At 32.9% G+C, this 144179-nt stretch overlaps 10 protein-coding genes, 1 long non-coding RNA gene and 2 pseudogenes across 19 annotated transcripts; 4 read left to right on the top strand and 9 right to left on the bottom strand.

Moving 5' to 3' along the window:
• Nucleotides 1-20044: 20044 nt before the first annotated feature.
• LOC137807100 (polyubiquitin) lies at nucleotides 20045-21760 on the bottom strand. Its single transcript, XM_068607556.1, has 2 exons — nucleotides 21680-21760; nucleotides 20045-21329 (listed from the first exon to the last, which is right to left on the bottom strand). The coding sequence occupies exon 2, from the start codon at nucleotides 21327-21329 to the stop codon at nucleotides 20184-20186; it is 1146 nt and encodes a 381-aa protein (XP_068463657.1). The 5' UTR covers nucleotides 21680-21760; the 3' UTR covers nucleotides 20045-20183.
• An 8499-nt stretch (nucleotides 21761-30259) lies between these two features.
• Nucleotides 30260-32263, bottom strand: LOC137807101 (polyubiquitin-like; annotated as a pseudogene).
• A 9547-nt stretch (nucleotides 32264-41810) lies between these two features.
• Nucleotides 41811-44210, top strand: LOC137805865 (glutathione S-transferase U25-like). Its single transcript, XM_068605764.1, has 2 exons — nucleotides 41811-42142; nucleotides 43770-44210. The coding sequence occupies exons 1-2, from the start codon at nucleotides 41825-41827 to the stop codon at nucleotides 44106-44108; spliced, it is 657 nt and encodes a 218-aa protein (XP_068461865.1). The 5' UTR covers nucleotides 41811-41824; the 3' UTR covers nucleotides 44109-44210.
• A 3903-nt stretch (nucleotides 44211-48113) lies between these two features.
• LOC137807096 (uncharacterized) lies at nucleotides 48114-49123 on the bottom strand. Its single transcript, XM_068607550.1, has one exon. It carries the CDS (start codon nucleotides 48986-48988, stop codon nucleotides 48404-48406), a length of 585 nt encoding a protein of 194 aa, XP_068463651.1. The 5' UTR covers nucleotides 48989-49123; the 3' UTR covers nucleotides 48114-48403.
• A 1898-nt stretch (nucleotides 49124-51021) lies between these two features.
• On the top strand, nucleotides 51022-61800 carry LOC137807094 (uncharacterized). 7 transcript variants are annotated; one of them, XM_068607547.1, is made up of 25 exons: nucleotides 51022-51346; nucleotides 51615-51678; nucleotides 51826-51917; nucleotides 52062-52117; nucleotides 52239-52314; nucleotides 53291-53357; nucleotides 53487-53553; nucleotides 53692-53758; nucleotides 55978-56061; nucleotides 56138-56179; nucleotides 56329-56484; nucleotides 57698-57775; nucleotides 58133-58201; nucleotides 58299-58364; nucleotides 58470-58598; nucleotides 58739-58795; nucleotides 58969-59058; nucleotides 59251-59316; nucleotides 59968-60036; nucleotides 60109-60213; nucleotides 60349-60474; nucleotides 60687-60745; nucleotides 60848-60884; nucleotides 61079-61299; nucleotides 61431-61800. In XM_068607547.1, exons 1-24 carry the CDS (start codon nucleotides 51161-51163, stop codon nucleotides 61286-61288), a joined length of 2118 nt encoding a protein of 705 aa, XP_068463648.1. In that variant the 5' UTR covers nucleotides 51022-51160; the 3' UTR covers nucleotides 61289-61299; nucleotides 61431-61800. The 7 variants fall into 7 exon arrangements, 4 of the variants coding, with proteins under 4 accessions (XP_068463648.1, XP_068463645.1, XP_068463649.1 ...); XR_011080469.1 differs by having other exon boundaries at nucleotides 51029-51346; nucleotides 60119-60213; XM_068607544.1 differs by having other exon boundaries at nucleotides 51029-51346; nucleotides 51811-51917.
• A 368-nt stretch (nucleotides 61801-62168) lies between these two features.
• On the bottom strand, nucleotides 62169-63880 carry LOC137807095 (diacylglycerol O-acyltransferase 3-1). The gene is made up of 2 exons (XM_068607549.1): nucleotides 63435-63880; nucleotides 62169-63036 (listed from the first exon to the last, which is right to left on the bottom strand). Exons 1-2 carry the CDS (start codon nucleotides 63837-63839, stop codon nucleotides 62326-62328), a joined length of 1116 nt encoding a protein of 371 aa, XP_068463650.1. The 5' UTR covers nucleotides 63840-63880; the 3' UTR covers nucleotides 62169-62325.
• A 2673-nt stretch (nucleotides 63881-66553) lies between these two features.
• Nucleotides 66554-71486, bottom strand: LOC137807093 (INCREASED PETAL GROWTH ANISOTROPY 1-like protein 2). Its single transcript, XM_068607543.1, has 7 exons — nucleotides 70512-71486; nucleotides 69557-70051; nucleotides 69343-69474; nucleotides 68465-68646; nucleotides 68245-68356; nucleotides 67261-67404; nucleotides 66554-66986 (listed from the first exon to the last, which is right to left on the bottom strand). The coding sequence occupies exons 1-7, from the start codon at nucleotides 71040-71042 to the stop codon at nucleotides 66879-66881; spliced, it is 1704 nt and encodes a 567-aa protein (XP_068463644.1). The 5' UTR covers nucleotides 71043-71486; the 3' UTR covers nucleotides 66554-66878.
• A 10111-nt stretch (nucleotides 71487-81597) lies between these two features.
• LOC137805864 (uncharacterized) lies at nucleotides 81598-82371 on the top strand. The gene is made up of 3 exons (XR_011080260.1): nucleotides 81598-81720; nucleotides 81797-81964; nucleotides 82043-82371. It is a non-coding gene; the product is annotated as an uncharacterized lncRNA (long non-coding RNA).
• A 13049-nt stretch (nucleotides 82372-95420) lies between these two features.
• On the top strand, nucleotides 95421-95527 carry LOC137808871 (small nucleolar RNA R71; annotated as a pseudogene).
• An 8829-nt stretch (nucleotides 95528-104356) lies between these two features.
• Nucleotides 104357-110100, bottom strand: LOC137807092 (ABC transporter B family member 11-like). Its single transcript, XM_068607542.1, has 12 exons — nucleotides 109789-110100; nucleotides 109313-109367; nucleotides 109020-109195; nucleotides 108702-108923; nucleotides 108380-108618; nucleotides 107733-108258; nucleotides 107362-107635; nucleotides 106346-107208; nucleotides 105714-105980; nucleotides 105315-105578; nucleotides 104909-105202; nucleotides 104357-104823 (listed from the first exon to the last, which is right to left on the bottom strand). Exons 1-12 carry the CDS (start codon nucleotides 110047-110049, stop codon nucleotides 104482-104484), a joined length of 3783 nt encoding a protein of 1260 aa, XP_068463643.1. The 5' UTR covers nucleotides 110050-110100; the 3' UTR covers nucleotides 104357-104481.
• Nucleotides 110101-118681: 8581 nt separating this feature from the next.
• Nucleotides 118682-125233, bottom strand: LOC137807090 (ABC transporter B family member 4-like). Of its 2 annotated transcripts, none has more exons than XM_068607541.1 (13): nucleotides 124746-125233; nucleotides 123975-124480; nucleotides 123593-123647; nucleotides 123313-123488; nucleotides 123019-123240; nucleotides 122688-122926; nucleotides 122040-122565; nucleotides 121660-121933; nucleotides 120638-121527; nucleotides 120153-120419; nucleotides 119672-119935; nucleotides 119257-119550; nucleotides 118682-119172 (listed from the first exon to the last, which is right to left on the bottom strand). In XM_068607541.1, exons 2-13 carry the CDS (start codon nucleotides 124320-124322, stop codon nucleotides 118819-118821), a joined length of 3909 nt encoding a protein of 1302 aa, XP_068463642.1. In that variant the 5' UTR covers nucleotides 124323-124480; nucleotides 124746-125233; the 3' UTR covers nucleotides 118682-118818. The 2 variants fall into 2 exon arrangements, with proteins under 2 accessions (XP_068463642.1, XP_068463641.1); XM_068607540.1 differs by having other exon boundaries at nucleotides 123975-124496; nucleotides 124746-125070.
• Nucleotides 125234-128658: 3425 nt separating this feature from the next.
• Nucleotides 128659-131471, bottom strand: LOC137807089 (ABC transporter B family member 11-like). Its single transcript, XM_068607539.1, has 5 exons — nucleotides 130597-131471; nucleotides 130142-130408; nucleotides 129726-129989; nucleotides 129338-129631; nucleotides 128659-129188 (listed from the first exon to the last, which is right to left on the bottom strand). Exons 1-5 carry the CDS (start codon nucleotides 131047-131049, stop codon nucleotides 128835-128837), a joined length of 1632 nt encoding a protein of 543 aa, XP_068463640.1. The 5' UTR covers nucleotides 131050-131471; the 3' UTR covers nucleotides 128659-128834.
• A 5233-nt stretch (nucleotides 131472-136704) lies between these two features.
• LOC137807087 (ABC transporter B family member 11-like) lies at nucleotides 136705-142594 on the bottom strand. Of its 2 annotated transcripts, none has more exons than XM_068607537.1 (12): nucleotides 141983-142594; nucleotides 141755-141809; nucleotides 141485-141660; nucleotides 141176-141397; nucleotides 140850-141088; nucleotides 140210-140735; nucleotides 139754-140027; nucleotides 138774-139660; nucleotides 138276-138542; nucleotides 137850-138113; nucleotides 137462-137755; nucleotides 136705-137313 (listed from the first exon to the last, which is right to left on the bottom strand). In XM_068607537.1, exons 1-12 carry the CDS (start codon nucleotides 142250-142252, stop codon nucleotides 136960-136962), a joined length of 3828 nt encoding a protein of 1275 aa, XP_068463638.1. In that variant the 5' UTR covers nucleotides 142253-142594; the 3' UTR covers nucleotides 136705-136959. The 2 variants fall into 2 exon arrangements, with proteins under 2 accessions (XP_068463638.1, XP_068463639.1); XM_068607538.1 differs by having other exon boundaries at nucleotides 141751-141809; nucleotides 141983-142516.
• Between the last annotated feature and the right edge of the window lie 1585 nt (nucleotides 142595-144179).

Here is a 144179-nt window from a genome sequence, read left to right as displayed (position 1 = left end):
TGTCTTCCGCCCATCTTTTTTCAACTCTCTTTCAGTTCCAACTCTTGTTAGCACTCCTATAATATCTACATGGCAGAAAAAAATTTAATAATAGAATAAATCCTTATAAGAATGTAGCGAGTTCAATTACTTCAAGAATGTTAAGTTAAATTTCAACATACCCACTAAGTAGTCAGTGTCAAATCCAGGAGCAGATATAGAAGAAAGAGGGATGTATTTAGGAGGAGATTCTAGTACCAGTTGTGCAGGAACTAAAGTTATCTTTGTTCCAAACTGAAAATTTATTTTTTATGGATGGTGTGTGGTTTTGTAGGAACCACTGTTGGCTGCAACACTGAACGATTGAACAAAATACACACTGCCATAAAAAATCTGACTTTGAAATTTATAGATTAGTGTTCTTCTAATCGATCCATGTATTCTAACACCCTGAAATAGAATACAACATAAATCATTATAACAAAAAACAAAGATGTAAGGTTTACTGGTCTAAACAAAAGTACTATAAGTCAATGTAGTATAACATCTTTGTCTCGCAAAATCAACTCCATTGAAAACAGAATTTTGGATTTAGCAAGATAAGTAACAAACCACAAACGCATCACTCTAACAACAATGTTCCAGTTCTCTTTTGCAGGAGTAACATCGATAACAAAATGTATCTGGTTATGAACTTGCAATTTGGACATGATGTTTTGTTACGTGAACCACAAAAGAAACAACAAAAAATACCACACTATAGTATACACCCAAGAGAAACTCGAAACTCAGAACTACTAAATTATATGAAGTTGTATCAACACACCTATCAACATATATATATATATATATAAAAGTAACTTTTAATATATAGTTTAAAATTTCACAATACATATTTCTAAATTTTAAATTAAAGTTAAACATTAATGGAATAATTAAATGCATAGTGTGCAGAATATCTTTAAAAGAGTAACCTATTAATATGCAAAGTATGTTTTCACTGAACTGCTATCCTTGGTTTTAGGATACTTTTGGAAACAGTGGAAGTCAACTTTGCACTTGTCTCTAAATTTACATAAAATAGGAAAAATGAATTTTAAATGATAAAAGGAGTATTTATGAAGCATAGTATTAATAACAGAAAATTATTAAAAAATAACAAACACAAATTTAATATTAATTAGAATATTTAACTAAATATTAATTAATGAGGTAAACAACTAAATTATGTATTAATTATTTTATAAGTAATAATAAATAATAAAAAATATAAATAGATCATAAATATAAAAAAAAAATATCTCTCGGTACATAGTTCTTGTTGCTGCTAAATATTGTATTCTATTATTAAAAAAAAAAACATTGCACATGTTAGTGTTAACAAATCAATCCCTTTTATATGCTTTCAGATTGTGAGGAGTATAAGAAAATGATAAAGAATGGTAAGAAGAAGAGATTCTCTTATGTGTATGGTTACATCACTTCATGTATAGGAAATATATAGGGAGTTTCTCTCTTCAAATTACAATCTAATTAGGTAGGATACTAATCATGAGATTCTATCATTATTAAATTAATTGCATATAATTGGGTACAATATCGTATAATATTGCATACAATAATTGCATATAATTTGATAATTATTATTTTCATAATACTCCCCTCAAGTTGGTAGGTGAACATCATGAACCTCCAACTTGTGTAGTAGCATCAAAAAACCGTTCCTTGCCCAGTGCCTTCGTAAAAATATTTGCGAACTGATACTGTGTTGGTACATATGAAGGACTGATTATCCAACTTGTAATTTTTCTCGCACAATGTGGCAGTCTATCTCAATGTGTTTTGTGCGATCATCAAATACTGGGTTTGCTGCTATATGTAATATCGTTTGATTGTCACAGAAAAGTTGAGTTGGCAAGTTACATGGCACCTTTAAATGATGCAACAGATATCGCAACCAAACTATCTCCAAACAAGTATTGGCCATCATGCGGTATTCTGCTTCCACTGATGATCTTGATACGTTTGTCTACTTTCTTGAATTCCATGAGATAATAGAAGAACCAAGAAAAATGCAATACCTAGATACTGATATCCGAGTTGTCTGACAACCTCCATAGTCTGAGTCGCAATAAGTTGTCAATGACAAATTGTTTTTGGATGACAATAGCAATCCCTGTCCTGGTGATCCTTTGATGTACTTTAGGACTCGAATTGCGACATCCCAATAGGTTTCCGTGGATCCTGTATATATTGACTTAGGGTCCGAACCGAAAATGTTATGTCAGGCCGAGTAACCGTGAGGTATATCAGTCGTCCCACGAGTCGCCTGTATTTGACTGGATCCTTTAATAACTCTCCATCGTCTGGTGTGAGTTTAAGGTATTATTCCATTGGAAATTTGTCTGGACGAGCACCTGTAGTCCCGTATCCTGCAAAATATCAAGCGCATATTTTCTTTGGGACATGTAAATACCATGGAATGGGAAAATTCAATCCCTAGAAAATATTTTAAGTCTCCAAGATCTTTAATGCGAAATTTTTGTGATAGACAATCTGTAACACGCTGAATTTCTGTCAAATCATTTCCTGTTAAAAGAATATCATCCACATAAATCAAAAGGGCAGTAAATTATGAGTTATTTTGTCTAGTGAATAGAGAGTGATCTGTCTTGGACAGTTGAAATCCTACAGATTTAATCACATGAGAAAATGTTGAAAACCATGTCCGAGATGCTTGTTTGAAACCATAGAGATTTGCTTAGTCGACATACAATGTTCTCCCCTTGTCGATGATGCCCGGGTGGCAAGTCCATGTAAATAATTTCATGCAATGTGCCATGTAAGAAGACATTTTGCACATCTATCTGGTGAGTAAACCAATTTCTGGCTGCTGCAATGGTGAGGAGACACCTCAAAGTTGTTAATTTTGATGTTGGTAAAAAAGTTTCAGAATAGTCGACACCTTCAATTTGAGTGTACCCCTTTGTGACAAGGCGCGCCTTATATCTGTCGACGCTACCATCTGAGTTGTACTTTATTTTATAGACCCATTTGCATCTGATGGGTTTCTGCTAGCGGGTAACGGTGTCAAGGTCCATGTTTGATTTAGCTGCAAGGCAGAAAACTGTTCGTCCATTGCTTTTTGCCAATTTGGATAAAGGATAGCTTGAGCATAAGTGTGAGGTTCTTTGGTGGCTGTGATGTTAGTAAGATATGCACTATGTGTAGGAGAAAATCAAGAATTAAAAAGAAAATGATGCATAGGATACCTAGTTCCATTCGGTCGGTCTTGGGTAGTGGCCGAATGATTGGCTTGGGATCCCGTTATGTAGTCTTGAAGCCAGGAAGGTGGGGTTGATGTACGACTGGATCGTCGAACAGGAAGGTCGATTGGAGAAGGGTTGGTAATGGGTGCTAGACTTCTTGGCATGGGAGAAGAAGGTTGGTCTACTGGAGGTTCAGGTGTATTATGACGAGTAGGAGAAGAAGGTTGGTTTGATGGAGGTTCAGGTGCATTGTGACGAGTAGGAGAAGAGGGTTGGTTTGATAGAGGTTCATGTGTATTGTGACGAGTAGGAGAAGAAGGTTAGTTTGGTGGAGGTTCAGGTGCATTGTGATGAGTAAGAGAAAAAGGTTGATCGAGTGAATGTTGGACAGGAGTGGGTAAGTCAATGTCAATAGTGGGCAAAATACCTTGTGATGGAGGTGAGGATTATGTCTGTGACTGTTGGCAGAATGGAAAAACACTTTCATAGAAGATGACATCCCGACTTGTAAAAAAAGTGTCTGCATCTATATCAAATAATTTGTATGTTTTTTTATTGAGAGGATAAAAAATGAAGATGCACTGTCGAGTGCGCAAATCAAATTTTTGCTTAGGTGAAACAACAGTTGCATAAGATAGGCAACCAAAAGTTTTTAAGTAAGAAAGTGAAGGTGGGAGATTATATAGCATCTCAAAAGGAGATTTATTTTTTAGTAAAGGTGTGGGTAAGCGATTAATGATATATGTGGCGGTTAAAATGTATTTCCCCCAAAATTCTAATGGTAAATGGGACTAAAATAGGAGAGCTCGTGTTGTGTTTAAAATGTGTCTATGTTTGCGTTATACTACTCCATTTTGTTGAGGAGTGTACACACAAGTGCGTTGACATTCAATACCTTTTTTGAGAAAAAAATTACACATAGAAATAAATTTCAATTCGTTGTCAACGCGGATGGTTTTAATATATGCCTGAAATTGATTTTATGCAAAAGTAACGAATGATTCTAAGATATGTTGGGTGTCAGACTTGTGATTCATAAAAAATAACCAAGTACATCTAGTATAGTCATCAACTATAGTGAGAAAAAAACATTTTCCGAATGAGTTGGGTTTTATGAGGACCCAAAATGTCACAATGCAATAGATTAAATGGAGAATGAGATTTTATTGTGCTTAAAGGAAAGGGTAGCCTTGTCTGTTTAGCTTTGGGACAAATACTACAATTATTATGAATGGGAATGAGATTTTTACTGATAGGGATAGGTAGTAAGGAAGATGCAAGTTGTAGACACGCCGGAGAAGGATGTCTGAGGCGTTTGTGTCATAATTCAGGGTTGGTCAATATTTGAGATACATGGGCTTGGTTTGGAAGAGGGGATATGTAGTATAAGCCTGCATGTTGTTTACCCGAGCCAATCATCCTCCCCGTATCCAAGTCCTGCAAAACGCAACCATGTGGAGTAAAAACGACACAACAATTTAGTAAACTGGTTATCTTACTAACGGACATGAGATTTAAATTAAAAGAAAGAACACAAAGAACATCTTTGAGAGTGATTTTGTCATTGAATTTAATTGTGCCCGTAGATGAGATGGGCACGATTGAGCTTATGGGCAGATTAACATTTGGAATAAATGATGATGAAGTGTGTGTGAAAAATTGTGAATAAGATGCAATGTAATTGGTTGCTCCGCTATCCAAAATCCATGGTTTCGTAAAAACAGAATTAGAAGAGGAGTTATGGGCAAGCAGACCTGCAGAGCTAACAAACGTGTCACTTTTATCGTTATTGTTGAGCGAGTAAATAGCATTTGTCAATTGCTGAATTTGCTCGGCACTGAATTCTAAAGGTAATAGTTTGTAGGTAATGCTGAATTTACCTACGGATTCAGAATTTGTAGGTAATGTTGTATGTGGGTAATATTCGTAAATAATGCTAAATTTACTTACGAATTCAAATGTATAAATAAAAATCCGTAGATAATACTGATTTTTTTATACTGATGATTTTTTTAACTATAAGTCTCTTGATACCATTCATGCAATATACTCTATTTATACCATTGAAAGTGTACTAGTTAGTTTTTTTTTTATGAACACAATACTACAATAATATCCTATATATCTTTACGTGCTTTTTTTAAAAATATTTGGCTCAATTATTATTTGTATATCTAATGAGCATCTTATCAGTTTTATAAGGAAAGTTAAGTCAAAGTAACTCGTCCTAAAATTTTCTTTACTCATTAGATCACAAAGAGTGACTCGTTTATAAAAATTTTAAACAAACCAATTTCATAAAGTATATGTGGTTTAGTTACAATTATCCAATGTTTTTATTTATGTTGAGTTTCATTCACTTTTTTTCTCTCCACTTTCTCTTACGAGCTCTAGTTGTTTTTCAACTAATATGAAAATTAACATTCAATTCGGTCTAAATTTAACATCTCAAAGTAGCTTATCATTATCTCCCTAAATGACAATTATCTTGAATTATTTTGGATGAGGATTAAATTATCAACATAAATACGTATTTACAATATGTCTTAAGGATATCTCTTCAAAATCATAGGAATTAATTTTCTTATTGTTGGGTCTATTAGTGTCTAAGTTCAGGAGGGGAGGGATGAATTGAGCTTATAAAATTTTTGCAAGAACACACAATTTTTCAGTATTCCAGAGGCAAAAAGAACAGATTGTTTTTACATGAAACAGATTGATTCTTCAGATCAGTCTTGGCACAATTTGAATTTTGTTCAATGTAGAATTGTGATCAACAGAGAATTATTACAGAACCAAATCAGCTTAATGTTGTGAGGATGAAGGATACAGCTATGCTTAGAAATCAACCAAAAATTACACAACACAAGATTTCAAGAAGTATGATCCTTTCTCAGGTTTTAATGAATGATCAGTTTGTTCACAATTCACTTAAACCATTATATGCAGCAACCTTGTTTGTGATCAGAAAACTTTAACAAATCAGGAAGAACAGTTTTCACTTAACCCAGAATTAACAGATTCAATTTAAAAAGAACAGATTTAGTTCTTGACAGAATTAATCAAAAAACCAGAAAAGAGTGCAGGGATGAGAATACAAGATACACACGTTTTTATACTAGTTCACTCATACAGAGCTACATCCAGTCTCACCTTACCTCAAGGTGGAATTCACTAAAAACCAGTCCCAATCACTTACAAAACCAGCAGTTCTTGAACACTACAAGAACAACACACACAATGTTGAAAACCCCTATTTCAGCAAACCTTGCACTCCAAGAAACCCTATCAAAGAGTGACTAACACTTACACCTTTACAAAACAAAATAAAGGAAAGATTACACCTGAAAAGAAGATGCAAGAACTCAAAACCAGTAGTTCAATTTGCTGCAGAACTGCACCAGCACCTTCACCAAGATCAAAGGTTTCCTAGAACAAGCACACTTGAAAATCTCTTTGGAAAACCTTTCAAAAACTCTTTCAATCCTTCTTCTCACATGGAAATTGTTTGATCTCTGTCAAAAGCGTAATTCCTCAGCACTTATTCATGTGAGAGATACTTTTCTTTATATAGAAAACAGTTTCTAACTTCTTTTCAAAAACAGTTGAAAAGCAGTTAAGAAAACAACAGATTCATTTTTGAACTTAACAGATTTATTTTGTGAAAACTGCCAACTCAGCTAACAGAAATAACTGTCTGAGTTGTACCTTTGGTGCCCTAACTAACTTGTGAAAAACCTTTCAGCAGACCAAAGAAAAACCTGTTCTTTCACAGTAAAACAGATTAAAGTGTAACAAACAGGCCAGCTCAGCTTAACTGAAATAACGAACTGAGCTTTCCCTTGGTGCCCTAACAGAAATTTAGAAAAGCCTTTTAACAGAGAAGAAATAAACAGATTCTTTCTCCATAAAACATATTTATTTGTGTACTGTTTTAAAACTGTTAAAAATACTTTAAAACGCTTTTTAAAAACCATTTAACCACATCATGTGCTTGATCTAGACTTGGTTAGGCATCTAGGATAGGTTATACAGCAAAAGGCAATCATACACACTTACAAGCCTAATTACAAATGGATCTAAAAACCTATTACAATCTTCAAAGCACATAAGCCATTTTCTTCATCAAACACACATCAAGCCTTGGTAAGGAAGAAGCTTCCTCCAGCTTCAACACTTATATCATGCTCTTAGTATTTCTTTCGATTCATATAATTTTGTTAAATCTATAAACTTAATTTTTTTCTTTAAAATTACATATACCAAAGGTTGTTCAATAAGAGAAATAATCGTGTGAATTGTGTCTAACCTTGAAAAAAGAACAAATATCTCAAAATAATCTATACATGTATATTTTTTTTAACCTTTTTGTGACTAGTTGTACTTTAAAGTAATTAATCTATTCATTAAACTTGTATTTGGTCTTGAGACTCATTTTACATAAATATGTTTTTTTATTGTTGTCAACTATTTTAACAACCATATTTCATTTTTTTATATTACAAATATTTTATTACGAAGGATTTTCTCTATTTTTCATCACATGGAATTTCTAGAAAGGTTTTATTTTGATAATATTTTCATAAAATGTGTTATTATCATTACTCATAACAATTCTCTAATTTCACTTATATTCGTCTCCGACATTCTTTGAAATGAGTTCGAAGAGTGTAACTCGATAAGGGCTGGGTGTTTCTCATGGATTGAGCTTTCAGTTGGTCTCCAATGAGAGGGGGAGGTTCACCTGCAAAGACTCTCTAATGCTTAAGTCAGTAGGAACACAAAGATGGTAAGTTTTTAATTATATAAGAGTTAAGAGTATGGGATAATATATAGTGTACTTTTTGGAGAGTAAATATTTATAGATTAATCAGGTGGTATCATCTGAGTGGACTGTTATGAGTCTTTTGGATTAGCCATATAGTTGTTATTCATTATTCTATAAATAGTCGTTTATCATTTAAGGCTCATTGATTAGGCCGTTTTACTTATGATGGTCATGATGGCAATAAAGGCTCGGTTAAGGGATGCATACAATCATCCGAGCTCTTTGGCATTTCCGATCTTATGGTCGGTACGTACACAAGCCCCCTAGCTCGGAAGCCGAAGTGATAATATGGTGATGAGCAACCAAAGGGTGAACGAGTTCGATTTGGACCCGTTTGGATTTGGTTTTTAGCTATGCTCGTGGTAGAACATGCTTCGTATTATTTTGCTTTGCTCTTGGTTGAGTGTGTTTTCATGCTCTTGGTTAAGCATTTATAGTTCTTAACTGAACTTGTATTATTTTTGCTTTGCTCTTAGTTCAATGAGTTGTTGTGCTCTTGGTTGAGCGTTTTTAGTTTTTGATTAAACTTGCATTATTTTGCTTCGCTCTTGGTTGAACGTGTTGTTGTGTTCTTGGTTGATCGTTTTAGGTCTTGACAAAACTTGCATCATTTTGCTTTTCTCTTGGTTGAGCGTGTTGTCGTGCTCTTGGTTGAGCGTTTCTAGTTCTTGATTTAACTTGTATTATTTTTGCTTTAACACTCTTAGTTGAGCGAGTTGTTGTGCTTTTGGTTGAGCATTTCTAGTTCTTGATTGAACTTGGCGAGATTGTACCGAGAAAAAAAAATGATTTTATTTTGCCGATCTTACCTACCTTGCTTGGTAAAACCCTTCTTAGGGAAAAAAACTCGAGCAAAGGAAAAAGAGTACAAGTTCTTGATTTTCAACTATGACCTAGACTAATGTATGAAGCGGTTTAAGGCCCCTGATTGAACCAACTTCTCTAGAAGATCCCTTACCTTAAAGCACTCCTCCGTGCTATGACTTTGATGTTGGTGATAATTGTAGTGCTTAGTCGGGTCCTTGAAGGATTGTTGGGGCTTGGTGTTGGCAAGCATACGGGTTTTAAGTTGCAGGCCTCTCGTAGCACAATCTCCCTAGAAGCCTTCAAAGGGGTGTAACTTTAAAATCTCCCCTGCTTCGTTTTTGTGTCGTCTCAGAAAGTCGTTGTGATTGGCGTCTTCATTGCCTTCTTCCGTGCATCGACATTTTCTTTGATGCTCATGTATCTTACCTTGGCCCGTAGTTGATTCAGGTCCTTAGGGTTTTCGCATATAGGGCGTCCAAGAATATCCTTGAACATAGCCTCACCAGTAGGGCGTGCATGGAGATCGTCCGGTGCAAGTCGGGTATGTTCAGAGTAACTCGGGCAAACCGAGCCATGAATTGTCTCAAGCCTTTTGTCTCCCCTTGCATGACATTGTGCAAGGATGTTGAGGTGGCGACCACGGGTGTTAGAATTGTAGGCCTTAAACAAGAAGGCGGGTGAATTGTTTATGAAAGATTTTTGCAAGTTGATCCTGCCTGTTGACCGGAACGCTGGAAACTGCCTCGTCAAAGGATCGACGTGTGCACCGCTTCACACCTCCGTTCCTCTTCGAGATCCACCTCAAGAACCTGCAAAGAAACAGAGCGGCGCCGCTGCGGCCGATCGCACTCCAACGCCCAAGTCAGTAACCGAATCACCAAATACTAAGAGAACAAGAACCGTGCAAATCCTCTCTCACAGTAAGCTCTATAACTCGCAAGCGTAAAGAATGTATTCTGAACGTGCGTACCTCAGAAAGTTCGTTGAGAACTCTTATATACCTGGTTACTTTCTCTCTCCTGGAAGTTACAGACTTGGACACGTGGCTCGCATCCAACTGTACACGTGCCATCATCTGGAGCCTTCTTGACTTGGGCGCTGCTTCTGACTCTCCTTTTGGCTAAGTTATTTATGCATGGTGCTGCCCAGTACATAGCTAACTTGGGAGTGCGATCTCTACTGGAACTGGCGAGTTAGGGTGCCTTCATACACCTTCCCTGTGGTCTCGCCGGCCGCCTTCATAATCTGCACCACCTTCATCTCTGGCGATGTGCTTGCTCTAGCGATCTCCAATCACTAGGTCGCCTGAGTCTACGTCTGGCGACTTCATCTTTAACCCGGTGATCGGAACACGCCAACTTAACAACTGGCGACTTCACGAGCCCCCCGACTTCCTTCCCTTCTGCCAACCTGGCGCCTTGTCAACACGCCTATACTGTAGCTTGTTGCCACGTCATCACTCCCGACTACCAGGGCGGTACACAAGTTTTGAAGGTATAAAAGCCAATGAAAATTAATCAATTAGAAATTTGTTCACCTAATTTAAAAACTATTTTTCACTTAACAGCAAAAAATCAATCGGTTGTTTTTGCGAAACAATCAATTGTTTATAGCAGCAATTATAAACTTCAAGCACCTTGATTTAAAGAGATAAGGGATAGAAAGATTCACACAGGAAATTTATACCGGTTCACTCTTACTCAAGAGCTACATCCAATTCCTAGAAAACCTTTGAGTATTCCACTAAACAGTCAAACACCTCGATTACAACACACACCAAAGTGGTGATCTTGAACTCTTCAAGAACACACACCACCTTTGGTTGTCACACCACAGAATTCAGAACACCCTCTGAATCTGCACACCAATATTTCTTACAACAATACAATAGTCAAGAGAGAAAATGAATGATAACACCTGATACAATCACAAATTGAATAGAAGAAATACAAAGCAATCATATTCCACTCTTAGAAAGAATCCAAAGCTTGAAGCAATCTTGAAAAAGCTTGATAATCCAGCACCATTGAACACCGAAAATAGCATATAAGAGTACCCAGGTTTAAACACCACCATTGAACCAGTTTTCATCATATGATTTCCAACAAGAAAACCATAAAAATCAGTGTGAAAACTAGTGAAAGATGTGCAGAATCAGAGCAAAACAGCATCAGCTATAAACTAGATATAAACCAGATAAGAGTAGCAGCAGTTCAACACCGAAAACCATATAATTCTCCCCCTATTTTTGTCTTCACAAATAGAGTAAGACAAGGGAGAAAAACAAAATTAAGACAGAATTTGAGAATCAAGAATACCCAACTCATTTCTTATGGAGAAAATTCTTTGGTCCTTAGGTAGTGGCTTGATGAATATATCTGCAAGTTATCTTCTAGTTTCAATAAACTAAACTTCACAATCCCCATTGCTCACATGATCTCTTATAAAATGGTACCGAATCTCAATGTGTTTTGTCCTTGAATGTTGAATTTGATTTTTGGTGAGATTAATAGCACTTGTGTTATCACAAAGAAAAGGCACCTTGTTGACTTTTAATCCAGAGTCCTTTAGCTATTGATTGATTCAGAGAATTTGAGCGCAGTAGCTACCAACAATTATATATTCAGCTTCTGCAATGGAAAGGGCCACACAAGCTTGCTTTTTGTTATGCCAAGATATGGGACTTGAACCAAGAAGATAACAAGTCCCACTTGTAATTTTTCTATCTAGCTTACACCCTGCAAAATCAGAATCAGAATAACCAACCAAATGAATAGGAGAGTGAGAGGGATAGCATATACCAATAGTGGTTGTGCCCTTGAGATATTTTAGAATTCATTTTGTAGCTTTGAAGTGAGATTTGGATTGGATTGAAATCTAGCATAGAGACAAACTGCAAACATGATGGCTTGCTAGCAGTGAGATAAATCAAAGAACCAATCAATCCTCTGAATTTTGTTTGATTTACTGTTGTTCCAGCAAAGTCAGCATCCATATAACAGCTTGTAGACATTGGTGTGGATGGCTCTTTGCAGTTTTCCGTCTCAAACTTCTTGAGAATCTCCTTGCAATACTTGGTTTGGCTAAGGAAGATTCCATCCTTTGATTGCTTGACCTGAAGCTCTAAGAAGAATGATAACTCTCCCATCATAGACATTTCAAACTCCCCCTGCATTGCTGCCACAAATTCTTCACATAAACTATCATTAGTAGCACCAGATATGATATCATCAACATAAATTTGAACCAAAATGATAGCAGATTTTGACTTTTTAATGAAAAGAGTCTTATCAATTTTGCCTCTCTCATAGCTATGAGACAAGAGGAAATTGCTATGTCTCTCACACCATTGTCTTGGAGCTTGTTTGAGCCCATACAAAGCCTTCTTCAACTTGTAAACATGATTGAGATGTTGATGATCCTCAAAATTGGGTGGTTGTGAGACATAAACCTCATCATTGATGAACCCGTTTAAAAAGGCAATCTTCACATTGATTTGGAACAGTTTGAAACCACTCATGCAGGCAAAGGCAAGCAGCAGTCTCCCAACTTTCAATCTGGCCAGAAGTGCAAAGGTTTCATCATAGTCTATGACTTCCTCTTAATTGTAAGCTTTGGCAACCAACCTAGCTTTGTTTCTTGTAATCACTCCAGCTTCATCTAGTTTGTTTCTAAATACCCACCTGGTTCCAATTACATTCATGATGTCAAATTGAGGAACCAGAGTCCACACTTCATTTTTGGTGAATTAATTCAACTCCTTTTGCATAGTAGCAATCTAGCTCTCATCCTTAAGTGTTTCACCTACAGATTTGGGTTCAATGTGAGACACAAATGCCATATGTTTGCAGTAATTAGAGACAGATGTTCTAGTATAAACTCCCTTATCAATCTTCCTAATGATATTTTACATAAAAAGATCTCTAAGAATCCTCCATTCTTTGGGAAGACCATTCTATTATAGAGTTTCAACCGGTTGTTTCACAGATTCAATCGGTTGTTTTTCTAGACAGATTTCCAGCTTCTCTAGAATGATATTCTGCTCATCCTCTTCTACAAAATTCTTCCTGGATTCCTATTCTACGTGATTAGACTCATCAAAACAATGTAAACAGACTTTTCTACAGTCATCAGCCTCTTGTTATACACTCTATATGCATGACTAGTTAATGAATAACCAAGAAAGATACCATTATCCGCTTTTTCATCAAACTTGTCAAGGTTCTCCTTACCATTATTTAAGATGTAACAATTGCAACCAAACACTTTTAGATGACCAATGTTGGGTTTTCTCTCATTAAACAGTTCATAAGGAGTTTTCTTCAAGATTGGTCTAATGAGAACCCGATTCATCACATAGCAAGTTGCGCTCACAACATCAGCCCTAAAATATTTTGGTAAAGAGGACTCACTTAACATGGCTCTAGCAAGTTCCTCCATAGACCTGTTCTTCCTTTCTACACTAAGAATTTTCAAAAATCAACCGATTGAAAACACGAAACAATCAGTTGAATTGGCTTGACAACAAAGTCAACCAATGTCAAGCTTTTTCAAATTCTTTTCAAAAACACTAAGTGTAAAACAACCGGTTGAAACGACAACTCAATAGGTTGATTTTTCACTTTCTTTAGAAAACACCTTTTTTCAAAAGAACTTGAATCAAGCAACCTTGGATCAAATCTATGAGTAGAATTTACAAATTCAAACTACACAAAACCCACACACATAAGCATCAACAAAATCTTCAAGCAATCTTCTTGGATTTGGAGACATGAAAACCTATGTTCAACAACGGGCTTGCAATCTACGAACCTGGTGAGGAACCTACCACAGAACGTGTCAAACGAGTCTACCGAGTTTCTAGGCAGGGAGTAGTACCATTCCAAGGCCACCCCGATCAAAGTGGTGAGAAACAGCCTGCAATGCACGTCCATGTCCTTCAAGAATAGTTGAGCTTGGGTCAAATAGGCCTTAACATGTGCCTCGGGGTCTAGGTCCTCGAGTATTTCTCAAGATTGGACCAACTTCATCTCCAAGGAAGTTGGGCCCTCATAACCTCATCCGTGAAGGGATAAAAACCCTTTAGATTAATCCTCATTGTACGGTTGATCAACGGGTCAGGAAGGGCCTTGTATGATTTATGCTCATGGCCACGACTATTTTTCCCTGTCTTTCATTGTGTGGATCTCGATGGGTTTCCCCTCCAAGATAATTTTCTAGTGGGAGTACAAGATATCAACCTCTCCTACTGATTCGAGTTTTCTCGGGGGACCCTCTGAGATTCGGCGATATGCTCCGAGTGTTGTTGGTCACCCTGAGTGGTGTAATTATTGTCCCTACGAGTTATCTGATCATGCAGTACCCGTAATTATGCCATGTGTTGCTCTCTTAGGGATCCAAATCTCATTTCCTTTTTTTCCCGCATTTGGCCCAGGGCGTCTCACAGTTCTAAATAGCTATTGGATATTCATATTGAGAGTGTATGTCCGGATTTTTGTAGTGGTTATGGGAAAAGTTTTATCAGGGTCCCACAGTAAGCTCCAATTGTTCCTACCAAAAATGAACTTAGGAAATGCAACTCGATGAGGACTGTGTAGCCCCCCAGTCGAGTTCTAAAGGGAGTGGTTTCCCCCTGGTTGAAGGGCTTGGGACCCATTTTCGTTCCCACAGACGGCACCAATGTTCCAACCTCAAGTCCAAGAGATAGCATCGCTAGGGTCAATCATCGCATTCGAGGTATTGTCTGCTTTGGAGGTCGGTGTTCCATCACAGTTTTGTCCTTAAAAGGCGCCTCGGTGGGTTGAGGGAGGAGGGAGTATATAAACTGTCATTGGCCTCGACCCCTGAGCGATGTGAGACTATATTTGCGGAACCGGAACAATAGTATTACAAAATAATTTTCTTTTTATAGAAGTTTTAAATATATACATCATAAGGTAAAAAAAAAATTCCAAATTTATATACAAAACTCCTCAGTTTCTTACTATTTCATGTAGTCTCTGCTCTCGTGTAATACACGATCATCACATGTTATGAAAAATAAACATGAACAAAAAAGTAGGATAAGATAGTATTTTTAAAATTTTCAATATAATTCTATAGGAGGTAAATGTTCAATAATCATCTGATGTCTCATAATTGACAATACAACATATTAATCAACTACCAAATATATATTCTTAATTCTCACATAACATTCATTACTTGTGTCAAAAATCTACTAACATACAATAATAGACTCTTGACTATATTTTTAGAAGATTCGTGCATCGAAACTAAATTCAGAGATGTGCACATGTCTTACCACTAAGTTGACCCCACAACAAAGTCTCATCATTAGGAAAACTCATTTTCATATGACAAAGTAAATTTTTCATCGTAATATAATTCTTTTTCATACCACAGGATAGGAAATAGAAATGTCCTTCGATTTTCAACACTTAAACACCTTAATCTATATTATGTTAGTGTATCAAAAGAGTCATGATCATCTAATTCAGAGTCCAAAAATTAATACATATTCATAACATCTCAACACAATACTCCCTCCCTGGAAATAATTATGCCTATATGTTTCGGTACGACCAATATATAGTCCTACATCGCTTAACAGTTGAGGTCAATGGCAATTTAAATACACCTTCCTCCCTTAACCCACTGAGACACCTTTTAAGGACAAAACTGTGACAGGGCTCAAAATCTCCAAAGCGGACAATACCTCGGATGCGATGATTGATCCTAGCGATTTTATCTCAACAAACTTGAGGTCAGAACACTACATAACAACATATGTTATATCATAATCAAATTATCAATGATTTTCATTCAGACATATACATCGAACTCAATTTAAATACTGACAAATTGAAATTTATCAATCATAACATCGTATAAATGTTCAAATACAATATATTAGTCCAAGATAATAATAAAATAAAAAATAAACACATTTCAACATTAAGAGATGTTTAAAAATTATTTTTATTAAAGTTCAAAAAACACACTCTCGCCCAGAAAACAATTGGCTCGTTCAGCGAGTTGAGCACATATTGTAATTTACCCAACTAACATTCTACTCACACAGCCAAAGATATCAACACAACCAACTACTTTTAGTCGTGCAACGAACAAAATGTTTGTCCAGCGACTACTCCACTGGAAATTTTTCATAAAAACACTTCACTTGGCAAGAAATGACTTGCCCAACAACTAACTCACTAGGAGATTTCATTTAAAAGGCTTGCCTAACAAACTTAGCTCACCCATCTACCAAAGCTCTTAGATTTTTAAATAAAACAACTACGTCCAATGAAAGTTTGGCTCGCCCAACAAGAAGTATTTTTAATTCTCTTAGTTTCACCCAATGAGAACATTGTTTGCCCAACAACCAAACTCCTGGGACTAAGTTTACCCATGCCTAGTGACCAATGCTCTCAAGTTTTTAAAAATATGAATTTCACTAGAAAGAATGGGTCTCGCTCAACAAGTCTACACAAATCTATAGAATTCTTAATTTGGTCCAAGTGACTAAAACTGAGTTTTTAAAGCATTATCTACTTGTCTTTGAAAACGTATTACTTTAATTTGAATCACTTAGTCCGCATTCATAGATTTACTATCTTACTCAAATAAACATACATCTATAATTAAACAACCATCATTTTCTTAAATTAGTTATAAACATATACATTGTTTAGGAACAATTAACACTTCATCAATCAGTCAAATTATACTTTAACATTCACAACCAACTACCAAAACATCATCAATCAATTCTAAACACATAATAATTTTTTAGTACGTACTAATTCAAATAATAATTTTTTTCACAACAAAACAACCTTGCAAGAGAAAATGGTGCATGTGAACATGTCACCTTCACATCCAGATTATCTAACCTAGGGTGTGATGTATATTTTATGGTAAGTGTATTGTGTTAGAAGTAACAATTTGTCTCTAAGGACGAATATCGAACTGACAATGAACCGTTGAATTATCAAGTATAAGATTCACTAAATAGGAAAATAATAATAATAAAATTTGTTGGGAGTTTGTTATAATGATTGCAAGAATTATAAAGAAAGTAAGTCAAAGAATTTGTTGGATCAATTGGAAAAATTTGAATTGTGGTTCATCTTTCTTACCCTGTATTTTGAAAAGCATAGTAATGTTCTATCCTTTGATTGATGTTGATGCCCATATTAAAAATTATTTATATTGATTCTTCACATATACAATTATTTAGAAAGTCTCTTAAATATCAATTTCTCGCATATAAAATTATTAAGAAAGTCTCCTAAATATTGATTCCTCGCATATTTATAAAAACTTCTTAGAATTACGATTAGATGTTCATAGCAATTAACACAAATCTATTCCTAACATTCAAATATGTTAAGCATTGTCATTTGGGTCAGAAACTTATAGATACTTTCTAGTCAAATTTAAGGATCTTGATCCTGGTAAACAAGCATTACAAATAAAATGGCAATACCAATCATCATTTCTAGTCAAATTTAAGGATCTTGATCTTGGTAAACAAGCATTACAAATAAAATGACAATACCAATCATCAATCAAAAACAGAATATTATATTTAAATATACATCAATACATACGAGTTTGAACAAATTACTCACAATCCCAAAGGATAGAATTACCCACTCATGTTGGCCATTACAAGCATGGAAAGTAAGAAAAGAAGATTCAGGATGTTTTTCCTTGACGGTTGCTTACTCAAAGGTTTTTTAACACCTTTTATTCTCCCAATTGATATCTAAGATTGTGTCTCGCGCCTCATAACCTAGTTGGGCTTGAGCTAAGTGACTTCTCGCCTGAACATGATTGGGCTCGCTTGGGCGTAATTGAGTTCACTTGGACGAGTTGGACGAAGAAAAGTCCAACATCTTTGGAGTGATCTCCTGGGCAAGATTGAGCTCACTTGGGTGAGATCCTCTGGGAGCTTCTGGCTTTGACGAGTGTTGAAACGTTCAACTTTCCCTTTTTATCTTTGTTTATTCTCCTTTTGCCCTTTCATCTTCATTCTTCCCAAAAATCTTGAAATTAACACAAATTTGAAAATAAATTATTCTTTTTCATATTATAATCACAAAATATGTAAAAAATTTAAATCCATAAATTAAAGATTATATTATAATTATTTTATCAATTAATATTCATAAATATCTTTTTTTAATATGAAATTACTGAAATATGTCACTTATTGCAATATTGTTGAAAGATAAAACTAGTTTCTCAACCTAATTAGATGGTTGGGTACTCCAAAGAAGCTCCAACTCCAAAATACACAAAAATAACACAACCTACACCACAAAATCTTCATTAACAATCAGATACTGAACTAGCATAACTAATTTTAAAATTAGTCAAATCACGTGAATATAGATGATCTAATATACAAAAAGATTCGAAGAGAAAAAATGAATTTATTTTAATAAAAAGATATGAAATTTGTTCTATTCATTATTAAGATTTCAAAGAAGAAATCTAATTGACAATATAATCTAATTATGGATAAAATAAAAATCTAAAAAAATGTAAAGAAAAAAGAAAACATTTTTCTAAAAAATTATAATTATATCAAAATAAAACTTGAATAATTATTTTTTTTTATTTATATAATTTTTTGTATTTTAATAATAAAATATTTATTATCTTTTTATTCTAAAATTGTTTTTTAGGTTCTTAAAATGTTGTTGCTTTCGTGACCTACTATGATGTTTTTCTCATTAAATTTCAAGTTTATATTTTTTTATAGTTAGTATAGCTATTTGGGATCATCACACTCATTTATTTTCGGTTTTTCTTCCCTAGATTATGTTCATCAAACGTCACATTTCAATACCTAATAATTATACTTTTAGTTTTTATATTATAGAATTTGTACGCATTTAAGTTTGTGCAGTAATCAACAAAGAGATATTTCTCTCTCATAATCATGTTTTTTCTTTAATTATAGAATAATAATGTAGTCTATGCAACTAAAAATTTATAAATTGAGATGTCAAATTGATTATTTCTTTCGTTTTTAATATATTATCATGATCATATTTTAATGGACATCTATCCAAAATATATACGCAAATATTCAATTAGACATTTGATTTATCGTTAGAATACACATCATTTATACATACCATCTCTAACTATGATGTCAACCGTAAATTTTGGGTTCAAATATTAATAAATTTGCCCCACCTATTGATAAACTTTTGAAAAGAGAATAGAAACTATTGTATCGCTAATATTATATAAATATTACTATAAGACAGACTTCATCGTATTTTAAAATTTTCATTTTAATTAATTGATACAGATTCAGCTTAAATTCTTTCAATAAATATTGAAAGAAATATGTTTTATATTGTTTATTTTTATAACCGATATAGTATCATTATCTAAATGTATTGTTTGTGTAGTTATGCATTTTATTAAAGAAAAGAATATTTTTATTCATTAAAAGATAAAATTGTTTAGTTAAAAATTACAACAATTGTTATATATACATAGAAAATAGAAGATTCATTGTTATAATTAATATTAAAATAGATATTTTAATACTAATTTTAGGAGTGAATAATAATTAATAAGGCAAACTAACTCAGTTCAATAAAATATCCAATGATATTTAGATAGCATTCAAAATAAACTATATTTTCATTAAAACATCGAACACAAACAGCAGGCAAAATAATACGACGCTTGCGAGTAAAAGAATATGAAACTTGGAGACCCACATTATACGAACCAGAAGTCCAGTATCGACAAAACAGTAATCATTGTATATAAAATAAATTATTTACTAAAATAATGTAAGAATACAATTCCAAAATTATCTCATAACGCTTCTTTATCTCTCACACTGGTTCCTCGTTAGGAAGGAAGTTATAACACATTATGATATATCAAGTGTCGAGCAAAGGGATGACCTGGTCTCATATCATGACCCAAACAACTGATCTGGTTAAGTTGAGGAACAGGGACTAATGGCACAAGCCCTAATCAATAAATAAACAGTACAGGGGTCAGGCTTGCTTACTCTAATTTAGGCTTTCCAAAGTTCAGTCCCAGAAAAAAAAAAAAAATCTGCCTAATCAAGATTCAATAACCAAAGAGTGGTGCAAATTTCTGATGAAAGTAATTTGTGAAACGAAAAAGATATTTTTTATTTGATTTCAGAACACACGAGTTCACTATATCAGTTTGAAACACAGACAGCAGTACATGCACAAGCTAATGATCAAGGGTACAAAGAAAGAACACTTGGACAATTGAAAAGCTTAGAAACCACCGCGAAGGCGAAGGACAAGGTGGAGGGTGGATTCCTTCTGAATATTGTAGTCTGCCAAGGTGCGACCATCTTCCAATTGTTTCCCAGCAAAAATAAGCCTCTGCTGATCTGGTGGGATGCCTTCTTTGTCCTGAATCTTTGCTTTCACATTATCAATTGTATCAGAGCTCTCCACCTCCAAGGTAATGGTTTTCCCTGTCAGAGTCTTCACAAATATCTGCATTCCACCACGAAGCCTCAACACCAGGTGCAGAGTGGATTCCTTCTGGATGTTATAATCAGCAAGGGTACGCCCATCTTCCAGCTGCTTCCCAGCAAAGATAAGCCTCTGTTGATCTGGTGGTATGCCTTCCTTGTCCTGAATCTTTGCCTTCACATTATCGATGGTGTCAGAACTTTCAACCTCCAAAGTAATGGTCTTTCCTGTCAACGTCTTTACAAAAATTTGCATTCCACCACGAAGCCTCAAAACCAAGTGCAGAGTAGATTCTTTCTGGATATTATAATCCGCAAGGGTTCTTCCATCTTCAAGCTGTTTCCCGGCAAAGATAAGCCTCTGCTGGTCTGGGGGAATACCCTCCTTATCCTGAATCTTGGCTTTCACATTATCAATGGTGTCTGAACTCTCCACCTCCAAGGTAATGGTTTTCCCGGTCAAAGTCTTGACAAAGATTTGCATGCCACCCCTTAAACGAAGCACCAAGTGGAGGGTTGACTCCTTTTGAATATTGTAATCAGCAAGGGTTCTTCCGTCCTCAAGTTGCTTCCCAGCGAAAATCAGCCTCTGCTGGTCTGGAGGGATGCCCTCTTTGTCTTGGATCTTGGCCTTGACATTATCAATGGTGTCTGAACTCTCGACCTCAAGGGTAATGGTCTTCCCAGTCAAGGTCTTGACAAAGATTTGCATGCCACCCCTGAGGCGAAGCACGAGGTGGAGAGTGGATTCCTTTTGGATATTGTAATCGGCAAGAGTGCGACCATCCTCGAGTTGCTTACCCGCAAAGATAAGTCTCTGCTGGTCAGGTGGGATACCCTCCTTGTCTTGAATCTTGGCTTTCACGTTATCAATGGTGTCAGACGATTCTACCTCGAGGGTTATGGTCTTGCCAGTCAAAGTTTTCACGAATATCTGCATCTGTACAATCACAAACCAATCCATAAGAACAGAGACATATGTAGACACTACAGTCAAATCACAAAACCCTAAATCCTCAAGAAATAAACAGAAAAAAATGAAAATAGAAAACCCTAATTAGAATCGAATATTATGCTAATTAAACTCGCATATCTCAGAATCGAAAAGCAATTGCATGAATCTAGATTCAACGATGATAAAAGCAGACAACACAGATACAACATTCAAAATTGAAAACATCGGAACGAGGATACGATGATTAATGAAGCCATAAGCAAAACCCATGAATTGAAGTTAATCCCATGAGGGTGAGGAAAAAGATGAGAAAGAGGGAGAAGAAAGAAAAGTACCTTGAGAGGGGAGATGAAACGATGAAAGATGTGCGAAATGAAGAATAGAGCGATGAATGGAAGAATAGAGCGATGGTTAGAATATATAGCTTGTTTGTGAGAGACGCAATGACAAAAATATCCCCATACTAACTAATAAAGTTTGCCACGTGTACTATGAAGATAAGGCTGACACGCAATGGATTACTTTTCATCAACGGTGTCTACAGCATAACAGATTATAAAAGTTAAGGACAGAATCTTATAATATCTTTTTATGAAAGTAAGTTAATATACCATTAAATTTAGAATTCAGACTTTTAAACAAAACTCTGATTTATAAAAATTAAAAATTATTTTTATTAAAAATAACTATGGTATGATAGAAATATTTCACGATAAAAAAAACTTGTTACTACATTAATTGATTTAATAAAAATAATATGACATTTTTGAATTATAAAAGTTATATTTCAGTTTTTAGTAAAATTATTTTTTTTAGAAACTTTACTAACAGATATTTTCTGAAAGGACATTTGGTAGAAGAAAACATTTAAGTTTTTCGATAATCTAAAAATTGAAAATCCATATTTTGAATAATGCGATTGAATGCGTGTGGCCAACGGTGTAACCGAGGAAGCCAACATTGACTGAATTTCATGGTTACGATTCGAAAGAAAAAAGAGTTTGAGATGAAAGTCCAAGCTTTGCTATCAATATTTCGTATATACTTTTCTTTGAATAACTGACCGACGGCGAAATGGTAAGCTTCATCATTCGCGGGTGTAATTGTGTTTTATTTATTTATTTTTTAAATATTATTATTTCACTTTTATTTTTATATTCAGTGTTTTTTATTTAATATTTTTTTTATTATTTTCTTTAGATAGCATTATTTTTACTTTTAAATATTTATAAAATTGTAGTGATTTTAAATATTTATAAAGTTATATTAAATTTAAATGTTTATAAAATTGAAATAGAACAAAATTTGAAATTTAATAATTAAAAATTAAATATATAAAAATTTATAAAAAAATATTAATACAAAGAGGATAAAATAAAATATTTTATAGTTATTTTGATGTAAATAAATATTACGGATAAAATAAATATAAATTCTAAATCTTAAAACTTAAAACTTAAACTTTAAGGGCTTGTTTGCTTTTGGGGGTGGCACTGTAGGCACAGACGGATGTTGGGTGCCACCCCCGTTTGGATCTGTAGATGGGTGAGGGTGAGGGTGAAGGTGAATGGAAAGGAGAGTGGTTTTTGGTTCATCTGTGATATGAGGAGATAGGAGGGTGAGAAGGGTGGAAAGTCATGTAGGATTCCTTCATTTACCATGTTGCCCCTTATTCACGTTACGCACAGTAACTCTTTCTGCCACGATGAACCATTATATAAGTGCCTTCGAAGACCACCATATCTACACCACTTCGAAGACCACCATATCTACACCACATATACATCTAGCTAGCCTTGACAGAGAAAGAGTTGCATTGATATAGTGCTTGGAGAGGGTCTTCAGTGAGAATAGAGGTAGGAGAGTGAGTTTGGTGGTTCATGTGTGTCCTGAGTTACGTTTTTTTTTATTTCAGTTTGAACCTAATCGATTATTTCAGCTTCATGTTTGCTCACATAATCGGTTATCTGGAAATTTTTGGCAACCATAATCGATTATGGGTCATGTGTTATTTTGACCATAATCGATTATGAAACTAACATAATCGATTATGAAACTAACATAATCGATTATGTTAGTTTTTGCATTACAAACATAATCGATTATGTTTGTGGATAATCGATTATGTGACTTTTTGAAGGGAACTGAAAATCGATTATGTTCATAGTTTTCAGATTTATGTTTAAATTTTCTTTGGAATTGAATTTGTTTAAATTATTTGAAAGTAATTATTGATGTTAATTACTTTATAATTTTAGATCTGGATATTTAGGAGAAATTTATTAATTATATTAGTAAATTAATTATTGTGATAAGTTGTTTGTGTAATTTTGTATTGGAAGGAAAGATTATATTGAAATATGAATATTTATTTTGTTACATATGAATTAAAATTATAAATATGAATACATATTTTAAAAATAGTAATAATAATAATGTTTAGTGTTTCTTTTGTTAGGTTATACATAATTTATAATCTTATAATTAAAAAATTATAAAAAAAGGTTGTAGTAATTAAAAATACAGTCAAAGTTTGGAGAAGAAAATAATAGAAAATGATCAAATTATACTTATATTTAAAATTATGTTTAATTATTTCTTTAAATTTTACATTTTTTTATTTTATTTATAAATAAAACTTTAAATTATTTTAATTAACTAAAATATGCACAAAATTAATAATTATCGTAGATAGTTATTAGTGTTTAAAAATTAAATTGTTTATAAGAAATAGTTTTTTATTTATAAATAATATTTTTAGGGTTTAGGGTTAGTTAATATTTTGGACATAAATTCATATTTCATTTCTATATTCTGTTTTTTTTAATTCATTTCAATTTTATATTATTTTTTAAGTTATAATTGAAACTTACAATTATCTTAATTATGAAAATTATGTACGAAAGTAATAATCATTTTTTTATTATTTTTTTACACATAGACAAAAAATATATTTTATTATTATATATAATGTAATAGAAATTAAATAATATAATAATAATTATTTTAATTAACTTAAATATCCTTTAAACTAATTAATATTTCATTTTCCTATTTATTTATATACAAGGGTAAATTTGTAATCTTACCATTTACACTATTCAAAATATATTAAAATACTCTCATAACTATCCCATCATTCACACTTTTCAATAAATTTTCTTCACACATCCACTCTAACATCTCCCAATCCAAACACATTCAACTTTCTCCACACTTTCTTCACACTTCCACTCATCCACAACCTCTAATTCAAACACACCCTAAATTCTAAATTTTAAACAAATATAAAAAATATTATATAATTATATTTGTTATTATAATTTTTGCACTGAGGAGGAAGTTGTGAAAGATTGAGTTAATTATTAACCTGAACAATAAATCATATTTTTATCTTAGTGATCAAAGTCGTTATGTTTGATTAGGATTTTCCCTTATCTTACTGGTGGTTTTAACCTTATATCAATCATTGAGTCGGATTAGAGTTCATCCGCTTGTATTAAGGCTGAATGTCTAAGTAAGGCAAGCAACATCAGTGTAGAGGAAAGGAGACATGACCAAACTCTCTTTCATGTCTATATTTATTATTATAATTTATGATATATATTTATATATAACTTCTTATTTATATAATTTTTTAATTTAAATATAATTTTATCTTAATTTTTATTTTAAAATTATAATTTATACATTTTTATTAAATTTAATAATAAATTTATTTATTTAATTTTTTATTATTACATACATATCATTAATGAATAACTTAGTTTTTATTTATAATTTTTTAAACCATTCAGTTAAATTGTTTTTTATAAAATATCCAAACAATTTTATTTAATTTTTACTATTACTTATTTTGATATCTTTTTAAATTTTCTTCTATTTTAATTTTATAAGTATTTAAATGTATTACAATTTTATAAATATTTAGAAATCAAAATAATACTATCTGAGAAAAAAATTAAACATGATACTAAATAAGAAAATAAAAATAAAAAGGTGTTGGATGAAAAAATAAAAGTGAAAATCTATACCTATATATAAAGGATATTCTCCACTTTAACTGTTCTAAATTCTTTTTCTACTTTATCCTTACTTAATATTTTATTTTATTAATTTATTTTGGTTATTTGGATATTTTATAATTTTAGAAGTTAATAAAACAGTTTTTTAATTTTCAATAATATTTTATTTTATTTGTTGTTACTTAACTGGTTGGAGAGTTGAGAGATGGTACACTACTTTTTTGTTTTAAACTGCTCTTCTTCTCTATTAAATAAAAAAAAATTAAAACTTAGTTAAAATTTAAAGATATTTGTTAATATTTATTGTTAGATGTGGACTGCATTAGCAGGAGAGTAAAAACATTGGTACGTTATTTGTCTCTATTAAATAAAAATTAAAGATATTTGTTGTGTCGTCCTCCTTCACTAGGTTTTTTTTGCACACGTAGTCTCGCTCTCGAATAGTCACTATCAAATACAATAACAAGATTCAGATGGTCGAACTAACCAAAAACCTCCAGAGTCGTCTGATGGGAACCAAGGATTGAAACACCATCAGTTCTACCATCAGATGACATTGTTGTACGAAAATGATATACTGTTTGGGATATCAAAAAATTATTCAAACTGCATCAAAACCAAGTTTTGTTTTGCATAGAGAAAAAAAAAACTTTAATATGAAAGATCGTCCCAACTTGCATCATCTTCCTTATATTAGATAGATTATTCCACTGCAGTGAGAGACACATTTTCATGTAAAGTGTTTTACTTTATTATCACTTGACATTGTGGTTTCTTTGTTTTTAAATCTCCCATACAGGAATTTTTCTCTCAAATATGTTATAACACCCACCAATATCACTCACCTAATATTCATGTGTTATGCTTCAATACTTTCTTTTATGTGTCATTTAAATTTTATAAATGTCAATGTAGTATTTATTTTCAAGTTTCTATTTATTAATTTTACTGCTAAAATTTATTTTGTATAAAAACCGGAGGCAGATTCAAAAAGGGATCAATGAGTTTATTTAAACTATAATAATTTATAATTTTTACTTGATATTTGATATTTTTTTTATGATGATTGTATATTCGCTCATGTGATTTTCAATGCCACGGTTAGTTGTTTTCTAAAATATATGAGCTTTACCACTAGTATGTGTTTTTGATGTTTATGTTTTCATAACTTTTATGTTTCTCCCTAATATCTAAAATTTGATATTTGGCTTGCATACAGGTCACATGGTTACTCTAAATGTTTATGACTTGAGTCAAGGACTTGCACGACAACTTTCGATGTCATACAGCTTTCGATGTCGCTATTGAAGGCATACAGCTTTCGATATCGCTATTGAAGGCATACAACTTTCGATGTCGTTATTAAAGACATATTGAAGACATACAACTTTCGATGTCGTTATTGAAGACATACAGCTTTCGATGTCGCTATTGAAGACATACAACTTTCGATATCGCTATTGAATACATACAACTTTCAATGTCAAATCGATGTCGCTATTGAAGGCATACAACTTTCGATGTCGCTATTGAAGGCATACAACTTTCGATGTCGCTATTGAAAGCATACAACTTTTGATGTCGCTATTGAAGACATACAACTTTCGATGTTGTTATTGAAGACATACAACTTTCGATATCGCTATTGAAGACATCCAGCTTTCGATGTCGCTATTGAATACATACAACTTTCAATATCAAAAGCATATCATGTACTTAGATAATTTATGTGTCTTTTCATATGTATTTATTAAAATCAACTATAAATTTATAATTTTAATATAAGTGTGCGAATAAATATATATAAATAATAAAAATAAAAAAATCAAATACACAGGACCTGTGTTCCGCTATTAATAATAAAGAGTTTGTCTTTTATCAAGCGATGTTGATAGATTAATAATTTCATGTAATTTAATTTGACACGGCAATAGGTATTGATAGGTTCACATCACTTTTTCTATCTTCAGAATTATGAATTTAAAATTTTAATACCTATCTTCAGTTTTGCCAGTTTGTATTAAATTTTGCTAAATTCATTAATAACCCTTTATCATTTATTGTTTTAATATGCAATTTAAATAAATTACATAATGAATTATCCTTTATGTTTAAACTCAAATAATAAAAAGGTGGCAATACAATTATAGATTCAAAAGCAAGTATATATATATCAATTTTAATGAAATATTATTTTAATTAAAAAAATAAGGAAGTATGATATTATCATATCAAAATATTATATATTTTCTTTAAATTTTAAATTATAGTTATATAAATATCAAATCAAACTATCAACTAACAATATTGAATAAAATTTAAATAATTATATAAAAAATTAAAAATAAAATATATGTATAGGTTACAAAATTAAAAAAAAAATATAATTTTTTAAGTTACCTAATCAACTAAAAATATATTAATTATTTAAATAATAAAAATGACAAGTATGGAATCGTAAGTAAATAAATATTGAGATAGATGAAAATAATAAAGACAGAATAAATATATATATGTTTCAATATTCAATTTAAAAAATTAGATATTATTCATATTTAGAACATGTTAGGACAATAAACATTTGTCGTCCTCAACTAAAATTGAAGAAAATCTTTACATATTTGAATAAAACTAAAATTTAATAATATATAATTGTAATTTAAATTATACATAATCATTATTTTGTATAATTAATCTAATTTTGAAATTTAATTTAATTAGTTATTTTAGTTAACAGTTATATATATATATATATATATATATATATATATTTACCAGAAGAATTTATGATTTTAACAAGGATTTTATAATATAGTAAGTTCTAGTGGTTTTTGGTGAAAATGGTGATTACATTTTTTTCATAATCTATTCATATTCCTTCCTTTAACCTCTTAGCTAATTAGCTTCTTTCCTCTCTCTTTCTCTAATAAAAAAATTTAGAACGATTTTGTTCCTTTTTTACATCTTCGTTGTCAAATCTTTACGTTGTTTTTTTTTATATTCTCTATTATAGATTTAATACTTCCCTCTCCATTTTTTATTTTTTTTATTGAGGTTCGTTTCAAATTTTGAATTCTTCTTTATGATTTCAGGTGTCTCTTTGAATGTGGTTATCTTATTTTATAAAAGATTTTAAATTTGAAATTTCCTCTCAGAATTTTCTACAAAGAGAAAATTCATAAAATTCATCTAGTGAGAATATGATAAGTTTTTAAAAACTATGTATTGATATAATATCTTCTCCATTTTGTACTTGAATTATTTACTACGAGGTTTATGTTATGTTTTAATTTCTCTCCATAATAGAGAGAAGGAGATATTTTTGAAAGATTTCAAGTTTAGAATTTTCCCATGTTATGTTTTAGTTTCTCTCCATAATTTTAGGTCTCTCTTAGAAAAGATTTTTTTAAAAGAATTCAAGTTTAGAATTTTTCCATGAAGTCTTTTTGAAAGGAAAATCAAGCAATGAAGAACAGTGTAAATTTTCAATTAGGGTTTCAATTTTAAACTATATTATCAAGTTTGTACTTTTAAGATTAAAATGAAGTTAACAACTATAATTTAAGTTCATTTTGGTTTATTAGTTTAGTGATTTACCATAACCATATTCAATAAAGAATGTCATATGGTTTGGTAGGAATGAGAAATATTTTATTTTTGGATAAAAAAAAATTGTCCCAACAAAATGAACTACAATTTCCATGCATATCTCTCTTGATATTATTACACATAATTTACAAACAAACTTTAAAAAACTATCAACAGAAATAATTAGGTCGCTAAAATTAAAAGAAAATTTTAAAAAAGTTATTAACATGTAGAATAATCAGGTCACCTGATAGGACAAAATTAAAAGGATAAATATTATGGTCAACTAATGTTTCCAATTATGTAAAATATAATTTATTGCTTTTATCTAAATTATTTTCCTAAAAAAATATCTATATGAAGTTTTATTAACCCAATCAAAAGAAAAATACTAAAACATCTCTTATACATAAATTCTTTTTACCAATATAAAGAGAAATTAGATATAGCTTGGTAATAGAAGCATAGGAAGGTAAGCTTAATATCGCCGAATCCTTAGTTGGCCATTTTTTAGTGATTCCACCATGAAATGTGCTTATAAAGTAAAGCGCGACATACATTGAGAACCGCGTGTCCCAGAGTTTTACAACACTGACACAACACACAAAAAAACATAACTCTTATTATTTTATTTAAAAAAGTTTTTTATTTTTTAAATAAACTCATTCTATATGTTAAACGCATTCTATAGCAAAATAACATACTTGTAATTTGATTGAGTATAACTTTTTTATTGGGAGAAGATTATTATAGAGGAATTATCTAGGAATACAATAATACAGTATGGTCGAGTTAAAGCACATTGAAGCTGAAATCATTTTTACAGAACCCTTTTAAGAACAAAAAGAAACACACTAAAACGACTTTATAATTATATAGCCATTAGCCAATTAATAACAATTATAACATACCAAATAAAAACAAAGATGTTTATAAAAATTAATCTTCAAATAAGTACACAATACAACAAATCTAGCTGATAAACACCACCAAATACATATAGTCAATTATCATCTTATTATATATTATATATTCTCTACAATAGAGAGAAAAAAATAGTTCACGAGCAATATGAAGCTTAGAGAGCTAAGGACATCCACAACAGTTGCTTAACGATCCAACAGGTTTCAGACCTAATACTTCTACTGTTATGAATTTAAATTCAAAAGGTGTTTGTTACATGTGGTCTTAACAAAGATCGGAAAGACAAAGATCAGAAATTAGTTTAAAGACTGATTTAGTAATTAATATATTTCTATATTCGAATTAATATATTTCTATATTCGAATTACTCGAGAAACATAGGGAAATTAGAATACTGTATTTATAAATCAGAATAGGGCGGAGCAATAGTCAATAGAGCAGTTTCAGAATACAACAGCTGCACATCACAGCAACACCTAACACGGAGCAAACCAAGGTACACAATAGATGTTAACATCCAATAGGAAAACGCTCAAAGGCCACCACGAAGGCGAAGGACAAGGTGGAGGGTGGATTCCTTCTGAATGTTGTAGTCTGCCAAGGTGCGACCATCTTCCAATTGTTTCCCAGCAAAAATAAGCCTCTGCTGATCTGGTGGAATGCCCTCCTTGTCTTGAATCTTTGCTTTCACATTATCAATTGTATCAGAGCTCTCCACCTCCAAGGTAATGGTCTTCCCTGTCAGAGTCTTCACAAATATCTGCATTCCACCGCGAAGCCTCAACACTAAGTGCAGAGTAGATTCCTTCTGGATGTTATAATCCGCAAGGGTACGCCCATCTTCCAGCTGCTTCCCAGCAAATATGAGCCTCTGCTGGTCTGGTGGGATGCCTTCCTTGTCCTGAATCTTTGCCTTCACATTATCAATAGTGTCAGAGCTTTCAACCTCCAAAGTTATAGTCTCCCAGTTAAAGTTTTCACAAAAATTTGCATGCCACCCCGAAGCCTCAAAACCAAGTGCAGAGTGGATTCCTTCTGGATGTTATAATCCGCAAGGGTTCTACCGTCTTCAAGCTGTTTACCAGCAAAAATAAGCCTCTGCTGATCCGGAGGGATGCCCTCCTTGTCTTGAATCTTGGCCTTGACATTATCAATGGTATCTGAACTCTCCACCTCCAAGGTTATGGTCTTTCCAGTTAAAGTCTTCACAAAAATTTGCATGCCACCCCTAAGCCTCAAAACCAAGTGCAGGGTGGATTCCATCTGAATATTATAATCGGCAAGGGTTCTTCCATCCTCAAGCTGTTTACCAGCAAATATCAGCCTCTGCTGATCCGGAGGGATGCCCTCCTTGTCTTGGATCTTGGCCTTTACATTATCAATGGTATCTGAACTCTCCACCTCCAAGGTTATGGTCTTTCCAGTCAAAGTCTTCACAAAAATCTGCATACCACCTCTCAAACGAAGCACCAGGTGGAGGGTGGACTCCTTCTGAATATTATAATCGGCAAGGGTTCTTCCATCCTCAAGTTGTTTACCAGCAAAAATCAGCCTCTGCTGATCTGGAGGGATACCCTCTTTGTCTTGGATCTTAGCTTTGACATTATCAATGGTGTCAGACGATTCTACCTCGAGGGTTATGGTCTTGCCAGTCAAAGTTTTCACGAATATCTGCATCTGTTCAATCAGAAACTAAAACATCAATAACATAGACATGTGTAGTATAGCCATAGTTCAACCACAAAACTCATGCCTCAAATGATAAAAGAGTTTGAATCACAAAAACCTAATTATAAACCGATGAAGTATACAGGAAATTTTGCTAACAACAAACGGATTACATAATCAATCAGACCACAAACTCTAATTCAACCATAAACTCTAGCCCTCAGAAATGACTAAAAAATAATAAATCACGAACCCCTAATTAAAAACCGAGAAAGTGTACAGAAAATTTTGCAAACAACAAACAGATTACAGAATCAAACAGACCACAACCCACAGATCCTTCAAAACGAGAAAAGAAATTAAACCACAAAGCCTAATTAAAAGCCGTAAAAAATATTGCATAAAACAAACGGATTAAAGAACAAGAAAAGGGGACATAATCGGTTCTGGTTCAGCAACGACAAAACGGACCAACAAAGATGAACATAAGGAAATGATCGAAACATGAATATGATCAACGAAGAAGACCTAAAGTATAACTTAATAAGCTGAGGTTAATCAGATTGCGATTTGGTAAACAAATAAGAAAAAGGGAGAGAAGAGAAGGTACCTTGAGGATTAAGACGAAAACTCAAATCGAAAGATTAAAAACTGCAAATTAGGTTTTTGAGATAGGGATTTGGGAATAGAGCGATATATGCAAGGAAGAAGGTATGAAGGAGTGGTATTTATAGCTTGGTTGCCCTGACTAAATGACAAAAATATCAATGGATTAACAAATAGTAATTTGCCACGTGTATTGTGGTTGTAACTGACACGGCAAGATATAGGTTTCTTTCTACACTGCTCTGGTAGATTCTATATTTTGCTTCTAGCAAAATAATTTCCTTACACCAATTCCTCTTTTATTTCTTTTGTGATTTTTAATTTCTTAATGATAAGTGTTGTTTTTTTAAATATGTGTGATAGCAAATAAAATGTTTTAAAATCTCTGTAAGAAAATAAAAATAAGAAAATTATTTTTCTAAATTAAATATTTATTGTTTTAAACTAATGTTTATAATATATTAAAATAAGTATATATTAAATGTATGGTAACTTTGTATTTTACTCATTTAATTTTATAAATTTACGCTAATTTACTTTTAATTTGAATGAAATACATTGACAGCGTATAAATTTTGTTTTATTATATACTCATATTTGATATAAGGCTCTGGAAAGTTGAACATGTTAAGTATTTATTATAATATCTTTTGACTAATTTTTAACTATTTCATTAATTTTTACTTTTTCTAAAAACGTATTTTTAATAAATATGAATAATGTAAATCGGTTTTTTTTATTAAATATCGTACAGTAAGTTCATAACTAAGAAATTTGTTTTTGTTTTCTTTATTTTTTTTTTCAGAATACGTAAAAGAAATTTACTTTAAAATTTTTGAAGAGATTTTAAAATGTAATATAAATATTATATATATTATCATAATTTAATAGTAATATAATTATTAGTGGAATTTCATACATGACAAACTTTTTCTTTTCTCTTTACATCACAAGAAGGTGCTTCAATTATTGAGAATAATAAATAAGCATAAACAAATAAACCGTAAAATTCATTTAATTAATATAAGATCTTTATAACATTCATCAAAATTAAATTTATCAATCGCTATTTACAATTTATTTAAAACTTAAAATTTATATTTATGATATTAGTTTCATAGCTACTAAAATAATTTATTCACTAATTTAAAAAATATATATTTCAAACATTATATAATGACAAATTTAAATTCAAACATTATACATTTTCAAACATATTTTTATTATATAAATTATTTATATTGTTCTAATTTTTTAATTAATAATATTTTATTATTTAAGTATAAAATTTGCAAATAAAAAATTTAACTATTTAAATTTTATTTAAGAAAAAAATCATTTTTCTTTAAAACACATTATCTCCGTATTATTTATATATCTCCAAAAGATCTATTTATCATGCACTTTAAGAAATCATTTTGTTCAATTTTTGGCAAATTCTTCATGCATTATAACTTTCACCTTGTAATTTTTTAAAATTTTCAATTCAAAATTCGAAAAATACAATTTGAAAATTAAATTCTTCTTTTGAAAAAAAAAATCTGAAATAAAAAAATATATTTAAAAAAGAAAATCTGAAACACAAAATTTGAAAATATATTTTATAAAAAAAAAATCTAAAATTTCAAAATATATTTTAAAAATATATTATGGAAAAGGGATGGAAAGTATAATCTTTTTCATTTAAGATATTTTTATTATTTTGCATAGTTATTTTTGTCATTTATCTGAAAAATATGGTGGAGATTATGGGTTATGGTGTAAGGAAAATTTGCCTCAACTTTTTAATGAAGTTCTATTTTCATGAAATCAAAATAACTTTTTTTAATACACATTTAAGACAAAAATAAAATCCTAAAGGAACCTAACAACACGTAAAAAAGTTGCAATGGTTTTGCCAAAGTCCTCTAAATTTAATGGGAGACTATGACCAATAAATATTAATAACACTGTTATGTAAGAGTTGAATTATTGATATTCTCAATTAAATCAGGAAGGGAGAGAATTGTTGGGATTCCTCCTTAATATAATGGGAGACCATGACCAATGAATATTGGTAGCATTGTTGTGGAGGAGCAGAACTATTGATACCCCTCAATTAAGTCAGGAAGAGGGAGAATTGTTGGGGATCCCTACTTAATTTAATGGGAGACCATGACCAATGAATATTGGTAACACTATTGTGGAGGAGCTGAATTATTGATATCCCTTAATTAAGTCAGGAAGGGGGATAATTGTTGTGGATCCCTCCTTAATTTAATGGGAGACCATGACCAATGAATATTGGTAACTGATCCATTGAATATATTCAATGATGGTCATTCCAAAAGTTTTTTGGAATTGTAACTCTCTCTTAAAAATGTCATGAGCATTACTCTCTTTATGAGCATCATCAACTTCAACTTCAACACCTTCGGGTTTCACATTACCACCATCCTCAACACTACCTTCAACACCTTCGGGTTCCACACCATCACCTAAAAGCAACATACCCCTCAATTAAGTCAGGAAGGGGGAGAATTGTTGGGGATCCCTACTTAATTTAATGGGAGACCATGACCAATGAATATTGGTAACACTGTTGTGGGGGAGTTGAATTATTGATACCCCTTAATTAAGTCAGGAAGGGGGATAATTGTTGTGGATCCCTCCTTAATTTAATGGGAGACCATGACCAATGAATATTGGTAACTGGTCCATTGAATATATTCAATGATGGTCATTCCAAAAGTTTTTTGGAATTGTAACTCTCTCTTAAAAATGTCATGAGCATTACTCTCTTTATGAGCATCCTCAACTTCAACACCTTCGGGTTTCACATTACCACCATCCTCAACACTACCTTCAACACCTTCGGGTTCCACACCATCACCTAAAAACAACATGCACTAAAAATAAATGAATTTCACCATGCGTATTTTCAATTTTCAGCATTTCTAATGCACTACCATCATCAACCAGAACCACCAATCTAGTTTCCAACTTTTCACAACCTTCTCGTGAATACCACATCTCCTGTACTGTTAAAAACCCCATCTCCTTTAGGATGCCAACTATTTCAAAGTAATTCCATCTATCACTCTCACATTCTCATGTTGATGTATCACCACCAACATATCTCGCATCACAAAATGTCCCACTATGGTGGACCACAAGCTGAAAATAACATTCTTCCATGATACAAACTTGATACAAGGTATCCTTATCAAATATAAATATACATATGACCACAAATAACAAACAAATTACAAACCAATCCTACACTTAATTATGTCAAAAACGAAATGTTGGACCACACATAGAAAAATCTTGCACATGGTGGACCCTACATCGTAAACTACTTTGTAAATATTCTCTAAAAGTAATCATAAAACATAACCACTTTGAAAGTAAGTAAAAAAGTACTAACCTTAGAAACAACCACACTCGACAATGCCTTCGAGTTCCACAATCGCTGCCCCCACACAATCGCACCATAGGATCGCTCCTTTTGAATGGGTCGGGGATCGCACCACGGGATACCACCTCACAATCGCAATGAAGGCATGAACCACAGGATCACACCTCAAAATCCTTCTCACACTCGCACCTTAGAATGTTGTTTTTCCGAAACCCTAAATTTGTAACCCCCAATTCAAAATAAAAAAACCCTAACCCTTATTTCAATTTTCACTAAACTAATGTAACCATCCACCTCAGTTGACATGCCACACCTCACAGTAAATCAAATTCCCCTTCTCTCTGCCACATAAGCAGCCATTGACGCCGTAAGAGGGGATTTAACAAAAAGGACCATTTTGGATAAATTTAAGAAACATAGGGACCAAATTGATTTCTTTAAAAACCACTATACTAAATTGACTATTGCCCTTAAATATATGGACGAATAAGGTAATTATACTTTTGTTTATTTGCGTGTATTATTTATCTTTATGCATTTTTTATATTAACTTTAGTATGTTTAGTTTATTTATTTATTCTTATATGTTGATGTATATTTCTTATATATTAATTTTTATTTTTATTTTTTTTTAATTTATTTTTTTATTTAATTTTACATTTATATATATATATATATATATAATTGTATAAATTATATTTTTATACAAAATAGTGAAAAAAACATGCTAAATAAATCAACAAAACTTGGAGCGGAATGGAAGAATTTAAGCATATGAAATGATTTCAAAGAAGGTGATAAGATTGTTTTTGAAGGAGATATTAACATACAAAATAATGAAATTCAAGTTATTCGTCTTTTAGGATGAATCCTTTTTTTTTTACTTAACTATTTATTGTTACTTATTTTTCTCAGTTTGTTGATACTTGAAAATTTTTATTTATTTACAAGTATTATTTATGTTTATGCATTGTTTATATTAATTTTAGTAAGTTTAGTTTTTTTATATATTCAAATATGCTTATGTTTATTTCTTATATATTAATATTTACTTTGTAATTTTTTTATTTAATTTCTTATTTATATTTACAATTATATGTATATATATATATTTAATTATGTAAATTATATTTTTATACAGAATAGTAAAAGAAAATGCGCCAAATAAATTGACAAAACTTAGAACGGGATAAAAGAATTTTTGTATGTGAAATGACTTCAAAGAAAGCGATAAGATTAATTTTGAAGGAGGGGTTAACATACAAAATAATGAAATTTGAGTTATTAGCCTTTTAGGATGAATCTTTTTTTTACATAATTGTTTATTGTTACTTACTTTCCTCAAAATTTATATCAGTTTGTTAATACTTGAACAATTTATTTATTTACGTGTATTATTTATGTTTATACATTATTTATATTAATTTTAGTATGTTTAGTTTTTTATTTATTCGCATATGCTGATTTTTATTTCTTATATATTAATATTTACTTTATAATTTATTTATTTATTAATAAATTAATAATACTTCATAAATTATTAATATCTTGCATTTCGTTCTCGTGCATAACACGCGTTGAAAACCTAGTACATATATAGTATGAATTTAATGCCCAAATAGTGTTGAAGATTATAAGGCTTTCCATTAAGGGAGTTTCTTCCTATACCCTACGTTTTTCTTCCTGCACCCTCCAATTTTTAAAATTTCAAAACTAGTCTTGACCTTTTATTTGAAAAGGGCATCGTTGGTTTGTCATTGTTCTTCTTCTTCGTTCATCTGAGACGCTGGTGGAATCTCATTTAGTTGTACAAAGCAAGGTGGAGGAGTGGGTTGCGTTGTCGAAGTGTTGGTTGGCTTTTAAAGGTAAGAAGAATTAAGTTTTTTTTTAAGAGGTTGTGTGGTTATGGAGTTTTTGTGATTCCCGAAAATTGAGATCCATGATTGTGGTACAGATTGATCAATCCAGAAGTGAAAATGTGATTTCTATATTCGCTACACCATAAGTAAATAATTTTGTTTTATGGATAAGGGGGTGTTCCAGAAACAAATTGTTGACTTACGGATTGCTAAATCTAGAAGATTTATTTCATTTATGGATTGGTGGATCCATAAGTTTTTTGCTAAAAAGGACCAGAGCAAGTATTATTATGCTAAGTATTGTGCTTAATTTCTTTCTAGGGTGAGTAAATAAAAATAACTAACTTCCTGGTATAAAAAAAATTACGAATTTCCTTGTATGCTTTACAGTCGTGCATCAGATTATGGCGACATTGGTAATTCACAATCTAACCTAATGTTGCATCTTCTTTCTATTTTCAAGTTATCTGGTAATTTTGTTGTGGTTGTTAACTACTAGAAAGAGAAATAAAAAAACATTACCATCCTCAATTTCAATAGTTCCTCCTTGTAGGAATGAAAGTCTTAGCATTATAGCATTTTTCCTAAACTTGTTGGACCAAAATAAACCTCGAAGTTATAGATCCTCAAATTCAGAAGATTTCTAGACTCATTAATCTGGGAGATTTCCATATCACTCAATTCGAGATTTATGTGCGATCAAGGTTCTGGAAGACAAAAAACAAATTGTTAATTCCTTGTTCTAAAAACTTAGCGAACTGCAATGTCTGGAATCACAACAAATATATTGCGAAAAAGATAATCCGTAAAAAAAAAAAAGAAATATGGATCCAAAAACCAAAAAACCATCGAACCATCACCAAGTCACCGGAGACACCACCGAACCACCACCAAGAGAAACACCTTCCTATGTCAACAGATGGAGCCACAGTCGTGCATAAAGAGCAATGGAGGTCTGTGTGCAAAGGAAGAAGAAAGAGTAGAGTGTGGATAGTTGTGTGTATTTTAGGGTTTTTAAAAAATACTATGGATAACTTTGTCTTTGTATAACATTGTGGGGGTGCAAGAGCACACACACAAATCGATATTTAGGAAGCCTCTTAATAATTTATATGCGAGGAATCAATATAAATGATTTTTATACCGGCATTAATATCAATCAGAGGACACAATATTGTCATCCTAATCGAAATACAGAAGAGTGAGAAAGATGAAATCCAATCCCTATTTTTCCATTTGAAACAACAAACTCTTTTATTAGTTTTCTTATTAATCATTGCCATCATAACAACTTTCAACATACTTTTATTATTTTGTTTTATATTTAGTTAATATTTTACTTGATTATTCAACTGTTCCTTGTTGGTTCGATATTATTACTTTTGAAAACGCGGTGCACTTGCCGTAAAAAGTCATCAATAGCTCTAGTGGTTGGTCTTGAGCTGAGGCCTCTGCCATCATCCCCTCCCTCTTGAAAAGGATTTGTCCTCAAAAATCAAAAGTATTTCCCTCATCAATTGTGTTATCTGCAATAGGTGTTAGATATATAACATTGAAAGTAGCATGTACTCCATATTCCTCAGACAAATCCAACTAATATGCATTACTATTGACTCTCTTGAGGACTTGAAAAAGACCATCTCCTCATAAACTAAGCTTAGACTTCCTCTAATGAGGGAATCTATCTTTTTTAAGAGGCAGCCAAACCCAGTCTCGCTCTTAAAAAACTATCTCCCTTTCCCCTTATTGTTATGTTTTATATATTTCACAATTTGTTTCTATATTTGATTTTTAATCCTGTCATGTAATTTCTTAACAAATTTTGCTTTTGTTTCCCCTTCATTAAGCACAAATTCATGTGGATTAGGAAAAGATAACAAATCCAAAGGAGTGTGAGGATTAAAACCATATACAACCTTAAATGGAGAAATATTAGTAGTCTTATGGACCACTCTATTGTAAGCAAACTCAATATAAGGAAGGCACTCATCCCAAGATTTATGGTTTCCTTTCATAAACGACCTACTCATAGTTGATAAATATTTATTTACTACCTATGTTTGTTCATCCATTTGAGGATGACAGGAGGTTGAAAAATTCAACTTAGTTCCTAACCTTTCCCAAAGAGTTCTCCAAAAAGGGCTAACAAATTTTGAATCTGTATCCAAAACTATTGTTTTAGGTAGACCATGAAGTCTTACCACTTCTCTAAAGAAGAGTTTGAAGATGTTGTTAGCATCATCCACTTTATGGCAAGACATAAAATTAGTTATCTTGCTAAACCTATCCACTACCACACAGATGGAATCAAAACCTCTTTGTGTCCTAGGAAATCCTAAAATGAAAATCCATGTTAATGTCTTCCCATGGAGCACAAACAAAAGGTGAAGAAGTATAAAGTCCATGAGGCATTGTCTTAGACATAACTTTTAAACATGATATGCATCTATGACAATGTCTTTGAACTTCTTTTCTCATATGGGCCAAAAGAATTTCCCTTTAAAAAGCTCAAGAGTTTTATCAATTCCGAAATTACTCACGAGACCTCCTTCATGTGACTCTTTAACAAGGAGTTTTTTGTGTGTTCCTTGAGGTATACAAAGTTTCCCATCTTTAAACAAATACCCCTAAGAAACATAAAATCCTCCTTGTGCTCTATGTTTCCAACTAACAAAGGTGGATGCAAAATCCTGATCATTCTCATAAAGCTCAAGTATGTTTTCAAATCCAAGAATTTGGGCTCCAAATTTAGAAAAGAGGGCATGTCTTCGAGATAAAGCATCTGCCACAACATTTGTATTGCCCTTCTTGTATTTGGTAACATGTAGAAATTGCTTTAGAAATTTCATCCACTTTGCATGTCTTTTGTTCAATTTATGTCAACCCTTAAGATATTTCAGTAACTCATAATCACTATGAATAACAATTTTTCTTAAAACCAAATAATGTTCCCGAGTATGTAGAACCTTGACAAGTACATAAAAATCTTTGTCATGGTAGGGTAATTGAGGATTGCCCCATATAATTTTTCACTAAAATATGCAATTGGTGCCCACTTGCTATAATACTGCACTTATGTCCAGATTTTAAACTTAAACAAAAATTAATTAGGTGGAATAATCCCGTAGTAGATTAATTGCATCATTACAAAACCCAAGCAGTGCTTTTGTTTCAAATTAATTTCTGTTTTTTAAATTAGATATACATTTAATTATAGAGTCCATAAAATTAAGTTATGTGTTTATTAACAATTCTATCACTAAAAAAAGTTTCTTAGAATGTTCAAATATATAAGTGAGACACTCAAAATTAAAATATACAACCTATTTAAACAATAAAGTGAATTCACTTAAAATATTTTCATACCATAATTTGATTTGGATGCTTAATTCTTTCATGAAGGGCCCTTACTAATTTGGATTTTTAATTGTCATATAAATTTAAGAACACTTACTAATTTCATACACTAATAACAAAAATTAACACAATTAACTTATTTTTAATATTGGCTCTATTATCTATCTGCTCACATAATAACTCATATTATAATTTAATCTTTTAATAACCAAATATCTGTTTATATAAATAGTATTATCTTCTAATATAAAAATGTTTAATTTTTTTAAAAATGATGATTGCATTTACTTCTTTTCCACATTAGAAGTAAATATTTGAAAAATTAATTATATTAAACGTAAAATGTGCATTTAATTAATAAATCCTCTTAATAGATGTTTGAAGATATTTATAAAATTTATATTAAGTATATCCAAATATATAAAGAATCAGAGTGAAAATATATATTTTTATTTATAACATTAATTTTATGAATTTGACCAAATTAATTATATTTAAATTAAATTTTTCATTTCCTGAATAAGTTTTTCTAAAAAAAATCCGAAAATGTTAATTCCCAATTAATATTAAATGCTTCTAAAATTTAAAGGACTATAATGTAATATACAGTTTTTACTCCATAATAACATATTAAATATTAATATTTACTTTACATCAATTCTATAATCATACAAATAAGATTGTTGTAGTATATTAATTTTTACTTTACGTGATGAATGTATTTTTAATTATTGGATTAAAGTATGTTTTAATCATCTATTTTGGTGTGTTAATTTTGGTCTTCAAAAGTTTTATTTTTTAAAGTGGCCCCTACTTACAAATAATTTAATATGCCAGTAAAAATATGTTAAGTTACAAGTTATTTTAAAATAGTTATTAATTATTGATATAAAACATTTAATATGTATTAAATGACAATAATTGCTTTCTTAAAAATATTAATTTATGAAGAGAAAAGTAAGTTGAATTGAATGTTATTGCCTATAAATTCAAAGCTGTAAACAGGATCTGAATGTTGTGAATTAGTGTTTTTGTTGAGAATTGTGTTTGACAATGGGAGATGAGGTTGTGTTGTTGGATTTCAATCTGAGTATGTTCTGTGTAAGAGTGAAGATTGCATTGACAGAGAAAGGGGTTGAGTTTGAGAACAAGGTAGAGGATTTGGTGAACACAAAAAGTGCTCTGCTTCTGCAAATGAACCCTGTTCATAAGAAAGTTCCTGTTCTTATCCACAATGGCAAGCCAATCTCTGAATCTCTCATAATTGTTGAGTACATTGATGAGATTTGGAGGGATAGAGCTCCACTTTTGCCCACTGATCCCTACCAGAGAGCTCAAGCCAGGTTCTGGGCTAATTTTGTTGATAATAAGGTAACATCAATCTTTGTTCTTGAGGAATCATGTACATCATATGTGGAGTTTCATGTTACAACACTCTTTCACACCTTTTTTTTTCTTTATCTGTCACATCATTTCTTATATTCATAATTTTTTCCATTTTATTTCTTGTTCTTTCAAGTCATCAGTCAACACAGTTTCAGGACACCATTATTCTTCAATTTGACCCTAAGTATCTCACAGGTCACAAGCACCTCTCACATGTTGAAGGATTTGTGAAAGTAAACATGTGAGAATTTGAGAGAAAAAATAAACATGTGAGAATTTGAGAGAAAAAATATCTAGAAAGTAAAATTATTTTGATTGAGATAAGTTAGAATGAATTTGTAAAAAATATTTATTAAAGTTTGTGAATTATATGATGATTATAAATAATTTTTTATTTTTTTAAAAAAAATGTATAAAATATAAATTTATAAATTTATTTTTGTATTTAAAAATATTTAAATAGTAAAGTATAAAGTATTTTGTGTAAATTTAAATTAATTAAAATTTTATAAATTATTTCAAATATCATTGAATAATTATTTAAAAAAAAAACAGAATTACTAAAGGGAACATGAAAACTTGTAAATTTAGGAATGTAATCAATTTTAAAATATTTTGTTTCGACTTCGGATAAATTTTGATGTAGAAAAAATAATTTTATATTATAATTAAATAATAATCTTGTTTTTATGTTTAATTTTTTATAATTTATTATTATTAAATAAATTATACTTTTATTATAAATATTTATACTTATTTTTTCATATTATAAGAATATTATTGTTATTATTATTAGTTATTACTATTTATTTTATTAGTAATATTATTAAATATTTAATATTTTTATTTTTATTATAGATACATATAAAAATCATTTTCCATAAAATAAAAAAGTAAAATTAAAAATTATCATTTTTGTTATTATTAATATTATTATTTATAATTTTATTTTAATTATTATTAAAAAATTAATTTATTATATAATTAATTACTTTATATGTGTATAATGAAATAATTATGGGTAGTTTTCACTTTGTAATAAGTTATATGTAAATTCTTTCTGACTTTCATTAGTTTTCTTTACATAACGAATGAGTGCATTTTTTTTTTCTCCCGCAAATTGACGTTTCTACATCTTCGTAGTTTGAGTGGAAACAAACGTGTTTCAGAACTCGCGTTTCCCTCGCGACACAGTAAATATGCAAATACAAACACAACATTAAGATATGATAGAAATTTGATTTCTGACCATGAAAACAAATCTATTGATAAGAGAGTTGTCTTTCTGAACATACTCTAACTTTTCAGAGATTAGTTCCATAGTTGCAAACTACAGGGATTCCTTGGATCTAAACTGATGGAAAAAAAAAAAAAAAATATTCGTGAGATATTTGGTCCCCATTTTACCAACTTTTGTTTTGGTTATTGATTTCTTAATTTTGATAATAACATACCACTTCAGGATTTTGGTGTGCAATATTACAATACTATTTTTAATCAACTTTAACAACAATTTGAGTTTGAGAGTAGTTTGCTCCATTAAGCTTGAACAAAAGAGAGCTCTTATATTAATCTGAGTTGGGATATATATGCTCAAACATGTGATATGCAGGTGCATGAAGTTGCAAAGAGGATATGGACTGGGAAGATAGGAGAACATGAGGCAGAGAAGAAGGAGTTAGTAGAGAATTTGAAGCAATTGGAGGAGGCTCTTGGGGACATGCCATATTTTGGAGGTGACACATTTGGGTTTGTTGATATTGCTTTGATTCCCTTTTACAAATGGTTCTCTTCTTATGAGAAAATTGGCAACTTCAAGCTGGACTGCCCAAAACTCACTGCTTGGGCAAACAGATGTTTGGTGAAAGAAAGTGTTTCCAAATTTGTTTCTGATGAAAAGGATGTCTATGAGTTTATTCTGAGCCATAGGAAAAGAATTGGGGTAGATTGAGACACAGAAACCAACTAAGAATAATGATAAAATGCTGAGTTTGGGAAGTTTGTCTCAGCAAAATAAATTATGCAATAAACTGAAGTGATTTGAGCTAGTCAATTTGACTTAGTTGGTTAAAATATCTGTGCATTTCTCCTTTGTTTTGTTATGAATACTACTCTTTTTATATTCATGTATAAACAATGAAAATGAAAAGCACTAAAAACATACACTCTCGGAACAAAAGAATAAAATGTAATAGCATTACTAAGGTTATATATATTCTGCTACCAGCCAATATTAACATAAACAATCAATTGTAATTCAACAAACAACTCATCGATTTTACAATATTTATCCACTCTTAACAACAATTCTCACAAATCTTTGTATGTAATATTTTTCTTAATGTGATTGAAAGTGGTTTGTTTCCTCCTCTCTAAATCTACAATATTGGAAGGACACAAATTGAAAAGCTTCTATGGCATCTTCATATGGATTTTCAACCTTTCCAACAAACCTTGCAAAGGAGTCTCTTTTAAATGTTGCCCAGTTATGGTTTTATTCTTCAAACTCAACTTGGCCAACTTAATCCACATCTTCACTTGTACTTTGCAAATCAAAGTTTCATCTCACAGTGTCTTTCTCCATCTAAGGCTCACAGATCTGCTTTCTTAACCACCATCACACACTCATCCAAGCCATGCTGATCATAATCTGACTCTAATCTATTCTTGTAGAACTTCCCCGTCTGGTTGAAATTCTCATGTTCGAACTTTGTCCCAATACCTTCTTCATTAAATTTAGAAGCCTCTTTTTTCCAGTTGACCTCCAACCTTTCTATTTTGTCCTGCATGAGCCCCAATTTGTTATCCATGCACGAACAAATTCTGCTCTCAATTCTGGCTTCGTTCCATTCAAGTTTTTCCTCCAATAGATCCATCCTTTCTGTCACCAAACTCGTGGTTTATTTAGTAAATACTAAGCCAAGGCTCCTCCAGAGCACAAAGATGCAACAGGAAAAAGGTACCAGAGAGAAAAAAATAGGGGAATTTCTACTGGAACAAAGTCATTTATGCAAAAGGTTCGTGAACCCATCATTTTTTAGGACACTGTGCAACAGATGCCAAGTGTTGCTGCCAAGTACATGAAAAAATTATGTTAGAGTAAATCAAATGCCAAAAGATATGCAAAGTGTCTATTTATTGAATCTTCCTAGACATTGAACATTAGGACAAATAATTTTCAAGTACCGGATAGGCAAGGAGGATTATGAGTAACAAAGAACTTTTAATGGAAACAATTTGCACAATTCCAGCAGTGTCCACGTGTTAACTTTAGAGGATTTGGCACTAGTAGTTCCTGTGTGCAGTTCTCAATTTGCAGTTGTCTAGTGAATTGGGTCAGAAAGAAATGTGGGAATCTTTACTGGTCATTGGTTGACTCTTGAATCCATTCCGGGGATTGTGTAGTTCATATATAGCTTCTTTGTGGAGTTCTGCTAATGGATATTATTAGACATTCGTCATGTTGCATGTTACTTGTTCATACTTCTTCCTTTTTTTACATAATATATTTAAGGATTCTTTTTACCCTATAGTATATGTATAATGTACCTATCTCTTCAATCTTAATGATTTTTGTTTAAAAAAAGCAACAAATTCGGATTAACAAGAAAAATAGATAAAAACGAAGAACCTCGTTTGTGATTCTGTTGAGTTTAATTGAATTGTAATACATATAACAGTTGACTGAGAGACAGTGCCTAAAGATCCCAACCAACTTCATGTCCCTTTCTACAGGTCTCCTCTACCACTTCAATAACATGCAGCATAATTTGCTGTAACTATTGCAAATCGACAAGTTTTTTGCTAAACATAATCATATAACTACTGATATTCCGAAATATGTCTTGTCCTGACTTTTGTTAGCCAAAATTTAACACAATTTATCATGTTGAAGCTGTGGAATAGGACTTAGGCATAAGACATACAACACAACTTCCATTTTTGGCAGGTACAAGTACATTAATTAGAGCAAATGATGTAAAGTGATAAAATCCCTCTGAAGTCTAAATGGCATAACTAATGACAGATATAAAAATGCAGGGCTTAATCAAGTATAAAGGAAAAATAAACGTTTTACTAGAAAAAAGGAAATTGAAAAGACAAGGGTTGTAATGTATCTACCTTCTGAGATGTAAGTTTCTCTCACATATGTTATTTGTTTTACATAGTGAATTTCTCATCTGGAAGAACAGATTAAGTATTAACACCATCCACGAACAGATTAAGGAGAGAAATTATAGAGAAAAATGCATTACAAATCCTCAATCAATTTATGTATTTAACAATTTAAACAGTTAGTCGCTAGGAATGATAAACATTTCTAATAAAATAATATTAAAAAATCATACCCACTAGTTTGATCTATAATAATAAAATATGCCACACTTCAACAAAAGAAAATTAAAAGAAATGAACTAAAACATCAAATGAATGTTTTGAAATTTTAGCTTAAGTTCTTAATGTTTTTTTGGCAAATGCTGGGCATATTGTGAAATCACATCCAATAACTAGCATATTATAATGATAAATAATCTAAATGTAACATTCAAAATCATACCCTGTATTTTGATCTATAACAATAAAATTTCCCATTTCAACAGAAGAAAATTAAAAGAAATGAAATATAACAGTAAACAAATTTAGTTTCTTGTTCTTAATGAATGATTTGTTATGCTTTTATGGCAAATGCCAGCTATGCTTGGATAATTCGTTAACAGCATTAATGGCTTAATTAGAAGTAAAGAGGCAAAGTACGTGTGGCAATTTTTTTGTTAATAGATATAGTTGTTAGAGTGGAAGTAAAGAGGCAGAGTTTATATGTACTATGTGCTACTACTGCATTTGATGTGACTATAATGATAATTTTCAAGGTTTCTTTGGGTTAGCATATGATTTAAGACAACATTAGACACTTAATTTGATAGTGTTTAGATTTCAGTGTCCACCCAAAACTAGTCAAAGGCTTACTACACAGCTAGCGCGCACGGGTACCAAGGGTAGAGAGTGTGGTGGAGTGTTAAGATCTAAATATCAATAGCATGTTAGTGTGGGGTTTATAAGGCCCTGGGCTCTTCAACTACACCAACTAGTTTATGTGGTGTTGTTCTCTCCAGATTCTTTCTATTAAACATAAAGCACATGGCCTCTCAACTATAAATAGGCAACTTAAGCAGTGGTGTTGGCATTGGAGTTATCACCCAAGAATGGTCAAGGAGTTCGTGCATACCTTGTTGGGGCAGCTAAGCATAGTGGGATTTAGGATCCAATTGCAATTTTAGTGTGTGGTTTATAAAAAGCCTTGAACAGTGGGATCTCTTTTCAACTACAGTAGCTACTATAAAAGAAAACAATATGGTGGTAAACAATTCTGTATACATGGCCTTTCAAAAGGCAATATCCCAAGTTCACTGACTCATGTTTTGAATGAAGGGAGGAAATATGTTAAGCATTTATATATCCTCTCTTGATCACTCTCACAATCACTCCCTCTGATTTAGATTGATCTTATTATGTTGAGAAACCTGTTGTGCTTCTTTCAGTGATCCCATTCCCACAGGGACTCTGGAAGTAGGATTAAAGTCACTTATGAAGGAAACTGTGAACAGCACTTCTAGGTTATCATTTCAGTCTCTATATAAAGTACATCGGCGTCCATTACGTACAGAAAGCTACCGGACAGATTATTGCAAAATCGTAAATGACAATAGCTGCGCAACCAACATTCTTTTCTTGTTTATTTATGTGCTACCAACTAAACCATGACCCAAAAAAGAGGAAAAAGAAAAAACATGGAAATTTTGAATCCAATTGAGACCAGGTACAAGAAAGATGATCTCTTCTATTCAGCCAGAATTCAAGGCAAAGAGTAACTATGCTGGAAATATTATCTACTACTACAACATGTCCACAAAATGGAGGTAACCTGACACACAATTACTTGTGAAGCAGATAAGGCTAACATCCAATTTTTCACCATATAATTTCACTTTTGAAATGATAAATAGGTGCAACATATTATCATAAGTATCACAACATGGCATGCAACTTCTGCATTTGAATTTGGCAAAAGAAAAGTAACAGTGCTTGATATTTCAATGTTCCAATAATGCAACCAGCCGTCCCACAAACTAACCCTACCCAAAAAACCCACAACAATGAATTCCACAACACCAACAACAACCAATTCATCATTCCAAATCTTATTGCAATGTTTAATGGCAATGGATTGGACGAAGAAGTACACTATTACGCGCCGCGCCGCCGACCGCCAGCGGAAACATCCCCGTTCAGCTCTTCGTCCTGCTCCCGGGCGAGGATCTCCGCCAGATGCTCCAGCGCCTCCTTGGCCCTCTTCCTGGCCACAGCTGCCTCTCTGGCGCGGCGCTCCGCGTCGAAGCGCGCCGCAGCTGCAGCCTTGCTCATGGAGAGGGCCGCGATCCGCGCAGCGGCGACGAGGACCTTGGCGGACTGGACATCTACTGCTCCAGTCTTGCGGTCCGGAGGGCTGAAGAAGTTGAAGTTGGCGTCGAGACATATAGGGCAGAAGAAAGGTGGCGTGGAGTCAACAGCGGTATTGGAGGGGAAGACACAGGATCGGTGGGCGACGGAGGGGCAGCGGACGCACATGAGGCGGTGGTGCGGAGCGAGGAGAGAATCTTCGTGAAGGTCGAAGCAGAGCGGGCAGAAGAGGCCAGGGTGCTGCTTGAGAACACAGTTGGTGCAGTAGTGGCGGGTGTGAGCGCGGTGGCGGATGTTGTGGATGTTGAGAGACAGGGTTTGTGTGGCGCCGCAGATGTCGCAGTTCGACAGAGAGGGTTGCCGGGAGTTCATGGCGGAGGAGGAGGAGGAGAGAGCCCCGTACGGACGTGTCCAGTTCCAACGGTAACCCTAGAAATTCAACAATGAAAAAAAGGAAACTGAGATTAGGAAAATGGTGGGAACTACCATCAGATTCTTTCACCAACTGTTTTCTTTTCTTCTAATCTCATGTTAGACTTAATTCTTATTCTTTTTTTCCTATTTACTTTATTTGTTTGTTAAAAACATATAAGTTTAATTATTTATTTAAGCTATGATTAACTCAAGTTTATATCACAGTGAAGATAATCAATCCATGTATAGGGTAAAGTTTTCAATTTGTGCACATATTTTCAATGTAGCAAAAATATTAATATAGGATAATTTTATTAAAAATTAGTTTATGGAAAATTCTATTTTTACATATCTTAAAATTTGTTTTATAAGATACCGGTAATTGCTGTTTAATTGAGCATTAAAAACTGACGACAGTTTGAACTACTGTTCAAACCTGCACTTTCGGTCAATATTTTATATTTTATGCTTGTTTTCGCGCTATTACTCTGAATCTTCAAGAATTTTCACACAAAATGAGAATCAAACACAATTTATCTACAAAATAGATGGTAGTGTGTGTTGAATTTATATAATTTTTTTTTTCAAAATTTAATTAAAATGTTTTTTCTTAGGGTATAATACCAAGTTAACATCATGCATGTATTAGAAGGATTATTTAATTATCTTGTAAGTTACATTCACTGTGACTTTAACTTTTTTTATAATTATGGTGCTTTGTGACTAATTGGACTTTATTACATATGTTAAAAGTTAACATCTTATTTAATTATATCATTAATGAGAGGATATCTTTAATACTATTCTTATTTCTTTGAATATTTCTTAAAGCTTATTTACTACAACTTTCATTGTGCTGTTACTTTAATTTGTTATTTTTCATATCTTTTTCTCAAATATATACACTTAAAAATTAAAAAAACTACATATTTAAATTTATTTAATAGTTCATTTTATATAAACAATGTTTTATTTTTATACAATAATAAATTCATTTTTAAATGATTTTAAAGATAGTTCAAGATTTTTAAAACATTTACCTCCCATGAAAAAAAATACTGCAACTAATAAATGAATATATATTTAGACATTAGTCAAATAAATATATTAATATTTCCATTTCATTTTTAGAATATTATATTTTCAAACTTAAATAATAATATAATTAATATTATATAATATTTAAAAAGTTATCTTTAATATTTTACATAGTTCATAGTTTTATAGACATCCTATCTAATCATCTATACTATTATATATTATTTAAAAACTTCTTCTAATATTATATTTTTAATTGGATTTTTTTTTAATAATTTTTATTTATTTATTTAATAAAATGAATAGTTGAATTTTTTTTGTATTTAAAAATAATTAATCTTTTTAAAATAATGGAATATAATTTTTTTAATAATATTTTTATAGAATTATATATATATATATTTAAATTAAATTATTTTTAATTAATTAATCAAAATAAAAATTGTAAAAATTATAAAATTGTATATATTTTAATATAATAAGAATATAAATACATAGACGTATATTTTCTGAAAGTATTATTAATGTCAGCTTCTATTTGAATTTATTATGTTTATCTCCTTCAAGTATTTGTCAGAGATTCTTTCTTTCTTTATCATCTAATTAATTATATTTACATTTTTCTATTTTTTTTCAAAAATATATATAATATGCATGCATATACACCTAAAAAAAGTATACTTAAATTTAGTTAATCACAATTCATTCAAACAATTAATCATTGAAAAACTTTAGTTTGTATAAAGTTAGTAATTTTACATTTAAATTATTAAAAATCAAGACTTAATTACATTTTTGGTTTCCATATTTTACAAAAATATATAATTTTGATTTTAAAGTTTATTTTCTTGATTTTTAATTATACCAGATTTTGATTATGAATATTTGTTACATATTTTATTTTTATTATGTAATTTTATTGGATTTTTATTTTAATCTTGAGACCAAGTAAAGGACCCTGGTCAAAAAAAGGGAAGAAAAGTTTTCATGTTTGAGAAGGAAAGAAAACAGCGCGGGTTTTGAATTTTGAGAGGAATTGGCTTGATTAGAGAGGGAGAGAGAGAGAGGAAGCATAGCGTAGTTACAGCATCCATGGATGTGGAGGACTGGGATTTGAGTGCAGAGGACCTCGATTCCCTTGAAAGAGACGCTTTCCAGAAGATTGCTCAACTACGCAACCCTCCTCCTCAATCTTCTCCGCACCAACATTACAATTCTGCAACTACAACAACGAATCATTTCCCACCAAAACCCCTTCCCAATTTGCGTACCCAAACTGTAAAGTTATTATCTTTTCTCATTCCCGTTACTTTGAGTGCCATGGGCACTTCTCTTTGTTTTCTTTTTTATGTCGTTTATAAGGTTAACTTAGTCGTTTCGATGTTAAATATTCTCATGCCTATGTTATGTCTCATTTAAAATGAAGCAACTTAGAGGAACAAGCACAAGCTGTTTGACAGTATTATGAATTATGAAATCATGAAGTATATATGACATTTTGGGTAGGAACATCGCTTTGTGTTTTAGTTTTATTGCTTCCATCCAGGTTGGTGCTTCGTCTCAAGGAGCAAGAGCATTGCCCACGTCATTGAAATCAAGGACAAACAACGGTGTGCTTACTGTCTTTTGCACCATTTTCTTATTCACCCTTTCTCTCTTTTGCACCATTATGCCCAATGGTCTTTGAAAGTTTAATTTTCTATGGTGATGGTGATTTGCTGGTGTTTGTTTTATTTATCCAGCTTTGTGTGTTGCAGACGAACATTCCAAGAAAGGACTGATAAAGTTTTCTGTCAAATTTTTTCTTCATTCCAGTGGAAATATTGCAGCAAAGTTTCAATATGACCAGGTTTTATTGACTAAATCACTAGCAGAGTATTGATTTTATTATTCAATTCTGAATCCTTCACAAACAAGGCTTTGTCTTTGTTTGACCATATACATGTGTAAGTGTAGAGCTCTGGCTCATACTTTGGAATTTGTTTTGCACCAGGTAGTAGTAGCTACTTTTCGAAAAATCCCTAATTCTTCTTGGAATGCAAAAGAACGGTATGTTTCTCCACCCTTCATCCAATTTGTGTGTTTGTGCGCTGCACACCAGTGTGAGCATGTGTTAGTTTTCTGGATTGGCTACTTTGTTGCATTAGCCATATAAACTTTGAGCTTGCAGGTTATGGGTATTCCCACTATCTTCTTTGTCAGAAGCAGAGAAGTTTCTTGGAGAAGTATCAGGTTATAATATTCAGGTAACGGCTGCTTCCTCATCATTCCCTTTTCTTTATAGTTAGGAAATTGATGTTAGTATGCTACTATTTACCATCATAAGAGAAACAACCTTGACATACACAAATTTTCTTTTCATAATAATTTTGTTACCTTGAGTGTGAATCTTGGATCAATAGTAAGACTGATACCAGTGTCTTCATTTGTGAGGGAGGGCTTGCGTGTTTGTGTCCCTCTTCTGATTATCACAGAAAAATCCTCCCTTTTTTCTTATTTTTTTGGTAATTTGTTTAACTTTTAAATTTAAATTTTAGGCTTTGTCCAGATCATGAGGATATCTATTTAAATTTTGCACCCACTTAATAATTGAGTGTGGTTATTAGATGAGCAAGTCTGAGAGAAATCTTTTGAAGATCTTTTTTATCTTTGATAATTGTACTGGCGGTTTGCGTATAAGGTAGTGAGTGGTCTTTTTTTGGAGCTTCCTCGTTCCTTTTGTTAACTAATTGGTTGTTTTATGTGGTTCTTCTGAATTATTTTGTTTGGAGAGAAACCGTTGCACGAGTTTCAAATCTTTTCTGTGTAGATTAGAGGAAATCCTTGATGTACATGTTTGTACTGAATTCTACTATGATTTTTGAGTTTCCTTTTTTGTTTTAATTTATATTTGTTTCAAGGCATTTCCCCCCCTTTTGTCTCTTGCCAATTACAACTTTAACCCTTTTTTATTTACCCTTGGATGTTTTAATAATGGAAAGACAGATTATTGAAAAAGTAAAGCATCGTATGTGGATAATAGGACTAGGACAATCAAAGGTTGGATCTTGGATCACTGATTCTGTAAATTTTTATTCATTGAGTGAGAAAAACATGTTATCCTAGAGTAAGCTTGTATATCGATTTTTATGTTTAAGTTTGTGGTTTTTTTGACATTATTTTGTTTCTTAACTTCATTTCTGTATCTTTTAGTCTTCTTCACTTATTTAGATAATTTTATAGGTTGAAAACTTGGATCCCTTAGTGCAACGTGCCATTGCTGCAGCTTCTGCAGTTCCAGATCTTCAAGGTATATACTGAATACTTTCATTATCAATTTGTTCTCACTTTTCTTGGTTACAAGGCTTTAGGTCTACATTTGTGCTTTCTTTTTTGTGAAAATTTCTGAAGTTGCTATTTTTTGCTGCTTTACTGAAAGATCGATACTACAAGATCCCTAGTTATATTGAATCAAAGCTACTGCCATTTCAGCGAGAAGGTGTTAGGTATATAGTGACCTGATCACTTTTTCCTCTCTCACCATTCTCTTTAATATGAATCAGTTATTGTCTTTTATTTTCCTTGTCTGTTTGTTTTTTCCTCTCATGCATTCATTTTAGTTATTAGTTATTATTTGTTTTCAGGTTTATATTGCAGCATGGGGGACGTGTTCTCTTAGCAGATGAAATGGGACTAGGCAAAACATTGCAAGTAATTCACTGTCTAAAATTAAATTATTTCCATACTTGTACTGTGCATCATGTTGTATAGCAGTGTTTTGCTTCTTTAAAACAAACAAACAATTTTTTGTGGTGGAAATAAAACGTTGGCAGGATTTCTGCTTTTCTAATATCTATTGTGGTGTCATAAATTTGGTTAATTATTTTTCTTCTGTAAATAAAAAAATTGCATCTGTGTCTTGGATGTTAATTGACTCACGATAGAAATCATCCTTAATGATTCAGTAATATGTCTAACTTAAGTAACAACAGTACACATAAACAACATTACAGTCACAGTAGCACTGATGTAGAAGTGAGTAGCATTCATTTGTTGTAACTTGGGGTTGTGCAATATGTCAGAGTTACAATCTTTTCTTTGGTTGTTAATTGTTAAGTTGGAACTCAATGGGAAAAGTTGGAACTCAACAAATTAAATAAATAATAATTGTTGAGGTCTAACATTTACTATACATAGGGTTAAAATAGAGCTTATAAAGGCTTTCAATCCTCTCTCATAAACTAGTTTTTGGTGTTGAGTTAGACCTAGTCCAAATTCAAGAAGGATCATACATGTGAGAGTTGAAAGGGAGTTGGTTGTCTCATTGATAACCCTCAGTTGACAATTCCCATAGGAACAATTTCATCTATCCTCTATTAATGCATGTCAACCATATCTTATCTCACTTGGAGCAACTTCACCTTGTTGATCGCTTTGTTGATACACTGGTGGATCTTTCTATAGATAGTACTTCCTGAATTTTTACCCTTGCTAATGGTCACATGATCTAATATGGACATCCCAAAAATGCGTTATAGAAAATCACTCAGTAAAACCAAAGTCATTTCCAATGATGAAAGTTTAATTTCATGTTTCATAGTGGAATTTCATTCATCATAATCAAAATATGATAGGTTCCCAACCTCTATGGGGGAAGTCTCTTAATGTTTATGGCCCATATAGAATCATCCAGGCAGGTAAGGGAGAGTTAGTTATGGAGAGAGAAATTGATACCGAATCTATTACTTGGGAGAAGAAGGATGTAGGGGTGTGGAAGTTTATTGTTGTAGTGTGGTGCAGGTCTAGAGTGTGTACTCTGACTTGGGAGGGCCTTCTTCTGTTGCGTTTTCTCTTATACTTGTTGCTTATTTTCAGAAATGCAAATACATCAGATTTCTGATAGAGGTTCTTGTAAAATAATTGCTTCTCTTATATTTCACAAAATATAATAATCTTATTGACCAAAAATAAGTTCATAATGCAAAAATAAAATAGTATGGTCAGCAGACAATATAAAGACTTATTTCTCCTAGCAATTAGATAACAATAACATTACAAAATAATTGATAATGATCATAAAAATATGCTGCCATGGTCGCTATCCACTTAAAACTATGCAGAATCAAACTAAATCACTGTTTACAGGATGGTAGTTGGTAGACCTGAACGCCTGCTAATATTTAGTAACGCTTGGAGAATTATTTAATGATGATGAAATCCATTCCTAGAGTGCTAAAATACACCTTCAAAACTAAAATATACTAAAACTTAATTTATCAACTGTTTGGGTTGTGGTTGTACTTGATGAGTGAAATATGAATTTGCCATGGAGTGGTTTTTATTCCTTTCTTCTCAAAGCACCATCCCTGACATCAGAAAATGGCTCAAGAGCTGCTTAGGTGTGTCGCCAAAAATAAATGGCACTTCAAAGTCTCTTGGTAATTTCTAAAAGATGACTTGAAATGGATAAAATGGAGAACAAACATAAAAAGATGAAAATCAACTGGAGAAACAGGAGCAAGGTGAAAAAATAATTACCATTTAATTGCATAAGACAAATAATTTACACAAACAGGTGATTTGCCTGGGATTTTGATGATATGCCAACAAATTTGGCTCAAAGAGGCCTGTTGCCATGGGCCACATGGGAGTTGGTATGTCAGTTGACAACACCAGCCAGATGCACCAACGTGGTGTGTAATAGACCATGCAAATCTACGCTTTGAGTAAAATGTTTCTATTCTACAATTATGTTATTTTTTCTCGCCTTGTTCTGTACTTTTCTGCAAAACAACACATAAGAGGGGGGCAGGGAGCAGACAGATGATGATGGTGGAGAGCCTTAGATTTTATCAAGTTTCATTCTTAAAATTTCAAAAATTGCCTTCATTTCTTTTTAACAAAATTGATTTGCTTGTTTTATTTTGCAGGCCATTGCTGTAGCTTCATGCATTCAGGAGTCGTGGCCTGTTCTCATAATTGCACCATCTTCATTACGCTTGCAATGGGCTTCTGTAAGAATTGCCTTTTTTCATTTGATAGAACACATTTGGAAGGCTAATTTATGCTCCCTGTTTTGGTTCATTTCAGATGATTCAACAATGGTTGAATATTCCTTCATCAGATATACTTGTATGCTATTCATGATCCCTTTATCTTGTTTGTTCTCTTTGGTTTGTGTAGAAAACTCTATAAGATCCGTTTTTTGGTTGCTTAAGGTTTCTATTCTGATAAAGTATATAATTTAGTTTTGCATCCTGAATTCTCTTCTGATAAAGTAGATTGTCTTACCTCAAAGTGGTGGATCAAATAGAGGAGGTTTCAATATCATATCTTCAAGTGCCAAAAACAGCATTCGTCTGGATGGACTATTCAACATCATCTCATATGATTTAGTGCCAAAGCTACAGAATATGCTTATGAAATGTGACTTTAAGGTTAGCACCTTCATGTTATCTAATTTTTCTCAATTTCACTGTGGTTTCTATGTTCTTATATGATTTAGTGCCAAAGCTACAGAATATGCTTATGAAATGTGACTTTAAGGTTAGCACCTTCATGTTATCTAATTTTTCTCAATTTCACTGTGGTTTCTATGTTCTTATCTTAACCATATATCAGTATTTGATTTTAACCATTCCTTGAAGGCTGAGTAAGTACAATGAATGGAGGAAGTCATCTATATATTATCGCAATCAAAGTGTTGAAAATTTGAAATACATTAATTTGTTTAAGTATTTCATGTTTGTAATACTAGGCAATTAAGCAGTGGGTTATTTGACAATGGGTTGTTAAATAGAAATTGTAGCTTGTGTACTGAACACTTTCTTGGTAGAGAGAGCATCTTGTACGGTCATGGTCTAGTGGAGTGGTAGACTGTATAGTGTTTGTAATCATTGTTCTGTTAGTTTCCTTTTTCTGTTCTAACTAACTGTGTATCTGCTTTCTGGTCCCCTTTATAAGGGTGATATGCATACGGCCATAGGTGATGCTTCAACAATAATTGACAGTTACTGTGTTCTTTTGCATCTCTTCTCTACTTGGTAATACGAGACTTGTTTTTGTCTCCATTTGTTGGATTGTTTTCTGTGTATTGTGTTTACTCTGTGCTCTTCTGCACAACAGAAATGCTATATAGATTGATGAAAACTGTGGAGGAGATACAATATTTACTATTTCCCCCTTCTTTGGGTCTTTTGTCTGGGAATTCTGTTAGTTATTGATTATTACATGAAAATGGCTTCCATTATCCCACTCAAACCAATTATCTGATAATGATGATGGCATTTGTTTTACATGCTATCATTAGTTTGAGGTTGCATGAGATTTTCAGAGTATCTAGCAGCTATTGCATCTCTATCCTGATCCAAAAATAGTGAATATACAAATCATTTTTTTTTCTTTTGTTTCAATTATGGTCTCTTGTCCTTTTGGTAACATTTTTTTTGAAAAAAGTTAAATGATTTGAGCAAGGGGCTAAATAGGATTTATTTTTATGTTTCAGCGTCTTTTTAATTATTGTGTTTCTAGAATCAAAGCTTTTCCTGAATTTATGTCTGGGACCATAATTCTTTGCCTGCATACATGGTAAACATTGCTCCAATTATTGCTGATAAATCACACTCTTAGCTATGAACTATTTTTATTCAGGTTGTGATTGCTGATGAATCACATTTTCTGAAAAATGCTCAGGCAAAGAGGACAACTGCTTCTCTTCCTGTCATAAAGGTATTCACTCATTTTGAAAGGACAATCACATCATGTATACCTATATCTAAATTTCTTGTTAAACAGACAGAGAAAACATATAAGGAAAAGATAAAAGATAAAGGGAGAGAATTGAATGGATAATTAAACAGGAGAACAAGAAAAAATAAGTCTATTGGGTGTACAGAAGCATCTGCAAAGGGTCTAGTACTCTGCACCCTTGTTCCCCTCCTCCCCTAAAGGAAGTCTGATTTCATATGTGAAACTAAAATGTAAATTTCGTTTTAGCTTCAATTGCAGTATAGACTGTCTGCGCTAGAGTTCCCTCTGTCAAATTCTCGTGCTTTTTTTGACAACAAATTATTGTGAAATTTTCAGAAAGCTCAATATGCATTATTGCTTAGTGGAACACCCGCTTTATCCCGACCAATTGAACTATTCAAGCAGGTAACTTTTTTTTAATGTCTATTTAGGTTTAATACCTCATTAGTGTTTGGCATATCGGAGTATACATTTTAATAATCTGATTGAAATTGTGCTCTAGCTGGAAGCTCTGTATCCTGATGTATATAAGAATGTTCATGACTATGGTAACCGGTATTGCAAGGGTGTAAGCCATCTCTTCATTACTGATAAAATTCTTTTGATTAGCCACTTTTTCTTTTGGTTTTAATGGATGAGCATTAATGCTGCCATTATGACATGGATCTTCCAGGGATTTTTTGGACTTTATCAAGGTGCAAGTAACCATGAAGAGTTACACAACTTGATGAAGGCAACGGTGCTGATTCGCAGGCTTAAAAATGATGTTCTTACTGAACTTCCTGTAAAGCGCAGACAACAAGTGTGTATATTTATCACCATTTCTTCTCTGCAACATTTTATGTTCTGCACACTTTTGACTGTTTATTTCAATCTGTGCACACTCATTTTCTATGGAACTTTAGAATTGATTATTGTATTTGTTTGGTAACTGATTCACAGGTCTTCCTAGACTTGGCTGACAAGGACATGAAGGAAATTAATGCTTTATTTCGAGAGGTAATTCAACACATCTGCTGTTCTTCTTTGTCTTTAGGATTGATTTTCCATTCAAAAAGTAATTTTACTTCCTTTGGCTAGACGGTTTGTTGTATAACGCACATATTATGAGCAATTTACTTGACTTGCTTTTGCGGATAAAAAGCTGACCAATATTGATTTTTCTCCTGCAGTTGGAGATGGTAAAAACCAAAATTAAGGCTGCTAAATCACAAGAGGAGGCAGAATCACTCAAGTTTACTCAAAAGAATATAATTAACAAGGTATTAATGTAATGAGCTCTGCTCACAATTTCAGGTTGTGCTGTTTGTTTGAAAAATTGTTGCTATTTCCTAGATGTAGAACATATGTTTATAGTTTATTTTCTGCAATGCATGCTCTCACTCTGTATGTGGGGCAATTTAAAATTTAACTGGTTGTGATTAAACATAGAATTTTGATTCATTCAATTCCAGATATATACTGATTCTGCAGAAGCCAAGATTCCATCTGTTCTTGATTATGTTGGAACTGTCATTGAGGTACTCTTCTCCTTCACCTTGTTGTAGCAATGGAAGATTAATACTTTCAACGCTGCAGGTGTATGCAACAAGATCCATAAGATCTGTTTTCTGCTTTCTTTGTCCGAGTATACTTGCATATATGATGTTTAGTTGTTATCTAATCTCATACTATTCAATATTGTGTTGCATATCCTTAATTTTGATAATGACAAGCTCCAAGCTGTAGCCTGTGTTCAATTCTCTGTTAGAAAGTAAAGTGGGGATAAAGATTCTGAGAAAAAAATAGAGAACTTTCAGTGGATAATTACAGTCGCCAGTACTTAAGGTTGCTTCCCTGTAAATTATATTTCTACATCATTGATTCTGGGTCTCAAAATTATGCTGCAGAAAATGGCAGTTTATGAATCATGATGCTTTCTTGTGCCTGCCACCAGGCTACTGGTCACACTGTAATGAAAAATTGTTTCCAAACTACACGTTAATTGTATACCAGAATAGATGTGAACAGATCATTGTTGAGTTGATTGATTTATCTCATGCTTCATCCCTAACCAAATGAGTATAATTAATTGACAACAACGGCATCTTCAGTTTTTTCTTCTTAATATTTCTTAATTTGGGTTTTTTGATCATTGGAAGTGGTAATGTTATGCTTCCTAATTTTTGCAGGCAGGTTGCAAGTTTCTTATATTTGCACACCATCAGCCAATGATTGATTCGATACATGACTTCCTTCGTGTAAGTCCACTAAAATATTATGCATCTCATCATGAAATGGTAGAGTCTCATGAAACTGTTCAAAATTTCTAGAAGAAAAAAGTGGGTTGCATCCGGATTGATGGAGGTACGCCTGCTGCTTCCAGGCAACAATTGGTCACTGAGTTTCAGGAAAAAGAGTCTATAAAAGCAGCAGTGGTATGGTAATTTTTGTTACAAACATCCTTGTAATTATTTTTCTGTTAACTCTATTGAACTCTTTGCTGGCTTGGACTATAATTCTGGTGTAACGGTTCAATTCGAGTAAATGAATTTCTGTTCATATGTCTGCAGCTATCTATTAAAGCTGGAGGCGTTGGGTTAACTTTAACTGCTGCCAGTACAGTAATCTTTGCAGAATTGTCTTGGACTCCGGGTGACCTAATTCAGGCTGAAGACCGTGCTCATAGAATTGGCCAGGTATCCTTGAACATTGGTGTTGTTTAGTACAAAGAGAGATGAAAAAAGAATAAACCCCTCTGGTAGTTTAGATATCAATAGTACTCATGAAACCATGGAAAAAAGTGAGATTATCTCCATATAGAAAAATTCTTCCATGCTTGGCTTATTCTTAGTAGCCAAGGTGCTATGATGTTCTGATGACTCTTTCACTTTCTACTTCTTGTTTTTAGGTGTCTTCAGTAAATATATACTACTTGCTTGCAAATGACACGGTTGATGACATCATATGGTGTGTTTTGTGCTTTTCTGCTGTTATCTTAAGCTTGGTGGTTGGTTCTGACTTGATTTCTTAGATGTGTTAATAATATTATACTTTTTTTTCACTTCTTAGGGACGTAGTACAAAGCAAACTGGAAAATTTGGGGCAGGTAAATCTCTATTCTTTTAGGAACTCTATCATATTGAGATTAATTATATATGCAGTTTCTGTATAGTAAAATGATATGGAGGTCCGAGTTATGATTTATCTTTATACCCTTTAGAGAAGATTTATACCCAAGTAAGTTTTATAGTTGGGATTGATGCTTTTAAGATGCATTCTGAATTTAAGTTATTGAAACAGATGTTAGACGGTCATGAAAAGGCCTTAGAGGTCTCAGCTAGTCTGCCAGAGAATAGCCCTTCAAAGCAAAAAACTCTGGACCAGTTTATTAGAAGACCTGAAAACATGGATAGCCCTTCAAAGCAGAAAACACTGGACGAGTTTGTTAGAAGATGTGATAACATGGATAGGTTGGAACATGACGCCAACCCCAAACGTTCCCGAAACTGACCCTTGAAACGGTAAGCAAAATGTTTCCTGCTTATACATGTTTGTATGACTGCTTACAGGTGTAATTTGGATTGGTTTTTTCAATGCTTGAGCATGTCACCATAAATCCCAATAAATATTTCTTTTAAAATTTTAACACCAGGTGTTCAAAGTGGAGTACAATTATCGCACGTTGGCACCCTTGCTCGTCCCATGAAAAGAGGGGCTTCTGAAGCAGGAGGGTGTAGCTTGTCAGCACAGTTTACAACTCTAAACTATGCAGCTGGTGCCGAAGGAACTTCACGGTTTTGTAGAATATGCATGGGATGAAATCAAGTTTCTCAACAGATTTAGGCTTCAGATTCCCTTTAGCATCTTGTTCCCATCAGTTTTTCGTGTGGGACATGTATAGAGTACAATATCATGATTGAAGCTTGTAAATTGCTTTACTCGGTGCAAATTTTGATACATTGCCATGTCATGTATGATATTTAATTTTCTAACAAGAAGCTAAGAACTTGAGTTTTGTAAAATCTACTAGTCAAGTCTCCTGAACGTGGCATTCTCATTTCAAAAGAACAAATTTGGTTGTATAGTCACGTTGAGATTGGTTTAAATCATTCGTTTGATCTCTATAGTCAAACAAAATTAAATCTATGGTATACTTTTTAATCTCCTTCAATCTTCCAAGAATTTTTAAACAATGAAAACTAGAAGAGATTAAAAACGATACAATGAGTAAAGACTAGAAAATGATTTTTAATATAACTAGACAGATTAAATAAGTAATTAAACCTATAATTTAATGCTAAATATACTATAAGTTCGGATGTTGCTGTGGGCGAAGTGGAACGGTTAACTGCTGCTAAATTATTGTACAAGAGTTAAACAATGGAATGACTTTCTAATTAACAAGGAAAGGATTCATTATCATATATCAAATAGTTTATATATACAAGAATGAAAAACTCGAAAAAACGATTGCTAATAATGTTTCTTCCTGCACAAGCGAGCGTATATATACATTTATCAATAGCACACCAGTTGTTTCCACAACATCAAGTAGCCGTAGTTGCAGCTGCCATTCCTATATCTGTGCGATTTTCCCCTAAAAATCTAGCAACGATGGCATCCACATCCTCCAAGCCAACCCCAATGAACAGAGGGTTGGCAGGAATCTTAACAGAATCATCAAGTCCCTCAGCAAGGCTATGAGTAATAGAATTCTGAACTCTCACATTGGGAGCAGTTTTGCACTTGCCCATGCACTTACATCCAACAACAGCACCACCTTCAACACCCACCACTCTTTCGAACTCTTGCAACAATGCAGCAGCTCCTGATCTTTTGCACTTGTTACCCATGCAGACCTCAATCCTCTTCTCAGAACTGGTGGTAACTACAAAATTCTCTCTCTTAATACCACCATCTCTAACACTGCTAACAGAGATATCATTCTTAGAGCACAATTCCATGGCATCACGATGAGAATTCTCCTCCTCAACAATGGGGGTGGTCTTGGGTAGCAGGAATTTATCCACAGGTGCAGCAGGGGCAACAACACTAACACCAGCTCTGAAGCTGTTCATGTCAACCACTTGATCACAACCACAATCGCTGTCACTTGATTCAGAAGATGAAGATGAAGATTCACTCTTCATTTTGGAGGCTTTGAGTTTAGCCTTCTTCTCATGTTTCCTCTTTTTCTTCATTTCCTTCTCCTTTGCTCTTGCGGCTTCCAACTCTCTCAGTAACACATCGCCCGCATCCTGCACATGGTCAAACAACAAACATTTTATTGGGTGAAAAACTTCAACTATCATTATCATTATTATTAGAGTTCTAAATATTTTTGTTTATATTACAGTTAATATAGTTATTGTAAAAATTGATAGACCTATTTCATACGCAAATATACATTCAAAAATTTTGATCTCCTTAAAAATTTTCGCATCGTGGGATATTATTTCATCCATAGCATCTGAAAGTGCATAATTTGAAAAGGGAAATAAAAAAAACAGAACGAGGTCAAATTCGTAAAGTACTGATCAAGTAGAAATCAAATTATAACAAAACATTATTATTATCATTATCATTATGGGAGAGCAAGCAAGGGATAAACACATAATTTTCAACAGCAACAAGATAAAAAGGGGGGAAAGTGTACCGAGGTGAGGTTTTGTTGAAGATCATAGAACATGGAAAGCTTCTGAGGATCCGAGGCGAACCCTAATTTGGAGAAATCCTTCAGCAGTTTCAGCTTTTTCTTGGGAGAGAGAACCTTTTTGGTGTTCTGGTAATACTGCAGATGCCCCTCGTCACAGAAGCCAGAACCCGTTCCCATTCTCACCGCAACACGAGGAGGCACGCCACGGGAACGCGTGTGGATACCAGGGCCGGAGACATAGCTGACATGACGAAGAACGGTGCCAGAAATCTCCATGCGTGACGACGGCGAAGAACGATGCAAAGTGCTTTTTCTCCTTTCTACTCCTTCCTTGGTTGCTATATGCTCTTTCTTTAAACAACTTTTTTTCTTTTGAATTTTTTCAGTAACGTGGCTCTCTCTCATTGGCTCTTTCTGACGTGGCGCATCCTTTTGTTTTCCATCTGGTGGGCGCGTGACCGTTTGGGCTTCCCACGTTTATCTTTCGTTCCGCGCACGAATAATTTTGATCTTGGCCGTTGGATGAACCGCCCAGCATCCTGCGGTGAACATGTAACCAGAGTGGCGAAATGTGTTTGGAATTTTGCTGACGCGTCACCGTTTTAAAAGACACGTGGGCTTAGAAGGTGCCTTGTTGTGACAGATAGAGATCTCTTCTAATTTTATCTCCATTGGATAACGATTTGTCTAAATCTATCTCTTATCTTATTTTAACAGTAATTTTAGAATTTACTTTTAACTGTAAATCTTTTAAAATAACACGAAATAATCAATCATTATTCATCTTATAACAATAATTACTACTATTAAATTTATATTTAATATTTTTAATAGATAGACAATATAAACATCTTAACAAATAATAATACATGTAAATCAAACAATATATTTTTAACAGAATTTTTTAATTAGTTAAAAATTTAAAAATATAAAGAATGTGTTGATATCTATCTATATATATATATATATATATATATATATATATATATATATAAATAAAAAATGAATTAAAAAATTTGTGACTTCTATTTTGCCGTTTGAAATACATTGCAACAAATTATTTTAAGACTGGTATAACTTTTATTTAATAATATTCGAATTATTCGAAAATAATTTATTTAATGTAACATCTGTTTTTAAAATATAAATTAAGAAATTATTACACATTATGTAAAACTTTCTAGATTGCGGTTATTATGTACTAGTGGGAAGTGTATCCACTTTTTTATTTTTATTATTTATATATAATTATTTTTAATATTAAAATTAAATAAATGATATAATTATTTACACACTCATATTGTCAGTATAGATTTATAGTTAAGCATAGTATGAATCAGTAATTACAAATATGAAATTATAAGTAAAAAGTGAAAAAATAATAATATATTTTATTTAAATTAAAAAAAAATCCATCAACTGCTCTGTAATTATTTTTTTAAAATTAAAAAATCTGCTTTGATAACTACTCATACAAAATGACAGTAGAACTAAAATAGAATAATAAAATAAAATATTATATAAAGATAAAATAGAAATAAATTGTTCTATATCAAATAAATAACTGCTCATGCTGATTCAAATTATTTCGTAAATAAATTAATCGTTTTGTTGATTCAAATTATTTTGTAAATAAAATGAAAAACCGTTCTCCTGATTCAAAAAGAAAAACAACAAATAAAAAATTAAATTTAAAACTTTCTACAAAATAATCAAAAATAGTTATTTATGAGAATTCTCTTTATATTTAACTATTCTTTTAAAAAAATTATATATAAAAAAAGTTACAAAATAATAAAAATAAGAATAAAATAGAAATAGAAAAAAAATAAAATAAAATATTAATATATAAAATATCAATAAAATGTAACTGATTTTGAAAATAAACCAACCGTTCCTCCACCTGTTTTTCAATTCATAACTGTTTCTCCACATCTTTTTTAATTCAAAACCACTCTTCCACCTCTCTTTCAATTCAAAACCGCCCCACTACAATAATAAGATTAAATATTAATATAAAAATAAAATGGAAAAAAAAATGAAAAACAGTTAAGAGGGGAATAAAGTTTATATAAAGGTATAGATACCGATATCGTTAAACCGCAATTCTTTACATAGTTTGTGATTGATTAAGAATGTAATTTTTTTATGCTATCAATGTATAAACCTTTTAAAGTCTTATCAAATAACTTTATTTTCTGTGTAATATTTATATTTAATATAAAATAAATATATATATATATATATATATATATATAATAAAAACTATAAATAAATAAATTATATTAAGTCATACTTCATGTACTCATGAATATCTTACAAAACAAAGTATTTTTACAAATAAGACCATTGAAAAAATCGTTTGTTGCTATAATTTCATAATTCCTGATTATACAAATACAATTAAAAGTATAAGATGTATATCAAGTTCAGCTTGAATTATTTTTAAATTAATGTGAAAATTTATTCAATTCAATTAATATATATATATATATAATATTTTTATTAAATTTTTACTATTTATATTGAATTTTTCTTTATTAATAGAAAATTTAATTAAAATACTTAAAAATGCATATTTTTACACTATTCAAATAAATATAATTGATTTATTGTAATTACTTTAAATTTAATTTTTGTAATAATTTCTACTGAATTATTATGTGAAAATCTTTACTAACTGTTTCAGAATTGAATTTATCTATACACATCGTAAATTTCACCGCAGTAATAAAAAATATACTTCTGTCCTTGGTAAATAGTAATTTAAGATAATTTTTTTTTATGTTGAAACAAACATAGATAATGTGATTTTCACACTTTCAATAAGAAATTAATCATTCGAACTGATCATTATTTTTCTCTTATTTTCATTTAATGTCCATTTATTATTGAAAGAAGTGAGTGAGTCTTATATATATATTTACTATCGAATTTACTTTGATGATAAAAAATTATCAGTGAAGTTTTTATCATTACTTTCACTCCAAATCAGAATGATTGTTACAGGCACAAAATTTTCAATCTTAAATGAAAAGAACGTAATTTTTCCTATAGAACGCGGTGGAAATCGCTTCAAAAGTGTTTTTCCTAAGCTCTACACAAATTGAACATGACTGTTATACTTTTAAAGTGACTGGATAAACATTAATCACATGCACCTTCAAAAGGCACAGTTTCTTCTTCTTCATTGTCTTTGTTACATGCACCTAACAGACTTCACTGTTGAAATTAAACTACCCTGAACTGAAGACCCTATTCCTAGGTTATGACATGTTGGGAGCTGACAGATTATTAGCCATTTGACCTTACTATGGAGTGTTCTTTCTTCAGAATCTCTTGATGTCTAACCACCATTGACATTGGAGATGAGAAAAAGAATAATGAATTACCCATCTTTTGTAAGCATTAGTAACAGCATAAAATAACAGTGGTTTACCATGATTATGGTATGCCAACCAAAAGTTCTCGAGACCCTGCTAGGTGTCCTGGTACACGTTGTCGCATCTCTTCAAAAGCACACATTGTTTCTGCGTCCAATCCTCCAGCAAACTACAAAAACATGCCAAAATAAGTGTGACAGCCTGGTACATGAGGAGACATATTTTGAAAGGTAAATATTTCATTCAATGAGAGTGGTCTTCTGATAACATGTACAAGGGTTAGTTCTTTTGGTGTAGTTATTGGGGGAGTTTAGGGCTTCAACTTATGATGTGCTCTAGTAACAAATTTCTGAACATTTACTAGTTACACATTTCCAACCCTCAGAGTCCGAGGAAAATCAGAAGTCATGACAAAAAATCTGCAGAAAGATGCTCACAATTACCTGATGAGCTCTGTATGCAAAATGCACACCCTGAAGCAGAAGAGAATCTTGAATAGATTCTCTGTCAGAATTGCGAATGGATTCAAGTTCCATGGTCACTCTTTTCATGTACATTTTGACCAGGGTCATGGAAGCCTGCTTTATCTGCATATAGATGATATATCACTCATTAACACAAGTTTTACAATGTAAATTTAGCATGTGCACACTTTCCTATTTATTCCCAAAGACAACAACAGAAGAAGAAAAAAAAATCTTCAAAGGGTTTGTTCAAAAGTTTCTCCATGAGAGAAAAATAGCAAAAAAAAATGAAATTAGTTTCTCTATAAGCTACAATTAGCTCATGCACGAGCTGATTTGTAGAAGTTATTTCCTATTGGCTTCTCAAAAATCCTGTTTTTAATTCATGTATCAGTTTTAGTCTATGAGAAAACTAATTTCATTTTTCTTATTTTTTCTCTGCTAGAAGTGTTTATGGAGAAGTATCCTCCAAACAGGCCCTAAGAGAAGACAAAAAGCATAAGAAACAAGCATGCTTATATAAATGCAAATGACTTATGATAAGAAACACTTGGATTATGATCATTGGAAATGTATGGTCATCTCCTGTAGTTGTTGGTGATCAGTAACAATATTTTGAATAAAAATGGATTTTCTATCTCTAAAGAGGAAGTCATATAATATGCCTCTACAAACAAATTAGATAGCCACATCTTCTAAGTCATGCAGTAAACAGACTCTGGACTAATACATCCAAAACAAAATGCATACTTCATTGGATTTGTTAATCATGACTAAAAGCAAAACAATTGATGGTGGATGTATGAGACTTATCGCAGAAAGGTTGAATCACAGCGACTTGCTTTTAAACAATCACAATATCATTCAAATAATGTTTGCATATTGAACATTGATCTCGTTTCAAAGGTATATACTATGTCCAGTCAATGTTTTCATTTCAAAGTTAAAGCATAAAAATCATACATTCTTCATTATTCCAGAATCAAGCATCCATGCAGTTGGAATGTTGTACACTTGATATGAATGTATTACTGAACTTCGTAGCTTGATTAGCCTCTGTATGATTCTCTCAGACCTGTTACAATGAGATGTAAAGAGAGACAGAGTTAGCATCCTTGACCTGTAAATGTCTTAACAGTGATTAATAATAAATAGGAACATTATCTGGATAGATATATCTAACTTGTCTAATAGGCTGCCCATCTTTTTTAACGCAGCCCCACATGGAATGTCAGGATCATCCTTGTAGGAGGAAATTTCCTGTTCTAACATTTTAAGTTCATGATACTCAACTGCAGCCTCTCTCATTGCATCAGCTTTCTTCTCAGGCCACTTAAAATGCTTCAAGACGGCACGCTCATCAGCCTGCAGAATACAGGATACAATCCTTTGACTTTTTAAAAAAAAACAGTTATAATTTATGTTGTGCCACCTGATTACAACACTACGTAACAGTGGCATACTTTTATGAATCTTGTAGTACAGTTTCATTTTCTGATGAAACTTCATTAGATGTACACTATTAAACTAAACATTAATATTCAATATCTTAACTCATGCATTTCTGCATAAAACCACCTTCCCTTGTAGGGATTAGATCATTTATGAAGGCTTAAACTAAATGCAGCAGATCAACTCAATGAACAGGAAAGTATGGATATAATATACCATTTTTTGTCTTGGGAACAGGAAAGGAAGATGACGTTAAATGCTAAATCAATGAAGTTATCTTTCAGAGTCCATATAAAAGTATTGCCTCCATTTCTTGTTACAAGTCACTTTTAAAGAAAATAAATAATTCTAGTTTTCTGTCATTAATTTTATTTTCTTAGTTATACCTTACAAAAGGAGAACAAGAGTGTAAAGAATATTAACGTAACAAATAAGATCCTAGGAAATTACAAATAAATTTAATAAAATTAAGGAGATTTAGTACTATGCTTAATCTGTGTGTTATAAGTGGAACAAAATTTGATATCTTAAATGATAAATAATTATATGAATTGGCTGCTCAAGCGGCAGTAATAGTCTCCCAGATAAACAATTTTGCTAGAAACTTACCAATGATGATAGTTTTCCATCAAGCCAGTTAACAAACTTTAAGACCTCTTCAATATCCGTGAATGCTGCATCTACTACTTTCTTTATGAGGTCATTAACGAACTCTCCTTTTGTTTCAATATCTGCCCTTATCTGGAAAGGATGGTGAGTTATTAGTATCATTAAATAATAGTACACATCTCAATGTTAAAAATACATTGAATGCAAAGCTTACTGCTAAGAGATGAGCTGAACGGTTTTGAATTTCTCCCACAATGCTACTGTGTGCACTAATAACTACTGGTCTCGGATGATTCACTGGTCCTTTTGAGTCTATCTTTCCATTTTTGTTGTTTAAGGACTGAAATAGTTCAACAACTGCAGGGGCCTTTTGGGTGTTAGATAATCTTGCTGAAGGCCGAGATGGAATTGGAGGCGGTGGAGGTGGCGGAGGGGGCTGCAGGCATGTTCTCGGTGCAGAATTTCTTCCTAAACTCGTAATTGGTGGTGGTGGTGGTGGAAGTGGCTGCAGGCATGAATTGGGTGGAGATTTTCTTCCTATACTTATAGTTTCATAAATGGAAAAACTCGGGGTTGGTGAAGGAATTGATGCTTTAGCAAAATTAACTTCAGGAGCACCTTCCTTTTTCACTCTAGACAGTTCCAATTTGTCAGCAATGAGTTTTTGTATGTCTTTAAACTTGGGACTCTGGTGTTCTCCTATTGACTCCTTTTCATCCAAGAAAAAAAAACAGTTTCATTTCCAAGATGTCAGTGACATACATTTTTATGCATAAAACAGACACATGATCTTAATTTTGTACCAGTATAAGTGTAAACAACTCACAACAACATGAAAAATCCAATCAAACAGTGATTGATGACTGCAATAATCGAATTAACCACACTTGGGATTAAAACCCAATAACAAAATTACAATAGTTAGAACTTTAGAAGGAGATTCAAAGTTTGAGAAATTATTATATGGTCCTAAACCTCTTCATGACCATGGTCTCGATCAATCATCAAGAGTGACAGATAGTCGAGTTTGTCAATTCATGACAAAAAATTAACAAAGCTCGGATTATGTGTCATGTAAAAGATTAACTAGGACTATGGTGGTCAGGAAAAATGTAATAGTTTCTCTTCAAAATCCATATTTTCTGAGGTAAAATATAACAAATTCTCACCTTTCCACTGTTGCCAATGCCAACAGTAGCTTCCTTAGCTTCAGCAGCGGCAAGGTTCCGAGTGAGCTTTGTGTTCTGAGACTCAAGCTCCACATTCAAGCTCTTAACTTTATCCAATTCCTCCTTCAACGCCAGCACCTCAGATTGCAAACTCTTGATCAAATTGTCGCTCACCTCAAGCTTTTCCTGCAACTCCTTCCTCTTCTTCCCATCAGGGTCATCATCTTCACTCTTCTTCAAATCAAAATCCCCAAGCCTTCGCCGTGACCGAGCAACAACGACAACCTTAGCCTCCTCAGCCTCCCGACCCTTTTGAGACCTCACAACAGCACCCCTCTTGGCCCTTGAAACGTCCTTCAAGTCCGTGGGCACTGACTTGGCTCTGGTTGATGGCTCTGGTGGTGACTTTGGAGCCTTGGGAGAAGCTCTGAGGCGTGGCTGCGGTGGACTCTGCAGGGACTTGTTGCTGTCACCTTGCTTCTTCAACACAGTTCTTGCAGTGATTGGTGAAGATGGCGTTTTTTGCTTCATCACTGAAAAGGGTGTGTCTGATGAGAGATGAGAAAAAGATGAAAAATTGAGAAAAGAGAAGAATAATAGGCTTTGTTTGTGTGAAACGGTGACGGTGGCAGTGCCATGCAGAAGAACGACAGAAGAGGAAAAGGTTATGGGAGAAGCGTGTCCGTGTGTGTGAAAGAAAAAGTGTGTGCCACCTCGTGACACAACAGGGTCGCCATAGATGAACAAACAACACCTTCAAATCAAACAAAGCGTGTACAATAAAATTGACGTAACACAAGTTTTTTCTTTTAAAAAAAATCTTCCATTGGAAGAGATAAACATTACAGATATTCTGTATTGTTAATTGTTTAATTTATAAATTCAAACAATTAAATTCATAAACTTATAATCTAATATAAAATCTTAATTTTACAGTTTTTTCACAGGAGTAATTATAAAGTTTAACGGTGGGTTATGGAATGGAGAAAAATAATTAAGTATGAAAAACATATATAAATTCTTAAATGGTGGATTATGGAGATAAATCAGTTACAGTTGTATTTTTAATTGCAGTTCTCGCAGTCGTAATTTAGAGATAAAAGGAACGAATATTCCCTAACAATCTTACATAACTTACATATGATATTTTCATTTTTTTAATCTACACAAACTTTCCTCAATTTGGATAACAATATGATATTATATATCAATAATTTTTTTATTTTGTAACAGTGCGAAAGTCAGAATTTTTTTTGTTTTATTATGTGTCTTGTGTGGAAGTATACATGTAAGCAAACAGCTAGCAGAGGCTAGTAGGTGTAACAAAGGTTCAACGTACTTTACACTCACAAAAAAAAATTAAGTATATGATTTTAGGACCTACAATATGATAATATTAGAGAGAGAAACACAATTTTTTTTCAAAAAAAAAAAAAACAAAATGATTGATCATAGGATTCATGGAGGAAAAATAATTGTTTTATGTAGTATAAACAAGAGCATGTAAATACATTATCATCTAAATAATTTTTATGATAGGTCTAATAATTTCACACTTTTAATAATAAAATTATGGAACTTCCAATTTCAAAACATATTTATATACAAGATTCTCTAACTTACTATCTTAATGAACTTTAGATAAAAAAAAAGTTATATAAAGAGCATTCAATTAAAATTTATTATATTGATCAATTTGTTAACACCTATAATGATATTCTAAAAATTATTATAATTTTTTCATTAACGATGTTGATTTGTTATCCTATTTAATTTTTTTTAAAATATTTGTGTTTAAAGATAGTAAAATGATTAAAATAAAGAAAGATATAAAGTATTTTTTTTTTCAGAAGAAAGATATAAAGTATGAATGTAGGTGAATGCAATTGTGTGATTAATAGGAGGGGGAGGGGACAGAACGTCCCTTGTAAGGGTAGAAGTGTTCTTTTTTTAAGACATGGGATCCCTTTGTCTTAAAACTGTCAAAATCAAATTTATTAGACTCTCCTTCTGTACTATTCATTTCCTTATCTTCAATTTCAAGAGCCAAAAGGACCACAGATTAAAGCTAAGGTCATAACAATAAATCTAATAAAACAATTGTGTAAATTTTTATTTTATTTATTTATCTCTCTGTGTAACACCTATATAAGTATTTTATTGAAGTTGGATAAAAGAATGTGAGAATTAATGGAGAACAGTATGTGTGCATCCCAAAACCAAAACTTTGTTTTATGGTCCATAAAGGCAGTTACTTCCCATAGCACCACTTTATTTATAAATACGCAAATCGATGTAATTCCTAGTAAAATGTTTTTCCAAGTGCACCACTTTCTTTATAAAGAAAAATCCACTCACAAAAAGAAGGGTCTTATATGATTCATTAACTAATATAAGTTTTTGGTTAAAATTTTTAATTTTGTGGACCCGTTAGTTTCATTGGTGGGTATTGCTTAAGTATGATTGGTACTTTTAAAAGAAAAAGACACTTGAAGGAATCTCAATGTTTTATTTGGGTGAAAACACACAAAACAAAGTGCGTTTCATGAATAAGTTCCATTCCTTACTTAAGGCTCAAAAAGCAGAAAAAAAGTGTTTATTTTCACAAAAGGATCATTAACAAAAAAGATTTGCAAATCAAAGGAAGTCAAAATTTGAAGACTCTTATTTGAGAAGCAAATATGTATTGTAAGTTATGTATGAGATGACAGGAATGTCACCACCATGGACCCATCAATTTGAGCACCAAGTTTGACTAATTTGTTGCAGAGAGTGATCCCTCAGATGGGTTGAACCAGAATGTTTGTCAAAGACAGTATAATAACATTTTTCACATCAGACAAAACGCACAGGGAAAAGGAGAACCCGTGAAATGTGAAGGAACTATTTCTGCAGCGTCTACATGTGACAGTTCATGAAAGTGAGAGAGAAATGAGTAGCAGAGCAGCTGCAACAGCTAGATTTTAGAGCCACCTCATTGCAGTTCCTTTTATACCACATACTGCACAAGGAGAATGCAAACAACATCTTTACTGAATCACATGTTTGTCTTGTTTTGACACTAGAGGACCATCAACCTTGCACCATGATCTCCCATCTCTTTGCTAAACTCCCCTATAGTACACTATATATATATATGGATTCATGCATTGTTTGTCACTACTAAACCAATTTAAGTATAGATATTACCTATTTATTTATTTGTTAGCCAATTGTGTAGCCTTTCAAAATGCTCCCTTCTAATGGCACCTTTTGACAAGTTTTCCTTTGGATTGTTTCTAGGGTCAAACACTACTATTTTTACGCTTAAGATCCTTTGAGCGTGCACTTTCACTGTTTAACATAAACTAGTTAACTGACAAAATCAAGAATATATCTCAAACAATTAAATCATATAAGTGATAGGGGTATTGCTTAGTCTTAAGAGGAAAGTGGTATATTTAATTGATGCAGTGTTTAAATTAGTTCTTGCAGAAGCTAAAATATTAACCAAATACCTTCCAAAAAGGACTTCACCCTTCACAGTAATATTGCAGTCTTAAAGCCTTAATAGCCCATGAATCACAGGGAAGCCCTTTCCAACCCTTGGACAACTAAATCTCCTTCATGTCATCATCTGGAAAGAAATGTGAAGATAAATCAGTTTAATGCAAGAACTGGATAGCTGCATACATATATATTGAATGACTCAGATACATGCATAAACAGAGAAAGAAGGTGTGAGGAAAGAACTTGGCTTTCAGCTTAGTTCCACCATTCACCAATTAGTGGAGGAGGGTGCTAGCTTGTCTTATATGTACGTTTCTTCGTGGCGGTTGATCTTGATTATGAAAAAGAGATGGAAATGTAAAAGAAGAAAAGGGTTGAGTATATAAGTAACTGGTGATATTCCCTTTGAAGGAATACTTTATATATATAACAAAACCTTTCCAAGTTTGTTGCCACTTCACATCACATAAGGTGTCATTTGTTAATGCAGTTGCAGATTAAAGAAATAGGAATGCCACTTTTATCTTTGAAAACCCTTGTCTTTTTGTAATTTGGCTCTTGAACACACGTGCTGAGGTTTGAACTCAAAATGAACCCTTTTTTCTGGTAGGTACATTGGCCTAATTAGAAGTATCTTAAGATGGGAGACACCGCTAAGGTCCTTATCAAACTGTTTAATTTCTTAACAACCTTTTCACTATATCCCTTTTGTTTCAAATTTTCTTTGTCTCTTTCCAACAGCTAATTGGCTGAATAATACAGTTAATTACATTTCAAGTTTCAACCTGTTCATCTGTAGTGGCAGTTGTGAGTATAATAACCAAAGCTGCTTGTGCATTATTACTGTAACATTGTGCTTGTTGGAAGCTTGCAATGTTGGTGCAGCAGCAGGAATCTCAATCATTTGCTCATGGACCCCATAGGTATCGAACTTTTGTATTTATATGTTAAGAACTCATGGTTCCTTACTCAGAAAGTTATCCACTTTTAATGCATTTTTCATTCTGCATTCCATTGATCTTTCTTGCCATTTTGTTTGCAACTTTCTTCTTCATTCATAGTCTACATCAAACAAAAGCTATGGCTTTTAAGTCATGAGTTAACTTTGAAATCCAAAACCTAAAAAAATATAAGTTTATAGATTTTTTCTTTATTTATTAATCGATTGAAAATCATTAAAATGGTTCATAAATATAACTCACTAGTACAAAATTTGAAAACAACGACTATTTATTTAGTGCGGCTTTGCGTTTAAACGCATTTGTAAAAAACGCGGTGGCATTTTTGTAATTAAATTGATTTACAAATGCGGTTCTAGGGTCAGACTGCATTTGTAAATCAATTAAAATGAATTACAACTGCGGTCATAGAAAAGACCGCATTTGTAATTCATTTTGAATTGAATTACAAATGCGGTCTTTAGTATGACCGCAGTTGTAATTCAATTCAGAATGAATTACAAATGCGGTCTTACCCTAGAACCGCATTTGTAAATCAATTTTACCCTAAAAATAGAAGCGCGCCACTGGTTTTCACTTTCACTTTCGTCTTTTCCGCTCTTCGTTTCAACGTTCTCAGCTCTCTCCGCTTTGCATTGTAAGTTTCAGCTCTCTCTGCTTCAACGTTTGTTTTCGTTTTCGTTTTTGTCATTGTCATTATTCACTTCCTTGGCATTGTCATTTCGTTTCCTTACTCGTTTTCTGCATATAGGTGGTTACTGTTCTATTGGTTCTCTGGTTTTTTCTGCTCCGCCACCGCCACTGCTTCCGTCACCGCCACTGCTTCCGCCACCGCCTTCGCCTACGCCTTCGTCTTCGTCTCCGATCACCATCAACCTAAAGGTTGGTGTTGTATTTATTTAATATTTTGAATTTATATTTAAAATTTTGAATTCATATTTAATATTTTGAATTTTTATTTTTCTGTATTATAATATATATTTAATTAATAACTAATATAACTTGGAATGTATATAACTAATAACTAATAATTTATATATTTGTGTGTATTTTGAATTTTTGTATTATATAATTTCTATTTTCTTAAATTTATATTATATATAAATTCTATTTTTGTAATTATTTTTATTTTTTGCACTTTCTCTTTGCATATCTTTCTTTTTTTTCCTGGCATCATTTATTTTTTATAATTGTCACTTTAAACTACTTTTACTTAAATAAAAATGAATATGATATTAATCTTTATGAAATTATAATTCTATAGTGTATTAAACTTTGTTCTAGAATTTTAATTTTAGAAGTGAAATATTTAGTTAGTTGTTAATTACATTTTAATAAAAGTTTTATGTTATGTTAGTTATTGTTACTTTTAGAATAGAAATATCGTGTTTGGATTGAGTCCGGGGGTGTTCGACCCTCGGCAAATGTGTGAGATTGAAGAGAATACTAATTATTAGAAAATCCTAACTATATTCCAGAATATATAATGGATCGAAGTTGGATTAATGCTGTTCGTATAAGTGATGAGTACGAAAGGGGAGTAGAGGAATTTATACAATTTGCGCAGCGTAACGCGATTATTAGTGGTCATGATGGAGCAAAGATCAGGTGTCCGTGCGTTAACTGTTTGAATGGAAGGATACTGGATGTGAATATCATGAGGGAACACCTGCTATGTGATGGGTTTCTTCGATCTTATACAACTTGGACATGGCATGGTGAATTATTAAATTTACCACGTGTTTCCGTAACTGAAGAATATGTGGGTTCTACCATGGATGAAGCAGTACACGATGATGGAGATGATGATCGATTGGAGGACATGATTCGTGATGTGGGAGCTGAGTGTTTTGCAAAAGCGCATGGATATGAAAGTATGTCAAAAGATGCAGAGACTCCTTTGTATCCTGGATCAACTAACTTCACACGGTTGTTGGCGGTGTTAAGATTGATGAATTTGAAGGCAATAAACGGATGGACTGATAAAAGCTTCACGGAATTGCTCCAGCTGTTGAAGGATATGCTTCCAGAGGGAAATAGTCTACCTAATCGTAATTACGAGGCAAAAAAGATTCTTTGTCCAATGGGTATGGAGTACAAAAAGATACATGCATGTCCTAATGATTGTATATTATACCGGAAAGATTTTGAATTGTTGAAAAGTTGTCCGAGGTGTGGGTTATCACGTTATAAGTTGAAACAAAAAGATGATGATTCTATTGATGACATGGAAAAGCATGGACCCCCAATGAAGGTTATGTGGTATCTTCCCATCATTCCAAGGATGAAGCGTTTGTTTGCAAACCCAGACGATGCTAAGAATCTTAGATGGCATGCAGATGAGAGGAAATGCGATGGCATGTACCGACATCCAGCTGATTCTATTCAATGGAAGAAATTTGATGATGACTTTCCAGAATTTGGTAAAGAATCAAGAAATATCCGACTTGGTTTAGCTACAGACGGAATGAATCCGTTTGGTAATATGAGTACAAATCACAGTTCATGGCCTGTATTACTAGTTATTTACAACTTACCTCCTGGATTGTGCATGAAGCGAAAATACATGATGTTGTCTATGATGATATCCGGTCCGAAACAACCAGGGAATGATATTGATGTTTATCTAAGTCCCCTAATTGAAGATTTGAAGTTAATGTGGGACCAGGGTGTCGAAGTATTTGACGGATTTGCTAATGAAACTTTCAAGCTTCATGCCATGTTATTTTGCACCATCAATGACTTTCCGGCATATGGTAACTTATCAGGTTATAGTGTTAAGGGTCACAAAGCGTGTCCAATATGCGAAGAAGACACTGCTTCTCAACAATTGAAACATGGAAGGAAAACAGTATATCTTCGGCATCAGAGGTTTCTTAGAAGTCATCATCCTTACCGGAGGTTGAAAAAAGCCTTTAATGGACACCAAGAGGGTAGTGGTCCACCAACTCCATTAACCGGTGTTGAGGTTTACGAAAAGGTAAATAACATAGACCACACCTTCGGCAAGTCCAAAAAAAAGTCATCTGTGACAAATATTTGGAAGAAGAAATCAATCTTCTTTGATCTTCCGTACTGGTCGAGGTTAGAAGTCAGACATTGTATAGATGTAATGCATGTTGAGAAGAATGTGTGTGATAGCTTAATTGGTACACTTCTTAACATCAACGGGAAGACAAAGGATGGTCTAAATGCTCGTTTAGATTTGATTGAGATGAACATACGCGGCGAGTTGGCACCCATACAAATGGGTAAGCGTACATATTTGCCCCCAGCCTGTTACACAATGTCAAAAGATGAAAAAATTAGTTTTTGTCAATGTTTAAAGGGTGTGAAAGTGCCACAAGGACATTCCTCAAATGTGAAGAGTCTAGTGTCAATGCAAGATTTGAAGTTAATTGGGTTGAAGTCTCATGATTGTCACATCTTGATACAACAATTGTTGCCGGTAGCTATCCGTGGGATCTTACCAAAAAATGTTAGACACACTATAACCCGTTTGTGCTCATTCTTCTCTTCCATCTGTTGTAAAGTCATTGATCCCTCAAAACTAGATGAACTTCAAAATGAAATTGTTGTTATCTTGTGTGAATTGGAAATGTTTTTTCCTCCGTCTTTTTTTGACATCATGGTTCATCTAGTGGTGCATCTGGTAAGAGAGGTTAGATTGTGTGGACTAGTGTACTTAAGATGGATGTATCCTGTTGAGCGGTATATGAAAATTTTGAAAGGTTATGTGAAAAATCATTATCGTCCAGAGGCTTCAATGATTGAAAGGTACATAGCTGAAGAAAGTATTGAATTTTGTTCAGAGTACATGACAAAAGCAAATCCAATAGGTGTTCCAGCTAATTCATGGCACCACAGGCGTTCTACAAGTAAATGTTTACGTGGTGTGAATATTGTAAGCAAATCTCGATCAGAAGTCTTGCAAGCACATTTGTACATATTGAATAACACAGATGAAGTTGTACCTTACATAGAAGCTCATAAAGCCATTGTGAAGGCAAATAACCCAAGACAAGCAGAGAAATGGGTCTTGATGGAACATAATAGAACTTTCATGCCTTGGTTTAAAGATGAGGTGTTCAAGGATTCAACGACATCAGAGACCTTGACTTGGTTGGCTGCTGGATTGAAGTTTGATGTCATTTCATGTACATCGTACGAAGTGAATAATTGTATATTTTACACGAAGTCCCTGGATGAAAAGAGTATAGTTCAAAATTCTGGTGTTACTCTTGAAGCCGAGTCAATGCAGTTTTCGACTTCGAAAGATACAAATCCAGTACTTGGATCAATGGCATACTATGGGTTTATAGAAGAGATATGGGAGATTGACTACACTAAGTTTTCCGTTCCAGTTTTCAAGTGTAAATGGGTTGATAATAAAAGTGGGGTTAAAATTGATGAATCAGGATTCACACTAGTGGACTTTCGAAAGATAGGGTATCGAGATGAGCCATTTATAATGGTTCAACAAGCATCTCAGGTTTTCTATGTGAAAGATCCTACGTCAGAACATTGGTATGTCGTTTTACACGGGAAAAAACAAGGGGAAGCCATAGATGATATTGAATATGGCGAAACTCGTTCATTCACACCAATGATAACTAATAAAGATGACGATGTACTTGATGATGTACATGCAACCCGTAAAGACCACAGTGAAGGAATTTACATATAAACATTCAACCCACATGCAACATGTAAATAAACATTTATAATTTTATGTATTATTTTTATATGATTTTAATTCGATGCACATTAACTAATGTTTGTTACCTAATTTTTTTAACAGAGACATGGATGACGACCAGACTCCAGTCAGACCTCGATCTGGGCGAGGTAGTAGAGGACCTACTAGATTGAAGCGTCTTGCATTGAGACGTGCTGCTGGTGAGAAGACACATGTTGACATTGACGTCAACACTGGAGTGGCTTTTGGTCCTAAGGCAGATGAGTTTATGAGCTATCTTGGAGTTGTTTCTCGTGAGAGGCTCTCCATTTTGATTAATTCATGGGATGAGGTTTCAGAGGTTGATCGGAACATGCTATGGGAGGATGTTCTGGTAAGCTTTACATTATTATTGTTATCATATAATGCTTTTTAATATTGATTAATTAATTTTAATTTCATGATGTTATTTTGCAGGCAAACTTTGACATTCCTGATGTGGAACCGCTTCGATCAAAGATATTATCCAATATCACACTTAAATTTCGTACCTTTAAGTCAAGACTGACATTGAGATACATTTTTGGCGACCTTAAAGACGAAAATCCATGTTTAAAGTACCAACATATTGATGAAGAGACATGGCGTCTTTTTAGAGAAAGCCGTGAAAATGAGGCTTGGATGGTAAGTGAAGTAACTTTTTTGTTTATATAACATTAATAAGTTTATCTTATTTACTTCAGTTTGTTTATTTCAATTATGACAGGATCGTCGGAAGAAAGCTCAAGAGATAGCTTTGAAGAATCTTACCCCGCACGTTATGTCTCGTTCGGGGTATAGAAAACTTGAGCAAACACTGATGGTGGAAAAGGAGAAATCTCAACAGGGGACGTATTCTGAGAATGTGGAAACAGGGGTCACTTCTCCTCCACCACCTTTTCGCCATGAAAAATGGAAGAGGGCCCGAATTAAAAAGTCCGGTGCACCAAGTTCCGAGCAATCCGGGGTTATAATCGAAAAAATTGTAAGTTATTTTTGTTATTTTCAATTTTTTTAAAGCATTAATTATATTAATGATTGAAAATATGATTTTTGTGTACTCTTGCAGGATTCCTTGGAATCCGACGGTACATTTGTTGCTGAAGGTCGTCACGATATCCTGGTTGAAGCAATTGGACGACCTGAACACTCTGGTCGTGTTCGTGCCGCTGGACAAGGGGTCGGAATTAAACTTTTTTTTGGAGTTTCAGAACGACAGCCATCCTCCTCCTCCAAGAAGGAAACTCAAATGACGACTAAGTTATGTGAAGAAATAATGGAGGAGATGAGAAAGGAGACTGATTTGATGTGGCTGGAGATGAAAAAGGAGAATGATCGAATGCGACAAGAGTTTCTATCGCAACAAGTTTGTGCTGAGCCGATTGAACCCCTTGTTAGTCCCACTCCCAAGAGCACAAAGGGGAGTTGTGCGGCTCCTCCAACATCAGGGGATGATATCAATGGGCAGACAGAGGATTGTGAGCTACTGGTAGTGGGCGGCAAACTTCCTCGGGTGGTGGCACTTGGAAAAGTCTATAAAAACGCCACCACCTTACATAACGTTCCTCTCTCCCCTGATGTGGCGAAGGTAACTGTTGAAAAAGTACGATTTCCTGATGCTCGTGTTCCACTACCTTCAGATGAGGTAACCACTGTGGCCGATGCATTTCAGACATTCGTTGCCTGGCCCAGAGAGCTCATTCGATCTATGCCCGAACCTCATGTAATAATTTCGTTTCATTATATTATTTTTTATTTATATTTATATATTACATATAATTTAATACAAATGTTGTTTATCTTGTAGGAACCTTTTCAGCCACCAACTCCGAAAAAGAAGCGTGAGGCTCCAGTTGACGATCCTATGGCTTCCCTACGTCTCATTGCTAGTCAGATTGGCAATGATCCTTTTTCCAGTTCCGTGGGATAATACATTTTTTCAAATCAACACTGAACTGCCACTGATGATTTACAACACAGATTTATCAGAATTTATATCTGGGAACCAGGAGCTCAATATAAGTATAATTCAATTTTTTATGATGTAAGTATCTTTACCTATTATTCAATTTACTTTATGTTAAATTATTATTGATTATGCTTTAACTAAAAACTTGTAGGTTTTTGCATAGAGTCTGTATCACTGAGGGGAAGGAAAATATGTATGGATTCGTAGATCCTGCATATACTAATCCCGTTGGACCAAACTCAACTGAGACTCAAGCATACATCACTAACATCCTGGAAAAAGAGGGAAAACAAATTTATTTATGCCCTTACATTAATGAGTAAGTTTAATTATATGTCATCAATTATTATTATTTCATGTTTTAAATATTTACTAACTCTTTTCAATGATCATATAGGCATCATTGGCAGTTACTTGTCTTATCAATGGTTGATAAGACTGCTGTGTGGTTCTGTTCCCTACACAAGAAGATGCCCACAAAATTTAAGGATATCATTGATACGTAAGTATAGTATAAACTTAACTTTGTATATGTTACTAATTAACCATCTACTAACGAGGTTTTTTGTATTAACCAGTTCATGGCGTGGATATAACATCCTAAAAGGTCGATCCAGTTCAAATAATTTGAACTACATAAGAGTAAAGGTTTGTAATTTTTTTCTTTCTCTATTATCATTGTTTATCAATATACTAACATATTACTTTTTATTGAATTATATAGTGTAATAAACAACCAGGAAGCTATGAGTGCGGCTATTACATTATGCAATGGATGATTACCATTATAAGACTAGGTGTTAAAACTGGTTGGAAGGAGGTATATGTTAAATCATTTTTATAATTCTTGAACATATATATATATATATATCTAGAAACTAATTTATGTCAACTTTGCAATGCAGTTATTCACAGAAGAAACACCAATGAGTGAGGAAGGCATTTCATATGTTAGAGATTCATGGTCCACATACTTCATTAATTTTTATAACTCTAGCATAAGTAAACAACATTAGTGGTTTTATTATATGTAATTTGATCACTTGTAAATGTACATTTTGATGATTTCAATTGGTTACTACATTTTTGTATTTGTCTGGCTGGGTTTAATCATTATGCAGGTTATTTAAATATATGGTTTCTGCACAAAACAGGATGTACCAAAAAAAAAAAACACTATTTACAAATGCGGTCATTTACCAAGACCACATTTGTAAATAGTGAATTCGCATTTACAAATGCGGTCTTAGTAAATGACCGCATTTGTAAATAGTGATTTATGAATGCGGTTTTTACCAAGACCGCATTCATAAATCCTAAACCCCAAACCCACTCCCTAATTCAGAATAATATACAAATGCGGTTATCTAAAATGACCGCATTTGTAAATGTGATTTATGAATGCGGTCATAGGACCGCATTTGTAAATTCCAGATTTACAAATGCGTGTTGATCAAATGCGGTTCTATGACCGCATTTGTAAATTTAAAATAGCCGCATTTGTTTAACTTATCTGCACTAGTGACTTTTAAAATATTTGCTGATTATTTGAAAAAGACTATTTTTCATCACAACATTTACTCCACATTGTGATATAATATTCTATTTCCTTGGTTGGTAAAAACATGTTGGACCGATCTTCTCTGTAGGAATTTCTAAAAGAAAGTATAAAAATAAAATAAAATTAGTTTTTATAAGTTGAAATAAATAGACAATTAACGAATTAATATATACATAGATTTATTTATAAAAGTTCTTCTATAGTTTTTCTAAATTTTTATTTTTAACTTATATTTAAATTAATTTTAATTTATGAAAAAAATGATTTGTTTCTATCAAATATTATGGAAAGATATTTCTGTATATTAATTCAACACATGCCTATTCTTTATATACAATCAGATTGGAGAGACATGCTCCATATAATTCACTACTTCATATGTTATGTCTATCTATAAGCAATTACACCAAACTATTGCCTTATTTTTACCACTTATATTATACATTGATACACTTTCTATATACATCTATATGGAAAATATAATAATTACAACTCAAGTTGGTAAGTAAATATCATGGACTCCCAACTTGTTTCGCAAAATCACAAACTAATATTTCCCGAGAGGTTTAGTAAATATATCTGCTAACTGACAATGTGAAGAGACATGTGATGGACTTATCATCCCAACTTGCAACTTTTCCCGTACAATATGACAATCTATCTCGATATGCTTCGTACACTCATGAAATACAGGATTTGCTGCAATATGAAGTGTTGCTTGGTTATCACAATACAAAGGTGTAAACATGCTAATCAGAACCTTAAGGTATCGCATCATATAACGTAACCCTGTTAGCTTCAGACAAGCATTTGCCATGGTCCGATATTCTGTTTCGGCAGATGACCTTGACATGTTGGTTTGTTTCTTAGACTTCTAGGGTACCAATGAATTTTCCAGGAAAATGCAATAGTTGCTGACTGATCTTCGAGTAATACGACATCCTCCCGAATTTGAATCGTAATAGGATTTCATATTAAGAACATTATCATAGAGAAGTAATAATCCTTGCCCGGGTGTACCCTTGATGTACTTCAGAACCCGTAATGCTGCATCCCAATGTGTTTTGCGAGGCTCTTGCATAAGCTGGCTTAAAGTTCTAATTGAGTATATGTTGATTTATCCCGATAAGTATATCGAATCAACTGTAATATAATACTATTTAAAGTACGGATGTCGAACCCACAAGGAACAATTCTAATTAAGAAGTTTTGTTATAAAACTCATCAAGTATAGAAAATAACTTTGAGAACTTTTTCATAACCAAATTAACACTTTTACCAGAAATAACTCAAAGTTTAACATGTGTTTCAACAAGTAATGAAACTAACTTATCAAATATAGATAAAGATACTTGGGATTGAATTACATCTATCTCAATCATCTGTATTTTGGAATAATACAATATATAATACTCAAAACTACTTATTCTTTATGCTTAATTTAAAGTCATTCACCTTGATTCCTCACAAGTGAAATTCATAAGATAATTTCTCAAATATTGATTCCTCATATATCTAACAAATCATCCAGCTTTATGAACAAAATTATGATCCAATTAATAACCTGAAATCTGTTCCTAGCATTACAAGTTATCAAGTACTTTCGTCTATTTCAGATCCTTAAAAGTACTTTCCAGTTAAATTTAAGGATCAAAATCAAGACTCCATTGATCAGATAGAATCAAGCAATAAGCATGAAACGAAAATACCAAGAACAGGTAGAAAAGAGAATATTATATATATATATATATATTTATCACCAAGAATACATTTGATCAAAGTAGATTACATTCAATTCCAAGTTAGAAAGCACTTAGCCACCCATGACGGCTCCTCCAATCTTCATTCTTGATCTGATTTGCATAAGAAGGGTTGATATGAGCAAATTCTTCTCCTAGAATAGAGTTCTCTTCTTCTTCTCTCAGTAACTTCTCTCTAAAAATCACTTCTTTTTCCACTACCCCTATTTTAGCTGTGTTTCAAAATTTATATAATGGAATCTAGCTCAAGCGAGCCTATTTAGCTTAAGCTAGATCTTTCGGTGCTTTTTTAGCTTGAGCTAGATTAGTACTGCACCATTAATCAAATATGGATAATTTTAGCTTGAGCTAAATCTTCTAGCTTGACCTAAATCTTCTAGCTTGAGCTAAATCTTCTTGTGATCCAATTAAGTTTTTGCTTTCTTTCTTTCAATACTTCATATTCATATGCAATTTACACAAAAATTGAGATTAAATTTCTTCATTTGTTTCTTGGTTCAAAATATATAATCGGATTCAACAATTCTCATATTAGGGTAATTTTCTTACATTAAGCAACAATTAAGTTTCAAAGTGTTCAATTTTCTCAATTATAAAAACTACACATTGGCACTTATCAATTTCCCCCCAACTTAAAATCTTGCTTGTCCTCAAGCAAAGTAATTGAATCCCAAAAAATAAGAGTTTATTCCTCCTAAAAAATCCTTAGAAATCAAATCTATAGTTAAATGTCAGAACAACTTCATGAAAAGAGCACAGGATAATTCAACAAAAAATTATGGTGTTTCCTATCAATTCAAACCAAGACAGGATAAGAATGTATTCAATTTTCAAGGTAAACAATTGTTACTCTTTACTGAGAATCAAACTAAGGAATTTCTCTCATCATTCCTCACTAGTGAGTGTTTTCCCTCTCTTTTCACTAATTTCCAAGCTAATTTAAGGTTGCCCTTCATTTCCAGTTGATTACAAACATTTTTACAAACATAGATCTTGAGGTCTTTTTCAGGTTGTAATGAGGCTGGGTTACAAAGAAAATTTGGTTTTTCCAGGATAACAAAATTCACACTTAACAAAAGATTAGCATATTTGAAATTCAATCTCTAATTGTGTTTTTTTTTATTCCTTCCATAAGATTCATCCACATTGTTTCCCTTTTTATTCTTGTAATGCCCCCCCCCCCCCCCCCCTTTTTTTTCTTTAGTAGAAAAGAGAATGAGATTGTGGATTATTTTGTAATTTCCCTTTTTTTCATTCTCAAGATCCCAGCAGCCACACCAAACCCAATTCTTCTAATTATAGAAATTTGAATTGCACCTATGCTCTCCTTTTGTTAGCATACCATAGGGTAGGACAAAATATGTACATTAGAAGCTAGGGTGCAATAAAACAAATTTCAACTTAAAAAAGGTTATTTTCTGCACATTTCATTATATACTGCAAAGGTTAGTTGTTTGGCCCTGAGTTTTCTCACATCCAACTCTATTAAACATGCCTCAATGATCTCCATGTTTAATTTTGTGATGCAAATTTGACTAGAAAATTAGGCAACCTCAATTAACTCTTCACTAGAAAAAGTCTCTCAAATTGTTTAAAGGTTTCACACTCTCACTTGGTTGGCTAATTTCAATTCCTCATTTGTTCTCAGTCATTGCTTTCAACCGTTTACCTTGTTCCAACTTTTACACATTACTATCCTTTCTCAATTTGAGTGATGGTTCCCACCACAAATTCTTTTTCAAATTAAGTTCCTGATCAATCTATTTGGTTGTTCTAATTTAGAACTATGGTTTGATTTCTTTTTCCAAAAAAAAATAATTATACCATCATTTATCTATATACAAGATTTCACAAAATATGCAAACATCAACCACTATACTAACTTAAGCTTGCCATCAACAAAAGCTAAAGTAAGAAATATTGAACTAAACTGCTAAAGTCAACTTACTAAACTAAACTACTTAAACTAAATTAATACTGAAATTAAAGTTAAACAAAAAGATAAAACCAATTTTCTGTTCATTGTGCATGAGAAATATCAATCTCCTCTTGTGATTTTGTTCTGCTCTGTGCCAACATCATCATTCTAAACTTGGTTTGGATCTTCATCTGTTGATGCTCCAGATGGTCCAACTCCCATTTCTTGTGCATCCTTTGCATATAAGCCAGTAACATCTTCCTCTCCAGCTCTCATTTAAGATTCATCTCCAACTCTAGTCCCAACTCCAGACGCTCCTGCTTCCCCTGAAAAATTGTGCCTATCCCTAGGCCAAGATAAATAATCATTAAATTCAGCGGGTGTCATCCATGGATTATTTTGACCTTGAGATGAACCATGGTAAAGGCCTTGTTGAATGTACAATATGCCCTTGTGGTTGGAGGCATTCTGCAATTAAATGTGCTCTGTTGAGGCTCTGATATATTCCATGACGTGTTCCATTGTGATTGGAGTTGCAGATTGTTGTCCTGAAGGAACCACAAAAGGTTGATCTTCAACATTAGCTGGATGTGGAGGGTGTGGTTGTTGATGAGCTTCTTCAAGATTGATACAATTTTGATCAATGAATTTTTTGTCAATGGCAGGTCTGATTTTTATTGTTGGATTCATTGCCACCTCTTGACTTGCACAAAGAGTTGTAATGAGTGTTGGAAACCCCAATGAACCTTTGGCTTTTTCATTATTTTTATTTATTTTGAGCCTTGCAGTTTTATAGATATGTTTAGATATGATTTGAGCTACATCAACCTTATAGTCATCTCTCATGATAAAATAGAGCAATTGGCATCTGGGTAAATTTAGTTAAGAGACATGCACTAAAGGTATAATGTTAGCCAACAGAAAAGTCATCCAAACTTGAGCTAGAGTCTTCATATCTTTTCTTTTGATCCTTAATGAGTGCCCAGTGGATCCTGTATAAAATGATTTGTTTGGAATGCACAATTTTTCTATAATAGTTCTCTCTCTGAATCCATCTCTTGAATTTTTGATTGTTCGATAAGTACATTCCACATTATCTGGTAATGGATTTCCTAAGAATTGGTTGATTGCATTTCTGTCATAGTAAATCCATTTACCCTTGACTTTGGCCTTCAAATCATTTGGATCTTCAACCCAAGCATTTGTATAAAATTCAAGAACTATATTTGGATCATACTTGGGATAAGGATCTGCCAACTTTGTCCAATTTCTTTGCAACAGCCCATTCAAAAAGGAATCAAATTCTTCAGGCAAAAGTATTACTTTCCTTTTTGAAATAAAAGACCAAGTTTTCAGCTCTTCATATCTTTGCTTCTTGTCTTTCGTTGGCTCAATATTTCTTGGTGGGTTGGGTGAATCAAATCTAGCTCTTTTTCCTTTGTTAAACCGTGTTGGATTAATACCCACTGTAGATTTGGTACGACCCATTTTTCTGCACATATAAGAATAAACATTTCTCAAAATCAAAGTGTTTTATTTGATTGGAATTTTAACAAACACTTGATATGCAATGTATAAAATGACATTGAATGAGTATTTTTTTGGTATTTAATCCATGGAAAAAAAAATACTTAACTTTGAATAAAATCAAAATAACAATCCTATTCAACATCAAGACATTGAAATTTCAAAAAGATTGAATCTTTCAATTCAAGAACGAAACTGTAAAATGGAAATGGGAACACTCTTTACTGGAAATGGTTGAATGGAAATGGCAATGAGAATGGCTATGGAGATGAATAATTACTTACCTTGATAATTGAAATGTAGATGAAATGTTTGAATGAGTATGAAAGCTTTGGGATGAAATTTTTAAAACTAGGAATGCTTGACTGAAAATGAGTTAGGGTGCAAGGTTTTCAAATGTGATTTTAAAATGCTGCTGTTTTTTTTTTTTAAAGAAAAGATCCCACTAACTTGGGCTAGATTATTTTAGCTTAGGCTAAAATTTGGCAGAGAGCAACAAATTTTTTTAGCTCAAGCTAGATCAGTTTAGCTCATGCTAAAATTTGGCTGAGAGCAACATATTTGTTTAGCTTAAGCTAGGCCTTTTAAGCTCAAGCTAAAGTTTGGCCGAGAGCAACAAAATTGTTTAGCTCAAGCTAGATCAGTTTAGCGCAGACTAAAATTTGGCCGAGAGCAACAAATTTGTTTAGCTCAAGCTAGGCCTTTTTAGCTCAAGCTAAAGTTTGGCTGAGAGCAATAAAGTTGTTTAGCTCAAGCTAGATCAGTTTAGCTTAGGCTAAAGTTTGGCCGAGAGCAACAAATTTGTTTAGCTCAAGCTAGATCAGTTTAGCTCAGGTTAAATTTGGCCGAGAGCAACAAATTTGTTTAGTTCAAGCTAGAACTTTTAGCCTAAGCTAGATATGCAGAAAAATAAAGAAATTTTGTTCTCCAAATTTAGCTTGAGCTAAAAGTTCTAGCTTAAGCTAAAATTACCTTGCAATGAAATTTTCTTGAAAATTTTCATTTTGTCTTTGCCAAAAGTTTCAAACCTTTCTAAGCTTTCTTCCATCCATTTATTTCACCTAACATTTCAAACCTAAATGACCATTTCACATATCAAACTGGTTCTAAATATCAAATATTAAAACATACTACTAAATCAAAACAAAAATTAAAGACACAAGCCAAAACAAAACACTAGGTTGCCTCCCAGCAAGCGTTCGTTTAACGTCATATAGTTTGACGCCTGATTTACTTAAAGATCATTGAAGTGGATCATAGTGGTGCGCCTTTCAACTTCACCACCAAAATAATGCTTCAATCTTTGTCCATTGACCACCCAAATTCTTTTTGAGACAAGAACTTCCAATTCCACTGCTCCATATGGTTTTACTTGGAATGGTCCTGACCTCTTTGATTTGAGTTTTCCAGGGAAAAGCCTCAACATGGAATTGAATAACAACACCAATTGACCTGGTTCAAAAGTTCTTTTCAAAAAATTTCTATCGTGATAAAATTTGACCCGAACTTTATAAAGTTTTGAAGATTGGTAAGCATTGAATCTCATTTCTTTAAGTTCATGAAGTTGCACTTTTCTCTTTTCTCCAGCAACTTTAGGATCAAAGTTTAAAACTTGATTTCCAGTATGCTTTGTGTTCCAATTCCACCGGAAGATTACATGCCTTACCATATATCAATTGGAATGGAGACAAAGATGTAGGTGTCTTAAATGTTGTTCTATAAGCCCAAAGAGCTTCATCAAGCTTGTTAGACCAATCCTTTCTGGAAGAAGATACTGTTTTTTTCCAAAAATCTTCTTAATTTCCCTGTTAGAAACCTCTGTCTGACCATTAGTTTGAGGATGGTAGGCTGTTGCTACTTTATGTCTAACTCCATAGTGTTATAAAACCTTTTGAAGTTGAGCATTACAAAAATGTGAACCTACACACTTATCAAAACTCTAGGAGTACCAAACCTGGTGAAAATATTTCTCTTGAGAAATTTGATTACAGTTTTGGCATCAACTTTCTGAGTTGCAGTTGCTTCCACCCATCTAGAGACATACTCAACTGCCAATAAGATATATTCATTTGAGAATGATGATGACAGTGGTCCTATAAAATCAATTCCCCAGCAATCAAATACTTCAATCTCTTGAATGTTCTGCAACGACATTTCATGCCTTATTGTAATAGCTCCATTTCTTTGACAATTATCTCACTTCTGAACATGTTCATGTGCATCTTTGAACAGAGTTGGCCAATAAAATCTAGATTGTAACACTTTTGCTACTGTCCTTTGTCCATTGAAATGACCTCCATATGGTGAATTGTGACAATGCCATAGAATATTTTTAGCTTCATCTCTTGTAACACATCGCCTTATCAAATTACCTACACCAATTTTGAATAGATAAGGATCATCTCATACATAGTAATTAGCATATTTGAAGAACTTTTTCTTTTGATGCCATCCAAAATCTTCAGGAACTACTCTTGCAGCTTTAAAATTTGCCAGATCTGCAAACCATGGCCTTTCTTGAATTGCAAGGAGTTTTTCATCAGGAAAATCATCTATTACTTCTTATTCAAGTGCAGTTACTTCCTCATTTGCAAGTCTTGATAGGTGATCTGCCACATTGTTTTCACTGCCCTTTTTATCCTTTATTTTTAAATCAAATTCCTGCAGCAGAAGAATTCATCTTATTAGTCTTGGCTTGGAATATGATTTTGTCAACAAGTACTTAATTATAGCATGGTCATTTAAAACAATCACTTTAGAACCAATAAGGTAAGATCTAAATTTTCAAGTGCATACACTATAACAAGCAATTCTTTTTCAGTAGTTGTATAATTACTTTGAGCATCATTTAAGACTTTACATGCATAGTGTATCACATGAAAAAATTTCTCTTTTCTTTGCCCCAATATTGCTCCTACTGCATAATCACTAGCATCACACACCAGTTCAAAATGATAAAGCCAATTAGGTGCAGTGATTATGGATGCAGAAATGAGTTTTTCTTCCAAATTCTTAAAAGCAATTAAACAGTTTTCATGAAAATTAAAAGGAGTATCCTTATTCAGTAAATTGCAGAAAGGTTTTGCAATCTTTGAAAAATCCTTGATGAATCTGTTGTAAAAACCAGCATGACCTAGAAAACTTATGATTCCTTTGATGTTGATTGGTGGAGGTAGCTTTTCAATAATTTCAACTTTGGCTCTATCTACCTCAATCCCTTTGCTAGAGATTTTATGTCCCAAAACTATACCCTCTCTCACCATAAAGTGACAATTTTCCCAATTGAGGACAAGATTGATCTCCACACACCATTTTAGCACAGTATCTAAATTCTTCAGACAAGAACTAAAAGTAGATCCATAAACAGAAAAATCATCCATGAAAACTTCAATGCCCTTTTCTAACAGATCTGCAAAAATAGCAAACATGCATCTTTGAAAAGTTGTTGGAGCATTACACAGTCCAAATGGCATCTTTCTATATGCAAAAATGTTGAACCAAGTGGTGTTCATGTTTTGAAGAATCCAAATCCTTTGAAGGACGTTGAAGCCTCTGCTATGCTTGATGTTGCTGTGCTGGTTTAAGCTTTGTTCTAGGGTAGTTTATATGTTGTAATCCACCCTGTGATTAAATCTAAAGCATTAGCATTCTCAATCTTTGTGAAAGTAAAATGTTTTCAAACTAAGTTAAAACAACCAATTGTTTTGTCGAAACAACCGATTGTTTATACTTAGGTGTTTTGAGAAAAAGATTGAAAACTGTTTTGAATGGTTGAACTGTTAAAGTACCAAAACAACCGATTGATTCGAGGAAACAACCGATTGTTTATTTTGGAACCATAACAGAAAAACTGTTTTCTCTTTGACTGAGCTTTATATGTTTTAACTGCTTACGCTCCAGTCATTAAATGCTTTGACCAATCTTTTAATGCAATTTAAGAGTTTGTTAAGATTTGATAACAAACTACATCTTTGAATAAATTCAGAAAAACAGATTTGACAATTAAGAATCTTTGACAAAGTTTTTCCAAAGAGTTTTTTTCAAAGTGCTGAGATTGTTAAGAGTTTGTGATTGATCAAAGTGTTGGAATAGGATTCTGCTTGTATTGATTTCAGATTATCTTCTGTAACAAGTGTAATCCTTGTACTCTGTTGAACAATTCGTTTCTGTGTTTGCTGAGATTGGTTGTGTGTTCTTGAGGTGTTCAAGATCAACAATCTTAGTGTTGGCCAAGGAGAGTGTGTTTCTTGAGGTGTTCAAGGTCATTCTCTTGGTTATTGTGTAAGTGATCAAGTGGTGATTGCTTAGTGGATTTCCTCAGGGTTTCTGAGAAGACTGGATGTAGCTCTGGTTTGGAGTGAACCAGTATAAACAACTGTGTAAAATCTCTCTATCTCTAACTCTTTAAATTCAGTTTATTTGTTGTTTTGCTGGTATAAACAACCGATTGTTTCTACGAAACAACCGATTGTTTTTCTGGTACTACAGCTTTTGCTTGTTGTTTTGGCTAACTGAATTGCTAAATCAATTGGTTCCTGAGATAAATTCATTCTAGTTTTGAAAAGTTTGCGAAAACCCTCTTTAAACAATTCATCCCCCCTTTAGTTTAAAGCCATCTTTTGACAAGTGAAAGCAGTCTTCTCTTGATCTTCTAGATTTACAACAAATCTGATTATAACCTGAATAACCATCCAGAAAGCAGTAATAAGCTTTGCCTACCAATCTTTCCAACATTTGATCCATGAAGGGTAATGGAAAATGATATTTTCTTGTGGCTTGATTGAGTTTTCTATAATCAATACACATCCTCCAACCCGTGATTGTTCTTGTTGGAATTAACTCATTTTTGTCATTATGAATTACTGTCATGCCACCCTTCTTTGGAACTACTTGCACAAGACTGACCCAAGCACTATCTTATAAAGGATAAATCATCCCTGCTTCTAACAGCTTCTGAACTTCTTTCTTTACCACTTCCTTCATAGTAGGATTTAAACGTCTTTGAGGCTGAGCTACAAGTTTGAAGTCTTGTTCCATGTGAATTTTGTGCATACAATAAGAAGGACTTATGCCTGTCAAATCAAATATAGTCCATCCTATTGCTCCTTTATATGACTTTAACCCTTTCACTACTTCCTCTTGTTCTGCTGTTGTTAGAGAGTTGCTGATAATGATTGGTTTCTCCCCATTTTCTGCCAAAAAATCATATTTCAAATGAGCTGGTAGCTCTGTCAATTCTAGCTTCTGAGGTTGAGAAGTTTTTTCTTTGATTAGATCTTGCTTTTGACTAGCATCATAAAGAATCTCTCTAGCCTTATCTAACTCTTCAGCACAATTATGTATTTCTTTTCTTTCCCCTTCATCTATGTCTTCAATACTACCCATGATAGCTTTCATTAAAGGTTCAACAGTTAAACATTTTTTCTGAGTTTCAAAACAAATATCATCAATCACATCCACTTTGAAACACTCTTTTTGATCATTTGAATACTTCATTGCTTCAAAAACATTAAAGCTTACTTTTTCATCTTGAACACAAACCTTCAATCTTCCTTTGTCTATATCAATTATAACTTTGACAGTTTTCATGAATGGTCTTCCCAATATCAAAGGTACTTCAACATCTTTTTCAATATCCATAACAACAAAGTCTACTGGGAATAGAAATATATCCACCTTTACCAACAAATCTTCAACTATTCCATGTGGATATTTGATTGATCTATCAGCCAACTGCAAAGTCATTCTTGTTGGTCTCACTTTTACATCTCTAATTTTCTTCAGCATTGATAAAGACATCAAATTAATACTAGCTCCAAGATCCAGTAATGCCTTTCCAACAGTGAGATTTCATATGGTAACTGGCAAAGTGAAAATCTCAGGATCTCTAGATTTATGTGGTAATGATTTTTGAATTATAGCACTGCATCTAGCTTCCAATTCAACTATCTCCTGGTCATTGAATTTTCTTTTCTTTGTCAATAATTCCTTCATGAATTTAGCATATGTAGGCATCTGCTTTAAAGCTTCAGTAAAAGGAATGTTAATTTGCAGTTTTTTGAGAATACCCATAAATCTTGCAAATTGTCTTTCTTTGTCTTTCTTTGTAGGAGCATGTGGATAAGGTACATATTTTATAACAACACTCCTCTCTTGTTTCTCATTTTTTTTTTCTATTTTCTCTCCAATATCTACAACATCTTCCTTATTCCTTCTTTTTCCTCCCTCACACTCAATCTGTGATAGACTTGCAATGCTCCTTGGGATTGGTTTGTGTATTGGCTGAAAATTGACTTCCTTGATTATCAGCTAACTGTTTAGCCAGCTGCCCCACCTGTGTCTCTAAATTTCTTATTGGTGCTTTAGTATTTTTCTGATTTGATAGAGAGGCTTGCATGAACTTCTCAAAAGTATCCTCCAATTTTTATGTTCTCTCATGAATGGAAGGATATGTGGTTGCTGCTGATAAGGAACTTGCCTGTTAGATGATCCAGCCTCTTGCTTCCACTCAAAACCTTGATTAGGATTATTCCTCCACCCATGAGCCATGTTATTTGGATAATTAGATGAAAAAACACATTTCCTTCCTTGATTATTCATATACTGAACCTCTTCCTCTGATGGATTTTGATAAGAGCATTGACCATTAAGATGATCTCTCCCACAAAAATCACACTTCAAAGCTTGATTCTGAATTGAAGAAGAATTTATTGCATGTAACTGGTTATGCAGTTTTGACATTTGCTTGGTTAATGCCTCAATTTGTTGAGTCAAAATTTTATTATGTGCTAAAACTGCATTTGAAGTACTAAGATCCAACACCCCTTTCTTTTGCATTGTATGTCTATCGTGTTGAGCTTGGTAATCTGTTGAGGCTAAGGCATCAATGATTCTTGTAGCTTGCTCTGCATCAACATTCATCATTGTACCTCCTACTGCAGAATGCAAGATCATTTTAGTATCAGGCCTCAAACCATTGTGGAATATGTTCAACTGAGCAATATCTTCAAAGCCATGATTAGGACACCTTCTTAACATCACTTTAAAACGTTCCCAAGCTTCACAAAAAAGGTTCATCTGACCCTTGTTTGAATGTGGAGATATTAGACTTGGCCTTGATATATAGAGAGAGTGGGAAAAATCTATGTAGGAATTTCTCTTCTACATCATTCTAGCAACTTAAACTCTAGTTTGGATGCTGGAGAAATGCCTTGGTCCTTGTTTCATAGCATAGTCTCCCAATGTCCTTCTAGGTGGATTTTGTCTATTATCAGCCATTTGTAACTCTATTTGATTGTGTGAGTTGAGAGTGTTGGAAGATTCTCCTTTTGTTTGTCCTTGCTTCTTCTTTTATTTTCTCTTATTGCTCTTATTTCTTCTAGTTGTCTTCTCAATTTCTAGGTCAAATTCCAATTGATCTTCAGGAACCTGTCCTCTTAATAACATATATCTATGACAACTCAAGCCAGTATTAACACAAGATAAAAGAATAAGATCTAAACAAGTGTCTATTCACAAAGAAAACAAACTATTCACAATACTCAGAAGTTATACTTCATAAATTCTTAAAAGAAATTGTTCCCCAACAACGACGCCAAAAACTTGTTGATTTACCCCGACAAGTATACCAAATCAATTTAGCTTAAGCTAGATCTTTCGGTGCTTTTTTAGCTTGAGCTAGCAATTCTAGCCTGAGCTAGATTAGTACTGCACCATTAATCAAATCTGGATAATTTTAGCTTGAGCTAAATCTTTTAGCTTGACCTAAATCTTCTAGCTTGAGCTAAATCTTCTTGTGATCCAATTAAGTTTTTGCTTTCTTTCTTTCAATGCTTCATATTCATCTACAATTTACACAAAAATTGAGATTAAATTTCTTCATTTGTTTCTTGGTTCAAAATATATAATTGGATTTCAATAATTCTTAGATTAGGGTAATTTTCTTACATTAAGCAACAATTAAGTTCCATAGTGTTCAATTTTCTCAATCATAAGAAAAAAACATTGACACTTATCAGTAGACAATATATGACCTTGTGATGGTGAGGTAAATGAGCCTTCCAACTAACTTGCAATATTTAGTTGGTTCATGTAATAAATCACCATCAGTAAGAGTGAGTTTTAAATTTTGCTCCATGGGAACTTCTCCCGTTTTTCCCTAGTTAGACATGTATCGTCCAAAATGTCCAACACATATTTTCTTTGAGACATAAAAATGTCATGTTTAGATCGAGAAAATTCAATTTCCAAAAAATATTTTAAGGTGTCAAGATCCTTGATTTGAAAATGTTGGAGCAAAAATTCCTTTAGATGCTTGATTTCGACATCATTATTTCCTATTAAAAGTATATCATCGACATAGAGCAAGACAACTGTAAAAGATGATCCAATAGTCTTGGTAAATAAAGAATAATATGATTTGATTGAATATATCCTGCCTTTTGAATAGCCTTAGAGAAAGTAGCAAACCAATTTTGGGACACTTATTTTAATCCGTACAAGGACTTATTTCATGAAGGTCATTATGAAAAAAAGGCATTTTTTTACGTCAAATTGGTATGTGAACTAGTTTCTAGCAGCTGCAACGGTCAAAAGACAATGTAATGTCGTAAGTTTAGCAATAGGAGAAAAAGTTGCAATATAGTCAATCCCTTCCACTTGCGTGTAGCCTTTGGCAACTAAGCACGTCTTATATTGTTTGATGCTCCAATCAGACCTGCATACTTTATAAAACCATCGACATCCTATGGGTTTGTTGCTATGGATGACGACGTTTTACGGCAAGTGCACTGCGTTGTCAGAAGTAATAATGTGTCCCTAAGGACGAATAGTGAACCCACAAGGAATAGTTGACTATTCAAGTAAAAGATTCGCTAAATATAAAACAGAATAATAAAAGTTGGTTTGAGAATTGTTATAATGGAAATCAAAGAGTTTTTGCTTCAATTGGAAAAATAGGGTTTGAGTTTCATCTTTCTCACTCTTTTGTATTTTGATTAGCATTATAATATTTTGCTCTTTTGATTGTTATTGATGCCCGTATAAAAATCATTTATATTGATTCCTCACATATAAAATTCTTAAGGTGTTTCCTAAATATCGGTTCCATGCATATTTATAAAAACAATTTAGCTTTATGATTAGACATTGATAGCAATTAACATTTCAAGTTTATTCCTAGCACTCAAATATGTTAAGTATTAATGTTTAGGTCATAACTATAAAAATAATTTTCAGTCAGATTTAAGATTCTAGATCAATGCATTAGGAGCGAAACAATAATACCAATAATCAATCAAGAATAAAATATTATATTTAAAATATTACCTCAATACATCAGAGTTTGAATAGATTAGTCCCAAATCCACATGGTAGAATTAGCCACACATCTTCTAACACCTTTTATTCTCCCAATAGGGTTACAAGTCACTCAATGGTGTTTTCCTCTCAATCTTGCACACTAGGTTTGTGCCTCAAGTCCCCTATTTAACCTAATTTTCTAGGATTAAGTGATTTCTTGTGTGGCGTTGATAGACTCATTTGGGTGAATAAAACATAAACATGCCCAATGTCTTTGGTGCAATCTCGCTCAAGCGAGAATAGGCTCGCTTGAGCGAGATGCTCTAATGTTGATTTGGGTTTTTTATGCACTTGTGCGTTCTGGGGCCTTCCATCTTTCTCCTTTTAGCTTATATTATTCTTCTTTACCCCAGTCATCTCCATTCTCCCCTAAAAACCTGAAATTAACACTAAATTTGGGAATAAAATATCCTTATTCAAATAACGATAATAAAATATGTAAAAAGGTATAAATTCATAAATTAGGGGTTATTTTATATTTATTTTAGCAATTAATACTTATAAGTGCCTATATTTTAATATGAAATATTACTGAAATTAGACACTTATCAACCAGCCGGTAATGAAACAATGCTTCAGGTGTTTTCTGTCAATGCTGATAATTCATATTCCATGGCTTCCTTCCACTGGGGGAGAAAGAATGGTCTGATTATATGATGAAGGATCTCTATGTGTAGAAATGTTAACTAAGAAGGTGCAGTGAGTAGAAGATAAGTTGGAATAAGAAATAAATGAGAAAATGGGTATCATGTACCTGGGAGAGAACCTTGACTAGGAGTGGACTGATTGGCGTTAGGTGGCAGCAAGTAATCTTTATGCCATGTAAGAGGATTGCTTGATACGTGTAGAATGTCGAAGTGGTATTGTAGAAATATCAGAGGATGAACTAAGCGCAGGAGATTCAGTGATCATAGGTTCAAGAATAGGCTTTATAGGTATCGATTCAGTAATGGGCTCATTGAACGAAGTTGGTGAAGCCGATTGTGAGTTCGGTAGTGTGGTAGGAAATGTAGAATTTTGATGGTCTAAGTTAAGGACCAAATTTAGTAGGACAAAAGAGTGTGAGATGATGTTGTTTCATGAAAAGGAAAAATGGTTTCGTAAAAACCACGTCCCTATTGACAAAAATAGTGTTTTCTTCAAGATCATATAACTTGTAGCCTTTATGATTAGGTGGATATCCAATAAAGACACATCGTCGAGCGCGGGGATCAAATTTGTATTTCGGATGATTCACTGTTGCATACCATGGACTGCCAAAAATACGTAAATGTGTAACATATGGAACTTGGTTGTATAATAGTTGAAAGGGTGTTTTATCTAACAGAATGGGGGAAGGTAAGTTGTTAATGAGGTAAATCGCAATTAAAACACAATTTCCCCAAAAACAAATAGGTAAATTAGCTGATAAAGAAAAGATCGTGCAATTGTGAGGATATGACAATGTTTGTGCTCAACCACCCCGTTTTGTTGAGGGTATAGACACATGTACGTTGGCATTCAATGTCGTGATCAAGAAAAATTGACGCATGGAAAGAAATTTTGTACCATTATCTGTTTGAACGACTTTAACACAAATGTGAAATTGTGTATATGCAAACATGAAGAAAGATTGTAATAGACGTTGAGTATCTGATTTGTGTTGCATAAAAAAAAAACCCAAGTGCATCTAGTGAAATCATCGATACTGGTTAAAAAAAACGTGCATTTGAATAAGTAAGTGACTTATGAGGACCCCAAATATCGCAATGTAACAAATCAAATGGATGTTGTGTGTTTATTGCACTAGAAGTAAAAGGCCATCTTATTTGTTTAGCAATGAGACAAATATTGCAATTATTATGAGCAGACATATTGAAAGAAAATAATAAAGATGCCAATTTTAAACGGGATGAAGACGAATGACCAAATCTCATATGCCAGAGATTCGTGTTGCTGGAAACATGAAAAGAGACAATTTTTTTAAAGGTTTCATGTAATAAAGACCACCTCGCTGTTCACCCGAGCCAATTGTCCTCCTCGTAGCCGGATCTTGTAGGATACAACCATTTGGAATTAAGACAATAAAACAATTTAGAGCTTTAGTGAGTTTACTTGTTGAAATAAGATTTAAACGAAAAAAAGGGACACATAAAGCATGCTTTAATTTGATATACCTATTAAATTGGATGGTCCATTTGGATGTGATTAGGGCTATTGCGCCTGTAGCAAGGTTTACCAAAGGAACTAGTGATGGAGTGGAATTAATAAATAATTCTGGATTTGAAACAATATGATCAGTTGCCCCACTATCCAAAATCCATGGTTCTGTGAAGACAAGATTTACTGAAGTATTAAAGTTCATGAGGAAACTTGTTGCATTTGTGTAAACATCATGGTTACCCGAAGTAATCATTGACAATTGTTGTTGTGTCTTTTCCTGTATAATTAATGAATATGCATGTTTAATGTTAGACAAGAGAGAGATCATCCTCGAAGTATTAGATCATACACCTTTTTAGGTGTCATTGAGACCCTTAAGAAATTGCATTAAACAGTCTTCTTCCTTCTCGTCATTGTGTGCTTTCATTTTATTACAAGGCGAGGATGAGCGATATGTGTCTAACTCATCCTAAAGGCTCTTGATTTTTATGTAATATGGTGAAACAAACATCGTACCTTGAGTAATTGTGGCAATGACTTTCTGTATTTGAAAAATTGCATGAGTCATTGATTTGCTCCACATTGGGTAGTTTAAGTCATTCAACTTCTCTGGGATAAATAGGTGTCCAGGTTTATCTGAATGATGTACGTAGAATAAATTTGATGTATCTGTAACTGCGTCTTCAGAGTTTTCGGCAGACATGGCTATAAAAAAAAAGACGAAAGAAAATTTTGTAGAGTCACCAAAAACGGTGCTCTGATACCATATCAAATACTATGCATGCCTACTGTTTATATACAATCAAATTGAAGAGATATGTTCCATATAATTCGCTATTGCCTATCTATCAACAATTACACCAAACTATTATCTTATTTTTACCATGTATATTATACATTGATACACTTTCTATATACATCTATATTAAAAATATAATAATTGTCTTCTAATATCCTTTATGCACGAACTTGTTTAGACAAACTCCAAATGAAAGTATCCCAATAACACTACAAAATCATTAAATAGAAACCAATTTTAGAAAAAAAAAATTAGTTGTTATATTTATTAAATTAGATATTATATTATACATTAAAAATATTATTGGTATCTAAATTAGTTTCAAATAGTTTCTAAATTGGTATCTAGTTAGCTACTAAAGTTTTTGAATACAAATATTTGGTAGCTAATTAGATATAAATTTAAAAACTATTTATCAATAATAGAAACTAATTTAGATACCAATAACTTTTTTTGTTTCTAAAATAAAATCTAATTTAGTTTTTTTTACCAGCAATGAATTAATAGAATAAAAGGTAGTTAATATAAAAACTAATTACTTTTTGTATCTAAAATTGGTTTTTATTTAATAAATTTCTAGTGTAAATTAATAAAAAATAAATTTTAGTTATAGTTAAATGGTTCTCAATCTAGACATGGAAACCTTAATTTAACTAAATTTACACATACGTATTTATAGATAAATAAATAAAGCTGTAAAATTAATCAAATTTCATTAAAATTAATTGATGATTAATATTCACTTCAGTTTTAGAAAAAGTTAGATAAGAGATAAGAACACTAATACAGAAAAGTGTTTTAACGACGGTTAAAAAGGTCGTTATTGCATGTGTTGTTATAACTCAATTGTTTATAACGACAGTTCTAGAATCATCGTTATAAAACCACATTAGCGACATGTGTAAAAATTGTCGTTATTCAACCAAATAAATGAACTAAATAAAAAAAATGTATTTTTAACAACGATTCCAGTGAGAACCATCGTTATAACCCTAAAAACATGCTATTAAAGATGGTTCCTAGATGGAATCTTCATGGGAACCATCGTTATAAATGTATTTTTTAAAAATATTTTAATATTATATATATACTCTAATCATGCATAAAATATAAAATTTCCAAAACAATAATGCATGTAATATCATAATTTAAATATGAAAGTCTACATACAATAACTTAATACATATAACATTTTACAAAAAGTTCTATAATTCATTTCATTCTAATAATTCATGTTAGAACACGTAACATTATGTAATGTATGAGTAAGTAATAAATTTATGAATGTAATATAATCATAATGGTTTGATAAATCTCTAATTTATAGTAGGAAAAATCATGCAAAATTTTAGAATTTTCTGCCAAGTGATGGGAACTAAAACCTTAAAATACTTCAAAATTACCTAAATAATACTTATAAATAAAAAAAATAATAGTAAATGGTGGATTTTCGGAATTTTGGTTGACTCCAATCCCCTACGAACATTGGCCATGTAATTCGTTAACTTGTTTCGTGCAACTTTCATTTTTTACACGTCTCCATCTGTCTTCTTTGTCAAAAGTTATGACCGTTTGAAGTTTTTTCACACTAATTTTTGCCAACTCCAAATATATCACTCTTCTCTTCAATGTCAGGACTCCTCCATGAAATATCCAATAAATCAAGTTCCCACAAACTCTAAACTACTAACTAATCAACACATAGATACATGCAAATATTTATTATAAAATTAATTAAAAAAATTTAAAAAAACTAACTAACCTTCTATAATGGTTTAGGTTTTAGGTGTTGCCGACGTGCAAAGGTGCTGCCAACGTGAAGGGTTGACAGCAAAGGTAGCAATTTGCTCGCAGAGGAGAGATGCAGCAACCACCAGTGACGTTGGACAACGACGCAGGGGGTAGGAGAGAAGAAGATGCGTGAAGGAGAGAGGAAGACGCTAGCGGCGCAGGGCTTGGAGAGCTTGGATGGTTGGCATCGCGAGGGTGTGGGGTGGAAGCTCAGAGGGTTTGCAGAGAGAGAGGAGAGCTAAAGGCACGCTGACGATGACATGGAGTCGCAAGTGGCACTCAATGGAGAAGAAGAGTGCGACGTGCAGAAGATAGTGCACGCGAGGGAGAAAAAGAGTGAGTTCGAGCACAGACTGAGGTTTTTTTTATTTGTATTCAGTTTTATAGCGACGGTTCAATAGAGTAACCGTCGTTATTTCTCATCAAAAATTAAAAAAATTACAAAAATACACACTTTTTTGTTACGAGAGGTTTTTTTTAAATGTCGTTATTCTTAGTTTTTTTAGCCTTGGAAAATAAAGTGGATAAATATATTTTAACTTCCACTCAAAGTTTCATTAATATATTAATTAATGTTTTATTTTCTTTTTTCATAAATATTTTTTAAAAAACTCATCTTAGCTATAAACTTTATTTAAGAAAACCTAATTAATGCAGTCGCTGCCATACTTTCATTTTTATGAATATATGAAAACAAAACAAGAAATTATTTACATTCAAAGAAAAAAAGAAGAAAAAAACATATCTAAAAATTGTAAAATGGAGATACTCAAATTAGCATCTTTATTTTGAAATGCATGGTGCACTAATGATTAACAAGTTCCATTTTTATGAATATATGAAAACAAAACAAGAAATTATTTACATTCAAAGAAAAAAAAGAAAAAAACATATTTACAAATTGTAAAATGGAGATACTCAAATTAGCATCTTTATTTTGAAATGTATGGTGCACTAATGATTAACAAGTTCTGATCAAGTCACACCAAAAAAAATAATTAAATATAAACTAATTTTGAAGATAAATAATAATTAATTACACTAAATTAGATATTATTTTATAAACTAAAAAAATTATTAATATTTTAAATAATTTCTATTATTAATAAAAAATTATAAATTTATTTATAAAAATATATAATTAATTATTAAGGTTTTAAAAATAAAAAAAAAAATATCTAATTAATTATTAAGATTTTAAAAATAAACTACTTCCAAATCTAAATTTGTTAACTAGAATTTTGGTATAGATACCAATTAGCTAATTACATATCAATTTAAAAATTATAATTTAAAATTTTTTATTAATAGTAAAGATTACTATAAATATCAATAATTTTTTAATTTATAAAATAATATCTAATTTAATTGATATTATAATAGATATTTTTATTTTTAAAATTAATTTTTATTTAATTATTTTCTTATAAACCTTTGAAATGTTATAACATTGAAGGTTAGAAGAGAGAAATATATAATTATTTTCAATTTAAAATTTATAATTAACTTTTAAGTCTTCTTACTTATTATTTTTTAACTTTTTCTAAATAAGAGATTCTAATGCATATTAAATTCAACAAAATACAATTAAATTCCTAATAACAGGAAGCACAAACTTAGTGAGATCATTAACATAAATCCAAAAAGAGTTATCGTGAAGTTTGACAATTTGTTTTTCCATTCATTCATTGTGGTTGGAACGGTGTGGAGGCTAGGGTTGATTCAGCTTTTTGCTGAAAAAGGTTAATTTGATAGTTGTGATATAGCATTTAATCTTCAAGTCTTCAATAATAGTTCAGCAGAATATGATGCTTGTGGGTGTTATCTGTACACTTGGAACTCCTCCACCAATATGATGAAAAGATGTGTAACCACAATATTATAATGGATTATAAGTGTATATTCATTATACAGGAATAATGCCTTAAAGAAGAGATTAAGAAACCACCGAATGACTGATGCAATGAACTAGGAGGGTTTATGAAGAATGCAGTGCTACTAAGGAAGCATATGTACCACCTTTGTTAAGTAAAGTGTCATGCTTTCCTTTCTCTGCAATCACTCCATGTTCAACCACTGCAATTGAATCTGCATCCTTTATGGTGGATAGCCTGTGAGCCACCACAATTGTGGTTCTATCCACTCTCACTCTGTCAAGTGCATCCTGAACCATTCTTTCAGACTCAGCATCAAGTGCACTGGTGGCTTCATCTAGCAGTAATATTTTTGGACTCTTTACTATGGATCTTGCAATGGCCACCCTTTGCTTCTGTCCTCCGGATAGTTGAATCCCTCTCACCCCCACTAATGTATCATATCCCTGTATATTTATACATATGGTGTTTAGATAGCTAGTTATTCAAAATGGTACCATATAAGTTTTTTGTTGAAAGTGTGTAAGTTACCTGCTGCAAACTGCTAATGAACTTGTGTGCATTTGCCAGTTCTGCTGCAGCTATAATTTCAGCTTCTGTTGCATCACCACCTTTTCCGTATGCAATATTGGCTCGAATGGTGTCATTAAACAACACAGGCTCCTGGTTCACCAGCCCCATCTGCTGCCTAAACCATTTAAGTTGTAGCTTGTGGACTTCTGTTCCATCCAGAGTAATCTGGCCTGAATCTGGGTCATAAAATCTTTGTAGCAATGAGAGTATTGTTGACTTTCCACTTCCACTTTTACCTACTAGAGCAACTGTCTGCTTTCCATCAAAGTAACCAAACTCTTAGATTCTCCATTAAGAAAGTTTGTCTGAAAGAATCATGTGTTCCTATTTAAGCATCAAACCATTAAGTAATGTGGCTACTTACCTCTCCTGCATGAATAGTCAAGGAAAGATCCTTGAATACAAAAACATTAGTCCTGGTTGGATACTTGAAAGTGACATGGTGGAACTCAATCTCTCCCTTCACTTCTTGTAATGTCATTCTAGATTCATCACCGGGATCTATTCTTGATTTCTGATCAAGAATAGCAAATATAGAAGCAACAGAACATTTCGCTTTACTGGCAGCTGGGGTCACGAAGCCAGATTGTGACATTGCTATGGCTGCCATTATGATAACATAAAATACCTGAAAATTACGAAATTCATTTTTCACTGCTAGAAGAATACGATGAACTTGGCTATTCAATTGTCTATGTTTTTTATTTAAAAAGCTTTAAACCTGAGATTGTCATAAGGATAGGAACACAGGAAAATAACTCACACGGAAAAAATCTGAGAATGATGCTTTGCCATTCTCAATTAGTCTTGCCCCAACATAAAAACCGCATGCATTAACAGCGTACACAAAGAAGATTGATAAACCAAAGCCTGCTCCGCAGATTAAACCTAGCCTTATACTTGTCTGGATTGGTCCTAAACATTTCTTCTGGTATAACGCCATCACCTTCTCTTCAGCACAGAAAGCGGCAACTGTTCTCATATTCCCTACTGCATCATTTGCTACTTGACTTGCTTCCTCATATAGTTTCTGTGGAACAAATATTGGTCAAACAAATTAATAAATAGCAATAATTAAATATGGAAACAGACTAAGTATACACAAAGATGTTGAAGTATTGAGATCACAATTGAATCAAGGTTGATTCGTCTCTGTGAAGTAGTTATTTTGGGTATATTGAGAAAACATAATGCAAGATACACCAACATGATAAAAAAACAAAACCCTTCTATTGGATTTACCTTTGGGTATAGGCACTCGGGTAAGTATGTCTGAAATTTAGATATTTTCATCTGAAGTTTCCCTTCACCCTTTTCCCACTATCTATGTCTAAATTTAGATGTTTTCGTAAGGTTCTGTGTTAAGTAATAGATAGTTTGATATAAGGTGCAAACCTTTGCATCTGTGCTGAAACCTTGCACTGACTTCATTTGTACATATCCATTTAGTAATACTAGAGGTACCAAAACTAGAAAGATTAGAGAAAGCTGCCAGTTTGCCTCAAAGGCAATTACCAAGGCTGTGAATGCTGTGGCGATATCTTGAACCAACAAACCAAGAGCATCCCCAACCAAAGTTCGAATGGAAGCTGCATCAGTTGAAAGCCTTGCTCCAAGTACTCCACTTGAATTTTCAGCTTTATCAAACCAGCCTATTTCCATGTGAATTATTTTCTCAAAACACATTAACCGGATCCTTTTTATCAACTTAGAACCAGCTACACCAAAGAAGTAGGACCTTAATGGAATAAATATGAAGGCACCCACACTAATGGCAACAAATATTAATGACCAAAACTTTGAGTCTTTACGGAGTTCATCTGCCGGCTCAAAGAACGTATTTATCATGTGGGAAATAAGAAGCCCTATCGTGGGTTGTACTGCGCCAGTTGCTGCTGCTGCTAGAGTCCCCATGAGTAACACTGGGATTTCAGGTTTGTTAAGATAAGCAATGCGGACAAATGAAACTTCTTGAGGCTTATGCAAAGCTGCTGAAGGAAGAACTTCAGGCCCTTCTTCTGATGTTTCAAAGAGACCTAGTGTGATAGGCATGGCATTTGACATTCTGAACGACTGCTGACTGTTATTTCCTCTTCCAGATGATCCTGGGCTTAAAGATAGAGGGAAATAATCGATGAAGTTTTCTTGCTGGCCTGTGTCCTTTGCATCATGCTGTTTTGAGTCCCTTCTAATTTCTTGCAGTTTAATGAGCTGGCTAAAAGCTCCATCAGGATCTTTAGTAAGTTCAGCATATGAACCTAATCAGTTGAAAAATATATAAGAGAGAAGCGTGTGTACATGTCAAGGAAATTGAAGATGATGACATATGTGTGGAGAGAGGATGACTTGAAAGCAGATTGTTATACTGAGTTTCACTTCTGTGGCAACAGAGTATATATTAACATGCATACCTTTTTCTTGTAGTTGTCCTTGATGAATAACTGCAATCATATCAGCATTCCTGATTGTGCATAAGCGATGGGCTACAATGACAGTTGTTCGGTTGATCATAACTCTGTCTAGTGTCTCTTGCACCACTCTCTCTGATTCTACATCAAGAGCACTTGTGGCTTCATCAAGGAGAAGAATTCTTGGATCTTTCAGAATTGCTCTTGCTATAGATATTTTTTGTTTTTGACCTCCAGAGAGCTGAGTTCCATGCTCACCGACCATTGTGTCAAGCCCCTAAATAAACTCATAATTTTGCAAAAATAATGAGATAAACATGCCTCTAATGAACACATCAGATTTTAAAGACATGAAAGATGAATTGTGAGCTCACATGTGGAAATTCATCTATGAAGTTAATAGCATTAGCAAGTTCAGCTGCAGCTCTGACTTCTTCATCTGTTGCCCAATCCTTACCATAGCCAATATTTTCTTTAATGCTACCAGTAAAAAGGACTGGTTCCTGGCTGACAAGGCCTATTTTCTGTCTGATCCATTTCAGTTGAAATTCTCTGAGGTTGATGCCGTCAATGAGAACTTCACCGGCTAGTGGATCATAAAATCTCTCAATCAAACTAATAACTGTTGATTTCCCACTTCCACTTTTCCCAACCAAAGCTGCAGTAGTGCCACTTGATATTGAAATGGAAAATCCATTGAATATCAATTCATCTGGCCTTGAAGGATAACAAAAGCAAACCTCCCTAAGTTCTATATCTCCCGAAATATCATCTACCTGTTGACCGTCTGTGTCATAAGCATCAATATCTGGCTGCCGTTTTATTGTTTCAAACATTTTAAAGGCAGCAGCTTTTCCTGCGGAAAAAGCTTTTAAGCTTGGAGATGCCTGCCCCAGACGCCTGCAACATAAAATTATTCCAGAAAAATGTATCATATTTGCCAGCCAAGCTTGGAACAGAGGTTGAAAGATATAGATTCATGCATCCACAATATAGATGGTAAAGCAGAGAAGCTACGTACAAACAACCAGACATTATTGCCCAAAATACACCAATGACTTGTCCTCCTGTGTAACCTTTCTCTAGTACCATCTTCCCTCCAAACCATATTGCCAAAGCAAAAGTGCAGATCGAAAATAGTTGATTTGAACCCAAGCCAAAACCACTAACCACGCCCTCTTGCACTGCAATTCTGTAAGATTTAGTTAAGTATTGATTGTATTGAGCTATAGCTTGCTTCTCACCTGTAAATGACGCAACCTGCAAGGGAAGAATGCATGTACTACTCTCTTGTAGCCAGGAAAATAAAAGAAAAATAAAGTGCATTCTGAATGTGAGCATACAGTTCGAATTGATCCAATTGTCTGCTCCACAACAGTTGCTGCTTCAGAATAAGCTTCTTGTCCTCGAGATGCCATCTTTGCAAAAGCTAAGCTCATCATGGAACCGGAGAGGACAAGAAGAGGAACAGAAGATAGAAGGACAAGGCTCAGAAGCCAACCCTTGGTGAAGGCTAAGGCTATGGCTCCTAGAAAACTTGACACATTTTGTATGAACTTTCCTAACTGAGATATCACCCAAAAAGAGAACGTAAAAGTTAACTCTAACAATAGTTTGATGAAATTGTATTGATTTGGATTTGGAGAGTGGTCCATCAATACCTTCTCTCCCATGGCTTCTTGAATAAGAACTGTGTCACCTGACATCCTTCCAACAACCTCTCCACTGTTGGTTTCCTGGTCAAAGAAGCTGATATCTTGCCTCAAAATTGCTTTGAGGTATAAGCCTCTTATTCTTGCTGCTTGTCTCTCCCCAGTGATCACCCAGCAAGACACCTCTGGAAGATTGCAGCATGTCATGTGTCATCGAGGAACACCTGTTATATTTAGATTAAGCAAATATATATTTCTAGTTATACACTAAGCATAATCAGCCGAGAATTTGGCATGCTTACGCAAGAATGATGCTAAAAAGGCAACTGTGCCTATGGATGCAAGCTTCAGAGACACCTGAGGATGAAACCAAACTTGAAAGGTCATGACATAAAAATAAGGAGAATTTCAAATCCAAGTTGTGCCCTTTTATTTTCTACAGTTTCATGCGGTTGTGCAGGTATTCATGTTATGTTTGAAATTGAGATTTTCCAGTTCTTGTTAAAATATTTTGTCTCTGTAGTTTCTTTTTGCTTGTAAAGTTGGTAGTTTGTGTTAAAAAAAAACAGTTATAGGCTAATAAGAAGCTTATTTTAATATCAGTATTTTGCTTCTTTCTCCTTTTCGGTTGTATGCTTGCTCTGATCAGTCCTACAACTTTTTTCTGTTGTTTTTTCTAACAAGTTTTCAAATCATTCCATCTCACTCTATTTTCATAGTTTCTATCCAAAAGATATTTCACAGCATTGATTCTTAAGGAAGAGGGGCTACGAATTACCTTAGAGACTTCATGAACTACTTGTTTATCATCAACATGTCCTCCCAGGGCATCAATGGCATCTCCAGCAAATATAGTCAGTAAAGGCGTACACATTCCATTAGCAACAGCACTTATTGCCCCAACAAGCATCAGAAGACAATCCTGAGAGTCTGCAAATGAGAAAAGTTTGTAAAAGGGTACTGCTTTGTTGATTTCATTATTCAGCTTGTTTTTCTTGGAATCCTGCTTCATGCCAGCCATCTTTTCAGTTGAAGTCATATCTGAATCCAAGGGAAACTTCTCTTGGTTTTCAACTTGCAAACACCACTGAAAAACCTCTGCACAAACTGTTGTGCAGTGGAGTGGTTTTTATAATTTTCATCAGTAACATAGGAAGAATTTTTATTTGTAACTCGTCAACTGTACACAATCTCAATGCCAAATTTGAAATTAGAATGAAATCCAAAAGTATGGTGCTGCACAAACTTGGGGATAATATGATGTTTGCTAAATGGAATTATATCTATGATGTGTTTTCCAAATGCCATATATTCTAATATATAAATTGTGAGCTAGGAAATCATAGCTGCCACATTAAGGTCCTCTTATTCATCACTGTCATTCTTTTGTGCTAAATTTAGACCTAAATGAGCCACTAATCTGATAGTATGGTCGGCCACACTGAAGATCTAGTCTTGCAGATAATGAACAAATTGTCTTAAGTGTTTTCTAGGACTACTACACCACACACTACACTACTCTAATAGTATGGTGCACTAATAATAATAAAAAAAACCCTGCTAAGCTCCTTTTAATTGTTCAGTGAAAGTGTTGAATGATGAAAAGGTTTACTAGCTAGTCAATTTGTGGATAATTAATTTTTCCAGAAAAAAAAATAGTAAGCTATTTTTATTAGAGTATTTTTTATGTATAAAACTTAAATTCAATTTCTTATATTTAAGAAATTTAAACCTAATTATATTCAAATCAACAACTTTTTAATTTCTTTCTTAGTATTTAAAGTAGCTGGAATCAATCAGTGATACCTTTAATACCACATTCTGCTAATTGTAGATCCTTGTATTTTAAATTATTGTTTTAAAATTAGTTCTGTCTAATCCCAAAAGTAATTTTACATATCATTTCTAAAAGAGAGTTTAGTGCATTCCGAAAACTATTTTTTTAAGTCCTTTTCAAGTTATAAAAAGTTTAATTACAAATTTTATTATTTTTTTTTAAAAAAAATATAAACTATTTTAAAAGTTAAATAAAAAATAGTTGATAAAATCAAATAAAAATAGTTTATAAATTTGTTTCTGGTTTTGTCTACACTGATTTTGTACCGATTTAGTTACTTAATTTAACTAAAATTTTCCATTTCATATTTTATTCACCAAGTTATTCTACTTATAATAATATTAAAAAATTAAAAGTAATTGTATTGATATAGATATTCTATTTTTGAAGTTAATGAATTAAAAAATTTAATAATTTAACCAAAAATAAAAATAGGCAAATATCATAACGAACTATATTACCAAATTCTGTTTTCATAACGTACATAGCAAAAACTAGTTATCGTAATCTACGCATTAAGTTAATTTATTAGCTAATTTCAGTACTATATTTCAAGAAAAGTGCATTAAAAATTACTGTATAGAATAATGCAAAAATTTAGTTTCACAAGGAGTATTTAAAAGAAGACCATTCTCTTTATATAAATTATAATGTTTCTATGGTCTAAATAATATCCATGCATCCTAACTGATTTTTATTTTTACCATTCAATATTTTATATATTTTAAAATAAACATCTAATAAATTAAAAACAAATTGGTTTAAAAATACCAAAATATTATTTATTATATTACTATTTGACATTACTTAGAATGACATCAGATTTCATTAATAATGTGTCATCATATAAATAACATAAAAAAAAATGGAAAAACTAAACCAATCTCATTCAAAAAAATTATAAAGGAACTAAAGAAAAGGCTTAGACAATATGAAATATAGGAAATTTAAAAACAAATTCTCCGTTCCCAACTGTGACCTGCACCTTATCAACTTTTGAAATTTCCAAAATTATTTTTCATTCTCGAATTGAAAATTTGGAAAATTCAAAATATACTTTCGAGAAAAATAAATTTGAAATAAATTATTGTGTTCAATGAAATTCTATAATAAAATTCGAAAGTCAAAACCTCGTAAAAAAAATGCAAAAAAGAAGTTAAAAAAAAATAAAAAATTTAAGAAACAAAATTTGAAAATGCATTCTAAAAAGGATTTTCAGAATTTAGAAAAGTGTTACAAAAATCCAGGAACATATTCCGAAAACATTTCACATATAAATTGATTAATACTTCTTTAGTAAATATTGTAGGATTATCTAATGGTGCTAGCATTTTAGATACAGTCTCTCAATTTTGGATAGGTTGTGATTGAAATATTCCCTTATCTTTCCAACAGATACCTCATTTTTTAATCATATCATAGTTAGGGAGGAATAGGATATTCCTAATTGGATTCTAGATGAGTCTGGTCGTTTTACTCTTAAATCAGCTAAGACTTTTTTCTTGGAATCAGGAGTTCCATGTAGTTTGGGTAAATTCATTTGGTCTTCATCTATTCCTCCTTCCAAAACTCTGATACTCTGGAAAGTTTTTCATGGACGACTTCCTACATATCAGCATATTTAGAATAAAGGTTTGCATATATATTTTGCGTGCACGCTTTGTGAAAAGCATGAGAAATCTATTCAACATTTATTTTTTGAATATTCTAATGCTTTGCATATTTGGAGTTAGACTCGATAATTTTTTCTTACTTCTCATTTCTCTAATAAGGATGATCTTCTTTCTTTTATTAAGACTGATGGTAGTCCTTTAGTTAAATTGATTAAGCTTGTTGTGATAACTTTTTCTATTTGGATGATATGGCGTATGGGAAATTATGCTAGATTTCAGGATAAGATTGGAGTTTTTAGGGCTATTTCGGTAATTAAATATTTAATTTGTCTAGTAGTAAATTCGTCTAAAGCTTCAATGAAGAATGATATATTGGATTTCAACGTGATTATTTTATTTTATTAAAACTCAGTGGTAAAGTTCTTCATCCTCTTCCTATTAGATGAGAGTATTTCCTTCATCAGGCTGTGTTAAAATTAACATTAATGGAGCTGCTAGAGGTATCTTGATCTTGCTACTCGTGGAGGTATTTTCTGTGGGAGTATGAGAGAGTTTATTGGTGCTTTCTCTGTGTTTCTTGAAGTTCAGATTGCTATGGTTGATGAGTTTTATGGAGTTATACATGCTATGGAGGAAGCTCAAAAGATGGGGCTTCACATGCGTTTACTACTAGGACTAATGTTCCATGGATGCTTCATATCGATGAAATATTTGTCTTAATTACTGTGGAAAAATCAGGTTTTGGGTTACTCATATTTTTCGTGAAGGAAATGTGTGTGCTGATGATTTGGCTAATTTAGGATTTATTCATAGAGAATCATTTCATTGGTATAATAGGCTTCCATCTAGTCTGTTCTTATATCTCTTTATGAATAGATATAGTCTACATATGTATCTTTTTTGTTAACATATGGATTTTGGTGTAGTTTCCCCATATTTTTGTATTTTCTTTCTTTTTTCTTTTTTTCAATAATACTTTTTTTCATGTGATGACAAATGATTGTTGTTGTTTGAGGTGTCAGCCTAGCTGAGATGTCAAGTTGTATAGTGATGCATAAGATGAAAGTTTTTATTAAAAAAAATGCTCTATGATGAAAACTGATTTCTCCTTTTTCTTTTCTCATTTCAACACACAAATAAAGGTTCTCACAAGAAAGTGAGAGGTGAAGTAACAAATTATTAGAGGTTATTTTTGTTTTGGAAGTTTCTTTTTTAGAGGTATTTTGTATATGATTTTTCTTTCTAACTTTTGAGCTCCTTTTATCTCTTGCTTTCCTCTAATAGTCTCTTTGAGAACATTTTAGTTCTTCACATCATGTTAAAGTGTTAATACTAGAAGAGATTAGATCCTATATTAAATAAATTTTCGTAGAACAAAGGTAAGAAAAAAAAACATTAAAGAACAAAATTATGTAATCAAAAGCTAAACAAAATTATACGACAATGTCTTTTTTCCAAATGTTGTTATCTAACAATAAAAGTACTTATCTTCACACTAGTGCAAAATGTAGAAACAACTACTGTTTATTAAGTGCGCCTTTACGATCTGACGTAGTCTTTAAAAACGCGGTGACATTTTTTAAATTAAGTTCATTTACAAATGCGGCTATTTGTAAAAGCCGTATTCATAAATCAAGCACTTTCATTTACAAGTGCGACTATATGTAAAGCCGCATTCATAAATCAAGCGCTTGATTTACAAATGCGGCTATTACAAATCTTTTTCCTTTATCTTACTTTGTTTGGTTTCTTGCACTCGAGGTACTGTTGCATTGCCTTCATGGGTTCTTTTGTGGCTTCTGGTTTGCTCCGTTGCTGCTTCTGCGTCCACCATCGCATCCGCTGCCGCCGTCGTGCCACTCTTGACCAACGTTGCCTTTACACATAAGGTTGGTGATGTTTTTTTTTTTTTTTTAATGTTATGAATTTGTTTTTTTATTTATTATAATTTTTATTTTTTTAAAATTTATATTATTTAGTATTTATTATAATTTGAATTTATATTATGTTAGTTGTTAGTTTAGAATAGAATTATTGTGTTTGTATTGAGTCCGAGGGTGTTTACCATCGGTAATTGATACGTGTTGGTATTGAGTGCGGGGTGTTCGACCCTCGGCAAACGCGTGAGATAGAACACTGATTAGTAAACACCTGAATGACTATTTCAGAATATAATGGATTGAAATTGAATTAATTCTCTTTGCATAAGTGATGAGTACGATAGAGGAGTAGAAGAATTTATACAATTTGCAAAACGTAACGCGATTAATAGTGGTCATGATGGAGCAAAGATCAGGTGTTTGTGGGTTAACTGTTTAAATGGAAGGATACTGGATGTTAAGATAATGAGGGAGCACCTGCTATGTGATGGGTTTCTTCGATCTTATAGAACTTGGACATGACATGGTGATTTGTTAAATTTACCACGTGTTTTCGTAACTGAAGAATATGTGGGGTCCACCATGGTTGATGCAGTACATGATGATGTAGATGATGATCGATTGGAGGATATGATTCGTGATGTGGGAGCTCAGTCTTTTGCAGAAGCACATGGATATGGAAGTATGTCAAGCGATGCAAAGACTCCATTGTATTCTGGAGCAACTAACTTCACACGGTTGTCAGCGGTGTTAAGATTGATGAATTTGAAGGCAATAAATGAATGGACTGGTAAAAGCTTCACAGAATTGATTCAATTATTTTAGGATATGCTTCCAAAGGGGAATACTTTACCTAATTGTAATTATGAGGCCAAAAAAATTCTTTGTCCAATGGGTATGGAGTATAAAAAGATACATTCATGTCCTAATGATTGTATATTATACCAGAAAGATTTTGAATTGTTGAAAAGTTGTCCGAGATGTGGGTTATCACGTTATAAGTTGAAACAAAAAAGATGAAACTATTGAAGATATAGAAAAGCATGCACCCTCAATGAAGGCAAATGAGACCCAATCATACATCACTAACACCCTGGAAAAAGAGGGAAAACAAATTTATTTATGCCCTTATATTAATGAGTAAGTTTAATTATATGTCGTCAATTATTACAATTTCATGTTTTAAATATTTACTAACTCTTTTCATGAATGGTATAGGGGTCATTGGCAATTACTTGTCTTATAAATGGTTGATAAGACTATTGTGTGGTTCTATTACCTACACAAGAAGATATCCCCAAATCTTAAGAATATCATTGATAGGTAAGTACACTATAAACTTAACTTTGTATGTTACTAATTAACCAAATCTACTAACGAGGTTTTTATTAACCAATTCATGGCGTGGATATTGTTAGAATTGCAGGCCTTAAAACAAGAGGGGGGGGGGGGGTAAATTGTTTTCAAACGTTTTTCGAAAGTTTTGAAGGTATGAAGAAAGTCAAAGAAGAATCACACAAGAAATTTTATACTGGTTCACTCTAATACCAAGAGCTACATCCAGTTCTTAGAAACCTTTGGGTATCCACTAAGTAATCAAAAACCATATTACAAACACACAACCACCAAAGAAGTGATATTGATCCCCTCAAGAACACACACTTTCTTTGGCACACACAATCACACCACAGATCAGAACACCCTCTGACTCTGTGAACACAAGTCCTTACAGAAATACAATTGAAGAAGGAAATAGGATTGATCACACCTGGTACTAATCAAATCAAAGTACACAACAAGTCCTACTTCACTCTTAGAGAAAAATCCAAAGCCTTAAGCAATCTTGGAGAAAAACTTGATTTCAAAAAACTGATCTTGTAAGTAATTTGCTAGGAGCGTATAACAGAACATTTATACTCCAATTAGCAGTTAAAAACATTTATTATAAAAGTCAAATTAGTTTCAAATTATTTAAAGCAGATTTAACAAACTTAACTGAAATCTGTTAAGGCAGTTAAAAAAACAATCGATTGTTTTGTCGAAACAACCAATTGAATTGGTTTGACAGCAAAGTCAACCAAGTTCAAATCTTCCAAAACCAGTTTCAAAAACATTAAGTATGAAACAACCGATTGAAACGATAAAACAACTGGTTGTTTTTTTGCTTCTTCATAAAACACTCTTTTCAAAAGATTTGAATTAAACCAGCTTTTGGATTCAAACTAAGAGTGAATTAACAAATTCAAACTACCCCATAACACACCCAACTATGCTACAATCAGCCTTCAAGCAATCCATGGTGATTTGGAGTCATCAAAGCTCTTCTTCAACTGATATAACATCCTAAAAGGTCGACCGCATTCAAATTTTCAAAATTTGAAATAGATAAGACTAAAGGTTTGTAGTTTTTTTCTTTCCCTTTTCATTGTTTATTAATATACTAACTTTTACTTTTTATTGAATTATAGTGTAATAAACAACCAAAAAGCCATGAGTGTGGCTATTATGTTATGCAATGGATGATTACCATTATAAGAGTCGGCCTTAAAAGTGATTGGCAAGAGGTAACATGATATGTTAAATTATTTTTATAATTCTTGAACATATATGTATCTTAAAACTAATTTATGTCAACCATATTTTGAAATGCAGTTCTTCACGGATGAAACACCAATGTCTTCAAAAGCCATAACATATGTGAGACATTCTTGGTCCACACATTTCATAATTTTTTATAACTCTAGGATAGTTGATCAATAGTGTAGGAATTATATATAATTTGATTAGTGTTTGTAATACATTTTGATCAATATATATATATAATTTGATTATCTGATTTATCTGAATTTATGTATTTGTCTGACTGGGTATATATAATTGAACAGGTTAATTTATATAGAAATTAGTACTAAAAAAAACACCATTTACAAGGAAGGCTACTACTATAGCCGCACTTGTACATGCATTATCCTTTAACCCTAAACCCTCATTCAAAAACATATACAAGTGCGGCTACCAGAAATAGTCACCCTTATAAATATGATTTACAAATGCGACTATATAGCCGTCTTGTTATCTCTTCGATTTAAGAATGCGTGATCATCAAATGCAGCTCTATAGTCACCCTTATAAATGTAAAATAGCCGCATTCATTTTGCCTTTCTGCACCAATGTCATTATTAATATTATACAATGTTTGTTGTTAAGAAAGAATAAAAATACTTGTTTAGTAAATATAACATTATTTTAAGGGTGGGACCTCTAACATTGTAAGTTCGGACTTAATCAAGTTATATATGAGTACATAATTGAGAATTTTCATTTTTTATACACATTTTATATTTTTATTTTTACTCTTAGTTATATTTTAAAATTATAACTTCTATAAAAATATATAAACATTCTTCCTTATGGTATGCACATATTATATTTCTATTTTATTCCTAATTATATTTTAAAATTAAAAAAAAAACTATGTAAATACTAAAAGTGACTAAAAGTTCATCTTAAAAATTTAATTTATTTATACTCACTAAAAATTTAATATATTTAAGTTTAATATAATTTTAGCACATTAATCTAAAAGAATAGTATATTTTATCTTATTTATAGTTACTAAAGATATTTTACTAAAATTATTGTATTATAATATATAATATTACCGATTGATGAAATGAATCAAACAATAGTAAATAAATTTAAATTAAATTATGTCAACGTGAACATAAATTTAGCATATATCAATATTGTATTTGAAAAATAATTACATTTGGATGTTAGAAAAGAGAAAAAGAAAAATATCAAAGAAAAAGACATTGTATATTTGTTCTATTCTTATAAATTAAGATCTAAAACAATTTATAGTAATGTGTTAGATAACTGAGGCCTAAAAACTACTGAAATATGAAAATCATTTATGCTTTCAAGGTTGAAACTATGGATGTAAATTTAAAATGGATCCAAATATTAATTTTATTGATGACTTTGTAGATGTAAAGTTTAACAGGAAGATACATATTTTTGTTATTATTCTTTGTGAAGAGTTCCTCAATCCAATAATTCACAATATCGAAATGAGTCCATTTAAGAGTGTTTATGCTCACAAATTGTGCAGCATGCACCTGATAGTATTGAACACTTCCTCTACTCAATACTTGTTGCAGAAAAGAGATCAGGTTCTTAGTAAACTGAAGCAGAACCTCTATAAAACACCACAACAAATGAAGAAATATGTTGATCCAAAAGGACGTCATGTGGAGTCTGAGGTGGTAGATAATGCCTTGAGAAAGAACCAGAAAATGAGCATCAGGTATTTCTGCCCATTTACTGTTTACAACTAAATGATGAGAAGATATGTAACCGTGAAATTCATTCAAAGTGGGTAATCAGGTGTTTGGAATGTTTCATTACACGGGAATAAAGCCTTGAAGAAAAGATTAAGAAATCATCAGTAAATTGGTGCAACGAACTAAAAGGGTCTATGATGAAGCAGCACTGCTATGCAGTGCCACCAACGAATGATATGCACCACCTTTGTTAAGCAAGGTGTCGTGCTTTCCCTTCTCTGCAATGACTCCATTTTTAACCACTGCAATTAAATCTGCATCCTTTATGGTGGATAACCTGTGAGCAACAACAATTGTGGTTCTATCTACCCTCACTCGATCAAGTGCATCCTGAACCACTCTTTCAGACTCAGCATCAAGTGCACTGGTGGCTTCATCTAGTAGTAGTATTTTTGGACTCTTCACTATGGCTCTCGCAATTGCCACCCGCTGCTTCTGCCCTCCAGATAGTTGAATCCCTCTCTCCCCCACTAATGTATCATAGCCCTGCATAATTATTCATATGGTGTTCACACAGTTAGTTATTCAAAATTTACAATAAAAGTTTTTGTTGATTCGCATGTAGGTTACCTGCTGCAAACTGCTAATGAACTTGTGTGCATTTGCCAGTTCTGCTGCAGCTATAATTTCAGCTTCTGTTGCATCACCACCTTTTCCATATGCAATATTGGCTCGAATGGTATCATTAAACAACACAGGCTCCTGGCTTACCAGACCCATCTGCTGCCTAAACCATTTAAGTTTTAGCTTTTGGATTTCTGTTCCATCCAGTGTAATCTGACCCAAATCTGGGTCATAAAATCTTTGTAACAATGAGATCACTGTTGACTTTCCACTTCCACTTTCACCTACTAGAGCAACTGTCTGATATCCATCAGTGTAATCAAACTATTAGATTCTCATTTAGGAAAAGGTTGTCTGTGTTAATGATATGTTCCTATGATGATATTTATGCATAAAAAAACAGATTTATTTGGCTAGTTACCTTTCCTGCGTGAATAGTCAAGGAAAGATCTCTGAGTACGGGAACATGAGGCCTGGTAGGATACTTGAAAGTGACATGGTGGAACTCGATATCTCCCTTCACTTGTTGCAATGTCATTCCCGACTCATCATTGGTATCTATTCTTGATTTCTGATCAAGGATAGCAAATACAGAAGCAGCAGAACTTTTTGCTTTATTTGCAGCTGGGGTCATGAAGGCGGACTGTGACATTGCTATAGCTGCCATCGAGAGAGCAAAAAATACCTGAAAAAATAGGAAAGTAATTGTTCAAGGCTAGAAGAGTGTGATTATCTTAGCTCTTAAACTATCTATTGTTTTATTTAAGAACGTAAGAAAAATAAAACGGTTTTCTAATTTATTTGAGATAAGCTTATTACACTTTGTGAGAACAATTGAGACAATCAGATGAGTAAAAAAGCTTCCTATCTAAGATAGTGACAATGATAGGACAATAACTTACACGGAAAACGTCTGAGATTGATGTTTTGCCCTTCTCGACAAGTCTGGCCCCAGCATAAAAACTGCATGCATAAACAGAGAACAGAAAGAACAGTGATAAGCCAAAACCCGTTCCGCTGACTAAACCTTGCCTTATACCTGTCTGGATGGGTCCTGCACATTTTTTCTGGTATAATTTCATCACCTTCTCTTCAGCACAGAAAGCGGCAACTGTTCTGATATTCCCTACTGCATCATTCGCTACTTGGCTTGCTTCCTCATATAGTTTCTTTGGAACATACATACAGAGCATTGATCAAATGATATTAGTACAAGGCCTTGGATAAAATATACCATAAGCACTTGTACATTTAAACTTTTCCTATAAGCGGAATTAACTTGTTCAGGAACTTTACTGTGTATAAGTTAATATTTATATCCGAAATTTACATATTTTTAGAAGGTTTCATGCTAGAAAAAATAGTCTGATATCAGTAAGGCACAAACCTTTGCATCTGTGCTGAATCCTTGCATGGACTTCATTTGCAGATGTCCATTTAGAACTACTAGAGGTACCAAAACAAGAACTATGAGAGAAAGCTGCCAGTTTGTGTCAAAGGCAATTGCCAGGGCTGTAACTACTGTAGCAATATCTTGAACCAGCAAACCAAGAGCATCCCCAACCAAAGTTCGAATAGAAGCTGCATCAGTTGACAGCCTTGCTCCAAGTGCTCCACTTGAATTTTCGGCTTTATCAAACCAGCCTATTTCCATGTGAAGTATTTTCTCAAAACACATTAGCCGGATCCTTTTTATTAACTTACAACCAGCTACAGAAAAAAAGTAGGACCTTAATGGAAGAAATATGAAGGCACCCACACTAAGTGCAACAAATATTAGTGCCCAAAATTTTGAGTCTTTCCGGAGTTCATCTGCAGGCTCATAGAAAGTATTTATCATGTGGGAAAGAAGGAGCCCCACGGTGGGTAGTATTGCCCCTGTTACTGCTGCTGCTAGAGTCCCCACGAGTAACAATGGGATTTCAGGCTTGTTAAGATAAGCAATGCGGAGAAGTGAAACTTCTTGAGGTTTATGTGATGCTGCTGAAGGAAAAGCTCCAGACCCTCCTTCTGATGTTTCAAAGAGATCTTGTGTGGTTGGTATGGCATTTGATATTCTGAATGAGTACTGACCGCTGTTTCCTCTTCCAGATGATCCCCGGCTTAAAGATTGAGGGAAAGAATACCGTTGGCTCGGTTGTCGTTCAGAATCTACCATGTTTTCTGCCCCGTTTAAGTAATTTTCATCATGCTGTTCTGACTCCCTTTTAATTTCTTGCAATCTAACGAGCTGGCTAAAAGCTCCATCAGGATCTTTAGTGAGCTCAGCATGTGTACCTAATCAATTGAAATAAATAAGCATTCAGCAACGTATATGTCAAGGAAAACTGAGGATGTGTTTGAGGAGAGAATGATTTGAAAGCGGATTTGTTATAGTAGTTTCATTTGTCGACAACATAGTATGTCTACCTTTTTCTACGACTTTTCCTTCGTGAATAACTGCAATCACATCAGCATTCCTTATTGTGCTTAGGCGGTGGGCTACAATAACAGTTGTTCGGTTGATCATAATTCTGTCTAGTGTCTCTTGCACCACTCTCTCTGATTCTGCATCTAGAGCACTTGTAGCTTCATCAAGGAGCAGAATTCTTGGGTCCTTCAGAATTGCTCTTGCTATAGATATTCTTTGTTTTTGACCTCCAGAGAGTTGAGTTCCATGCTCCCCAACCATTGTGTCAAATCCCTAAACTCATAATTTTACAAAACTAATCAGATAAAACAGCCTCTTACTGAAACACAAACATAGACACGCCAAATTTCAAAAGATGAATGATGAATCGTGAGCTCACATGGGGAAATTTATCTATGAAATTAGAAGCATTTGCAAGTTCAGCTGCTGCTCTTATTTCTTCATCTGTTGCCCACTCCTTTCCATAGCCAATATTCTCTTTAATGCTGCAAGTAAAGAGAGCTGGTTCCTGGCTGACAAGGCCTATTTTCTGTCTGATCCATTTCAATTGAAATTCTCTGACATTGATACCATCAATGAGAACTTCACCAGCTTGTGGATCATAAAATCTCTCAATTAAACTAATAACTGTTGATTTCCCACTACCACTTTGCCCCACCAAAGCGGCAGTAGTGCCACTTGATATTGAAATTGAAAATCTATTGAATATCTGTTCATCAGGTCTTGAAGGATAACTAAAGCAAACCTCCCTAAGTTCTATATCTCCTGATATGTCATCTAGTTGTTTACCAGAAGAGTCATAAGCATCAATATCTGGCTGCCTCTTTATTGTTTCAAACATTTTAAAGGCAGCTGCTTGTCCTGCAGCAAATGCAGCTAAGCTTGGAGATGTCTGTCCCAGAGACCTACAAAATAAAATTATCAGGAAAGTGTATCAAATTTTCTTGCCAAGCTATGGGGAGAGGTTGTAAGATATCAATTGATTCATCCATTTAAAATGTATATGGTAAAGCAGAAGCTAACTTACATGGAGCCAGTCAAAACTGCAAAAAATACACTAATGACTTGTCCTCCCGTATAACCTTTCTCTATAACCATCTTCCCTCCAAACCAAATTGTCAAACCATAGGTACAGTAGATAAATAATCGAACAAAACCAAATCCAAACCCACCAGTCAAACCCTCTTGCACTCCTACTCTGTAAGCTTTTGTTAAGTATTGATTATATTGAGCTATAGCTTGCTTCTCGCCAGTAAATGATGCAACCTGCGTTGGAGCAATGTGTATCTTTTATTCACTACTCTCTCGCAACGTGAAAAAGATAAACAATGGAAAGGGCATTCTGAGGGTTGGCATACAGTTCGAATTGAGCCAATTGTCCGCTCCACTAGAGTTGCTGCTTCTGAATAAGCGGCTTGTCCTCGGGATGCCATCTTTGCAAAAGCAAAGCTCATTATGGAACCAGAGAGGACAAGAAGAGGAAGAGAAGATAGAAGCACAAGGCTTAGAAGCCAACCCTTGATGAATGCTACGACTATACCTCCAAAAAAACATGCCACATCCTGGATGAATTTTCCTACCTGAGATGTCACCCAAAAGAAAAGTTAATTGGAGATCATAATATTTATGACTTTTAAGTGGTCCATCAATACCTTCTCTCCCATGGCTTCTTGAATAAGAACTGTGTCACCTGACATCCTTCCAACAACCTCTCCACTGTTGGTTTCCTGGTCAAAGAAGCTGATATCTTGCCTCAAAATTGCTTTGAGGTATAAGCCTCTTATTCTTGCTGCTTGTCTCTCCCCAGTGATCACCCAGCAAGACACCTCTGGAAAATTGAAGTATGTGTACAAATATTACTACTTTATATAAAGCAAAATTATATTTCTTGTTATACAGTAGCATAATCAGCTGAGAATTTGGCATGCTTACGGAAGAATGCTGCAAAATATGCACCTGCGCCTATGGATGCAAACTTCAGAGATGCCTGAGCATGAAACAAACTTGATGGTTATGGCATGGAAACAAGGAGAAATCGAATCCTAATTGCTCATCTCACACTTATTCTTGTGGAATCAGATACCCCACAGGTTTATTGTACAATAGAATCTCACTAATAAGCAGTTGGAATTTGATAGCACAAATTTTAGACAAAAAACTACTTTGCACTTATTCGGTTGCAACATAAATGTGAGACAACTTAAAGTGGAGTACTGTACATCTCATTTTTACCCATTTCTCACTATTTTGATATTTCCCTTCTCAGACAGCTCACAACATTGATTTTAATGAAAGGGAGCTAAGCATTAATTACCTTGGATACTTCATGAACTACTGTTTGTTTATTATCAGCATTTCCTCCGAAAGCATCAATAGCATCTCCAATAAGTATAGTCATTAAAGGCATAACGATTCCATTAGCAACAGCACTTAATGCCCCAACAAGCATCAGAAGACAATCCCAATAGTCTGCAAATGAGAAAAGTTTGTAAAAGGGTACTGTTTTATTGCTTTCATTCTTCACCTTGCTCTTGTTGGAATCCTGCTTCCTGGCATCTGTTTCTTGGGTATTTTCAGGACCTTGAACTGGTGGATGAGCAGTTGTTGATCCTGTCATCTCAGGTGAAGTCTTGTGTGCATCCAAGCTGGCCTCAGTCACCATTTCCCCAAGGAAAACCTCTCTTAGTTCTCAACTTACAAACACCTCTAAAAAAGAGCTGCTGAAAAGAAAGATCACTGGTTTGAATCAGCAACTCCCTTTCCGTTTTTCCATCTAAAGTCTCCACTCGAAGAGCCTAATAATTCCTTAGATGTCAAAAACTGCAAAAGTAGTTGACTTAACCAAAGTCAACAATAGAAACGAATGAAAATTGAAGCATGACACCAAATAAAATGTTAGCTGGGAAATCAAAATTGAGCAAAAAGAATTAAGGTGCAAGGTATACTTGCAAAACCAAAAACCAGCACAAGTGATCAAAGCACATTCAACATGAAAACATATATCAGAGTAAAGCAAAGGTCTTCCTTATTCTTTTGTTCTTTTCATTGTTATTTTCTTAAAGAACTAAAGCCACCAGAAACTAACCTTTTTCCAAACATGATGTAGAAATGCTTCCCGCGTTCTCAGAATGCTTCAAAGAACTATAAAGCAACAGGGGAATGAAGGAAAACTAGAAGATTGATGAAAACTAGCTGGCAGTAGCCCACTACTGCAAGTTAACCAGGCTCCTCTTTAAATCACGAGATAAAGCAAAAGAACAAACAGAATTAGATGCCCATTACCAAAGATAATAGTTTATCTACGGTTTAAACGCATCATGGGACAAGAGCCTCTGATATAAACATCACACGTGGAGTTTATAATCATCCCAGAACTAAATTTAAAATACGAGCAATGTTCTAAAAGCACTGGTTAAAAGAAAAGTGTGTGTGTGTCTATATATATATATATATATATATATATATATATATATATATATATTATATACACACACAATATATATTATACGTATAACATATTGAAAACTAAAAAATTGCTGCTTGTTAAAATCTATTTTCAGATTATGATTCCTTGACAAGTGATCAAGGATAGTCGTTAGCATTTGTCAGAAATATAGTGTGGTAAAATTTAGACTAAGTATCTCAAGTATAGTATTATTGCAGATTATCCAAGAAAATTTCTCTCATATTTTCACTTGGTATTAGCGAAGCAGATGAAACACGATTCTTTTTTATGCAAATATGGTGAAAAAACCCTGAGAGGCAAAGCAAGGGTTAAGGAATCTGCTACTTAATTTATTTATTTTTTAAAGAAAGAAAGAAAGTATGAGTCTAAACTAATTTATAAATAAAATACTAATGAATGTTTGTTAAATTTGAAATTAGGCTATAAACCAAAAAACTTCATTGACCTTTATCCTCGGTCCACTGGAAGTGCTTTACATTTCTTCAACAAGGCATTCATAACTAATTATTATTATGATATATCTGATGGAACACATATATATCACTAATGCACTGTGATAACGAGTTGGTATAAAAAAATATTCAGTCACAATTCATTAATAGCAAAGTCAAAACTCTATTCTATAACTTGTGATGGCTGATTATAGATTTTTTTTCTCTCTCTCATCAACTGTATAGAATCTCTGCAAGATTATATACATTATGCAAAAATGAAATATAAAGTGTTTGTTGACCTCTCAAGACATTTGTGCTCAAACATTGAGTTGAAACTTAAAGGTTCAGGTTGCTATGTATTTATGTGTATATATCTAGCAGTACTTTTGGTTTCATGATTTTATACTCTTTAGGTGGACATATGGTTGGAGTGAGTTCTTGAGCAGCAGCAGTTTAACCTATGTTGTGTGGATGCTCCATTTCTTTTCGTAATTATGGTGAGATTTGTATTGAATAAGGTCCCAATGAATAGAGAAACACATTATTTGATGAAGAAGTCATAAAATGAATGTGTAACTGCACTTTTTGTTTTTATTTTCGTCCTTTGCTACTCTCTCTTTATATGCTACTGATTTGACCTCAGATACATGGGGACCGCATCGTGATTCTTGCCAAATGTCATTATATTATATTATTATATAATAATCCAAGCACCTATTTTCCTCATCTAACAGGGCTACATGCGTCTTTATACAAACCACCTATTTTTAAGGTACAATCTTTTTTTCTCATATAAATATAAATATTTGTTTGTTTAATATAGTATTGTTTTATTTTAAGGGTAGGACGGCTACCTCTACCACCTTAATAAAACTAATACTTTTATACTCATCTTCAGTTTGAATGTCTTGTGCCATTTTTGTCTAAAACCTTGGATTGACATAGGAAGTGAATCCTTTGACTTCCTCATAATTGTTTTGGCATTACACCCAACGTATAATTGGTTCAAATATATAGTTATTTTAGCTTATATATAGCTTTTCAATATTCATACCAGAATAAAATTATTTAGTGGTTAGATTAATTAATTAATTAGAAATTGAATAGGTGATTACAAACAGAATGGTCCTCATGGAGGCTATGTACGGTATATATGATTCTCACAATCTAATTAGTTGAGACACCTCAACCCAAACTTCTTAAACTTCTATTATTTACTTACATAAGCAAACTTCAGATATTCTGTTCTCTAATTGAGTGTTTTTCCTAGGTTCCTTTTTAACAACTCTCAACCTTATATACAAATACAAATTAATAACTTCAATACAAATACAAACCTTATTGTGTTCAATCATCTCCTTTTCCATTATTAAATTATAAACAAGTTGGAAGTATTTGAAGTTATAAAGGAAGATCAAAGTTAACTCCATTAAAGTAGGTTCTCTGAGGTGTCGTGGTTACAAAATCTTACATACGTTAGGAACTCCATTATTCTTTTTACTAATTCTATAGGATGTGCCACCCACATTTCGTTTTATTCTGATATCAGACATCTAAAATTATTTTTAAATCATTTTTTGAGGAACCAAAACAGAATCTAAAAGTATTTTAAAATCAATAAGATAGTCAACATTAGAAAATACAAATAATTAAACCAAAATTTTACAATTTATTAAATATCCAATTTGGAGAAAAAAAATTATGAGATACTCAACATAGAGATAGAATATCTCTTATGTCGTTTGGTGATGGAATCATTTTTGCAAATAATAATGAAACAATTGTTTGTTTTGAGGAATTGAAAGAAATTTAGAATCTACGAACATAATTTTACGAGTAACAAAGAATTTGATTTGAATTGTTGGTGAAAATTTTGTTTAACAAAAAATGAATGAAAGGACCATTATGAACTAAACATAGCAAGATACAGAAGAAAAACATAATTTATTAATAATTAATGAATAATGATATATTGAAAATCTATATCTTTTATACTACTATCTTACTTACGATCATCAATACTATTATTTTAATATTTTTTTATATAATTTATTTATAAATTTACTCTTTATTATATATATTTATATCTGTATAATTTCTCATCATTAATAGTGATTGATCAGCCATGTTGGTGTGTTATTAAGGTATGAGGGTACACTCTTCTGCAGCATCCCACTTATTTGAGATAACATGGTTAGCCATTATCTATAATTTCAACCACTTTAGCATTGTCTTTCTTTTGTTGTCTCCATCTTTCTGGTTCTTGTGCTTACCAGTTACACCTAAGGAATAAGATCTTGTCAGGGTGTTTCCGTCTTAAACTACTACATTCATCAAAACTCTACTTCCTAAGACAATCAGTTTCCCAATGGGAAAACTGGTAAAAAAAATTAGGGAGTTTGATATCTGCATCACATCTAGACAATTTCAGCCCCTGCAGGTGAGTGAATTCTGCAAATTAGTAACCAATTACTGCACCAGATTTTGATGTTCTGACTGAAGTGATGCAAATGAGAATTATTTAAATGAACCAATTTCTGTACCAAGAGGAAATAAAAACAAAAGTTTAATCAAGTTTGAAGTTTATCTTAATTTAGCTATTTTTACTTAAGTTTTTATTAGAAAATTTTATTTTATTGATTGTTCAAAATTTGTATATTTTTTTATTGAGTCTATGTTGTTTTGATTTTGATATTAATTAAACTTACATGGTATGTTATATCGGGATTGTTTACATGTATGAAAATAAATAATTAAGATTTAAGTCCTTGAAAATATATATTTTAATATTTTATTCGATTAATCATCTAAAATCTTAATATTTTTTAATTGACTCCTTACTTTCAACTAGGGTGACAACTTGATTTTATACTTTATTATCTTTATAAAAAATATTGTTTGTTGTTTCCACAATGTTTGTTTGATTTTTCTTTTAACATTCAATTAAACAAAATGAAATCATGTCATCTTTTATAAAAACAATTAGAGTTCTATATATTCAAGTTTCGTGTTATTGTATACTTTAAGATTGGAAAATCAAACGGTTGGATCACTCTACTTGACAGCAAAATCAAACAAGAAGAAATCAATCGAAAAATGACAAAGTCAAACATCACTACTCAATTAAAAAAATATAAAAATTTACTTAATAAAAACAAATTTGTAATTTCCAACAAAAAGTTGTACTTAGTATATGTGAAGTGAAGACAGAAGTGGCATTTAAAGTTGCGTAATTATTGAGAAGGAAAAAACCATAGAAGCTGTGAAAGGAAAACTAGGATGTAGAAGCAGTTGTGTGCAATGCTACTAAGGAAGCATAGTCACCTCCTTTGTTCAGTAATGCTTCATGTTTTCCCTTCTCTGCTATCACACCATTTTTAACTACTGCAATTAAATCCGCACCCTTTATAGTGGATAACCTATGAGCCACTACTATTGTGGTTCGGTTCACCATAACACGGTCTAGTGCATCCTGAACCACTTTTTCAGACTCAGCATCAAGTGCACTCGTGGCTTCATCTAGTAATAATATTTTTGGATTCTTCACTATAGCTCGTGCAATTGCCACTCGCTGCTTCTGCCCTCCAGATAGTTGAATCCCTCTCTCCCCTACTATTGTTTCATAACCCTGCATACATCAAATATTCCTCTCAACAATTCATACCTTCTTCATAACATCCTATGTTGTCTTAAAAGCTTGTACAAATTTGAAATTTTCAGCATACACCAGTTGCACTAGTCTTAAGAGAAGTGAGTTTATAGGACACTGTAATTTACCTCCTGCAAACTACTAGTAAAATTATGAGCATTAGCCAGTTCTGCTGCAGCTATAATTTCTGTCTCTGTTGCATCCCCGCCTTTTCCATATGCAATATTTGCACGAATGGTGTCATTAAACAGCACAGGCTCTTGGCTCACAAGACCCATCTGTTGCCTTAGCCATTTAACTTGCATCCTTTGGATTTCTTTTCCATCCAGTGTAATGTGACCTGAGTCTGGATCATAAAACCTCTGCAATAACGAGATCACTGTTGATTTTCCACTTCCACTTTCCCCAACCAGTGCAACTGTCTGCTTATTTTATCAGGATACTCAATCAGTCTTATAGTTTAGGAAGAACGATTCACCCTACTCTATCAGACAAGATGCACAATTAGAGAGTTACCTTCCCACTATGAATAGTCAAACAGAGATCTCTGAATATTTGAACATCAGGTCTGGTAGGATACTTGAAACTGACATTGTTAAATTCAATCTCTCCATTGACTTCTTCCAATATGAATCCAGAGTCATCACTTGGGTCAATTTGTGACTTTCGATCAAGAACACCAAATACAGAAGCGGCAGCGCTTTTTGATTTAGCGGAATCGGTGACCAAAGAGGCAGATCTAGAAAGTCCCATTGCTGCCAAGCTGAGCGCAAAAAGCACCTGAAATCAGGAATCAATATAATTAATTCAAGAAAAATAGATAAACCATGTGTGCATGCCACCTTACCTCAGTGTTAGCAGCATAACTGTGACGACAAGAAGTGGTGGAAATTTTTACTTGGTGAAAGAGTACGGTAAGTAAAGTAACTTACACGGAAAACATCGGAGAATGTTGTTTTTCCATCCTCTACAAGTCGAGCTCCTGCATAAAAACTGCATGCATAAACTGCGTAAAGCATGAAGAATGATACCCCATAACCAATTCCACTTATTATCCCTCGCCTTATGCCTGTCCTAATTGGTTCTTCACATTTTTTCTGGTACAATTCCATCACCTTCTTTTCAGCACAGAAAGAAGCAACTGTTCTTATACTCCCTACAGCATCACTTGCGACTTGACTTGCTTCCTCGTACAGTTTCTGTAAGGTAAATAGAAGAGTAATTGTAACATATAACCATGTCAAGCACATGCATCTCACTGTTGAACCATGCTCTTAAGTTATACAGTAACTTGTTTTATCTTCTTTGCTGGAAAACTTTTATAAAAAACAAATAAATTCTGAAACTTACAGTCAGTTGGTTGCTTAGACGATGTAAAAAAACAAACCTTTGCATCTGCACTGAATCCTTTCATGAACTTAAATTGCACGTATCCATTTAGTCCTAATAACGGTGCCAAAGCAAGCACTATAAAAGCAAGCTGCCAGCTTGCTTCAAATGCAATTACCAAACAGCCCACAGCTGTAGCAGCATTTTGAACCAGCAAACCAAGTGCATCCCCAACCAAAGCTCGAACAGCAGCTGCATCAGAAGAGAGCCTCGCTCCAATTGCTCCACTTGAATGCTCCGCTTCATCGAACCAGCTAACTTCCATGTGAACAACTTTCTCAAAACACATTTTCCGAATCCTTTTTATCAACTTACCGCCAGCAACACCAAAAAGGTAGAATCTACAAGGAGCTGTAATAAATGATACCACACCAAGTGCAACAAATAGTAATGCCCAACGCTTTGAATCTTTACGAAGTTCATCATGTGGCTCATAGAAAATACTTATCATTTTGGAAACGAAGAGTGCACTAATGGGTAATAATAATCCACTTACTACTGCAGCTAGAGTCCCTGCAAGTAAGACTAGAATCTCTGGCTTGTTTAAATATGCCAGGCGAGAGAGTGGCACTTCCGGTGGTGAAGTTGAAGGAGGAGGTGTTTGAGGTTCTCCTCTTGCAGGTTCCAAGAAGCCAACTGATACTGGCACTCCATGTGATGCTGAGAATGAGTTATGACCAACAAGTCCTGATGATCTTTGGCTTATAGATCCTAAGAAAGATCTTTGACTTGATTGTCTTCCAGAGTGCACTGAGTGCACTATACTTTCTAGCTTCTCTCTGTCATTTTCACCATTTTGTTCTGATCCTTTAATTTCTTGCAATCTAATCAGCTGGCTATAGGCTCCGTTAGGATCTTTGGTGAGCTCAGCATGTGAACCTTGGACGCCATTGAGTGAAATTATAATCCAATTGAGAGAATAGGAGGTGTTAGAAACCCTATAGGAGGTAGCCGTCAAGGAGAAACATCCATAATCTTTTACTCTCCCTTTTTATAACAACCATCTTGTGTGACTAATTCTATCCTTTGGAATTGAGAGTAATATGTTCAAACTCTTATGTATTGAGGTGATATCTAAACATAATATTTTGTTCTTGATTGATGATTGGTATTAACTTTTTGTTAGTAATGCTTGTTCGCCTTGATCTCGAAATTTAGATTTGATTGGAAAGTACTTTTAAGTTTCTGACCTAAATGATAATGCTTAACATATTTGAATGTTAGGAGTAGATTTGAAATGTTAATTGTTATCAATGTTAGAATTGTAGGCCTTAAACAAGAGGGGGTGAATTGTTTTTAAAAGATTTTTGTAAACTTTGAAGATATAGAGAAAGCCAGTGAAGAATCAAAGAGAAAGAAATCAAGTTAGCCAAGAAACATATTTGTTTTATTATGTTTCCAAAAATTCAACCGATTGTTTATGCGATTCAACCGGTTGTTTTTATCAGCAGTTAAGAAAAACAAGTCAAAACATATCTAAATGAGATTAATGATAGAAAGAATCACACAGAAAATTTATATTGGTTCACTCTTATACCAAGAGCTACATCCAGTCCCCAAAAATCACTGAGTATTCCACTAAGTAATCGACGACCTTGATTACAAACCACACATCAAAGAGGTGACCTTGAAGCCTTCAAGAACACACACCTCCTTTGAAAAGCAAAAAATTACAGATCACAGAACACCCTCTAGATCTGCACACAACACGTTTACAGAATTAGTATTCAAGAGAGAAAAATGATTGATCACACCTAATACAGATTGAATTCAAAAGTTACAAAGCAGTCTTATTCCACTCTTAGCAAAATTCAAAGCTTGAAGCCAATCTTGGAGAAAACTGATTTGAAAGATGTTAATCTGATATCTTAACTACCAGGAGCGTAAAACAAATTGTTTAAACTGCAAATGGCTATTAAAAACATTTAATGCAAAAGCCAAACTAGTTTTGAATCAATTAAAACAGATTTACCAAACTTAACAAATTTTGTTAAGGATTTTCAAAAAATAATTGGTTGAAACATCGAAACAACCGATTAAATTGGTTTGACAGCAAGGTCAACCAATTTCAAGCTTTGTCAAAACCTGTTTCAAAAACACTAAGTGTAAAACAACTTATTGAAATGATAAAACAACTGGTTGTTTTTCGACTTCTTTGTAAAAAACTCTTTTTCAAAAGGATTTGATTTAATCCAACTTCGGATCCTAACTAAGAGTGGATTTACAAATTCAAACTACCCATAACTCACACACACATTCCTTCCCTGCATTAGAATTTTTTAAATCATAATAAAGATTAAAAGTTACCTCAACATCTTGAGTTCTTACTTTAAGTTTTCCCTTATCAACATCAATTATAATTTTAGCAATCTTCATGAAATGTCTGCCAAGAATCAAGGACCTTCTCGTCTTCTTCCATGTCCATCACAACAAAATCCACAGGAAATATGAATTTATCCACCTTAACGAGAACATCTTCAACCACACCATATGGATACTTGGTTACTCAATCAGCTAACTGTAATGTCATCTTGGTAGGTTTAATCTTCAAATCATCTATTTTCTTCAGCATTGCCAAAGGAATTAGATTTATGCTTGCCCCCAAATCCAGTAAGGCGTTGTCCACAAATAAAGCACCTATAGACACATGAAGATTAAAACTTCCTAGGTCCTTGGATTTTTTAGGCAAGCCTTTTATGAATAATGGCATTGCATCTAGCCTCCAACTCCATATTTCTCTCTTCAATATAACTCATATTCTTCATAAATCTCTCAAATGTTGAATTTTGCTTCAAATTTTCTGCAAAATAATTTGTAGGGAGCAAATTATCAAAAAAAATTCTCTCCTTCTCTTTTTTTGAAGGAGCATGAAGATATGATAAATCTTTTTCAAAAACACTTCTCTCATTTTTTTCACTTTTTTTCCTCTATCTTTTCTTCGTCAATCCTTTTCTTCTCTCTTTCTTTCTCATATCTCTCCCCCTCAGTCTCATTTTTCCTTTCTTTTTTAGCCACTACATTATTATCATTCCTTTCTCTACTATTCTACCACTTTCAGAGGCCATTGTATTGCAATGCTCTTTTGGGTTGGTTTTGGTGTTGGCAGAAAACTGGCCACTTTGTTCATCTACTAATTGTTTGCAAATTTGTCCCACCTGAGTTTCTATATTTCTAATTGTTGTTATATTATTCTCTTGACTGGTCATGGTAGCTTTCATGAATTTCTCCAAGGCATCTTCAAATTTATTCAATATTTCAGGAACTGAGAGATATAGGAGTTGTTGTTGTTGTTGAAAAGGACATTGCTTATTGGATGGACCACTATCTTGATTCCACCCAAATTTTTTATTCTGATTGTTTCTCCAACCTTTAGGATAATTAATGTTGTTGGAGAAACCACCTTGCATTCCCTGAGTACTCATGTAATTTACTTCTACTTTAGATGAATTATTTTGATAAGAACAATGACCATTGGGATGATCACCTCCAAAAAATCATACTTGATTGGTTGACTCTGGCTCCGAGAAGATTGCACGTCTTTGGCTTGTAATTGTTAGGGCAATTTAGCTATTTGTGCAGTTAATGTCTCAATCTTTTGTGACAAAATTTTATTCTGAGCCAAGAGTGCATCTGAAGTATTCAACTCTAACAACCCTTTCTTTTGAATACCTTACCTATCATGTTGGGCTTGATAATCATTTGATGTCAATGCATCAATAATTTTTGTCGCTTGTTCCACATCAACAACCATCATTGTGCCACCAGCTACAACATCTAGGATCATCTTAGTATAGATCTGAGATCATTATGGAAAATGCTCAGTTGAGCAATGTCTTCAGACCCATGATTTGGATATTTTCCCAGCATCATTTTGAATCTCTCCCATGTCTCACAAAAGGCTTCATATGCTCCTTGTATGAACATAGAAATATCATACTTTGCTTTGATGTAGCGAGATATTGGAAAAAATCTTTGCATAAATTTTTCCTCTACATCTTTCTAGCTAGTGAGAATCTAATTTTGATATGATTTAAGTCATTCTTTAGCCTTCCCTGCCAATGAAAAGGAAACAAGTGCATATAAAAATTTTCAATATCACCTGATTAAAAGCCCATTGTTCCCACCAATTCATAAAATGTAGACAAATGTGTATATGGATCCTCATGATCCATTGCTGTAAATTGATGGGTACTAATGAGACTAAGGAAAGCGAGTTTCATCTTTAAGGCCCTTGTGGTAGCAGGTACTGTAATACTAGAAGAATGCCTTGGCCCTTGTTGCATGGCACAATCTCCAAGTGTTTTCCTAACGGGTGGTGTTTGCCCTTCTCCCATGTTGATTTCCTCCTAAAAAATATTAGTGGGAAAAGAAGGAGTCACTGATGATTCCTTTCTAGTGTCTCCTTATCTCTTTTGTCTTTATCTTTCTGTTTCTTTTTGCTGCCCTTTCAATCTTTGCTTCAAATAATAATTGGTTTTTGGGAATTTAACCTCTTAATATCATATAAGACAGCTAAATCAAAGGTTAGCACAAGGTTTCACTAGCATTAAAAAGAATAATTTAAAAAAAAAAATTGAAAATAAACAATACCAAATAAATTCAAATTAAATATGAAAATAAAAAGAAAACAAGTCAAAGAGTTTGTTGCTTCAATTGGAAAAATTGGGATGGGTTCATCCTTCTTACTCTTTTGTATTTTGATTAGCATGGTGATATTCTATCCTAAATATCGATTCCTCACATATTTATAAAAAATTATTATCATTACGATTAGACGCTGATAACAATTAACATTTCAAATTTATTATTCAAACATGTTAAGAATTATCATTTGGGTAAGAAACTTAGAAGTACTTTCTAGTCAAATCTAAGAATCTAGATCATAGAAACAAGCATTACAAATAAAATGGCAATACCGATCATCAATCAAGAACATAATATTATATTTAAATATCACCTCAATACATAAGAGTTTGAACATATTACTCTCAATCCCAAATGGTAGAATTAGTCACTGTTGGTTATTACAAGCAGGTGAGCAAGAAAAGAAGATCCAAGATGTTTCTCCTTCACGACTACCTCTGTTAGGGTTTCTAACACCTTCTATTCTCCCAACTAGATTCCAATCCACTCAATGATTCCTAGGGTTGTGCCTCAAGCCTCGTATTGAACCTAGTTGGGCTTGGGATAACTGACTTCTCGCTTTGGCATTATTGGCTCGCCTGGGCAAGTTGCACGAAAAAAGGCCAATCACTTTAGTGATATCGCTTGGGTGAGATTAGGCTCACTTAGGCAAGATCCTCTGGGCCTTCTAGCTTGAGTGAGTGCTAATCTGTTTCAGCTTTCCCTTTTTAGCTTTATATATTCTTCTTTTGCCCTTTTCTCTCTCAATTCTTCCCTAGAATCCTAAAATTAACACATATTTGGAAATAAATAGTTTTTATTCAAATTAAAATCACAAAATAGTAAAAAGGTTTAAATTCATAAATTAGGAGTTATTTTATAGGTATTTTATCAATTAATATCCATAAGTGTCTCTATTTTAATATAAAATATTACTGGAATCTAGCACTTGTCAATATTAACAGTTATGGTCAAAATAAACTAAATTAGATAAATCTTATTCATTATTTTAGTTCAAGAATTTATAATTAAAGCTTCAAAGTGTGAATACAAGTATGTTCATATTAGGCTAACCACAAATATCTCAATATTTTGTAATATTGAGATATTTGACTCTCAATATTTTGTAATATTGAGATATTTGACATGAAGTTTAATGTGAACCAAGTGATCACTACTCTAGTTTGTACATTTTCACATTTTTTTCAACCAAACCGAACTTGGTCACTTATTACTTATTAAACCGGGTGGACCGGCAAAGCATTCTTTTGTGAATTTAATTAGAATATACACTATTTGAGAGAGAAAAAAGTGTGTATAAGTTTGTTTAATAACTATTTGAGAAAGAAGGTAACTTCAGTTGTAAAACATTCTGTTCGCCTACTACAGAGTTTAGAACTATTTCTTTTCAACCATGTCTGTGATTGCTGACTCACTAAGGTACGAAAGGGAACACTCATTGAATATTAACATACACCAAATATATGGGGCAATTGGAACTACTTAGAGTATAGTATTTTCATATCAACTTTTTTTTTAACATCAAACTCGTAGGTTGGAGAGTTCTACATAGTAAAAAAGTCGTATAAATACAATACAGATGACCAATAAAACTCCAGAAACAACATAGTACACGTAAATGAAGCCACAAGAGTGACATCATTGAGAAGCACAAAAGTGCCGAGCAAGTAAATTTTGCTGAGACACAACCAGTCTAGAACTGTATAGGGTCAGGGCACTAAGATGTAGAAGCAGTTGTATGCAATGCAACTAAGGAAGCATAATCACCTTCCTTGCTGAGTAATGCTTCATGCTTTCCCTTCTCTGCTATCACACCATTTTTAACTACTGCAATTAAATCCGCACCCTTTATAGTGGATAACCTATGAGCCACTACTATTGTGGTTCGGTTCACCATAACACGGTCTAGTGCATCCTGAACCACCTTTTCAGACTCAGCATCAAGTGCACTCGTGGCTTCATCTAGTAATAATATTTTTGGATTCTTCACTATAGCTCGTGCAATTGCCACTCGCTGCTTCTGCCCTCCAGATAGTTGAATCCCTCTCTCCCCTACTACTGTTTCATAACCCTGCATACATCAAATATTCCTCTCAACAATTCATACCTTCTTCATAACATCCTATGTTGTCTTAAAAACTTGTACAAAATTGAAATTTTCAACATACACCAGTTGCACTAGTCTTAAGAAAAGTGAGTTATAGAACACCGTAATTTACCTCCTGCAAACTACTAGTAAAATTATGAGCATTTGCCAGTTCTGCTGCAGCTATAATTTCTGCTTCTGTTGCATTCCCGCCTTTGCCATATGCAATATTTGCACGAATGGTGTCATTAAACAGCACAGGCTCTTGGCTCACCAGACCCATCTGTTGCCTTAGCCATTTAACTTGCATCCTTTGGATTTCTTTTCCATCCAGTGTAATGTGACCTGAGTCTGGATCATAAAACCTCTGCAATAGTGAGATCACTGTTGATTTTCCACTTCCACTTTCCCCAACCAGTGCAACAGTCTGTTTATTTTATCAGTATAGTCAATCAGTCTAATAGTTTAGGAAGAACAATTAACCCTACTCTATCAGACAAGATGCACAATTAGAGAGTTACCTTCCCACTATGAATAGTCAAGCAAAGATCTCTGAATATTTGAACATCAGGTCTGGTAGGATACTTGAAAATTACATTTTTAAATTCAATCTCTCCCTTGACTTCTTCCAATGTGAATCCAGAGTCATCACTTGGGTCAATTTGTGACTTTCGATCAAGAATAGCAAATACAGAAGCAGCAGCACTTTTTGAGTTAGTTGAATCAGGTACCAAAGAGCCAGATTGAGAGATTCCCATAGCTGCCATGCTGAATGCAAAAAAGACCTGGAAATCAGGAATCAATAACGTTAGTACAAGAAAAACAGGCGAAACATTGTACACAGAACCATCCTAGCTCAGTCAATAATAGCCTAGCAGAAATTGTGATGACAAGAAGAAAAGTGCTGAAAATTTTGACTCAGTGAACAAGTTAGGAGAGCAACTTACACGGAAAACATCTGAGAATGTTGATTTTCCATCCTCTACTAGTCGACCTCCAGCATAAAAACTGCATGCATAAACTGCGTAAAGCAAGAAGAATGATACCCCGTAACTGATTCCACTTATTATCCCTCGCCTTATGCCTGTCTTAATTGGTCCTTCACATTTTTCCTGGTATAATTCCATCACCCTCTTTTCGGCACAGAAAGAAGCAACTGTTCTTATACTGCCTACAGCATCATTTGCCACTTGGCTTGCTTCCTCATACAGTTTCTGCTAGGTAAATAGAATATTAATATAGGTCAAAAGCACATTAAGAGCACGTGCTTCTTGTCACACTGTTGATCCATGTTCTGATGTTCATACAGTAATTTTTTCACTCTTATCAGTGTCGTGCCAAATGAATTTTACAAAGAAATGGGTCCAAATCCCACTGAAATTGAAACATAGATATTTCCTAATTCACAATTTAAGTTGATAGATTAGAGGAAGTAAAAAACAAACCTTTGCATCTGCGCTGAATCCTTTCATGAACTTAAATTGCACGTATCCATTTAGTCCTAATAGCGGTGCCAAAACAAGCACTATAAAGGCAAGCTGCCAGCTTGCTTCAAAAGCAATTACCAAACTGCCGACAGCTGTTGCAGCATTTTGAACCAGCAAACCAAGTGCATCCCCAACCAAAGCTCGAACAGCAGCTGCATCAGAAGAAAGCCTCGCTCCAATTGCTCCACTTGAATGCTCTGCTTCATCGAACCAGCTAACTTCCATGTGAACAACTTTCTCAAAACACATTTTCCGAATCCTTTTTATCAACTTGCCCCCAGCAACACCAAAAAGGTAGAATCTACATGGAAGCATGGTGAATGATACCAGACCAAGTGCAACAAATAGCAATGCCCAGAGTTTTGAATCTTTACGAAGTTCATCATGTGGCTCATAAAAAATAGTTATCATTTTGGAGATAAAGACTGCAATAATGGGTAGTAAAACTCCATTTATTACTGCAGCTAGAGTCCCTGCCAGTAAAACTAGAATCTCTGGCTTGTTTAAATATGCCAGGCGAGAGAGTGGCACTTCCGGTGGTGAAGTTGAAGGAGGAGGTGTTTGAGGTTCTCCTCTTGCAGGTTCCAAGAAGCCAACTGATACTGGCACACCATGTGATGCTGAGAATGAGTTATGACCACTGCTTCCAAGTCCTGATGATCTTTGGCTTATAGATCTTAAGAAAGACCTTTGACTTGATTGTCTTCCAGAGTGCACTGAGTGCACTATACTTTCTAGCTTCTCTCTGTCATTTTCACCATTTTGTTCTGATCCTTTAATTTCTTGCAATCTAATCAGCTGGCTATAGGCTCCGTTAGGATCTTTGGTGAGCTCAGCATGTGAACCTGATCATGGAAAAATATAACACTAAAGTATACAAACATTTGAGAATTGAGTAGTGGAAAAATTGGATCTTTATTACAGCATGCTCTGCCTACCTCTTTCAACTATTTTTCCCTGATGAATAACAGCAATGCTATCAGCATTCCTTATAGTACTTAAGCGGTGGGCTACAATGACAGTTGTTCGGTTTATCATTATTCTGTCCAATGCCTCCTGCACAATTTTCTCAGATTCAGCATCAAGAGCACTAGTAGCTTCATCCAGAAGTAGGATTCTTGGGTCTTTCAAAATTGCTCTTGCTATTGCAACTCTTTGCTTTTGACCCCCAGATAGTTGAGTTCCATGCTCACCAACCATTGTGTCTAGTCCCTACATTCATAGTTATAAAAAATTACCAAAGTTAGAGGAAGGTTCAATATAATGGTAGAAGGAAGAATTTTCTTAAGTCTAAATGCTATGCAGAAAAGGATAATCTTGATAAAGGAAGCGAACTTTTAAAACTGTTTATTACTGTGCATATTTTCATTTTAAATGGAGATTCAAGGGTTGACCTGAGGAAGTTTATCTATAAATTTGGCAGCATTGGCTACTTCTGCTGCAGCTCTGATTTCCTCATCACTCGCACCATCCTTGCCATAGGCAATATTCTCTTTAATACTGCAAGTAAAGAGAACTGGTTCCTGGCTAACTAGGCCTATTTTCTGTCTGATCCACTTCAGTTGAAATTCTTTGAGGTTGATACTGTCAATGAGAACTTCACCTGACAGTGGATCATAAAATCTCTCTATCAAACTTACAACTGTGGATTTCCCACTCCCACTTTCCCCTACCAAAGCTGTCGTAGTGCCACTTGGTATTGAAAGAGAAAATCCATTGAAGATCAGTTCATCTGGTCTTGTAGGATAACTAAAGTAAACCTCCCTAAGCTCTATATCTCCACGAACGTCATCAAGCTGCTGACCCGTAGTGTCATAAGCATCAATTTCTGGCTTCCTCTTAATCGTTTCAAACATCTTAAAGGCAGCAGCTTTTCCAGCAGCAAAAGCGCTCAAGCTTGGAGATGCCTGCCCTAGAGACCTAGGATTGGAAATCTAGTTAGATAGAATAGTATAATTACCTTCTGATTGGGGAAGGGAAACAATTTTAGAAATTATAGGTTCACACTGAGAAAGAGAAACACACACAACTTACATGGAGCCAGTCAAAACAGCCATCATTACTGTCACAACCTGTCCTCCTGTATAACCTTTCTCTATTACCATTTTTGCACCAAACCATATAGCCAAACCATAACTGCAGGTAAAAACAAAGTAGAGAGAACCAAACCCAAAACCAGAAGCTAGTGCCTCCTGCACTCCAGCCTTGTAAGCTTTGATTAAGGACTGATTATAATTAGTTATAGCTTGCTTCTCCCCAGTGAATGAAGCAACCTTTGTTGGATAAATGGAAGTCAGTTATATATTCAACAACATAAAATAAAATAAAAAAAGAGGTTGTTTTTTAGTCAGGGTGCATACAGTTCTGATAGAACCAATTGTCTGCTCCACTACACTTGCTGCTACAGAATAAGCTTCTTGTCCCCTGGATGAGGCTTTTGAAACAACCAGGCCTACCATAGCACCACAGAAAGCAAGAGGTGGAATAGTAGATAGCATGACAACAGCTAGAAGCCATCCCCTGATGAATGCTACTACAAAACCTCCAACGAAAGTTGCCATGAACTGCAAGAACTGTCCTACCTGAAATGATAGGGAGGGGAAAAGCAATGAACGAAGTTTACCTTAAAAAAGATGATGATCTTAGAGTTGTAAGTGGTTCGTTAATACCTTCTCTCCCATGGCATCTTGAATAAGAACAGTATCACCTGACATCCTTCCAACAACCTCACCAGTTCTTGTTTCCTTATCAAAGAAGGTGACATCTTGCCTCAGAATAGTTTGAAGGTATAAGCCTCTAATTCTTGCGGCTTGTCTCTCCCCAGTGATCATCCAACAAGTCAACTCTGATACATAGCAAACAAGGTTTCATTTCGGGTCATAATGAGTCATACTAATCAGTTAGATTGTAAGAAATAACAGACAATATGACATACTCACGCAAAAGTGATGCAAAAAAGGTGCCGACAGCCAAGTATACAAATTTCAGAGACACCTGAACACAGCAATTTGTTGCGATGCATCAAGTCTGAGAATGTTGTTACTACCATTCCTATAGTAAACAGTTGCTATGTAGTGTATTTCATACCACCTCCCCCAGAAAAAGAAAACACTTCCAGCTTCACCAATATGTATTAGTATTAGTAAATTGGATTAATGGAGAATTACCTTGGAAACTTCATCAACAATTTCTTTGGAGTTATTGTTACCTCCAAATGCATTGATCATATTTCCGAATATCAGAGTCATCAAGGGCAAGGAGATTCCATTCCCAAAAGCACCAACAGTCCCCAAAAACATCAATAAATGATCCAAAGGATCAGCAAATGAGAAAAGTTTGTATAAGGGTACTGTTTTGGCGGGTTCATCTTTGGCCTCGCTCTTCTTTGAGTCTTGCTTGCTTTTAGGATCTCCATTCAACTCTATTTCCTCTGCCATTTTCTTGATGGAACAATTTTTACACTTCTCTACTGATTAGCAATCACTGTAAACAGTATAATAAAAACCAAAAGAACAAGTGAACACTTTGCACAACCAAAAGCTGAAGAAATTCTGTACTACTTTTAACATGCAGCACAACTAAGTAGTTGAAAAGTGGAACAAAGGCTGCAACTAATGTTGAAAAACCAAGTTCCACCTTGGATAGTTCCTACACTACAACATTAGTTTTCAAAAACTATAAATTTGAATCAACAAAAGTATGTTGTTGTTTTTCCCTTTTCCTACTTAATTGCTCTAGTTTCATTCCTCTATCAATATCAAGTTTTCAATTTAATTCCCCAACTTCTAAATTATTGGCATCTTACCTTGAAAATTAGACTTTTTTTATTTTTTTAATAAAGGGTAAAAGAAAAGAACAGCAATTTCTTCTCCCGCAAGTTAAACAAATTCTATTAAGAAATTATATTTTTTTAGCTGTGTAGACCAAATCAAATTATACGTATAGTGTTGAAGTTAAGATTATTTTATTTTCTTAAGAAAATAAATGTCTTATCACCACTCGTCATCTTTTTGACCAAAACTGCATTTTATCATTTCCTTAACTATAAATCACTGTCAAATACGAATTTTAATATAGTACATAATATATATATATATATATATATATATATTTATTTATTTTGCCCTTTGAAAGGGACTGATGAAGTAAGGGGAGACATACGCAAGAGATTGTACGTTGAGAAGGAAAACACATGTCTTTAATTCTTTAAATTTGGAATAGATCTTTTTAAATGTCTTTAATTAAATATAGTTTATTTTAATCTTTTAAATTATATAAAATGTAATCTTAATTTCTAAACATTAAATATAGAGAATTAAAAAATAATCTAAAAATTTATTTTATGGTCAGGAACTAAAATAATATTTTGGCTTAAACACATTTTTAGTCTACATTAAATTGTTATTTTGTTCTTTAAAATATTTTTTTTTCTAAAATTAAAAAATTATTAATTTTAGTTTGTAATATTATATAATATTAATTATCTTTCATATAATGAAATAGTGTTGTAATACTTTACTGGTATATGAAATTCAAAGATATTTTTAAGATTGGTAAAATAAATATTACTCATCTATCTTACAATGAATATTAAAGACTAAAAATAATTTTAAATTTTTAGAAAGATTAAAATTAAATATAAACATTTTAGAAAGATTAAAATCAAAATTTAAAAAAATGGTTTTAATTTTTTTTAAGATGAATAAAGAAAAATTCTATAAAAGTTAAAATAAAAGCTAATTTTAAATAAACTAAAATCGAATATAAAGTTTATTTTTTTTCAATTTTCAATAATTTTATTAAATTTGGGAGATCAAAATTAGTATTACCTTACGCTGTAGCGATTAAATACATTATTAAGTATGGAGAATATTCGTATAATTAGTTCTTCCGTTCCTTCATAAATTTTGTAACGACGGGATTCATCCTGATAAATCTCCAATCTTGTACTATAATTTTTTTTGATATTTTCGTAAACATTTATTGAAAAATAAAAATAAAAATTATTTTATAAATTAAATTATTTTGTAGACGTTATCGCATTTTAGTTTTTAAAATTAAATTTAACTTGTACAAAAACTAATTTTATTTTTAAAAAATATTAATTTTCTTTTTCCTATAAAAAGAATTTTATTCAAACAAAATTTAAACATTCGGCCAACTAGACCTTTTTAGTTTGTTTACTCTAACAACTATATATATACATTTATTGATAATCCACATCTTTTATATAACTATATTATCAATTTTAACATTATTATTTTAATATTTTTTCATATCATTTAATTATTTAAATTTATTTTTATTATATATATTTGTTTTTTAAACTCTTCATAAATATAATTCTAAGGATTGTAAAAGCAT

The sequence above is a fragment of the Phaseolus vulgaris genome, chromosome 3 (genome assembly GCF_000499845.2).
Source record: "Phaseolus vulgaris cultivar G19833 chromosome 3, P. vulgaris v2.0, whole genome shotgun sequence".
Lineage (NCBI taxonomy): Eukaryota > Viridiplantae > Streptophyta > Magnoliopsida > Fabales > Fabaceae > Phaseolus > Phaseolus vulgaris.
Note: the sequence above shows the minus strand (reverse complement) of the source record. Positions and strands in the feature narration are given on the sequence as shown.

Excerpts from the sequence above, each read along its gene's own strand:
- LOC137805865 (XM_068605764.1), top strand. The coding sequence starts at position 41,825 with ATGGGAGATGAGGTTGTGTTGTTGGATTTCAATCTGAGTATGTTCTGT. Across the intron at positions 42,143-43,769 it reads CTAATTTTGTTGATAATAAG|GTGCATGAAGTTGCAAAGAG; the intron begins GTAACATCAATC and ends TGTGATATGCAG.
- LOC137807096 (XM_068607550.1), bottom strand. The coding sequence starts at position 48,988 with ATGAACTCCCGGCAACCCTCTCTGTCGAACTGCGACATCTGCGGCGCC.
- LOC137807095 (XM_068607549.1), bottom strand. The coding sequence starts at position 63,839 with ATGAGAGAGAGCCACGTTACTGAAAAAATTCAAAAGAAAAAAAGTTGT. Across the intron at positions 63,037-63,434 it reads TTCAACAAAACCTCACCTCG|GATGCGGGCGATGTGTTACT; the intron begins GTACACTTTCCC and ends GACCATGTGCAG.
- LOC137807092 (XM_068607542.1), bottom strand. The coding sequence starts at position 110,049 with ATGACTTCAACTGAAAAGATGGCTGGCATGAAGCAGGATTCCAAGAAA. Across the intron at positions 107,209-107,361 it reads AGGACAACTACAAGAAAAAG|GTTCATATGCTGAACTTACT; the intron begins GTATGCATGTTA and ends TCAACTGATTAG. Across the intron at positions 105,203-105,314 it reads TGACTATTCATGCAGGAGAG|ACAGTTGCTCTAGTAGGTAA; the intron begins GTAAGTAGCCAC and ends GATGGAAAGCAG.
- LOC137807093 (XM_068607543.1), bottom strand. The coding sequence starts at position 71,042 with ATGAAGCAAAAAACGCCATCTTCACCAATCACTGCAAGAACTGTGTTG. Across the intron at positions 70,052-70,511 it reads GCATTGGCAACAGTGGAAAG|GAGTCAATAGGAGAACACCA; the intron begins GTGAGAATTTGT and ends TTGGATGAAAAG. Across the intron at positions 69,475-69,556 it reads GTTCAGCTCATCTCTTAGCA|ATAAGGGCAGATATTGAAAC; the intron begins GTAAGCTTTGCA and ends CATCCTTTCCAG.
- LOC137807090 (XM_068607541.1), bottom strand. The coding sequence starts at position 124,322 with ATGGTGACTGAGGCCAGCTTGGATGCACACAAGACTTCACCTGAGATG. Across the intron at positions 121,934-122,039 it reads TCATAGATAAATTTCCCCAT|GGATTTGACACAATGGTTGG; the intron begins GTGAGCTCACGA and ends TTATGAGTTTAG. Across the intron at positions 120,420-120,637 it reads GATTCAGCACAGATGCAAAG|AAACTATATGAGGAAGCAAG; the intron begins GTTTGTGCCTTA and ends TATGTTCCAAAG.
- LOC137807094 (XM_068607544.1), top strand. The coding sequence starts at position 51,161 with ATGGATGTGGAGGACTGGGATTTGAGTGCAGAGGACCTCGATTCCCTT. Across the intron at positions 51,347-51,614 it reads CCAATTTGCGTACCCAAACT|GTTGGTGCTTCGTCTCAAGG; the intron begins GTAAAGTTATTA and ends GCTTCCATCCAG. Across the intron at positions 53,759-55,977 it reads GACTAGGCAAAACATTGCAA|GCCATTGCTGTAGCTTCATG; the intron begins GTAATTCACTGT and ends TTTATTTTGCAG.
- LOC137807089 (XM_068607539.1), bottom strand. The coding sequence starts at position 131,049 with ATGATAAGTATTTTCTATGAGCCACATGATGAACTTCGTAAAGATTCA. Across the intron at positions 130,409-130,596 it reads GATTCAGTGCAGATGCAAAG|AAACTGTACGAGGAAGCAAG; the intron begins GTTTGTTTTTTT and ends TTTACCTTACAG. Across the intron at positions 129,189-129,337 it reads TTACTAGTAGTTTGCAGGAG|GGTTATGAAACAATAGTAGG; the intron begins GTAAATTACAGT and ends TGATGTATGCAG.
- LOC137807100 (XM_068607556.1), bottom strand. The coding sequence starts at position 21,329 with ATGCAGATATTCGTGAAAACTTTGACTGGCAAGACCATAACCCTCGAG.
- LOC137807087 (XM_068607537.1), bottom strand. The coding sequence starts at position 142,252 with ATGGCAGAGGAAATAGAGTTGAATGGAGATCCTAAAAGCAAGCAAGAC. Across the intron at positions 140,028-140,209 it reads TTATAGATAAACTTCCTCAG|GGACTAGACACAATGGTTGG; the intron begins GTCAACCCTTGA and ends CTATGAATGTAG. Across the intron at positions 138,543-138,773 it reads GATTCAGCGCAGATGCAAAG|AAACTGTATGAGGAAGCAAG; the intron begins GTTTGTTTTTTA and ends TTTACCTAGCAG.